The sequence below is a fragment of the Salmo trutta genome, chromosome 18 (assembly GCF_901001165.1).
Source record: "Salmo trutta chromosome 18, fSalTru1.1, whole genome shotgun sequence".
NCBI classification, from domain to species: Eukaryota; Metazoa; Chordata; class Actinopteri; order Salmoniformes; family Salmonidae; genus Salmo; species Salmo trutta.
The window spans coordinates 39,121,858-39,266,036 of NC_042974.1; the positions used below are offsets into that span (position 1 = coordinate 39,121,858).

The 144,179-nt window shown below is 41.3% G+C and overlaps 3 protein-coding genes across 7 annotated transcripts in view; all 3 read left to right on the forward strand.

Moving 5' to 3' along the window:
• The first annotated feature begins 11,160 nt into the window (after window positions 1-11,160).
• On the forward strand, window positions 11,161-14,976 carry LOC115153283 (cyclin-dependent kinase 1-like). The gene is made up of 8 exons (XM_029698567.1): window positions 11,161-11,291; window positions 11,792-11,834; window positions 12,670-12,826; window positions 13,032-13,155; window positions 13,334-13,504; window positions 13,638-13,801; window positions 14,256-14,397; window positions 14,640-14,976. Exons 1-8 carry the CDS (start codon window positions 11,280-11,282, stop codon window positions 14,751-14,753), a joined length of 927 nt encoding a protein of 308 aa, XP_029554427.1. The 5' UTR covers window positions 11,161-11,279; the 3' UTR covers window positions 14,754-14,976.
• A 27,941-nt stretch (window positions 14,977-42,917) lies between these two features.
• On the forward strand, window positions 42,918-120,254 carry LOC115153284 (AT-rich interactive domain-containing protein 5B-like). 3 transcript variants are annotated; one of them, XR_003867677.1, is made up of 12 exons: window positions 42,918-43,161; window positions 43,437-43,691; window positions 51,520-51,555; window positions 52,106-52,340; window positions 71,166-71,396; window positions 99,899-100,029; window positions 100,482-100,722; window positions 106,581-106,633; window positions 108,184-108,281; window positions 117,247-117,460; window positions 117,603-119,591; window positions 119,768-120,254. XR_003867677.1 is itself a non-coding variant. In XM_029698568.1 (11 exons), the coding sequence occupies exons 1-11, from the start codon at window positions 43,141-43,143 to the stop codon at window positions 119,523-119,525; spliced, it is 3,438 nt and encodes a 1,145-aa protein (XP_029554428.1). In that variant the 5' UTR covers window positions 42,918-43,140; the 3' UTR covers window positions 119,526-120,254. The 3 variants fall into 3 exon arrangements, 2 of the variants coding, with proteins under 2 accessions (XP_029554428.1, XP_029554429.1); XM_029698568.1 differs by having other exon boundaries at window positions 117,603-120,254; XM_029698569.1 differs by lacking the exon at window positions 51,520-51,555 and having other exon boundaries at window positions 43,052-43,161; window positions 117,603-120,254.
• Window positions 120,255-141,605: 21,351 nt separating this feature from the next.
• The window catches only part of LOC115153285 (protein ZNF365), a 5,257-nt gene continuing 2,683 nt past the window's right edge, over window positions 141,606-144,179 (forward strand). Inside the window, exons 1-4 of one of the 3 annotated variants that reach the window (XM_029698572.1) lie at window positions 141,610-141,803; window positions 142,202-142,256; window positions 143,018-143,794; window positions 144,057-144,179. The exon at window positions 144,057-144,179 is cut by the window's right edge and continues 49 nt beyond it. In XM_029698572.1, coding sequence (XP_029554432.1) covers window positions 142,234-142,256; window positions 143,018-143,794; window positions 144,057-144,179 — 923 coding nt within the window. In that variant the 5' untranslated portion in view covers window positions 141,610-141,803; window positions 142,202-142,233. Of the gene's footprint in view, window positions 142,257-143,017; window positions 143,795-144,056 lie in introns of all 3 variants that reach the window. The other 2 variants (XM_029698573.1, XM_029698571.1) reach the window with 2 other exon arrangements.

A 144,179-nucleotide genomic window follows, 5' to 3' on the forward strand; every position in this document is an offset into this window, starting at 1 on the left:
ACAGTACACCAAGCGCCCTCTCCATGTGTGGTTCACCCAGAGCCATATCCAGGTCTTTGGCACCCTCGACACGTTCTTCCTTGGGAATTGTGGCTATAACTTCCTTGCTGTTAGAGATAAACTTGTGCAACCAAAGTTTGCCGATGCTGCAAAGTTCCCTTGCTTCTTTCACCAGCTGGGCCGCTTCAGCTTCAGACAATACTCTCGTCAACACATCATCAACATAAAAGTTCCTTTCTATGAACTGGATAGACTTCTCGCTGAAGCTTCCTCGTCCTTTGGCAGCAAGATGGTTGAGACCATAGTTGACGCAACCAGGAGATGAAGCTGCGCCGAACAAGTGGTCCTTCATACGATACATTGAGGGTTGAGACTCTAGATCTCTGTTCTCCCACGAAAGGAACCACAGATAATCTTGGTCTTCTGCTTTCACATGAAACTGGTGGAACATGCACTCTACGTCACACATGATTGCGACTGGACCCGTACGAAAATGGCAAAGGACACCCAGCAACGTGTTTGTCAACTCTGGACCGGTAAGGAGATGGTCGTTCAAGGACATCTCTCGAAACTTCACTGAGCAGTCAAAGACGACTCGTATCTTCCCAGGCTTTTGTGGGTGATAAACCCCATGGTGCGGGATGTACTATGCTGGATGCTTGTTAACTTCCTCCTCTGAGACCTTCTCAGCATCTCCACAAGTTATGGTCTCTTCCATGAATGCTGTGTAGTCCTTGTAGTACTGCTTGTCTCTCCTTAGCCTCCTTTCCAGGCACTTGAGACGGTGAACTGCACATGTCTTATTGTTCGGCAGGTTGGGTCTTTCTTCCTTAAACGGGAGCGGCATCTCGTAATGTCCATTGTCCTTGCATCTGATGCCCGCTTTCATTTTTGTCAGGAACCGGATATCCTCTTGAGATATGAGGTCCTCTTCTGCAGCTCTCTCGTTGAAGTCAGATTCAAGCATCTTGATAATGTCCAGTGCTATGATTACCTCTCTTACGTGTGTTCTACAAACATAGTGTACTTGATTTGTGAGGTTGGAAGAAGATTGAAGACTTGGCATCACCTGTCTAACGATAACCCGATGACTCATTCCAATAGCGTCACTATAGTCAATACATGGGTTTCCATAGCCGACTATGCTCCAGCCAAGGTCTGTTCTCTGAGCAAAAGGCTGATTTCCCTTTCCAGACACACGTTCTCTTGGAAGGAGAGCCTGGGAGCAGTTGTAGCCAATTAAGAGACCGACGTCACAGCTCTGTCGAGGAGCAATCTCATCTGTAATGTGTTCAAGATGAGACCATGCTCTTGCAGTCTCTGGAGTAGGAATATGATCTCTGTTTGCCGGAATAAACTCTCTCGAATAGGACGTTGGCAGAGGGATTTTCTTCTCCAAGTAAAACCCTCTAACCTGCAAACCAGACAGCTTCTGGCAGGGCACGATGGTATTCCTTGAAGCCATTGTAGAGAGTTTCAGTTGTACTGGCTCCTTCTTTGTATTGAGAGCTTTTGTTGTCTCTTCAAGGATAAAAGTGGTGTCGCTCTGGGTGTCAAGAAGTGCATACACGAGAACTTCACGATTTGGCACGCTTGTGGTTGACACCCATACTGGAATGATTGTGGAGGTGTGAGGGTTGTTAATGTCCCTTACGACTCTGTTAGATATGGCCTCACTTGACGCTCTTGTCCCCTTATCTTGTGGGGGCTCTGTCTTCCTATCCCTTGACCTTTCTTTAGTACGATCTTCGTGCAGGCAGGATGGATGCCTCCTCTGACACGTGTCACAGGTGTTCCTGTTATCACAATCTTTCGAATGATGCCCAGGCCTTAAACAGCCAAAGCACTATTTATTCTCTTGAACAAACTTCTGTCGCTCTGCGGTGGGCTTATCCAAGAACTTCCAACATTTGTGGAGACTGTGACCTGACTTCTCACAGAAGACACAACTAGTAACAGTATCTTTCTCATCAGAGTTGGTTGCTAATACCCTTGCTCCGGGGCTTTGAATCCTTGGTGTCTTAGGTTTTCCATCTTCGCTTGGTTTCAAAGCATGAAGGGATGTTACAGGATTGCAAGCGATCTTGGCTTCTCTCGTGAGAAACTTCACAAACTGACTGAAGCTAGGAAAGATCTCAGTTTCTTCTAAGATGTCTGTGACCTTTCTATTCCATCTTGAAGTTAGCCAATCTGGAAGTTTAGCGAGGATCTTTTGTTTTTCATTAGTCATTAAGCACCTCCAGGCCCTTATTCTGAGACATAGAAGCCTCACAGCTGTGAAGAAAGTCTACAAGGTCTCTAAGTTCAAGACTGTCCTTGGATCCTATCTTAGGCCATGCATTGAGCTTATCTCTGAAGGACTTGGCGATGAGGAATTTGTTTCCGTACCTTTCTTTGAGAATGGTCCACGCAGCATGGTAGGCTGACTCTGTTCCTAACATAAAGTAAGTTTCGATGGCTTTCTTGGCAGGCCCACCAACATATTTTCTTAAGTAATATATCTTCTCAGTTGCTGGTATGTTCTTCCTGTCTATCAGAGTCTGAAAAGAGACCTTCCAGTCAGTGAACGAGAGTGGTTCTCCTTTGAATGTTACTGGTTCTGGTATGGGGAGGCGGCTTTCACTGATTGATTCCGCTAGTAACCTGGTTCAGCTAGTAACCTCTGGTCTTGGTGCCATCTTCTTGTGTGGTTGTCACAACATGTTGTGGTGAGAGACTGTGAAATTAGCCACTTCTGTGCATGACTTTTTCACAGATTTGCTGTTAGAGAGTAGTTCTCTCTTCACGTCCTCTGAGTTTTCATCTTGCTCATACACTTGCATCCGCGCCTTGGCAGCATTTAGTTTCTTGAGCACTTCTAGGCGCTCTAACTCTCTACGCTTGTCTTCTAGCGTCCTTTGTCTGGCAGCATTTTCTACCTCTAACTTTATTATTATTTTTTTTTATCTTCATTTAACTAGGCAAGTCAGTTAAGAACAAATTCTTATTTTCAATGACGGCCTAGGAACAGTGGGTTAATTGCCTTGTTCAGGGGCAGAACGACAGATTTGTACCTTGTCAGCTCGGGGATTCAATCTTGCAACCTTTCGGTTAGTAGTCCAACGCTCTAACCACTAGGCTACGCTGCCGCCCCAAACAGAGCAACAGGAAGAGACCCAGACTGGTGTGGAGTCACGGCTGCCAGCGAATGATGATACAGAGGCTGCTAATGAGACATCACAACAAGAGCCATGAAAAGGTGAGGGTCCGCAGGTTAACTTGACTCGCAGCCTAGCTTCTTCTAAGCTGCGTTTCACAGCCTCAGCTTCTTCCGCCGCTGTCCTCTTCTTATCTTCATCTTTGAGTCTCTGAAGCTCTTCTAGTTGGCTTTCTTGCTTAACCATTACTTCTAAAGCTGCTTGGTTAGCAGCAACTTCCACCGCAGCCTCTTGTCTCTTGACAGATGACACGCTTGAGCGTCTGGAGTTGACCTTTGAGTTGCTTTGAGACTAGGAGGAAGCACTTGAGGGCTGATAGTTGAGACTTGACTTATGTGAGAGTTCGGACATGCACAAGGAATTTCCGTCCTTCCAGTGCATCTCTATCTGGTTACTTTGAGCTTCTTCCCTGCCTTTTAAATGTCACCTTACAGTCTTGAAAATAGACATTGTAACTGCTTCACAAGTATCAACTCTGCGGCGTATATCGTTGTCGTGAATGTTGATTTGACGCAAATTTACATAGACAAGGTTTAGCTCTGTAGAGGTATGGCTAATCTTGTTTAAGAGGTCTTCTAGTAGGTCTTCAGAGCAACAGCCTGTCAGTGACAGTTTTGCTTCCTTTACCAGAGCCTTCCACTTCTCATAGCTGACCCTGAAACGATGTTCGAGCAGTCTCCACATTTCGTCGCGCAATTCTCTGTCCTTTTCAGTTAACCTGCGGGTTAACCCTCTCACCTTTTCGTGGCTCTTGTTGTGATGTCTCATTAGCAGCCTCTGTATCATCATTCGCTGGCAGCCGTGACTCCACACCAGTCTGGGTCTCTTCCTGCTGCTCTGTTTGTTCTGATGAAGGCTTGAAGTTTGTGAGGTGTTGCTGCGGCTGCTCAACTTGACCCACCCCATCTCTATCACCTTCAGTGAAACTACCTCTTTCTGACATTCTAAATCAAATCAAATCAATTCTAGAGAAGGTTTGGATAAGTGAGTAGGTAACTTGTACTCCAATTCACTGTAATTTAAACCTTAGTACGTGGTATAAACATGTATAATGCTTGTAACAAAGGCTTGAATAAACACCTTACCAGACAATTACACTATTAATAACTTAGAGGTGAAAATATAATTAATAGGTGTACGCTGACCATTTATGTTTTGCAACTATATATATATATATATATATATATATATATATATATATTTCTAGTAAGTATCAAATAATATGTTTCCAGTAATACACATACCAGCGATACATTAAGATAGAAAGAGCAAATGCATAATACCAGCGTCTTGATGAAATACACAACTCTCTCCAGTCCTTACGAATTGTAATCTTAAAGTCTCTTATTAGCTGTTCACAAGGCTAGGACCACCTTCAAACACTTTGACGTGTACTTGCGTGTCTGACTTTCCTGTTAGTCTTGACCTTATGTTGCCTCATGACGCTTCCTTATGTGGAGATTTTCTTCTTAGGTTGCAGGTAGGTGCAAAACTCTTATCTGGCAGATGACAGGGCCTAGCAGGATTTGGAAATCTTGTAGACGTTTTACAGCTGGATGAGATTCTTCTTTCTCTCTTGCTCGTGAAGAGCATTGAGTTCTCACTGTAGCTCCCTCCAGTAACCACGAGCACAACCGTTCCTTGATTTTAACTGCCGGCTTTATTGTGTAGTTTTTGTCAGAATTATCACCTTCCATGAGAACTATAAAGTAAATGGAAATACAGTTAAGCACACTTTTACAACCTTCTTATCTTACGAGTGACTTATTAGCTTGGTATAACTCTGAAGTGCTTACATACATAAACAGTTTAGCCGGAGCTATAACAGTATCAAATTAAACACATGAATAAAGGAAAAATACCTCATTGGCTGCTTATTACAGAAGGGAGGAAATCAAACTTCACACTTATTATTCCTGGCATGAATTCACGCTTCATCCTTAATTATTATAACGTTACCATCCTAACATACACACTTCAACCTTTACGAACTACACCCGATGACATGAAAACTTAGCTAACACAGCGCGGGATTGCCTTCACTCCAAAGGTGTGTTGCTACTATAATGATCCCCGTTACAACAGTTGTTAGCCACTGTAACGGTTATCGTCGTAATGAGACCAAGGTGCAGCGGAGGATGTGTGTTCATCTTAGAAATGTAATATGAAAAGAGAACACTTTACAACAATAAAACAGTCCTGTCAGGAAAAACTCTCAACAGAAAACAATCACCCACAAACCCCAAAGGAAAAACAGGCTGCCTATGTATGACTCCCAATCAGCAACAACGAACTACAGCTGTTCCTGATTGGCCGTGTGTGGCTCCCAACCAAAGAAACAAACCAACATAGAAAAATAAACATAGAACGCCCACCGATGTAACACCCTGGCCTAACCAAAATAGAGAACAAAAAAAATCCTCTCTATGGCCAGGGCGTTACAGCCACGTAGTTTCGCTTGTCTTATCATTTCCCTCGCATAGCGAACACGTAAACAATTCAAACAAAAAACAACAACATATACTTACAGGTTAATTGTCAGTTACAACCATATATAGCAAGTTGTCAAAAATTGATATTACAGGGATATTCTATTAGTAAGGCCAGGGATGATTATTATCATTTAGAAATTATGATTGAAAAAAATGCTATAATTAATTAATATGCTGAAACTGAAACCAATCTAAATACATGTCCTCAACAATATAAGGCAGTCGGGAGGAGGCAAGATCAGTTGGGACCGTTCTAGCCAATGAGAGGCCAGATACGCGTTTGAACCTTTACTCCACACACAGAGATGCATACAAAGCTCTCCCCCGCCCTCCATTTGGCAAATCTAACCATAATTCTATCCTCCTGATTCCTGCTTACAAGCAAAAACTAAAGCAGGAGGTACCAGTGACTCGCTCAATACGGAACTGGTCAGATAACGCGGATGCTACACTACAGGACTGTTTTGCTAGCACAGACTGGAATATGTTCTGCGATTCATCCAATGGCATTGAGAAATAACCCACCTCAGTAATCGACTTCATCAATAAGTGCATCTATGACGTCGTCCCCACAGTGACTGTACGTACATATCCCAACCAGAAGCCATGGATTACAGGCAACATCCGCATCGAGCGAAAGGCTAGAGCTGCCGCTTTCAAGGAGTGGGAGACTAATCCGGACGCTTATAAGAAATCCCGCTATGCCCTCAGACGAACAATCAAACAATACAATGAATACAATGAAGATTGAATCCTACTACACCGGCTCTGACGCTCGTTCGATGTGGCAGGGTTTGAAAACTATTACGGACTACAAAGAGAAGCCCAGATGCGAGCTGCCCAGTGACGCGAGCCTACCAGATGAGCTAAATGCCTTTTTTGCTCGCTTCGAGGCAAACAACACTGAAGCATGCACGAGAGCACCAGCAGTTCTGGATGACTGTGTGATAACGCTCTCGGTAGCCGATGTGAACAAAACCTTTAAATAGGTCAACATTCACAAAGCCGCTGGGCCAGACGGATTACCAGGACGTGCACTCAAAGCATGCGCGGACCAACTGTCAAGTGTCTTCACTGACAATTTCACTCCCTGACTGAGTCTGTAATACCTACATGTTTCAAGCAGACCACCATAGTCCCTGTGCCCAAGGAAGCAAAGGTAACCTGCCTAAATGATTACCGCCCCATGGCGCTCAGGCCGGTAGACATGAAGTGCTTTGAATGGCTGGTCATGGCTCACATCAACAGCAAACTCCCGGATATCCTAGACCCACTCCAATTCGCACACCGCCCCAACAGATCCGCAGATGACGCAATCTCAATCGCACTCCACACTGCCCTTTCTCACCTGGACAAAAGGAACACCTATGTGAGAATGCTGTTCATTGACTACAGCTCAGCGTTCAACACCATAGTGCCGACGAAGCTCATCACTAAGCTAAGGACTCTGGGACTAAACACCTCCCTCTGCAATTGGATCCTGGACTTCCTGACAGGCCGCCCCCAGGTGGTAAGAGTAGGCAACAACACGTCTGCCATGCTGATCCTTAACACTGGGGCCCCTCAGGGGTGTGTACTTAGTCCCCTCCTGTATTCCCTGTTCACCCATGACTGTGTGGCCAAACATGACTCCAACACCATCATTACGTTTGCTGACGACAGAACAGTGGTAGGCCTGATCACCGACAACGATGAGACGGCCTATAGGGAGAAGGTCAGAGAACTGGCAATGTGCTGCCAGGACAACAACGTCTCCCTCAATGTGAGCAAGACAAAGGAGCTAATCGTGGACTACATGAAAAGGCCCCCATTAACATTGATGAAGCTGTAGTGGAGCGGGTCGAGAGTTTCAAGTTCTTTGGTGTCCACATCACCAACGAACTATCATGGTCCAAACATACCAAGACAGTCATGAAGAGGGCACGACAAAACCTTTTCCCCCTCAGAAGACTGAAAAGATTTGACATGGGTCCCCAGATCCTCAAAAGGTTCTACAGCTTGTAACGGCCCGGAATTTTTCTGAACCGTCTCAGTGCTTCTCCTTCCAATAGGGCGCTTTCCCTTTAATTCTTAATTAAATAGTGCTTCTCCTTCCAATAGGGCGCTTCCCCTTTAATTCCCAATTAAATAGCCAGCATCAGCTGTGCAAAAGTGGGGTTGAGATGGAAACATGAATGAGGATGTGTTCGACCCTCAGTTCTGAAGCTTCTCTCTTCCGTTTGTTGTGTTGCTTTAAAAGTGTGCTTTGTGTAGCCTAATAGCAAATCTACCCAGGATCGGATCCACTCTTTGCATCCGTGGACTACACCTCTCCCTTGTTTTTCGTGGCCTTTCTCCGCTGGAGATCTGTCGGCGGATTGGATTGTCTGACTGACCGACTGACTACAATCTTTATATACGGTATTTCATTTTTTTGGTGTGATGTATACCGTGATGATTTATGTAGTTAGTTGTAGTTGAGGATTTACTAAGATGTGATACGCTTTATAGTTATGTGGTAAAATATTTGTTATTATGATTGTATGATTGACACTGGGTTTACGCTACACTGTATGAATGGACAAACATTGCGTGACTAAGGTCACTTGAGTTCCCTGAACTTGTTTACCGGGCTGGACTTTTTAGGCCCGAGGTACAGGACATTTCTGGAGGAACTAGAGCTGTTTAAAGCTCATTATTGTATATTGTTATGTGTGTGTGTGTGTGTGTGTGTGTGTGTGGTGTGTGTGTGTGTGTGTGTGATCATTTGTTAGTAATACAACCACGCAAAAGAATACAGTTGTTTTGTAAGTTCTTTCCAATGTTAAGGGTTTATGAAAAGTGTATTTCCATCCTGACTTTACATGAGTCCTTTGTATTGGTGTAGACTTGACGGACCAGATGGGACTCATTCCCTCCCAAACTAAAAGCAGAAACCCATATTTTCTCTGGTAGGCACAACCTACCTGGCACCCCTATAAATGATAACCTCAAGTCAAAACCGTTACAAGCTGCACCATCGAGAGCATCCTGACGGGTTGCATCACCGCCTGGTATGGCAACTGCTCGGCATCTGAACCTAAGGTGCTACAGAGGGTAGTGTGAACGGCCCAGTACATGACTGGGGCCAAGCTTCCTGCCATTCAGGACCTATATAATAGGCGGTGTCAGGGGAAAGAAAGCCCATAAAATTGTCAGAGACTCCAGTCACCCAAGTTATAGACTGTTTTCTCGGCTACTGCACGGCAAGCGGTACCGGAGCGCCAAGTCTAGGAGCAAAAGACTCCTCAACAGCTTCTACCCCCAAGCCATTAGACTGCTGAAGAATTCATAAAAATCGCCACCGGACAATTTACATTGCCCCCCCTCCTTTGTTTTTGTACACTGCTGTTTGTTTGTTACCTATGCATAGCCACTACATGTACAGATTACGTCAACTAGCCTGTACCCCCGCACACTGACTTGGTACCTGTGCCCCCTGTATATAGCCTAGTTATTGTTAGTTATTTTTTATTTTAGCCTACTTGGTAAATATTTTCTTCTTCTTGAACTGCACTGTTGGTTAACCTGTTTAGGATAAGGCAGTATTTTCACGGCCGGATAAAAAAATGTACCCGATTTTAATCTGGTTATTACTCCTGCCCAGAAACTAGAATATGCATATAATTGTTTGATTTGGATAGAAAACACCCTAAAGTTTCTAAAACTGTTTGAATGGTGTCTGTGAGTATAACAGAACTCATATGGCAGGCCAAAACCTGAGAAGATTGCATACAGGAAGTGCCCTCTCTGACCATTTCTTGGCCTTCTATAGCCTCTTTATGGAAAATGGAGGATATCAGAGGCTCTCAGAAGGCGCCAGAACAGTAGCGCATTTGGATAGTGGTCGATCTGAGAACAATGAAACAGGTGCGCGTGTGCACGTGAAGAGTCCATTTTACATTTTCAGTCTTTGAACGAAAACGACGTCTCCCGGTCGGAATATTATCGCTATTTTACGAGAAAAATCGCATAAAAATTGATTTTAAACAGCGTTTGACATGCTTCGAAGTACGGTAATGGAATATTTTGAAATGTTTTGTCACGATATGCGCCGGTGCGTCCCCCTTCGGATAGTGTCTTGAACGCAAGAACAAAACACCGCTATTTGGATATAACTATGGATTATTTGGAACCAAAACAACATTGGGTGTAAACTAGAAGTCCTGGGAGTGCATTCTGACGAAGAACAGCAAAGGTAATCCAATTTTTCTTATAGTAAATCTGAGTTTGGTGAGTGCCAAACTTGGTGGGTGTCAAAATAGCTAGCCATGATGGCCGGGCTATCTACTCAGAATATTGCAAAATGTGCTTTCACCGAAAAGCTATTTTAAAATCTGACACCGCGATTGCATAAAGGAGTTCTGTATCTATAATTCTTAAAATAATGTATGTTTTTTGTGAACGTTTATCGTGAGTAATTTAGTAAATTCACCGGAAGTTTCGGTGGGTATGCTAGTTTTGAACGTCACATGCTAATGTAAAAAGCAGTTTTTTGATATAAATATGAACTTGATTGAACAAAACATGCATGTATTGTATAACATAATGTCCTAGGAGTGTCATCTGATGAAGATCATCAAAGGTTAGTGCTGCATTTAGCTGTGGTTTTGGTTTATGTGACATTATATGTTAGCTTGAAAAATGGGTGTGTGATTATTTCTGGCTGGGTACTCTCCTGACATAATCTAATGTTTTGCTTTCGTTGTAAAGCCTTTTTGAAATCGGACAATGTGGTTAGATAAAGGAGAGTCTTGTCTTTAAAATGGTGTAAAATAGTAATATGTTTGAAAAATTGAAGTTTTGGGATTTCTGAGGTGTTTGTAATTCGCGCCACGCCCTATCATTGGATATTGGAGCGGTGTTCCACTAGCTGAACATTCTAGATGTAAGGGGGCTTGTAAGTAAGCATTTCACAGTAAAGTCTACACTCGTTGTATTCAGTGCATGTGGCAAATTAAGTTTGATTTGATTGAACAACAGGCACACCGGATCTTGCTATATGGAATCCTCTGACGTTATCAAGGGGGTTATTGTTAAAGTAAGCATTAAGGTTAGTGTTTAGGGTAGGGACGCCCCAATGATACCATATAGCAATAACCCAGGCACAACTCCAATATAAAGTGTTTTTTTCTCACAAAGTTGCCACGATGTCAGTAAAATCGTAACAACTTAACCATTACGGAACTTATATTCGATCAAATAAGACTCACGTAGCACATAAGCCATTGCATTTTTTGTTGACCAAATTCGACCTTCTAATTGACCTCCATACAAAAAATACGCTTGGTTGGGAAAAAAAGCCACCTTGCTGGAGGAGACATATTTAAGTTTCCATCTCGCTTCGCCCCTTCCTCTCTGTTTAAACTTTAAAACCATCATATCCTGCTTCGAATTGGCATCCTCCCGATTGGCGCTTTTGAAAGACACCCAGCGACGTGATTGCTTGGTTTTGAAAGCTAGCAGCCCCGCGGCCAATTCGAAAAGCGTGCACCCAGCAGTAGTACAGTAGCTAGCTGACTGTAATAGAGCCACACTCATTTTCCATTCAACAGTCGCGTTACACAACGACATGGCACAACAGGTATAAAGTTTTACCTTTTTCGCAACATGTATTCTTTGTTTGTTTGACCGATTGTATTGTAGCAGTTGTCATGAAATTGAAAATGTAACTAACTAGCATTGAGGGAAACATTCGCTAGCTAGCTATCACATGAACAGCTTTTGAAAACGAGGATATTGGAAATTATTACTAACAAGGCGTCACATTAAATGTCACAAAGTAATGTTATACTGTTTTGTTATCGAGTAATGATACTAAAATAATGTTCAATGTTGGCTGACTACCTAAGTTAGATAGGTAACGTTAGTCAACTAACGTTATCTAAATACTTGGCTATCTATTTTCTTAACGCAGACGTCATTATTTTTTCCCCTAACACTTGTTAGATTAAGCGAGGTTTCTTAACTAACTCTAGCTACTGTAGTTACCTCCAACAAACACAAACTAAGTTGGCTATTTTGACATATCGTTCATTTTAAATTGCATGAATGGCTTTAGTAACCTAGACTGTTTTTTTTCAGGGAACAATGGAGGATTACGTGAAAATAGAGAAAATCGGAGAGGGTATGTTATTTTATCAACTTTGATTTGTTCCCCCCAAACTTGCTATCTATCTAGACTAATATGTATATAATTGTGAACCTGCTATATCTAGCTTGCTAGATTTGTGTGCATGTCATTAGATTTTCTTCTTTGTATTTTCTTCAAACCTGTTTATCTAATTTAATTTGTCACATACTTCGTAGACTAACAGTGAAATGCTTATTGCCCCCTCCCAACAATGCAGAGAGAAAAATAATAGAACGATAATAATGGGTAACGATAACTTGGCTATATACACGGGGTACCAGTACCAAGTCGATGTACAGGGATACAAGGTAATTGAGGTAGATATGTACACATAGGTAGGGGTAAAGTGATTAGGCAACAGGATAGCCAACTGCAGCATATGTGAAGAGTCAGTACAGAGGGGAGGGGAGGGGGGGTCAATGCAGATAGTCTGTGTAGATATTTCTGTTAACTATTTAGCAGTCTTATTGCTTGGGGGTAGACACTTGTGGTGCAGCGGTCTAAGACACTGCATCTTAGTGCAAGAGGTGTCACTACACTCCCTGGTTTGAATCCAGGCTGTATCACATCCGGCCGTGATTGGGAGTCCCATAGGGCGGCGCACAATTGGCCTAGGGTCGTCAGGGTTTGGCCGGGGTAGGCCGTCATTGTAAATAAGATTTTGTTTTCTTAACTGACTTGCCTAGTTAAATAAAGGTACAATAAAAAAATACAAAATCGGGGTCCTGTTGGTTCCAGACTTGATGCAGCGGTACCACTTGCCGCTATACATTATTCATCAAGTTAGCTACACAACATAGTAAAGCATGATTGTTCCTGTGATTTCCAGGTACCTATGGGGTTGTGTACAAAGGCAGACACAAGTCGACAGGCCAGGTAGTAGCCATGAAGAAGATCCGACTGGAGAGTGAGGAGGAGGGAGTGCCAAGCACAGCTGTTAGAGAGATCTCTCTGCTCAAAGAGCTAGCGCACCCTAATGTTGTACGGTATGTTGTGTGTGTTTGTGTCTGTGGGGTTCCTAAAGAGTTTACAGTAGCCAGGCAGCAAGAAAGTAGATGTGATGTCTTATCAGTTCAAAGCTCAGACACACCATCATTCCAAATAGGCTCTGAGCAAGTCTTGCAATTGCCATATCATATTAGCTATCTAGTGTCTACATAAACAAATAGCATATATTTTGTCTCCAAACAGCCTTCTAGATGTGCTGATGCAGGAGTCCAGACTGTACCTCATCTTTGAGTTCCTTTCCATGGACCTGAAGAAATACCTAGACTCTATCCCCTCGGGCCAGTACATGGACCCCATGCTTGTGAAGGTATCGACCCCACTGAGGGCGGGGCAGTCATGATGCACATAACTTTGTTTGTATTTTCTTCACTTTCTGCTCTTAGTATACCAACTTAGTGTTTTAAGTCCAAGTTGTATTGGACTGTAAACAGTGTTTCTTGCCAGTATGTGAATTTTAACCCTCTGCTACTATCTCCCCCATCCAGAGCTATCTGTACCAGATCTTGGAGGGCATCCTGTTCTGCCACTGTAGAAGGGTCCTCCACAGAGACCTGAAGCCCCAGAACCTGCTGATTGACAACAAGGGAGTGATCAAGCTGGCAGACTTTGGGTTGGCCAGGGCCTTCGGGGTGCCAGTCCGGGTATATACCCACGAGGTAAGCCAGAACACCACATAGTTAATTTCCAAAGAGCATTAGCAGATACACATGTAAAGTAAGGCTATCATAAGGTGTGTGTGTGTGTACGCATACATTTTAATGGCATCATTAACTGTGTCTTTGTCTCCAGGTTGTAACACTGTGGTACAGGGCTCCCGAGGTTCTGCTGGGTGCAGCACGGTACTCCACCCCTGTGGATGTCTGGAGTATCGGGACCATCTTTGCGGAGTTGGCCACAAAGAAACCACTTTTCCATGGAGACTCAGAGATTGACCAGCTCTTCAGGATCTTCAGGTATACACTGAGTGTACAAAACATTTGGAACACCTTTCTAATGTTGAGTTACACCAGGTGACATCAATAAGGGATCATAGCTTTCACCTGGATTCACCTGGTCAGTCTGTCATGGAAAGAGCAGGTGTTCCTAATGTTTTGTACACTCAGTATATTTGCATGTGAATATACACATCTGTAATATAACAAATCCTACTGCTACCAACATCTAGGTTGGTTAATCAATACATTTGAATGTTAATGTTTTTGTTGTAGACAATGTAGCTATTTGATGCTAGATTAGGACATTTGATTGAGCTGTGGTGGGCAATGAGCCATCCAGAATTGACAGGCAGACAAGTTGAGTGATGAACAGTCAACACTGAGATAATTGCTCCATGATGGGCATACTGGATGACATTTTATGATCTCCTTGAATTAAGAATTTATCAAGCATGGTTTCTTTCTTTTCCAGGGCCCTTGGTACTCCCAACAATGACATCTGGCCAGAGGTAGAATCTCTGCCTGACTACAAGAACACGTTCCCCAAGTGGAAGTCAGGGAATCTGTCCTCCATGGTGAAAAACCTGGATAAGAATGGCATTGATCTGCTCGCTGTAAGACAATTTCCCTGTTCTCCTAATATTTATTCAGATTGATTATGAAACATTGTTACTGTAGAAGCCCAGTACACACCTGTCTTTTTCAAGGGGCTGGTTGTGTTTTGGATAGTATTAGTGATATTGAAGTGACCTATTGTTCTGTCAGCACAGCAGTAGTCTTTAGGATACAAATGAAAGTGACCATGTCCCCCTGTAGAATGTGTCGCTTCATAACTTCCTATCGTCCTCATTTGTAGAAAACGCTGATCTATGACCCACCCAAGAGGATCTCTGCTAGACAGGCTATGAGCCATCCATACTTTGACGACCTGGACAAAACCACTCTACCTGCCAGCACGGTCACAATGTAAATGTCACATGGCTCTACTCAAAGGACCTGAAAAAGAGTACAATTATGGATGTGTATTGAATTTGTTGATTTGATTTTTTTTAATATATCTTTGTCCTTTCTTTGTTTGTCCTTTTTCTATCTAATATGAATAACTATTCTGTAAATAACTTGTGTAAAAAAACAAAGTTTGGATCTAAAGTGACAGTATATTTTCAATAAAGTGCACTTTTGCAGAACTGATACTTCTAAATTGTTTTGTTTTTTATCAGGCAATAATAACTGTTAATCTGTCACTTTGTTTCTGCATTCCTGCCTTCAGTTTGATGCTTTCAAGTGTATATTTCAGTTTTTAGCAAGTCATACCTTATCAGGATTTAACACAGGGATCATCAACTATATTCAGCTGCGGGCCAGTTTCTTTCTGGTAGCGGATGACGGGGAGCCGGAACATAGTTACAAATAATTGGTAGACTGCAAGGCTGATTTCAGCGACAATTTCACTGTTTAAACAAGTTTTGTTTAGATAAAAATTAAAACATTACTTCAAACTACTTTTGGGTACCTTGTTAACAGTACAACATGAAATCCATGTCTTAAACGTTGGTACATTTCAGAAATGGCAGAGAGAACCTGTAATCTGCTTGACACATTAAAGTTACCTTACAGATCACGAAGTCGACTAATTTCCACTCCAGTCCTTGGCAGATCTATTTGATTCATACACTGGCTTGTCTGCCTGTCATTTTTTTTTATTTTAACCTTATCTACACTGAAATAATATAATTTTAGTAGTCTCTCATATAGCTCATTAGTACACCTTGTGGTTGAATATATGTATTGTAGGTTCTAGAATACAATGAATAATGTGGAACAAATAAATACCATCAAAGGATACCTTACAATAATGAACACCTTGTGAAACACCTGTGAAAACCAACCTGGCAATAATTAAGATTTTAACAGAAACTTGATATTTTTTTTGTACAGTTGTCATTTATTTTCAGATTTCTTTTTTTGTACACTCACATGGCAATAATAGACTAAAATACTGAATTCTGGTGTGTGGAATATTGAGGTTGTTGCTGTGTGGGTGGGAGGTTCTGCCTGTCACTTGTTCTCAACAGGCAGCCAGTCTCGGAAGGGGGACTTGAAGTAGGATCCTGCAAAGTCCAGGCACTGCTGCTTTCTTTGATCTGAGTGTTTACCAGTGCTGGTGTTTTTAGTTAATCTGTGTATCTCACATATTATGTGCCCAATATGATCAAGAAACCTTTCTTAGCAGATAATGACATGACAATAACAGTAGCTGCAGGTGATGACAAGTTGGAGGGTTGTTGGTAATGGAGGACATCAGGTGGATCCACGTCTGGGTGTTGGGCAGAACCCCTAGGTCCTGGAGAACAGGAGCAGAGTTAAAGGGAACAGGGTAGGAGACGGAGACGTAAACAAGCAAACACACAGGTTATACTTTACTGTGAGAAACTTTGGATTACTGCAGCGTTATAAATGGGAGATATGTACTTTTCAACACTTTTGGAAGATATAGCCTAACGCAAGCTGGTCCCCCTCCGACTCAGAGCACAGAGAATCAGACCGATCTGAACTTAGTGGTTCTGATGGATGGGATTATTCCTGGGGGGCTTGGACAGTCGATGGTCCTAAAGTCATGTGGAGAGGTAAATTGAAGAGGTACATTTTCATAAGCTCAGCATAACTACCATTTCTTGCTTTCTCAAATGTCAACCAAAGCTTAACATACTTTGTCTATTGGGCTTCGCGTCAGTGCTTTCAGTGGTCGACCATCCAACTGGAAAAGATTGTTGGCCTCTGTCATATCTTCTCCTGCTCCTCCCCTCCGCCAGAATACTAACCACCGGTCCTGGGATTCATCATTACGCACTCCTGTTAATCGTTATGAGCTAGAGTCTTATGAGGGGTTCATGGCTCTGTTTAAATGTATTTTCGATCATCCCGTGGAGGGCGAAGCGGGAGGTGAGCATCTGCTTCAGCAACAGCAGGGGAATCAGACTGCTGCTGAGTATGCGCTCACTTTTCGGACAATAGCAGCTCCTGGTGGATGGAATGAGCCAGCGCTTTGCATGCTATTCAGAGTTCCAGATGGAACTGGCCTGTCAGGATGACAACCTCATCCTGGATGCACTTCTTGCGATGGCCTTCTGCCTGGATAACCTTCTCTGGGAGCGTCGGCATTCTCATCGCTTCTCTTCCTCCTTTGGCGAGTACTCGGGATCAGAGCCTGAACCCATGGAGGTAGGGGTCACACGCTTTTCCACAGCGGAATGAAGCAAACGGATACAGCTGGGGCTATGTCTGTATTGTGGGCAAGAAGGGCACAAGCTCCAGCGGTGTCCGGTACTTCAGGATCCACTAGAGCAGAGGGACGGTCACATGATGTTCCATCCCTTGGACCAGGAGTGAGTATTCCAGATTAAGCTCTTCCTGCTAGATATTTCAGAGTCATCACTCTGGCTGACTGTCCCTCATGTACTGTCTACAGCTTTAGTGGATTCCGGCTCCGCAGGTAACTTTATGGATCAGACCCTTGCCTCCCTCAACATTACCATCTAGCCGCTCTCCTCTCCTTTTAGGGTTCAAGGACTCATCTGTCGGCCATTGGAATCTGGAATAATTAAAAACATCCCTCACCCTCACCATGGAATCCAATCATCAGTAGAGCATCTTCATCACAAGTGCACCAGGTCACAATCCCCAAAAAGGGGAGAGGATAACGGTACCCTCTCCCGTTGGTGCCGTCAACCATAGAGCAGTTCCGCGGGGCTCAGTTCTTCACTAAACTGGACCTGCGGCGTGCCTACAATCTGATCCGCATCCGGGAGGGGGATGAGTGGAAGACAGCATTCAGCACGGTGTCTGGTCACTACCAGTATTTGGTTATGTCCTTTGGCTTAGCCAATGCTCCGTAAGTTTTCCAGGCATTCGGCAACGAGGTGTTCAGGGACATGCTTGAACAGCAGGTGATTGTATGCATTGATGACATTCTGATCTTTTCGACCAACCTGAAAGACCACACCACCCATGTTCGCGCTGTCCTGGAACACCGCTTGGTTAATCACCTGTTCATCGAGGCAGAGAAGTGCCAATTCCACCAGAGGGCTGTATCCTTCCTGGGTTACCAAATCAGCCCGCAGGGAGTGAGGATGGAGGACAAGAGGGTAGATGCGGTAAGGTCATGGCCAGTCCCAACCCCCATCAAGGGGTTACAACGGTTTCTGGTGTTTGCCAACTTCTACCGCCGCTTCATCAGGAACTTCAGCGCGCAGTCGCTGCCCCTCTCACCTCCCTCAAGGGTGGACCTCGTAGGTTGGTGTGGTCTCCAGCAGCCGACGAGGCCTTTTGTTTCCAAGCAGTGTTTCACCTCCGCTTCCTTGCTATAAAACCCAGATCCCAGGCTACCTTTTGTGGTTGAGGTAGATGCATCTGAGGTGGGCGTGGGGGCAGTTTTGCAACAAAGACAGGGTAACCCATTGTAATTGTATCCTTGTGCTTTTTCTCCAAGAAATTGTCCTCCGCAGAGAGGAATTGCGCCATTGGTGGTCGGGAGCGCCTGGTGGTAAAATTGGCGTTAGAGGAATGGAGACACTGGCTGGAGGGCGCCAAGGAACCATTCGTCATCCTCACCAACCATCGGAATCTAGAGTACATAAGGACAGCGAGGAGACTGAATCTGCGACAAGCCAGGTGGGCATTTGTCTTCACCAGGTTCGACTTCATGCTGACCTATCGCAAAGGTTCTAAGAACATCAAGGCTGATGCTCTGTCCCATATATATGATTCAGGAGAGGTTCCTGTCCAGAGGGAACCCATAATCCCATCTGAGTCGTGGGTCCAGTGGTTTGGGACGTAGATGTGGACATCCGCCAGAGGGAGCCTGCACCCCGGAATTGTCCTCACGAGTGCTTCTACGTTCCCACAGGGATTGGCTGCTGACCTGGGCACACAGCTGTCGTCGCTGGACATCCAGGTATTTCTCTCACCATCTACTCCATCGCTGAGAAGTACTGGTGGCCCACCATGGTGCAGGATGTCACTCGGTATGTCAACTGCTGTTCCAGATGTGCTCAAATCAAGTCATCGTCCCCCCCCCTCGCATGCCTCAGCGACCTTGGTCACATCTATCCATTGACTTTGTAACCGAATCCCCCCCCCCCCCCCATGGTTCTACCACGATTTTCCAAGTCATGTCGCTTTTAATCCCTCTTAATGGTCTCTCCAGGTCGCCAAGGCACTCTTCCAGCCTTATTGCCTTCCGGGGGACATCGTCTCCGACCGTGGCCCCCAGTTCACATCACAAGGTTGGAGGGCCTTGGAGAAGCTCAGGGTCACGGTCAGCCTCACTTCCGGATATCAGCCTGTCTAACGGGCAGGTGGAGAGGGTGAACCAGGAGCTGATGAGGTTCCTGAGGAGTTACTGTCAGGATCGGCAGGGTGAGTGGGCACGACTCCTTCCCTGGGCAGAGTACGCCCAGAACTCCCTTTATCACTCCTCCACTGGGTTGACCCCCTTCCAGTGTGTGTTGGGTTTCCAGTCGGCACTGTCACATCTGCTTCTCCCCTCCGGCGTACGACGTCACCAGAATACTAACTACCGGTCCTGGGATTCATCATTACGCAGACCTGTTAATCATGATTCACACCTGGACTTCATTATATCGTCCCCTTTATGTCACTCTGTTATCTTCTCACCAGTTGGTATTGTTCTTGTTTACTGGCATGTGGCCTTATGGAATTGTCTCATTACTGGTTTTGTTTTATTAAACGTTTCACCTGACTCACAGTGTCATTATTACAACTTCCACTGAGGGACAACAAAGAGAAATATCAGTGTTAGGAGAAACTAAAACTAGCTTCAGGTTATTTTGTATGCAAATAGTTATGTGAGATTTGTTATTCATCTTAACAGATGGTGAACCCAGCTAGGAGCGACAGCAGCCATGTGTCAGGTCTCGCCTTCCAAACTAAGTAATTCTCCCAGATGTCGTGGCACTTGGTCCCCTTCTTGATTCTGCGCCGGTAGCTCTCCTACGCCTTGTCAACGTTCAGTCTCCCCTTGATAAGAGGAACAAATGCTATTATAATACAAATACATTTCTTACATCTCCTGGAGGGCCAGAAAATAAATTAACAGCGGACAATCATTTTTATCTGTTCAAAAACCTCCATCGTTCTCAGTCCATGCCTGAAAGTGGTCCTCGAAGGCATTCTGATCTAGTTAGACAACTTCCACCACATCGGGTGGGGTTTCAGTAGTCTGAAAGTATGTTATACAAAAATCTCAAACAGTAAATCATGTCATTCATATTATAGCAGTGCTATAGCCTAAGTTCTTTCCTTTCAGGACCATATAGTTCATGTCAGTACTCCCTGGACATGATTCTCAGTTATCTGAACTGTGAATGTGGACATCTTCTTCCATTTAAACTCCACTTAACCTGGACACCTGCCTCAACCTTAATCTGAACGGACATTTTGTAGTGGTTGCTATCGGCCTTGAGCCGGCACCTAAGATTTCTTATTACATTCATGGTCCGTCGACTCTACCACCCTATCCCTATTTTTCAATTATTGTAGATACTTACAATTGCATCTTGTAAGTGCATTCTCACTACGTTATGAGTGGATGGTTTCTTATCCACTTATCGTACATCCTTTCAGGTTGTGAATAATTCATATTGGGGTAGGTATTTTCTGAGAACAAGGGAGGCCGTAATGAACTCTTAATGATCCTCAACCCAGAATTGTTTAGCTACACGGCTATAATAGATTTCAGGAAGTTCAAGTTATTGGTAGTTTGCCTGACAATAGCTTACTCCATCAGCCAAGCAATGAGGAAATGAAGAAGTGGGCCTTAATCTGTTTATAAAGCTGACAGATGAAACCGAATCACTGTATACAATATAAAACGGAATGTAAACTTTGAGTAAGTCCTTAAAGGGATCACTTGGAATTTTGGTAATGAAGCCCTTTATCTACCCAGAGTCAGATGAACTCGTGGATAACATTTTTATGTATCTGCGTTTAGCTTGAAGGAAGTTGCTACCTAGCATTAGCGCAATTGCTAACTAGCGCTAGCTCAAGGGAAGTTGCCAAAATTCCAAACGATCCCTTTTAAGATGCAATCTAGCTTTTACATTATTTCAGTCAGTAGTTATGAAAGTGTTGCTCACGAGCCAAAAGTGATCCCTGTTTTTTAACTACATCATCCAATTGTATATTATCATGTCATCCATTTCATGTGATATGTTACGATTTTTGCAATTTGTATGATACGCATTTTTCAATTTGCATGATATGTTATGAATCCAATTCGTAAAATATGTTATGAATTTGGATCCCCAAGTGCATCTTTAAGTGTTGCATCTTCCTATTATCTTTGGTGAGATCCTTGTAGTTTATGTGTACGAAGTGATGATAAGCACACAGTGTTTGTGTCAGCTGTTTGTGTTGCAACTTGGCTACGATAGCGCTGGTTTGTCTCATTTCAAATGTTTAGCCAAATTCTAAACATATCCCTTATTGGGTGAGTCTTTTCTGGCCACAGTCATGCTACAAAGAGAGAACTTGATAAAGTAGGTGGGGCTGTGGGGGAGGCTCTCTGCAGTTCAATGTCTACAACAGATAATGAAATTAAGGATAAGAAATCTTAAGGTTTACCTTCATAGATGTGACATCCATAATGCTGTCTATGATATGGCTGTCCCACTCAAATAAACCCTCAAACCCACCATGAAAGGCTTGGCATCTGCATGTAAAAATCATCAAATCTGTAATTCACCCTAAAGAATATGAGCCTAAACATTTGAACAGATCTCCATAGCCTGTGTCAAGGAGAGTTAAGTTCACTGCAGATATGAATAATAAAATGAAATGTAGACCCACCAGCCAGATGGAGAGGAAACTGTTACATGCTCCAGGTCCACCCCACTAGGATTATATACACCAACAGAGGGCTGTTCTCCCTGGGAGGAATACAGAACACACAGCTCAACTAGTCAATGGGCCGATTCTACGCCAGTGGAAAATCATTTTGGGTATCTCAATGGTCTGGTAATTCTCACATAGAAACAAATGGGAGACGGGATGTTTAAATGGGTTTTACATTAGTATCAAAAACCATTTATTATGAAAGTGGCCATTTAAGGCCCGTTTTAGACCTATATAGTGCATTCGGAAAGGTTTCAGACCTTTGACTTTTTCCAAATTTTGTTACATTACAGCCTTATTCTGAAATATATTACATTCCCTCATCAATCTACACACAATACCCCATAATGGCAAATCAAAAACAGATTTCTAGAAATGTTTGCAAATTTATTAAAAAAGGAAAAATGAAATAGAACATTTACATAAGTATTCAGAACCTTTACTTATTACTTTGTCGAAGCACCTTTGGCAGCGATTACAGCCTCGAGCCTTCTTGGCTAAGATGCTACAAGCTTGGCACACCTGTATTTGGGGAGTTTCTCCCATTCTTCTCTGCAGATCCTCTCAAGCTCTGTCAGGCTGCATGGGGAGCGTCGCTGCACAGCTATTTTCAGATCTCTCCAGAGATGTTTGATTAGGTTCAAGTCCGGGCTCTGGCTGGGAAACTCAAGGACATTCAGAGACTTGTCCCGAAGCCACTCCTGCGTTGTCTTGGCTGTGTGCTTAGGGTCATTGTTCTGTTGGAAGGTGAACCTTCACCCCAGTCTGAGGTCCCGAGCACTCTGGAGTAGGTTTTCATCAAGGATCTCTCTGTACATTGCTCTGTTCATCTTTCCCTCAATCCTGACTAGTCTCCCAGTCCCTGCTGCTGAACAACATCCCCAAAGCATGATGCTGACACCACCTTGCTTCACCGTAGGGATGGTGCCAGGTTTCGTCCAGATGTGACACTTGGCCTTCAGGCCAAAGATTGTCTGGTCTGATGAAACCAATATTGAAAAAAAAAATGTCATGGTCTGGGAGTGCCAAAAGGCACCTACAGGAAACTCCAAGCAGGCTGTCATGTGCCTTTTACTGAGGAGTGGCTTCCGTCTGGCCATTCTACCATAAAGGCCTGATTGGTGCTGCAGAGATGATTGTCCTTCTGAAAGGTTCTCCCCTTTCCACAGAGGAACACTGGAGCTCTGTCAGAGTGACCATCAGGTTTTTGGTCACCTCCCTGACCAATGCCCTTCTCCCCCGATTGCTGAGTTTGACCGGGCGACCAGCTCTAGGAAGAGTGGGTGTTCCAAACTTCTTCCATTTAAGATTGATGGAGGACACTGTGTTCTTGGGGACCTTCAATGCTGCAGACATATTTTGGTACTGTTCCCCAGATCTGTGCCTCGAATAAAATCCTGTCTCGGAGCTCTACAGACAATTCTTTCGACCTCATGGCTTGGTTTTTTCTCTGACATGCACTGTAAACATGAAGGGCTCTGAATACTTTCCGAATTCACTGTACATGCCTCCTGTATGATCTGTGAACCGTACATAATACAAACAACATATTCATGTCATTATGCTTCTTGTAGTATGCTCTAAAAACAATTGTGTGCACGAACAGTCGAAAACTTGACATCAGACAGAATTTCACTGGTGAACTCCAAGATGTCAGCTACAGTGCCAACGAAGATTAGCAGGAGCTGGGAAAGTTTGTCCCACATGACCCCGCTCCCAGTGGGAGGAGCCACTTCCCTATGATGAGAGGGATAAGCAGGACCTGATGGAGGGCCAGGATCCAGTCGATGGGGCAAACCGTGGACGAGTTGGTAAAGAGCCTTGAATGTCAAGAGAGTGAACAGAGGGTCAAACCACAGATAATAAGCACTCAAAAATGTCCTAGAGTAAAAGGCTCAGGGTAGGGATAGGACAATGAAAGAGCCCCCTAATGACCCCTGAGAGCTCCGTCACTGTGATTGAAATAACCTTATACACTGAGTAAACAAAACATTAAGAACACCTGCTCTTTCCATGTGTTCGAATGCCCCTACTAACATACTGTATACTACATACTTAATGAGTATATACTACATACTATATGCTATTAGATTATTTTAGTATACTTTAAACGAATGGTATCCTTTCAGTTGAGCGTACTAGCGCTTCGCCTGTCTACCGGAAGTTGATGCTGTTGCTATGCAACCTCTTGCTAGCTTGTAAGCATAACAAATGACTAGCTAGACATTTTACGACTTTGGGTGTGTTCTTAAATTCAATCTGGAGAGCCAGAGTGCACTCTGGGCGTTCGTAAATTCAGAGTGTTGTCAGTTTGTAAAATCTGAGCATTTCGCTCTTGGAGCGTTCAGAGCGCACACTGGATGCTCTGGCCAAGGAGTAGGGTTGACCCGAGCGTTCTGGCCTCACAACAACAGTCAAGCACCCATGTTAACTGGCTAATGTCGGCTAGCTTGCTAGCTACTTCCAGACACAAATGAGAGACCACCTCACTCTGACCATTTTACTCACCTTAGCAGAGATGGTTAGGCAGTTTTCATGTTCTCAGAGCATTGGTGACTGTAACTGTGCTGCTCGCAACAATTTAATTACACTTTTTTTTGCCAACATTTACTGACACCGGCCATATTCAACGGGTGTTGAGCGTTCGTAAATTCATCAGTCATTCTGCGTGCGAAACTGCTCTGATATCGGAGTAGATAGACAGGGCGAATTTTTGAAAAACACCCAAATGTCCATTGAGAATGCACAACGACTATACCACTTAGCTAAGCTAAGAATGACGGGAATAATCAAGTCAATAAACATTGGGTAGTTAGTTAGATAGCATATAGTTAATATACTGGCAAGTGTGATGTATTAGCAGCCAACGAATGTTAGGTAGCTAGCTAACATACCAGTACATACTGCTGTAATGATATGCTATGTGGTTCGTAAGGTTAGAGTTGCTAACAAATTGTCAGCCAACATAACGTGTAAGGTAACTTATTTGAAAAGTCATTACCTTATTACATTGCTCAACATTGCTCATCATAATTAGTTAAAGCAATGAATTTGTATCCGCTCTTGTTGGACTTCAGCTGCATATTTTCCGCCATTTTCTTCAAATCTGAAAATGATGTGAAGCCACCCCCATTTTCTGAAGAATTGCATTATATACCCTAGTGTCCACTGCTTGTATACTTCGTATTTTGGCGAATGTAGTACGACATCCAGGAACTGCTGGCATATTAACTATATCCATACTATGACCAATAAGAATACTATATACTCAATTTACGTCACAAACAGTATGGTTAGTGCGGTTAGTATGAGTATTCGAACACAGCTATAGACTGACCAGGTGAAAGCTATGATCCCTTATTGATGTCACTTGTTAAATTCACCTGAATCAGTGTAGATGAAGAGGAGGAGACAGGTTAAAGAAGGAATTTTAAGCCTTGAGACAATTGAAACATGGATTATGTATATGTGCCATTCAGAGGGTGAATGGGCAAGACAAAATATTTAAGTGCCTTTGAACGGGGTATGGTAGTAGGTGCCAGGCACAACGGTTTGTGTCAAGAACTGCAAATCTGCTGGGTTTTTCACGCTCAACAGTTTCCCGTGTGTATCAAGAATGTTCCAACACCCAAAGGACATATAGCCAGCTTGACACAACTGTGAGAAGCATTGGAGTCAACATGGGCCAGCATCCCTGTGGAACACTTTTGACACCTTGTAGAGTCCATGCCCCGACGAATTGAGACTGTTCTGAGGGCAACAGGGGTGTTCTTAATGTTTGGTATACTAAGTGTATGTTAATAATGGAAAGTACTTACTTAGATATGACCCTGTTGTTGGCTGTAAATTTGTGAATACATCAACATCTGTGTAGATAGGCCATGTGAATTTATCTTGTCTTCTGAATGTTAATTTATGGATTAAGGTCAAGGGTCCTAGCTACAGTAGATTTAAGAAAAGTGAAAGGTAGAATAGTCTACAAACTAAAACTAGTTCTAGTTTAGATAAGTTTGAACAGTTAAATTCCCCACAGTTTCGTTCAGAGAAATCATGCTTCTCACATTTTCCCATGAGTTCATTTTCTTACACTGAAATTAGATAAGTTGTAAGTAAATGTTTCATAACTTTCATGCATGCATTGAACATGGAGCTGTACGATTTCTCTCCATCTCTGTTTTCTGTACCTGAGGGCCACTAGATTTGTTTTCCTGATGATGTAGTTCCAAAATCCAGATAATAATGATCAGGAAATGCAAGATGGCTGGCGAGAACCTCGGGTTGAAGGAGAAAATGTACTTTCTTTATTATTGTGACAACTCTTTATTCCATTCACATGCATTTGAGAGATGCATGCAGCTATCCAAAGTCATTCACAAATGATGGTCCATTCACTGTTAAGTGTCTCGTTATTCATGAAGATTCAAACTCCTTTCGACCGGCGACAATGAATATCTTACTCTACCACACACGGTCGTAATTAGTTACCACAGCCACAAAGTTATAAACCACGCCAAATTTTACAATTTATTTTCTTAAAATTGTATTTTAAACTTAACCGTAACCACACTGCTAACCTTATGCCTAACACTAACTTTAAATTAAGACTAAAAATCATATTTTTGTTTTAATGAATTGTGGTATTGTGGCTGTGGTAACTAGTGTAAACTCCCACTCGGAGCCACCAAAGCTTACACTTCTCCCCAAATGGGGTCTCGTTTTTGACTGATGGGAGTTGCATGACAATAGTGATTTTCTAATGCAGCCAAGGGAAGATAAGGCTACATTTGCGCACACAACTAAAAGGCTATTTATTTATTGTATCACATTTTATTAACGTCAAGGGATTTAAATGTGCAACTTTGTACTGAAGATGGCAGCACTGCAGTGCTTAACATGGTATATGCTTCTGTTAGGCAATACGTTATTAGATTATGATTGATGGATACAATGAGGCTATACACAGGCTCAAAGGCAGTTGTTATTCACTGGAACTGTTCATCAGATGTTAAAATGTAGCATACAATAGCCTAGGCCTCATCAAAGTGACCATGTGTGCTTCATGAAATTCCAGTCTATTCATCCATCTATTTTAACCACATTGAGTAGATTTGCAGTATGGCGTTCTTAAGAAATGGTTAGCACTATATTCAATATCTATGTCACACACATTCCACAATGAAATAGAGATATGCTCTACTTAGACTGTTATATAAAGGAAAAAACATAGTCCTACTAATAGTATTTTTCTCTGCTCTCCTGACAAGTATCTTTCTCCATTCATAAAAGAGTAATAAAGGCCTAGTTCACAAATTTTGAGGGGGGAAACTAATATATATATATATATATATATATATATATATATATATATATATATATATATATATATATATAGCACCCCCAGCTATGGTTGCACAGACTTTTGATTCAAATCAACAGCTTGCAATCATTCTTTATGAAGTTATGAGTCATGAAGTCCCTTTGGTCCTTTGCATTAATTAGATTTATTCATGCATGAATATACTGTATACAGATTACATATTAAAACCACTTAAACACAAAAAAATATGCCCTTGGTTAGATGTTTTCCTCCAATAACAAAAAATACTCTAAACCCACTTTGACATTTGAAGCTATATTTGAATTACATGTACAAATTGATATTTCTGACTGTGATTACAATTTCATGTGTACAAACACAAATTCAATATCGGTAGAGCTCCCCAAGAAATTATTCACTACTATCAATTCAGCCAGGGATGGTAAGGCCCACAGGATTGTGCAATGTTCTCTATGCCTATTTGGCTGCAGAGCTGATTCTATACGGAACACAAAATATAAACGCAATGTGCAACAATTTTTTTTTTTTTTACTTAGTTACTGTTCATATAACGAAATCAGTCAATTTCAATAAATTCCTTCGGCCATAATCTATGGATTTCACATGACTGGGCAGGGAACCCACTGGGTAGCCAGGCCCAGCCAATCAGAATGAGTTTTTCCCCACAAGGGCTTTATTACAGACAGAAATACTCCTCAGTTTCATCAGCTGTCCGAGTGTCTGGTCTCAGATGATCCCGCATGTGCAGAAGCCAGATGTGGAGGTCCTGGGGTGCTGTGGTTACACATGGTCTGCTGTTGTGAGGCCAGTTGGACGTACTGCCAAATTCTCTAAAACAACGTTGGAGGCGGCTTATGGTAGAGAAATGAACATTCAATTCTCTGGCAACAGCTCTGGTGGATATTCCTGCAGTCAGCATGCCAATTGCATGCTCCTTCAAAACTAGAGACATCTGTGGCATTGTGTTGTGTGACAAAACAGCACATTTTAGTAGCATTTTATTGTCCCCAGCACAAGATGCACCTGTGTAATGATCATGCTGTTTAATCAGCTTCTTGATATGCCACAACTGTCAGGTGGATGGATTATTTTGGCAAAAGAGAAATGCTCACTAACAGGGATATAAGCAAATGTGTGCACAACATTTGAGAGAAGCTTTTTGCGTGCATGGAACATTTCTGGGTTCATCTATTTCAGCTCATGAAACATGGGACCAACACTTTACATGTTGTGTTTATATTCAATTTCTCTGCCAGTAAAAGACGAAACAGTAGGAAGGGCAGTGCCCTTGGAAATGGGACAGACTTTTCCTGTCTCTGTTCCAGATATTTTGTCTGCTTGGTCTTCTATAATATGACTTTACAATGATAATTGCAGCACCATGCGGATCGGCACATGCAAACTGCTTGTATCTGCTAGTATTCACAAAATGGTCGAGAATAAACTTAAGTGAAATGGACCTCCCATTTGGATACATTTTTGATTGTGAAATTTACAGTACAGTTTGGTGAACAAAATTCCGACCTAGATCTAGTCCAAAGTGTCATCTCAAGTCCTGCCTGGTAGCTACTTAGCACTGATATCTACTTTCCATTGGAATAAATATACTGAACAAAAATATAAACCCACCATGCAACAATTTCAACGATTTTGCTGAGTTACAGTTCATATAAGGAAATCAGTCAATTGAAATACATTCATTAGGCCATAATCTATGGATTTCACATGGCTAGGCCTGAGAGGGCATAGGCCCACCCACTTGAAAGCCAACCCACTGGAGAGCCAGGCCCAGCCAATCAGAATGAGTTTTTCCCTACAAAAGGGCTTTAGTTCAGACAGAAATACTCCTCAGCAACCCACCTCCTAAACCTGAGGGATCGTCAGATGAGAAGCCAGATATGGAGGTCCTGGGCTGGCGTGGTTACACATGGTCTGCAGTTGTGAGGCCGGTTGGACGTACTTCCAAATTCTCTAAAACGTTGGAGGTGGCATAAGGTAGAGCAAAGTACATGAAATTCTCTACCAACAGCTCTGGTGGACATTCCTGCAGTCAGCATGTCAACTTTACGCTCCCTCAAAACTTGAGACATCTGTGGCATAGTGTTATGACAAAACAGCACATTTTAGAGTGGCCATTTATTGTCCCCAGCACAAGGTGCACCTGTGTAATGATCATGCTACATAATCAGCTTCTTGATATGCCACAACTGTCAGGGGGATGGATTATCTTGACAAGGGATAAAATTCTCACTAACAGGGATATAAGGACATTTGTGTGCAAAATTTGAGAGAAATAAGCTTTTGTGCGTATGGAGCATTTCTGGGATCTTTTATTTCATCTCATGAATTATGGGACCAACACTTTACATGTTGCGTTCAAATTTTTTGTTCAGTGTACATAGTTCAATGGGAGAGATCATGAGCAGAGCAAGGAAACAAACCCCCTGATATGTAAACAGAAATAGATTTCCCAGCTGCCACATTCCCACCTGCAATAACAAGGCTTCCTCTGCGCTTCATTCAGTAATAATAATGACACCACTAATGAAGATTGTCATTTGCTGTGTCAGGGATGAACTGAATGACCTTGTCAGTCTTCTGACAGCATGTAAAGGAACTTGAGCAACTAATTGATAATTTCACTTGGTTGTGAGATACTTAAGTTACTTTAATCCTCTTGGCCCTTTGGCCTTGGGAGCAAAGGGCATCCACCACCATGACTCTTGACCTAACTCGTTTCTGTGTAAGGGCTTTTGCCTCGAGGAGAAAATACCAGGAGATTCCATTTTATTGAAGTCTCGTTGGATACTGTGTGGTTTTAACACTCTGTGGTATTGGTCAGGGTAGTTCAGAAAAATATGTACTGAGGTTTGAATTACAATACAATCTATCTGCACATATGTTTTGTATTTGTGTTATAACTGTCACTCTTCAATACTCTTTTGGGGTATTACAGGGGTATTACAAGGAGAGTTCTGATCATATTCTGAATAGCACATCCAAATATGATTGTGGAATGTAACCACATTTTCATTGATATTTCACATAAATATTCAGAGAAATAATAACGTACACTTCCTTCTGAGTTGAAATTCTACTGTGATCCAACAGGTGGCAGTGATCACTGAACTTTACGGAAAGGGGTCTGCCAGGTGAGTGGTTGGGAAATGGGAGGCATTCCATTTCAATTATCTTGACTGTCATGTTATAGTCAGCAAAGCTTCTCCACAACACATTTGTCAGTTGGATTGATGTGAATTAGTTGTGCCAGCAATATGCCCTCTGAGGACATTATGAACAACATTCGTTTCTCATTACCAGGAAAGGAAATCTAGAGCACACATGTTTCCAAAAGAATAACAACACGTGCTGCTGACATAATGATGATCATTTTAGTGAACCATCTACCCTTTTGTCTATCTCTATATTAACTAAATTATTATTGTAAAGATAATAGGCTGGCTCTTTATTACCTTTCTTTAAACAGCAGGGTCAAGGTTGAACAGGTGGCATTAATGGTTTGATTGCACTGGCATTGATCTTCTGCCTAGTCAAAGGGCTGTGTTTAAACTGTAAGTCACACATGTCAAGCATTTGCATGGGAGAAATTGGACATAAATGGGCAACACATGACTCATTCGCCAAGGCCAACAGCTGCATGGGCTCCGGAGTTATTGGACAACATGATTTGCCTCAAAGCAACTCCTCAAAGCTTTTCAAATGTGGAATTTTTACGTAATCCGAAATAAAGAGACTTACAGGGGATTTGCTGTAAAGAATATTGTGTTCCATGTATTTTCCTTAACTCCTTGTTGTATCATTATTAACTTGACAACTCTTATATTGTCAGCATTAGAAATCAAAACAAGGCTGTGGGTTGCTACTTGGCTCATATTCCCTCACAGTAAACAGCTCACAGATGTTTTACATTGATATTAACGACCTAAATCTGCCCTCTGTTGAAAAACCGAAGCAAAGAAGGGATTATGTTCTTCTCAACCATATATTAGACAGCAGTACTACCAATCTAATTTAGTTCCAGTGAAGTGAATGTTTTTTGCATAGGTCATTGGCTGTCTCAAAATATCCTGCCACCATAGCAACTTCAAGTGAGTCCTAAATTGCCATATAAAAAGAGATCAATTATTAATGCTGAGAGGTTTGCTTATGTGCTTTGTTCTGAACACAATATTTCTCTTTCCACTGCATTGAAACAATACCTAACTATTTTTCATAACTTGTTTCCTCAACACTGGGCACACACTTGTTGAATCAACGTTGTTTCCACATCATTTCAATGAATTGACGTTGAACCAACGTGGAATAGGCGTTCAATTGATGTCTGTACACAGTGGGTCTATGAGATGTACAACCATTGCAAAAATTCAAACAACTATAAAAAAAATACTCTAAAACCTATTACAAAAACCTTAATTGATTCCACAAAGACCTGCAGAGGTGTGACATGCCTATTGAAGGTGAGGAGGCCCCTCTTTTTCATCACTTGTACTTTATTGAACATATAATATAGAATGGAAAAGACATTGCATCTTGCCACCAGTGCCTTCATCTACAGCCAAATGCACATCCCAAAACCTCCCAGTTCAGCAGGACTCTGCGGGTCCTACCACTAATGATCTATATATTATATTAGCCGCCAGAGAGTAGTGAAAATGCAACTAAGGCAACATTCAGAAGTCAACTTTGATGGTTTTACTCCAGCTCCTTTTAATGAGGTTTTCACAGTTGAGGTTTTTGAGTCATCAGGGTCTATTGTAAATGATCAATTTACCAGCAGCTATAAATCAAGGCAACAGAGTTATACACCAGATATTTGCACAATACATTATTCATCATTCCGCTAATTCCATTTTCAGATGGAGAGATACTGTCTATGGTTGGGGAGAATTCTGTAGGTAGTTTGCAAATTCAGATTTATCCAGTGCTTTCATTCCTGATGCAATTTGCATTTGATATCGCTGCAGTATATCTGCAGTTATGTTAATACATATTCACTTCAATATGTGTTCTGTGATGCATGATTATATTCCTGTGACACATAGTAAAATGACTCACTTGTCATTATCAAACAATTCAGCTGTTATAAGAGCTGTGAATATGAAATTGCATTTTGCAGTCAATTAATTCATTCTAATGGCAGCCGTTCAGACAACATTATTTTTATAATTTCATCCAATGTTTGTGTTATCATCATTTATAACTAACATGCATGTCGACATACGACATCATGCATGCTCAATGACTACAGCCTCTAGTGGGAATGCAATGGCCATGTTGGTGAAACGTGGCTGGAGTGTGTGCATGCTGCCTTTTCAGTTCCAAGGTTGGATTTGAACAGTGAAATATAATGAGTTGAATTTGTTATATTAAGAAAAGGAACTGTATGCACAGTAACTGTAAGCATGCACAGTTCTTATATGCTTGAGTAAGAAATGCTAAAGCACCTCATAAGAAAGCTCTTATGTGCTAAACTTAGCCTGCAACGCCATTCAGGTCTCCTGTTACCTGTTCTGAATGCATCTTGCTGACCCTGCCATTGTCATATAATTATGCAAGCACAAAGACAAGCATAAGGTTACAGCTGAAACGTGTGCAGAGGAACAAATTTGCCTGATGGAATTTTAATGACAGTCTTAAACTAAAGGAGGTGCCCATTGTAAATGGATATCTAATCAGCAGTGAATTTCTGAATGAGGCAGTGAGGAGAGGGAGATGCTTAACACAAGAGCACCGAGGCAGTCATTTTGTCTGCATATGAATTCCAAATTGAAAAATCTTAGCAATTTTTTGTCATGGCCCCCTCCATCCTTGACATTTCCTAAAAAAAAAAGTTATTTAAAAGGACATCAACTGTTCAGAGGAGACTGTGTAAATCAGGCCTTCATGATCGAATTGCTGCAAAGAAACCAATACAAAAGGACACCAATAAGAAGAAGACACTTGCTTGGGCCAAGAAACACGAGCAATGGACATTAGACCGGTGGAAATTTGTTCTTTGGTCTGGAGTCCAAATAGGAGATTTTTGGTTCCAACCGCCGTATTTTTGTGAGACGCTGTGTGGGTGAACGGATGATCTCCACATGTGTATTTCCCACTGTGAAGCATGGAGGAGGAGGTGTGGGGGTGCTTTGCAGGTGACGTTGACTGTGATTTATTTAGAATTCAAGGAATACTTAACCAGGATGGCTACCACAGCATTCTGCAGTGAAACACCATCCCATCTGGTTAGCGCTTAGTCCCACTATTATTTGTTTTTCTTCAGGACAATGACCCAAAATACACCTCCAGGCTGTGTAAGGGCTATTTGACCAAGGAGAGTGATGGAGTGCTGCATCAGATGACCTGGCCTTCACAATCACCCGACCTCAACCCAATTGAGATGGTTTGGGATGAGTTGGACCGCATAAGGTAAAGCAGCCAACAAGTTCTCAGCATATTTGGGAGCTATTTCAAGGCTGTTGGAAAAGCATTCCTCATGAAGCTGGTTGAGAGAATGCCAAGTGTGTGCAAAGCTGTCATCACGGCAAAGGGGGGCTACTTTGAAGAATCTCAAATATAAAATATATTTTTATTTGTTTTAACACTTTTTTGGTTACTACATGATTCCATATGTGTTATAAAGAAAAACCCTGGAATGAGTAGGTGTCAAAACCTTTGACTGGTACTGTATATGAAATGTATTTATTTGACTGTCATAATGTTGCAATCAAAATGGCTTCTCATTGGCATTGTAAAGGGGGTAGGCCCAGCAGTTTAAGTGTTAAACACCACACTCCAAAATGAACCTATTCTCACAGAGACCTGTCATACTGGAGTCCAAACCCAATACTTTGGCAATCATCACAGTTCATTTAAACACAATATTATCACTAAGATTTGTGTAAATGTAGCCTACTGTATGTGGTCCATATGATGCTTAATATTGGTAGTGTTACAGGCTTTTCCATTTTATATGCACCCCATGTGCTAACGAGGTTGGATGTTAGCACATAGAGCGCACCGATTGGTGTCACCTTGTTATTCAGTATGTGATACACCTGTGCTGGCTTGTCCATCTCGTTAAGTCGGAAGGTGTTTCACCTGTGCTGGCCCGGGTGATATTTAAGAGTGGCTGGCCTAGTGCTCCAGTTGCCTTGAGGGATGTGGCGGATTAACATATTTTTAGTTCGTTCTCCCTATTTGATTTCTAGACAAATTATCCTTTATCTGATCTTTATTGTTGATTTGCTCCACTTTTTGCTTTGCTTCCTGTCTTAGTTTGGTGTGGGTTTTTCTTTTGTTTGCCTATTCATGGGCAAATTTTGTGGGTGCTCATGGTGGGTGTCTTTTAGGTCCCAGTTGTTGTTGCTGGTCAACTTTCAGTGGACACCGCCATGTGTGTCTTTCAGAAGCTCTCCTAAAACTCCCACCTGTTTCGTTTTGGTTGTTGTTAGTGACTCTTTATTAGTTCCACCTTCTGTTTGAGAGACAATTTTTGGTTTTCTTGCTGGGGAATGTAACAGTAGGGAGTCTATAATAGGAGCTACTAGCTGTCAATGACAAACAATTTAGTGTCATGGGCATGGCTTAACTACATCACACATTCATAATTCATGAATGCAACTGTCAGCTATTTCAATAACCTGCACAGATGCAGTAGCAATAGCACATTCGAGGTTATTGACATAAGAGATTTGTGAAGTTATGTTCTGATTATGTAGGGTCCTTGAATGAAAGAGTTGTTCAATCAACAATCTATTGACACAACAAAGACCATACAATAACTTTACAAATGTGTTATAAAGCAGGCTATCAAATAATGCGTCATTATAAACTACTTATAACCCCCTGTAAACAATTTATGTATGGTGCCATCTTATTGTAGTATTATATGCTAAAGAAGGTACTGCAGTGTTTTATGATAAACACTGCAAGATCAATCGGTAGCTCCCACACTCTATTCTACAGAATGCTGGAGATTGCTATCATATGTTCTGCCAGCATGGTAGAAATGTCCCAAAGTCAATGTCCTTAATGGTTATTCCACAATTTAATTTAGCTCTATAACCATAAGTGTTCTGTTCTAGTGCCAGTGTGATTACATTAAGGTTGGAATTGTTATAAGACAGCGTTGTTCCCTCAAATGTATCTTGCCTATCAAGTCATTATTCATAACTGCTGTGAATAAAGATGTACGTTTATGACTCATTTCATTACAAAGCAAATAAAATGGGGAAAGAATTTGTCTTACACTGTGGTGATAACTGTTGAGTCTTCTCTATTGACAACAGGCACATTCAATTACTAGATAAGGGGTAAAGTCGTCTTATTGATTGACTAGGAATTCATTATGTCCTCTGTCATTAAAGTAGGTCCATTGATTTTGTCATTTAAACAGGTTAGGGATTTGGGAAATATGATGATAATAAGACTTATGGGCAGGTTTCAATCAAACCTTCCCTACAGAGAAGTTGTAACCATTCATTAAAATCCAAAATATGTCATAAACATGTTTATTATTGTCTAACAGCAACACTTAAAACATGCTTTTTATGGCACAGGAACAATGGAATTTCTCTTAAGTGTGGGTTATTAACCACAGTACAAGTAGGACTGCCTTATTATAGCCTAATTATAGGGAACCATTTGATATCGATGATGAGTATGACGTGTCTCCTCCAACGCCCAGGAAGCTACGAATCTATTTCGCTTGAGGGACTATGCTAGTCACTCAATGGGATATCCATCCACCTGGCGGCAGGACGAGGCGAGATATTAATATCAGAGTAATTCCATGCCCCGGGTGTGATGCGTGTGCCTCCACTCCCTATCAATACCTGAGTACTACAAAGTAGGATGAACAGGTTGGGCCAACCTGATCACAGCATGAAGATGAGTTATCTTGTTTGTGTCTGTCCGCTTGTTAGTCTCCCGGCTAATTGCGTTACCTGTTGCTTGTTAGCTGGATGCTAGCCTCTTCTCTCTGGAATTTGAGGATGGGTACTGCGCCTACCCAGTCTAGGGTAGAATGTGTGTTTTCTAGCTCTAGCTAAACACTGTTGCTCTCCAGAAGTAGGACGGGTGATTTCCGAGTCGCACCTTAACGTCCAGGCTTCGCATCATAGCTAGCTTACTCTCTTACTGGTTCGAACTGCAGCTGTTGCCGGAGTGAGAGTTAAAGCATGCATGCCTCTCTAATCTCGTAAGAGTGTCAATTGAGTTTAGCTCCTCATATCCATACCTTTTTGGAGATTATAATTGGAATTTCTCAAATATATTCTGAGATCCAGAGAATATATTATTACTTAATTTACAGATTTACCTGAGAACAGAACTACTTTATACTTACTCCTGGTATAGTATTAAAGGGGGGGTATACAGGTTATCTGGTCTATAAGACATATCTTTATTTCTGCTTCTGTCTAGACAGGGAGAAGATTATCCATGTCATACTACTGCGATAAATGCAATGCTGGCTTGCCTTCGGCTGATGCACATTCCACCTGTATGATGTGCCTAGGCTTAGAGCATGCCATTCAGGCTGTGGATTCCACCTTCAGCTGCATGTATTATGCTACTCTTGGCCCATGCTTATGTGAAGCACGATTAACTATGATGGAGGCAAGAGCTAGAGGCTCCGGGAGCGGCCTCAAGCATAAACAATCCCCCACCAAGCAGTCCAAGAAGGACAGGGGACCTACTCTGGATGAGTGGAGGCCCAGGCAGCCTCTGTCTTCACAGCTCCGCTCTCTCAGCCCGACAGGCTCCATTGAAGATTTAAGACAGGATCCTGAGGATATCTCCATCCTTGTTGTTTATGACCTAGACGAAGAGACCTCTGAGGCTGGTTCTGGGTCAGCGAAAACATGGCTCAGAGAGGGCTGAGAGTGAAGTACCTTGTTCATCAGCTGATATGCAGGAGCTCCTCTCTAGGGTTCTGAAAGCTCTGGATATTAATCCAGACCATAACAACAGCCCGGGTAACTGTACATTCCTCAGTGCCCCAAATTCTACCAAAGAACTGTGTCAGTCTTGGCCTAAGGTGAACTCAAGGTTCCATGTTTCAAGCCTTGGACCATCATGGCTTCTCCCGAGGAGTTGGGACTGGACCATGGACCCTATTGTTGCGGCTATAGTCCTTCCAGACAAGGAGATCATTGATAGGTCTCCCCTCTGTCCTCCAGGACTTCATCGGGCTGCTGACGACCACTTAAAGGACACGTTCCTGACCTTGGCCATGGTGGCTCGCCTCATGAATGCAGCCCCTCTGCTGCAGGCATACCTGCACAGTATGATAGCTTGCCTGTCCACCAACGGTGACTCTAGAGCTGATGGCTGAAATGACTCAGATGTACACACTCCTCTCCCTATTAAACACTGAGATATCACGTGCTAATGGCATAGCCCTGTCTATGGTCATCTTGTCACGTAGACAGCTTTGGCTCTCACAAAAAAGATGTCAGCCTCCGTGAAGAAACCCTTTATGGAGCTAACCATCTCCCCAGGCCACGTTTTTGGTGCTGGTGTGGATGACATTTTGGACCAAACGGCGAAGCTATGGAAGGACAGAGACCCTGCAGTCTTTTTAATGGGTCCCCTGCAACACATTACCCTACCCAGAGACCATTGCAGTCTAGACCTCAGCCCTCCCCTGCCTTGAAAGGCCACTTGGGCCCTTGCCATAATCAGCCACCTCAACAAGCTCAGGGTCAGCAGTGGCACAAGCAGCACAGGCAGAGGCATAACAAGCACCATCCCTCTGCTCCGAAGAAGGACGGGCCCCCTCAGTCATCCTGATGGGTTTTGCCCCAGTTAGAAGCTCTCTAACTGGAAATTGCCTTCTTCTCCAGCAGGGAGGCAATCAGACAACTCAAACCATCAGAACAGCACAGTGGATTCTATGGAATATATTTCCTAGTCCCCAAGAGGAATGATGACTTTTGCCCCATCCTGGACTTGAGGCCTCTCAACCAGTGCTTGAAAACCCTCCCCTTCAAGTTGTTATTTCTGTCCCGCATTCTACAGGCTATCAGCCCAGGCCAGTGGTTCACCAATGTTGACCTAAAAGATGCTTACATACACGTACTGATCCACCTGGCTAACAGGAAGTTCCTGCACTTTGCATTCAAACGGATAGCATACAAGTACCAAGTGTTACCTTTCGGCCTCTACCTGGCACCAAGAACATTGACAAAATGCACGGATACTGCTCTAGCACCGCTAACATCAGAAGGGATGATAGACTACATTTCCTAGACGATTGGCTAATCTGCGCTCAGTCACGAGAACAGGCAGCAGCAGACACGACATCTCTCCTGAAGCACATCTCAAAGCTAGGCCTCAGGTTGAACATGCAAAACAGCCACCTTGTCCCCACACAAACTGTAGTGTTTGTGGGCATGCGGATCGACTCGTCTCTAATTAGGGCTCACATCACCGAAGAGCGAGTCTAGAAAATTATAGTTCACCTCAATCCTTTTGTCCAAGACCAGAAGGTGACTGTTCTTCAGTGTGAAAGACTGATGTGTCTTCTCTCTGCATCCTCTCTTTTGACCTTATTGGGACTTCTACACTTGAAGCCCCTGCAGAAGTGGTTCAATGCTCAAGGTTTACACCCCAAGGAACACAGGTATTGTCGCCCGACTGTGTCCAAGGAATGCAAGTGAGCACTGGCCAGATGGTGATCCCTGAAATTCCTGTCAGGCGGGATACGCATGGGCAGAGTCCATCGGAGGGAACGTTAAAACATTTGCCTCCTTGACAGGCTGGGAGTAATATTGAGGGAGAGGGAGGCCAGCGGGACATGGAATACCAGCAGGTCCAAACACCACATCAACATGCTGGAGATGAGAGCACTCCAACTAGCTCTGCTAAATTTTCTCCAACAAACATGTGCTGTACAGACAGACAGTACCACACTGGTAGCGTACATAAACCACAAAGGGGGTCTGGGTTCCATCCACCTCTCCCAGATGGCACATACCCTTTTGCTGTAGTCACATAAAAATCTGGCCTCACTAAGAGCTGTACACCTCCCAGGGTTCCAGAACATTGCAGCGGACATTCTGTCCAGGGAAGGCCCTCCGGACCGTGGAGTGGAAAATACATCCCCAAATAATGAGTCTCATGTGGGGGAAGGGGAGGTGGATCTGTTTGCCTCAGAGAGGAACATACAGCGAGTGCCTCCTCTGGTTCTCAATCTGGTCACTTGGTCTAGGAAGAGGCTACACACCTTCCCCCCGATCTCGCTAATTCCAGAGACTCTGGACAGAAGCGGGCCACCAGGTCCTCCTGATTCCCCGAGATGGCCAAGACGCCACTGGTTCAGCACAATACTGTCACTCCTAGCGGGGGCAGCATGGGAATGACCTCGAAGCCAGACCTATTTTCAAAGGTGGAGGGCACATTGTGGCATCTGAATCCCTTCTGCCTGCAGCTATGGGCCTGGCCGCTGAACAGGGAAAATGGTCTGGTTTAAATCTTGAGACCTCTGTTGTTAACATCTTACAGAGTGCCAGGGCCACGTCCAGTCATGGCAAGTTTTCTTAAGGGAGTCCGTCGATTGCACCCCTCAAGTGCCCCCTCAGTTCCCAAATGGGATTTGGATCTGTTTCTTGGACATTACCCAGACCTCCCTTCGAAACGTTAGACGTTATAGACTTCAAACTACTCTCTCTCTCTTAAAACTGTGTTTCTGGTGGCCATCGCCTCTACCAAGACAGTTGGCGAGCTCCATGCTTTATCTGTTAGTGAGGAATTTTATCGTCTAGGCCTGGGTAAGGCGAGCGTTACTCTCCAGCCAAATCCTGCCTTCCTAGCAAAGGTCCTGCCCCCAGGTAACGTAAACAGGGAAATGGTGCTAACAACTTTGTCCACTTCCATGCCCCCTGGGACTCATGATGTTGATGTGTGCGCTCTGTGTTCTGTGAGATCCCTAAACGCATACGTGGAGCAGACTCAGGCGATCAGTCACCCTGATCAGCTGTTTGTGTGCTTTGGAGTTAGAATAAAGGTTAAGCCTCTCTCAAAACAACAGTTGTCACATAGGACTGTAAACACTATCCTGCAAGTATATAGCCTAGCTGGCTGCCCAGTGCCATCCTCTGTGGTAGCACACTCCACCAGGGGAGTTGCCACCTCCTGGGCACTGCTTAAGGGAGTCCCCCTCTCTGACATATGTGTGGCTGCCAGCTGGGCATCCCCTAGTACCTTTGCAAGGTTTTACCGGGTGAATGTGTCTAACCCTCACGGTGTGAGCTCAGCTGTGCTTGGTGCTGCCCTTTCCTCCCAACAGTATCCTTTAGTTCGGCCGGGTTCTGCCTCGAACACCTATGGTGATGTGTTACTCTAGGCTGTGCCCTACGAGAACTGACTTACTCTGGTATTGTCATCCCATTGAGTGACTAGCATAGTCCCTCAAGCTTAATCACGGTTCTATGCTAGGGACTATGCTAGTCCAGATGTCGGTAAGGGTCTTCGGGAAGAGTCTTGAGGAAGTGATGCTACGTGCCCAGGTATTTATAGGGGGTGGGGTCACGCGCATCACACCCGTCGGACGGAAATACTCTGATATTAATAAGCTGCTCGTCAAACATCTCACATACTTTTGTATATATCAAATAAAATAAATGTTATTTGTCACATGCGCTGAATACAACAAGTGTTGACCTTACAGTGAAATGCTACCTTACAAGCCCTTAACCAACAATGCATTTTTAAGAAAAATAAGTGTTATTTATGAAAATAAACGGATGAAAAAAATAACTAAAATAAAAATTCATAAAAAGAACAAATAATTAAAGAGCAACAATAAAATAACAGTAGCGAGGCTATATACAGGGGGTACCGGTACAGAGCTAATGTGCGGGGGCACAGGTTAGTCGAGGTAATTGAGGTAATATGTACATGTAGATAGAGGTAAAGTGACTATGCATGGATAATAAACAGAGAGTAGCAGCAGAGTAAAAATGGGGGTGGGGGGGACAATGCATATCGTCCGGGTAGCCACTTGATTAGCTGTTCAGGAGTCTTATGTCTTGTGGATAGAAGCTGTTAAGAAGCGTTTTGGACCTAGACTTTGCGCTCCAGTAACGCTTGCTGTGCGGTAGCAGAGAGAACAGTCTATGACTAGGGTGGCTGGAGTCTTTTGGCAATTTTTAGGGCCTTCCTCTGACACCACCTTGTATAGAGGTCCTGGATGGCAGGGAGCTTGGCCCCAGTGATGTACCATGCAGTCATGGGTGAACAGGGAGTACAGGTGGGGACTGAGCACGCACCCCTGAGGGGCCCTCATGTTGAGGATCAGTGTGGCAGATGTGTTGTTACCTACCCTTACCACCTGGGGGCGGCCCGTCAGGAAGTCCAGGATCCAGTTGCAGAGGGGGGTGCTTAGTTCCAGATATAATGTATCTCATTGAGTGACCAGCATAGTCCCTAGCTCATAGATCCGTGGTTATGTGAGTAACCTTCATTCAAACTCCTATTAGACAGCTCTGCAAGCTTTATAATGTAAAAATATGTTCGTAACTCACCAAATATGGAGTTTCACTAAGCAACTATCTTAATTTAACCCTATTACAGCCGGTATGTACTTCCCCCAAAAATGTACAAGCAACGGAAAAAAAATACTGACGGGTCATTCTCAACATCTATAATGCACAGATACTGAAGCAGGCCATACCCCATTTCCAGCAGATATTGTCCAAAAATGTTAGGGGATCACACTTATAGGTTCATCTTGCATATGCCTACTGTATAATGTAAATCCTTTTATCTGTTGGTGGCTTTTTATCCACTGAATAATTCTTTGTCATTTTCCCCAATACATATTTTTTTTAATAAAGTAATGGTGATAACTGGAATGGGATCAATATGCCTTGCCGCCATAATTTGAAAAAGCTTATTGCATAAGACTGCATTTAAAAATAGCCGGTGTCAGTCATGTTGTTGCTTCTCAGGTAAAGGGAGGGCAAGGGTGGATAACGAATGAAAAAAAACACAGTTGGCGACTGGAAAAGGCTCTATCGGTGAATGACCCCTTCAATAAGCACTTTTCATTAACATACTTCAAATCACGGTCACCATTGACAATCGTGTTAATTAGAATTTGTTTGAAACTTGCACAAATCCTAAGAAATATCTACCTCAAACTGTGTAAAAGGGAATACTATCAAAAATGTTATCCCCGGGCTCCCCTAGACAGTTTAAAGGTTTAACTAATTTTAAAACCATTGAAAATATCTTACGTTTTACAAGACTCACATCTCAGACATCTGTCTCAGGCACTGACATTAATATTCCTCCTAATCGATTATTGTATATCGGTCATCAGCACAATTGAGAGTAGACTAGCCTATGCACTACCTATAACCTAGAGAGTTGCTTGTTATTTCAGCATAATCGCATGCTTCATACATTTCAATAGGCTCTCGTGACGCTTGGCCAAATTTGTGTTTGAACATTTGTCACTTATTATTTATAGACTACGTCGTTCGAGAGCACAATCGGACGTCTTTGTTCCCACATTAGACTACATCTGAGGAAACATTTGATAGCCTTTTTAAGTAGTTCAGAGTGTAACATTGTTTCTCGAAGGCATCCACAGCGAGCGCCCTTAATCATTACTGTGAGAAATGTTCTTTCATACAAACGATCTTTACACAGGTCCTGGAATAAATATTTTTTCATATTTAAAAAAAAACAATTATATGGTAACACAAAATGTTTCCATTGCGCATAACTTAAATACACTATTGAGGAATTATCGGACTGATGCACAGTGTTAATTCCATAGTTATATTTGTCGAATTCCATGAATTCAATGATAGTAATAGGCATATGTGGTTTTCCTGAGTGAATACGGACGATTGTATTGGTACACGATTATCTACTGTGGATTTGTATTAGTTTAACTGATGCACAGCAACAAAAGCCATGCAGTTTTTGTAATTTTGGAGGAACTCAATATTTTTTTACAAGTGTTCTATATTGACAACAAACTGTTTTTGAATTAAAAAAATATAGGGTCCTTACAGGACCTTCGGCAATCCATTCAATCCAACAAGTTTGGAGAGCGTGTTGAGTTTAATCAATTCAGAACGTCGAGATGGAGCCCAACTCACCGAAGGTAACGTACTAACATAATCATACACCAACATATTCTACTTTCGCATAATATTAACAATTTGGAGACAGCTCATTTACAATACTTGTATGTTTTGTTGTTTTTACATATTACATATATAGTTACATGGTTCTAAATCAGTCAGGTGTTATTAGTGCGTTATTTAAGGTTTTGGCAAGCCATAGTCATTGCGCATGTCGTGCGATTTAATGGGTTTCCTCATTTATTGAATATGAATAAGTCATTAATTAAGTTGTTTATTGCTATTTTCTCCACAGTGGGTAGGCTCTTCTTGCGGTTTACACGGACCATATATATTCTACAAGGCGTTTAAATTTCACCGGGACGGTAAACCAAGAATTCTGTCCCTCGGAGACTTTTTCTTCGTGAGATGTAAGCCTGGGGATCCGATTTGCATAGCGGAGCTACAGCTGTTGTGGGAGGAAAGGACTACTAAGCAACTTTTATCAAGCTCAAAACTTTATTTCTTACCCGAAGATACCCCCTCGGGAAGGACAGTTTACCATGGAGAGGTAATAACCTATTTTGCTCTCACGACGTGCCTTATGCACCCAAATGAATAACAGCGTATAGACTAACAAATATTCTGTGTTGATAAATCAATGTGGCATTTTCTGCATTCTTTGGTCATTAATTGTATAATATGCGCATGCATTATGTGATTCCCACATTGATCCATCACAAACGGCATGTGTCTATTACTGTGTTATTGTCTACTTAGCCTATTTGTTCATTGTGTCGACTGCTGAATGTGCAGTTCAATCTTATCCAGCTGTGCGTAATAACTCTCGTGCGGGGATAATTGTATTAGGGGAAGAAAACCCCCTATAGCCTACGAATCCAGCGTTTGTCATTTTATTTCATGATGGGTGACATATAGGAGGAAATTGCGAAATGGTAAAGCATGAGATCATAACTCCTACATTCAACAACAGTCTTTCATCATAGCATATGAATGGTTGCTGAATAAGCGCACACGACCTATTGAAAACGAGTGCTAACATGTCTAACTACTTCATCATTTTCAAAATGTCTATGAAATCATTCGCATTCCTAACGATATGATATTGTTGTCAGATCAAATGTACTGCCCTCTTACCCGAGGATCAGGACATGTCGAAATGCCAAAGCATTACAAAAGGACACTTACTGTAGTCCGATATGTTGGCATTAGCAATATGATTAACTGAGGCATTTTGCTAAGTGGCCAAATATGACGCCTGTATCACATTTCATAAGCGCGTGGCAGAGAGCGAAAAAGCTTGGGTTAGTTTTGTATATGCTTTTCTTGTGCGGTATATAAAACAATCACATATTTTCTATATGCCACTGTAACCTACCCAAATACTCTATTCGACACAACATCAAGTTGAAATATTTTTCGATCACTTGATTTTATGGTCACATGAAATATGCCTGCAGTTGCCATTAGGGAGGACAAAGCCTGGTTTGTATTTGATTAGCAATGCAAACATAACCATCTTTTCCTTTGCTGATGGTAAGCATTCTTTCCTCTTGAGTAATACAGTAGCTATCACATTTCCTTTTCATGAGAACGGTATTTATAGTGGATGTTGCTATGAATAAATGTAACTTAATCCTTTTTTCTTCTTTACTCAACCAGGATCATCCAAATCCTTCATTTGCATTATCCTTTATTTAACACAATGTAATGACTTTGTAATTACATTGAGTGCATGCACAGTCCATCATTTAGAAACACACTTCTGCAATAAGGACAAGTCAGCCCCACCCCTTGAGAAGCCTGATTTGCATTGTAAAGCGGTAACATCCACATGATTGGATATCTGGACAATATTATTAGACTCCTTCCAGGATCAAACGACAGAGTGACTCTAGAGTGTTGGTAGTGGTAAATGGATAGTTTTATAGCCTACAGCACAGCTGAAGTAGAGTATGACATAACATATGATGATATCTAAAACTGTGATGTTGATGCCAAAATCATGACCCCATTAAATGTGATTTTAAACTTGACCCTCAAAGCAAATTGCTCTACTTAGATTACATTGGACATTTACTCAAACAGGTAAACTGGCTGCAGTTATTACTAGTCAGTTAATTATATTTATGCAAATCTGCATAGCCTGAGACAGCTTTCAATTTCCAAGATTTACTTCGTAGTTATAGCCTCTGACTAATGGGTATGTCTAAGACTACATATCTACAGCACAAATGTACACATGTCATGAGTACAATAAGTGTTTTCCTCAGTGTGATAAAAGGAGGTTATAAATCTCTCTGGATATCGCTTCTTGAGTTCAATGCTCAACGCATTATGTCATTTCCCCTCTGGCTCGGGTATTTGTATGCTCTTCGCCCCTCCCAGTGTAGGCAGGGACAAGAGAAACCTATGTCCTACTGTGCTCATTTTGCGTTCGCTGACAACCCCTCTACTCCACTAGCTAAAAAATGGCTGCATGCTAATGTGAAAAGGCATTGTGTTGTGTGGCACACCCATTGTGAATATCATACAACCTCTATTTGTCACTCTGCATTCTGTGGTCTGAGAACCGCCTATTGCAAAACAGTCACATGCGTTAAACTACTTATTGAGTGACACAGTATTAGGTATTGCCCTCAACGCCCCCCTCCGGTACATGTTGGCTCAATGCACTGTCTTTATTTGGCTCATGTTTCAAGAGAGCTGTTTTAGATAACACTTACAGCTACAACCGCCAAAGTGCTGCTACAGCTAATTGCTTAGGCCTTATCTTTGCAGTACTCTAGGTACCCTTCGTGGAAATGGAAAATTGGCAAGTAGTGTGGTATTTTTGCATCATAAGCTAATAATTTGTTATTATCTTGGATGTCACTGCTTCTCCACTCTATTACTATAAATGACAAAGCAGTGAGGTAGGAAAGCAGTGACTGCAGCAGTTTTATTGATTGCAGTAGAAATAAATGGTGGAATCTGTCCAGAATCAGCTTTGGTTCAAGGCAAAAATCCATACTGGTTGTGTTTGAGTGCTTGGGACATGTTTGTAGGGAAATCAGATGATATATTGTTTATTTGCTTTTTCTCAGATTTTCCTGGAGGGAGTATGTTTGCAAAAGTAATTTTCCAGTTATGTTATCTGGTGGTCCAGATATTCAAACAATAACTCAATAGAAGGTGTTATGACAACTTACACTACATGACCAAAAGTATGTGGACATCTGCACGTCGAAAATCTCATTCCAATATCAATGGGTATTAATATGGATTTGGTCCCCCCTTTGCTGCTATAACAGCCTCCACTCTTCTGGGAAGGCTTTCCACTTGATGTTGGAACATTGCAGCGGGAACTTGCTTCCGTTAAGCCACAAGAGCATTAGTGAGGTCGGGCGATTAGGCCTGCCTCGTAGTCTGCGTTCCAATTTATCCCAAAGGTGTTTGATAGTGTTGAGGTCAGGTCTCTGTGCAGGCCAATCAAGTTCTTCCACACCGATCTCAACAAACCATTTCTGTATGTACCTCGCTTTGTGCACGGGGGTATTGTCATGATGAAACAGGAAAGGGCCTTCCCCAAACTGTTGCCACAAAGTTGGAAGCACAGAATCGTCTAAAATGTAATTGTATGCTGTAGCGTTAAGATTTCCCTTCACTGGAATTAAGGGGCCTAGCCCGAACCATGAAAAACAGCCCCAGACCATTATTCCTCCTCCACCAAACTTTACAGTTGGCACTATGCATTGGGGCGGGTAGCGTACTCCTGGCATCCACCAAACACAGATTCGTCCGTCAGACTGCCAGATGGTGCAGCGTGATTCATCACTCCAGAGAACACATTTCCACTGCTCCAGAGTTCAATGGCGGCAAGCTTTACACCACTCCAGCCAACGCTTGGCATTGTGCATGTGATCTTAGGCTTGTGTGCGGCTACTCGGCCATGGAAACCCATTTCATGAAGCTCCCAACGAACAGTTGTTGTGCTGACATTGCTTTCAGAGGCAGTTTGGAACTCGGTAGTGAGTGTTACAACCTAGGACTGACCATTTTTACACACTACTCACTTCAGCGGTCCCGCTCTGTGAGCTTGTGTGGCCTACCACTTCGTGGCTGAGCTGTTGTTGCTCCTAGACATTTCCACTTCACAATAACAGCACTTAAGGTTGACCGGGGAAGCTCTAGCAGGGCAGACATTTGACAAACTGACTTGTTGGAAAGGTGACAGTGCATGATCTTCATTAAGGCCATTCTACTGCATATGTTTGTCTATGGAGCTTGCATGGCTGTGTGCTTGATTTTATACACCTGTCAGCAACAGGTGTGGCTGAAATACATTTACATTTTAGTCATTTAGCAGACACTCCTATCCAGAGCGACTTACAGTAGTGAATGCATACATTTCATACATTTTCTTTCCCGTACTGGTCCCCCGTGGGAATCGAACCCACAACCCTGGCGTTGCAAACACCATGCTCTACCAACTGAGCCACACGGGACCACAAATCGCCTAATCCACTAATTTGAAGGGGTTTCCACATACTTTTGTATATATAGTGTATGTGAGATGCTTACTGTTTAGTGAGCATGACACCAAATCACCCTATTCATTCAACAATGGCAGGAATTTGAGGCAGAGGGGGAGGGAGGAGCCATTAAGTCTGAACGTTGCCCTCAAGTGAATTCCTTTTGCGTTTCTAAAATACATGTAAATTATTATCTTGTTTTATGGCATTACTGGTGGTAATTTAAAATGTAATTTAAACTGGATGTCATGCACTTCAAAGACAAAAACACATCATTTTGGTTTATGTTATTTCCATCCACATAAATTAGTTTTTTATATTCTGCTATTCTTTGATATACTGTATGTAAGGATGTGTTATAACAGTGACTTTTCCCTCCACACATGAGAAATTGGTGGTATTTGGATTGGTTCACACCTTGTCATTGACAAACCACTAACATCAAACATTTCCCATAATGCATGACTCTAAGCCCCAAGCTATTGTGGATCATTATAACCTTAGAGGACTGAAACCACAGATGAGATGTTTGAATGTGCTTAGCATAATTTCATTCTTTAGTGAATGCTCATAGCACAGCTTCAGCCTGATATGATTTAGTCTTTGATTACACACCCCACAGTCAAACTAAGTCAGATAGTATTCAGTACTGTGTGTTTTAAGTATTTTTGAAATGACACACTGTACAAAACAACATGGTAGCTGCTTATAGTTTATAGCATATCTGATCGGCAATATCTTGCAGGCATATAGATTGCAGGCATAAAACAACTATTTAACCCAGTTCCATTTTAAAACAGTCTCAGTAGAATATATTAGCCCCTTAGCATCTCCTGGCCTCTTTTTTTTTAGATAGTTGAGTTTGTTTTGAGACACTGTAGCCAAGGTCAGTGCTGAGGAGGAAAGATAATGAACTCATATTGCATTTCACTCCCTCAGCCGAGCGCACCATGGAGCATTGTTCATGTCACCATGCCCATTACTCAATTACTAATCTCCTTTTGGCCCAAGGAATTCCTGGGTTGACCCCCTGAGCCACCAGACTGAAACCTTCTCAGCATGACAGGGGCTGTCTGTGGGACTCTTGACTCTTAACTGAAAGACCTGTCCAACCAATGTACCACTTTGCCCTACAATGGTGACATTAAGGAATGTCCCTTACAGTTCAAAAACTGTGGTGTTCTTTTTATGGAATGATATGGATTTGGATATGGATATGGATTTTATGCAATTATTGTGTAGTAGCATTAATTGTTGAATTTTAACAGTCATAAAAAACACTGTTTCTCTGTAGTCAATAGGGCCTTTAACTCTACTTTAGATTGCTTTGACGCTAAGATTGCTCTTTAGATCTAGTCTTCCTAACATTACATATAGACATCCCTTGTGACCTTTGCTTCATGTCAATGCATCTGGAGCTTCAAGCACATCTGAAACTGGCTAATGACTCATTATCACCTAATTGATATCCTGTATCATTTATTAGTAGTCCTGGGAACGTTAATTGCTCTTACACAGTTGACATTCCATACATGTCATATAAGCGCTCATATATTATTTGTTTTAAAGTTTAAAAAAAAGGGGTCATATCCAGTATGTCCTGCAGGGGTTAAAGTAGATTACATTCCTTACAGGCATTTTAAAAAATATATCCTACTACAAAAATTATAGGGTAGCCTTCTCTGCTGACACTGACAAACAGATCAATAAAAACCGATAGGCTACTAAGATAGGCTACTGTTCGCTCAATTAAGTTATGAATTTTGATAACTAATAGACAGTCTTTTCATTGTCATCTCTTTACAGCAATAGCCATATGCTTTCTCTGCTTTTCACTGACAGTCGCAACTCAACAAGGATCTATTTAGTATTTGCAGCGTGCGCTGCCCATATTGTTGGCCCTTCTAACTGTAGGCTATGCAATTTTTTTGGAAGCAAATGATCCTCTATGGCCAAATCATGCATTCTGGTGTAGTAGCCTATTTTGAATTTTATTTATTTATTTATAGACAGGAGTAAGCTAATTAGGCTATATAATTTTGGCACTTATATTTACTTTAGAGAAAGTTTAGCTTCCCCTAGCCTTATGGACATGCTGCCTATGCCTTTTAATGTGGCATAAACACAACCAGTCATTATATTTTCAACTGATTATCAAACTATCACTTAAGAAATGTGCTCCGGTAGGCTACCTGGGCACATCCGTTCACTCAGAAAATAATTTCAACATCCAAACCCCAACAGTGCACCCGCAATTTGATGATTGGAAAGAGACATCAGTTACAAAACACCATGTGTATTGTAATGCCATTCTGCGATTAACATTAGGCCTACATTAGGCCTGAATTGATGCATCGACTGTTGTCCATGCACGCCTCGGTCTCGGCCACTCATCTCCACCTTGACAAAATGTGTTCTTCTCAAACCACAACGCAATTTGGAGCGTATACCACCCAATTTCCAGTCAATTCGCACATTTTTCATGTGGCTGACATGCAGTATGTTAAATTAAGGTGTAATAGCCTATCGTTTTTTGGGCATGTTTTATTAATTGTGATAGGCTCACGTTTACCGGTACGCGTACCTCCACTATTTCTTTTGCCGTGACTCTGTAACAGACCGTATTGCCTTTCTTTCACTCTCGATGTCCTATATTAGTAATCATGAACCTTTTGTAATAAATCACATTGTAATATTATTGCTCCATAAACATCTATGGTTCTTGTAAGCCTATTGTATCGTATGATAAAGAGCATGAAATGATATAGCAGCAACTTCTTGTGAATTGTTTTATTTGAAGTGTCACTTCTTTCCATTGGTAGCCTCACGAGACCTCTGACCTATATATGCAGCTTGGTAGTTTTATCTTCCAGTTCCTTCCACTATCAGTACCTTAACTCTTTATGGTAACTCAATGTGGATGTTTTACTGCATTTGAATGTGTGGTCTGTTCATTAACTAACTCATGTCACTCAAGTAAATCAAGTTACAAAACAGGATATTTGGTTACATGCTGGCACCCACACCTGTCACATAAAATGTAATGATGTTAGAATACACTCACTCAAAATACATAATCCATTGTGAAATCTTCTGAGTGACGTAGTATCAAATATAATATATCCCCTATGATTTGCCGGTTTAGTATGTTTACGTAGGCAATTGCTTCAAAGCACAGTTAGAATTCCAGTGGATTTTTGGCTGCTGGCATCACTGCTTAACAATTTCAGCTATCTGCTGTTGATTGTTACTAAAATGGAGGTCTATGTTATGGAAATGTGTACCTAAAAAAAAAGAGTCTTCCTTGCGTCACGCCAGCACGCAAACAGTTTCAACCACCAACCAACCACCACTTGACAGCTCATTATAGGAGTGAAAAAAGCGAATGTCTTATGTTTCCGTTTACTGAGAAGACACTGCTATAGGAAGCTAACCATTACAGCTTTTCTTATTTACAGATTTGATTTTGATTAACTCAGTTTTGTTAGCAGTGGAACGAGGATTGTGCAAATTTACTCTGTATGAAGAGTAGTATGTATGATTTTAATTTGACACCCTGTTGCAGGAAATGCAAACTGGTAGTGTGTTTGAGGTTTAAAAAGGCTTCTTAAGTTTGTAATTTTCACTTTAAAATTTTAGACTTGATTTGCCCTAACAAATAATGTATCGACCCCTACATAAATTAGAATCCACACAATAATTCTAATTTCCTGTTGCTGCAGGATTATGTTCATGCTGTGAGAAAGTGGTCAAATTAAAAGATCCTGTGTGTGTGTGTGTGTGTGTGTGTGTGTGTGTGTGTGTGTGTGTGTGTGTGTGTGTGTGTGTGTGTGTGTGTGTGTGTGTGTGTGTGAATGCTTAAAGGTAGCTTCAAGGGAAAGGTGTACAGACAGATGCAAGGTAAGCGTTAAAAAGTGTGTTTCTCCAGATGGACACATCTGTCCTCCAGATTCCGCAGCTTAATAACAATCTCGTACCACTCCGGCCCGATAACAAGCACAACAGCGCCCATTACTCCTCAAAATGAAACCACATTTCAACATTTCTATGTTACAATTTTTTCATTGCAATTCCTCAAAAGGGAAAGATTGAAAAAGCTATTTTAGTTTGCCTCAAAGGGTTGAAACAACCTGGAAAACAACTTGTTCAAGGGTGGTAGACTCTAGAATTGTATATTTGAACAAAAGGTTGTTTAGAAAAGTTCACCCTAGTTACCATTACAAGCTATGACCCCATCTCTAATAGTAACTATTATATTAGTCTTAAGGTGGTGTTAGGAGTTGACATATCCATGGTAGTTATTTTCCTCCTGACCTCACATTCCCTGCCCTCGCACCTCTGATTCATAAGGGTTGGGTTAAATGCGGAAGACGCATTTCGGTTGAATGCATTCAGTTGTGCAACTGACTAGGTATCCCCTGTCCCTTTCCTTCTCTTGTCTCTCTTATAGCATGAGGTCATTGCTGTGTCAGAGAAGGTGATTGTTCGGTTGGAGGACCTGGTGAAGTGGACAATCCCAGAGTTTTCGGAATGGTCCCACGGGCTGCGGGCAGCGCCTCTGAAGCCCTCTGTCCTGAGGGAGCTGGGCACCAACGGACACAGAGAGGCCCTCCACAGATACAGGGAGAGCACCTTCACCAGCGGCCTCAACTTCAGAGACATCCAAAGGGAGAGGTCTCAACTGGGTGAGGACAGCAGCTTTCCTGTCTTTCAAGCTATTTTGTTTGGCTGTCGATCTGTAGTTTGAACAAGCACTAGAATTCTGAGTTATGATTGAAATCATTTATACATGGAATTATAACTGTGTAATTATAAACCTCTTATAGATAGTAGTAGTCCCGTGTGGCTCAATTGGTAGAGCATGGTGTTTGCAACGCCAGGGTTGTGGGTTCGATTCCCACGGGGGACCAGTACGGAGAAGAGAAAAAAAAGAAAAAAAATGTATGAAATGTATGCCTTCACTACTGTAAGTCGCTCTGGATAAGAGCGTCTGCTAAAATAAATTACTAGGCTTTGTATAAATAGTTACCAGTTTGGATTACCCATCACTGTAAGAGCTACACATGCACAATAATACATGTATGACCAATTCAAAATGGTTTCGTTATGCATTTATTTTTGCTCCTGTTACATAATTGTACAGTTATAATTGCATGTACATTCTGTATAATTGCCTCAGACCTCTGACATCCTTAATTTGTATCATTGATGTCATTGAGGTATTTGATAGCTGCATTGTGGCAGTGGCGAACCGTGGCTATTGGACCTAGGTCTTCAGTGGGGGAAAATAATCTTCCAACACGTTGTACCAATATAGCAACAGTTAATGCGCCCAACTGAATCAAACAGGCCTAAGGCTGAGCCATGCTTCGGGATGCCACTCACACAGAGGCAGCACACGCATGGACAATGCTACCAGCAACAACAACCAAACTGGTAGCCTAATGCCATCACTGTCACACTATCATCAAAAGAGAAAACAGTGACACGTAAAAGGATGTGAGATTAAACAGGTTTGTGATGCTGAAAGGACAGTGACTGTAATATGCAGCACGCACCATGGAGTGTTTCCCAGTTGATATGTACAACTATTACTTCCCATTGTAAACACCTTTTTCACGTTCAGCACACAAAATCTAAAGTTTAAACGCAACAATGTTTCACACACAAGTTGTTTTCAAAGAGAGCTAACAACAGCAAGTGAGCTTTAACCTTTATTTAACTAGGCAAGTCAGTTAAGAACAAATTCTTATTTACAATGACGGTCTACACCGGCCAAACCTGCACGACGCTGGGCCAATTGTGCACCGCCCTATGGGACTCCCAATCACGGCCAGTTGTAATAAAGCCTGGAATCAAACCAGGGTGTCTGTAGTGACGTCTCTAGCACTGAGATGCAGTGTCTTAGACTGCTGCGCCACTCAGGAGCCCTCCACTTACCAGATGACAATAATTTGAAACTTAACATCTTGTTCAAAGTACATTTTTGCCACGTCCTGACCATAGAAAGCTTTTATGTTCTATGGAAGAGTAGGTCAGGGCGTGACAGGGGGTTTTGTCTAGTTTAAATTTTCTATGTTGTGTGCTTCTAGTTTCTGTTTTTCTATGTGTTTTTTTGGGGGGGGATGATCTCCAATTAGAGGCAGCTGGTCATCGTTGTCTCTAATTGGGGATCATATTTAAGTTGTTGTTTTTCCCACTAGGTTCTGTGGGAGATTATTTTGAGGTAGTGTATGTTTCACCTCTTCGTCACGGTTTGTTATTTTGTTTAGTAGTTTATTTGTATGTCTTGCATAGTTTCACAGTTATATTAAAATGTGGAACGATACACACGCTGCGCCTTGGTCTCCATCATACGACAAACGTGACAATTTTGAAAAGGGCAAAGCTAACAAATTAGCAACAACATCCTCTTCGATAACACCTGCCGCAGCCGCTGCACACTAGCCTACAACAAAAGCTAGCTAGTTAGATCGTGCTTGCTATTGCGCAATGACCTGTCGGCAAAGGGTTCTTCAAAGGGCTCTCCTGCGAGGTCAGCCGAAGAACCCTTTTAGGTTCTAGATAGCAAATTTTTTACTAAGAGTGTAGCTTCTGAGGTCCCAGCCAATGGCTGACTTAGATAGCTAGATTTATCTCCCCAGAGACTGCCGAAGAAAAATCCTGATTGGGTATTTTTTTCTTTTCAGTGTTAATCCTTTCTTTTCCAACACAAACTGAAGATATGAAAATGATTGTATCATTTCAGCCAGTAGTTTTGAAAGTCGTACTCACGAGCCAAAACAGGTCCCTGTTTTTGTACACTCTCATCCAATTGTGTACTACGTCATCCACTTCGTATGATATGTTACATCCTGCAAAAAAAATGTAATATATATATATCTATTTTTTGCAATTCGTATGATATGTTACCAAACCAATTTGTACAATATGTTACAATTTTGTTGTGCCTTTTCCACTCAAGACCCCTGTCATCCAGTATACATGTTAAAAATGACAGATTTTGTTATTGATAAGCGCCTGAATTGGAACGCATTGGCTGTAGAGTAACATGCTACACATGATGTCAGAGCGCAGGTTCTCCATTTCACAGCGCTGTATTCGTGTTGACAGCTGTTATAAACTTGAGCGCCGCGCGACTTGAATATTCCCCATTCCTCCCTCTAATTGGCTACTTTTGCACATTTGCTGTTGTCTGAGTAATGGAAATGCTGTAAATCGAGACGAGTCTTTGTTCTGAAAGATGAGACGTTGATGATTACAATAAATACCGCTTTGATGTCATACAAGCAAGCCAAACACATGTGCAGTTCACATTTCCATATTTGAAAACTCATGTCATTTACAGTATCAACTATATACAGTTGAAGTCGGAAGTTTACATACACTTAGGTTGGAGTCATTAAAACTCGTTTTTCAACCACTCCACAAATTTCTTGTCAACAAACTATAGTTTTGGCAAGTCGGTTAGGACATCTACTTTGTGCATGACACAAGTAATTTTTCCAACAATTGTTTACAGACAGATTATTTAACTTATAATTCACCGTATCACAATTCCAGTGGGTCAGAAGTTTACATACACTAAGTTGACTGTGCCTTTAAACAGCTTGGAAAATTCCAGAAAATGATGTCATGGCTTTAGAAGCTTCTGATAGGCTAATTGACATCATTTGAGACAATTGGAGGTGTACCTGTGGATGTATTTCAAGGCCTACCTTCAAACTCAGTGCCTCTTTGCTTGACATCATGGGAAAATCAAAAGAAATCAGCCAAGACCTCAGAAAAAAAATTGTAGACCTCCACAAGTCTGGTTCATCCTTGGGAGCAATTTCCAAACGCCTAAAGGTTTTGACCACGTTCATCTGTACAAACAATAGTACGCAAGTATAAACACCATGGGACCACACAGCCGTCATAACGCTCAGGAAGGAGTTGTGTTCTGTCTCCTAGAGATGATTGTACTTTGGTGTGAAAAGTGCAAATCAATCCCAGAACAACAGCAAAGGACCTTGTGAAGATGCTGGAGGAAACAGGTACAAAGTATCTATATCCAAAGTAAAACGAGTCCTATATCGACATAATCTGAAAGGCCGCTCAGCAAGGAAGAGGCCACTGCTCCAAAACCGAGATAAAAAAGGCAGACTACGGTTTGCAACTGCACATGGGGACAAAGACCGTACTTTTTGTAGAAATGTCCTCTGATCTGATGAAACAAAAATTGTTTGGCCATAATGACCATCGTTATGTTTGGAGGAAAAAGGGGGATGCTTGCAAGCCGAAGAACACCATCCCAACCGTGAAGCACGGGGATGTCAGCATCATGTTGTGGTGGTGCTTTGCAGCAGGAGGGATTTCATGAGGATGGAAAATTATGTAGATATATTGAAGCAACATCTCAAGATATCAGTAAGGAAGTTAAAGCTAGGTCGCAAATGGGTTTTTCAAATGGACATTGACCCCAAGCATACATCCAAAGTTGTGGCAAAATGGCTTAAGGACAACAAAGTCAAGGTATTGGAGGGGCCATCACAAAGCCCTGACCTCAATCTTATCGAAAATATGTGGGCAGAACTGAAAAAGCGTGTGCGAGCAAGGAGGCCTACAAACCTGCCTCAGTTACACCAGCTCTGTCAGGAGGAATGGGCCAAATTTCACCCAACTTATTGTGGGAAGCTTGTGGAAGTCTAGCCGAAATATTTGACCCAAGTTAAACAATTTTAAGGCAATGCTGCCAAATACTAATTGAGTGTATGTAAACTTCTGACCCACTGGGAATGTGATGAAATAAATAAAAGCTGAAATAAATCATTCTCTCTACTTTTATTCTGACATTTCACATTCTTAAAATAAAGTGGTGATCCTACCTGACCTAAGATAGGGCATTTTGACTAGGATTAAATGTCAGGAATTGTGAAAAACTGAGTTTAAATGTATTTGGCTAAGGTGTATGTAAACTTCCGACTTCAACTGTATACCCTGAGTTGTCTTGAACAGAAGGAGCCTATGTTTGTCGTATTGTGATGAAATTTTGTTGCGGAACACATACTTCAAACAGTCATGACTCCATTTTATGCGCACCAAAATTAGTCTGTTTGTCTGAAGTGCCTTGTGAATGCCTTACACTGTAAAATCATATATTATGATTTAGCTAGCCATGTTGGCAATAGAATAAGCTTTCGAATGATGACCACCTTACCCAGATTGTGATTTATAATATTTTTTGATTGATGGTGGGGGCTGTGTTTCAAACAAAAAACTACATGTGTGGTTGCCTCAGTTCCTCAACGGAAAAGCTAGGAGAGCTCAAAAAAGCAACTTATAGTTGAAGGCTCTTTCCTTGAGTCATAAAAGTGCATTGAAATTATTTAGGAACTGTGCACAGTTTGGAGAGGTCCATGGCCAGTTTGGAGAGGTGTGTGGCCAGTTTGGAGAGGTGCGTGGCCAGTTTGGAGAGGTGCGTGGCCAGTTTGGAGAGGTGCGTGGCCAGTTTGGAGAGGTGCGTGGCCAGTTTGGAGAGGTGCGTGGCCTAACTGAGATATCAGTTAGACCTTTCATTCAAACCCTATTCTTATTATGTTACTGAATGTATCCAGACTATTTTCAGATTTGATTGTTGACAAATGCTGTGAAAGGTAGACTAAATGTCAAATGCACATAAAATCAACAGTGTAATGTTTGGATTCAGTTGTGTGTCAGTTGAACTGTTGTGTCCTCACTTTTTGGTCTGATAAAGTGTTCTCTTTCAATTGCTACCATGGTCATGCATATGCTTTTTATAGTTATTTTAGAAACATTTCAAACTATCCATATAGGCCAATTTCCATGAGTTTGAATTTCTTTATTTTATTTTGTATTTTACCCCCTTTTTTTCTCCCAAATTGGGATCAAACCCAGGTCTGTAGTGACACCTCAAGCACTGCGATGCAGTTCCATAGTGCGCTGTGCCACTCGGGAGGCCAGTGTAAGGGGTTTTAATTAAGATCCCGGACTGCATCTTTAAATCAGAACATCATTAAAATATGATTGAAAAGATTAAATAAAAAAGGACAATTATTTCATAAATCCTTCTCTTAAGGCATAGAAGGCCCTCATGGTTCAACACTGCTCATTGTGGTATTTTACTGCTGCATTGAACAGAACATGAATCACAACATATAAAGGAGGCTGATGAGTCATGCTAATCCTTGCAGATATTAAACATTTGCTGGTTTATTTAAACAGAAGAAATGTGAAGGACTTTGAGTATATTTTAGTTTTTACCCCTTCAGATGAAGTAGCATAATTGTCATAGAATGTTAGTGACACATTCCGTATTCTCTAACTTCAATTTCATGTTTTTCTATTTTGTTTTTTCTTTTAATTCGTAGTTAACAGAGTCCTTCCTGTCTTCATATAAAAATCTCCTATTGACTTCAATACAAGTAGAAGGTCTTGTCACACATAGTTGTATCAATTTGGGATTTCTAGAGATACTGCTGTAATGTTTTGTAAAAAATAATTTTTCCACTACCAAAAACATTTGACTAGAGAATAACTGAAAGAAGGTACTACATAGACAAAGAAAATTGATAAAAAGCCCTTCAGAATGGGCTATTGATGGTTGTTATTGTTTTGGGTGTTGTATATGATGCATATATCCTCCAGTAGCTGGAGAGCTTGCTTGTTTTTTCATTTGAGTGTTACATTGCCCTTGAATACACTCTATATCATTACATTTTCATACAGAAAGTGGATTGGAGAATCAATAATGGCCGCTTTGTCATTCTACTACATGAGGAATCAATAGTGTGTGTGTGTGTGTGTGTGTGTGCGTGCGTGCGTGCGTGCGTGCGTGTGCGCCAGTGCTTCTCTATATGTGCGTTTGTGGTGATTATGTAATAGGAATAACAGAAAATATCAGAGGGACAAAAAAAGCTGTATCGATTTTTCTGATGTCAGTCTCGTCACCTTCTAATATTGTCTGTGTCTGTGTGATGCTAATGAGCGATGTAGCCATTAATGACTCCATCAGGCTGTGTAAATGCACTTGTCCCTCCAGTGGAGTCTCTCACTGGCTGCCAGCTGAATGTGCCGGGTCAGCAGAACTCCCCTGGCAGGGCACCAGCAGCCCTAGCCCTGTGGCATGTGTTCCCTCGCTTGCCTGCCGTTGGCTCTCTAACGATAAGAGAGGAATCATTCAACAAAGGCACGCTATTCCAGTGAGCTGCAGTTTGGATAGCTATATGGCTGAGCTGATGATTGAAATGAAATATGAATCAACAAGAGATATTGCATGCTTTCCTCGAGTGTCCTGCCACTAGCAAAGTAGGTTTTGTAAAAGCTTCTGAATCATTATTTGATTTTAGATATTTGGGGGAAATTATTATTTATAACTCATTGAGTTTCTTATTGTTGGATAGAGCTTTCATGCTTTATCAGTTCTATTCATAACATGGATGATCTACAGTATATATCAGGGCCATTTATTCATTGAAAGAACAGGATACTGACAGAGATTGCATGGAAATCAATTGAGCGCTAAATAGTAATACACTGTTCTATTGTTCGAGGGAAACATTTTGTATGCTAGTCCATCCAAATATTTCCTGGCAGACAGTCAATGAGAAGTGCAGTGCATGGAAAGCTTAAATAATGCTCTCTACAAATGTGTCATGAATAGCAGAATCACAGTGCTATTGTTTATGTGAATTATGTGATGTGATATTATAGCAACTAAGCTATGTGCTCTGATCACAAAGAATAGGAAAACTGAGATCTCCACTGTAATTCATTTGAAAAACAGTGCCCTTGCCTTGCCTGCTAGCTAGAGCGCCACATCGACCACAGTGATTATTTTTACAGCGTGAAGCGAGAGTGGAGATGGCTATTATAATTCAAGTGCCGACTTGAGGAAGAATTAACTGTTTTCAAGGCTCTCCACATACTAAATGGTCGGGGTTAAGAGCAAAATTATACTTATCTGGACTTGCAGGTGTAAAGAGACCAATTCCACCGTGCAGCCTTAGCAGGGAAAGTTTACATCGATCCCCAAGAGAACTGTCCCAATTTTGGGCCTGTCAAAATTGGTTTCTTCTTGTTCTATTCCAGTGGACTGGACAGGAGACGGATAGATGTGTAATACAGTGAGGAATAAAGAGATTGTACAAATATAATCTGGTGTTGAACGGACTACCTGTGTTCTATTTGACAAATATGTAATTTCTGGGGAAGATATAGGAGAAACCTCAATGTGTTGTTACAAGAATAATATGATATGGGATCTCTACCATACAGGACATCTGGTAAAAGATATATGGCTTAAGATGTTTATTTTAATATATATCTTTCACTTCAAGCTTTTTACATGCAGTATATTACTGTGACATCAGTATCTGCATCTAGCCATCTACTGTATGTTCCAACAATTAAGAAAAGCCCCGATGTTGAGGAAGGAAATGAGGGTTGAGAGAGAGAGAGAGAGAGAGAGAGAGCGAGAAGAAAGAGAGAACATGTGTGGATCATTTGGGTCATGATTCATTCTTCACAACTGCAGCTCTTTCACCCAGAAAGACTTGTGCTGTGACATGATGACATGAATTGTGCAAGGTCACATTTTTTACTCTTTCTCTACCCCCCTCTCTTCTCACCTAGCTGGAGGTCGATGATTAAATTATTTACATGAAGAACATTCAACCATGCTGCTTTCTAGTTAACAACATGTACATTCCTACTTGAATGAAAATGGTATGTTTCACAGGTGCTCCATATAAATATAATTAATCCAGTGCATAAAGCATTATACATTATTTATAACTGTCCAGATGCTGCCACTGGAAATCTTCAGAAAATGTTTCAGTTTAAATATTTTGAATTGATACAGCCTATAGATTATAACCTTCGCATTATCTTTCAGAGAGAGCTCAGCGGAATGATAAGAGAATAGAAACCAGATTTCTTTCTCTAGCTTGAATTATCCCAGTAATAAACATATGATTGTAGTTTATGTAGCTTTTCTATTATACTGTGGGAGGAAACAGATGATGACACATATATTGTGATCCTATAGACAAAGGCATGGATTTGAAATGAAAGAATGTCTTGTTGTAAAGCATATTCTTCATTCAACTGTGTGTTAATCAGATAGATGCCATACGCTCCCTTTGTCATTTTCTCTCCCTATGCAATTTCCTCAAACTAATTCTTGAACTATCCTAAGCTTTGAAGTAATTCAATGGAGTGTTCTATTGATTGTGTGACTCTGATAGCAGTGGGTTTTGGTTTATGGGCATGTCCTTTTCATTATTTTCAAACCTGTTGGAGAGAGAATCACAAGCTGTTTTTCGCTCACTGATCTGCTCATATCATTAATTCCCTTATGACTGAAGTTTGGCCGGAAGCCAAATAATTCTAAATCTGTAAGCAGTAAATTGTGTGGCGGGGTGGAAAAATCTATTAGATGTGGGGAGCGTTTGAGCATGCCTGGAATTTGAATGGGCCAGAAAAACACGTTCTAGCAGGCATGTGCTTTGTAATCAAATTTGGATTCCGATGGCAAAACCAGTTTATTCATTTCATTTTCTTTCAAAATGTCAGATAATGTTTGTAATTTCAAGCTGTTTTTCACCTGTGTGCTCAGGGGGTGAGAGGCTTTTCTGGTGGACTGTTAAACAATGGGAACCCAGGGGTGATCTCACAGAGGAAATGAAGGGTTTTGTCTGTCCATTAACCAGCTCTGAAACAACATACCTGTTATTGATGTGACCTCTCCTATAACATGAAAGCCATCCCAAACAGCTAGGCACATAGAGGGAGCATTACTCCACTCAAAGATTCCCTAATCAAGTTATCTTTATTGGATTCGTTTCATTACAGTTGAGCAGAAAAAGACAGGATAAATAGACATCAACATGCACACATGCATGCACAGACACGATACACAGACACACGCATACACAGAACCAAACACACACACACACTTTTCTTAAAGCCATCATAGTGACATTATTAATTTCAACTTGAGGGCATTCACTTTGTTTGCGAATATACAATGTGGCTTTTATTATATAGGCTGCCAAGGCTCGTAGAGTCAGTATGCCTTGCCCTTTAGTTTTTATTGCCAGCCCATCATCCCACCATAATATCATTGAATATTTCATGAGAACATATATTAGTCTATCTGTGTTATGAATGCATTTCATGCTGCTCCAGTTGCAGTCTTTTTGTGCAGATTACAGTTACACGCTGGAATTCAATCAGAACTGCACTGCGAGAAACCCACACTGCAAAAACAGCTTTGCCATTCATATTCACTGCACAGGAACAAAGTCATTTTTGTCAGTGGGGGGTTGTTAGTGCTGTCAAACTCAGGGTCAATGATTGCCTTCCCACTGACATTGTTTAAGAAAAGTTTCAGTATTTGTAAATCATATTGAATAATGTGGATATTTAAAGGTGGACTCAGCGAAATGACGTTGCCACAAGCAGCACCACAGAGATTCCGATGAGCGAGATGCCAGATTCCGCTCTCACACAGTCACACACATTATCTGCGCATGTGCATGGGTTCCCTTCATGTTGTTAGAGCGTGGTAGGTACAGAACCAAAACAGCTAACAAGTTTAGCCTTGCGTTCAACGCTCTTAGTTGTTGCGGAAATTGACCCACTATTCTGTTTACTTTGTGCACCTGCGTCATATCGCTGAGTCTACCTTTAAAATGTTACGGTTAGTTTACCCATACGAAGTGTTACGTTTGGGAAGTACCTTTAGACAGTTTGAGCAATGTTTTGTTGTTTCTAAAAAGTGTGATACTTCTCACAGGTAGAACAAAGAAAGACATATGCCTAGTTGATAGACTTAATAATTCATAGACTCTTTTTTCCATCGTGTTGTCCTGGGAGTTATTTCATTTCCGTCTTCTATGTGTCAGCCACTTGTTAAGATCAGTTTTATTCATTAGCCCTGTTACTCCACCATTTATCCCAGTTATTGTTGTGAAAACGAATTAAAAAGGAGAGTGAACAGTTTCTTTTAGGCATACATCATGGATTTTTGGAGGCACTTTATGCCAATCTTATTTTTACACAACAATATTATTTTTGCACAACAATATGAATATTTGTATATGTAACTGTTCAAGGTTTTACATTTTGGGGACAAAAAAAACAACATTGTTTCATCAATATGGCACTAATATCATTATTCCGTTATTAGAAATAAATGTTCCAGTAGTTGTTCTTACATTCATCCATGTAAATTGTTCATTGTACTGGATGTAATTATTTAATTAGTTCCAGTTGGCTTAGCCTATCTACTGTTTATTTTAAGCTTCCCTGTACAGATCTGCTAATATGAGAGTTTCTTACATAATGACAGGAATTCACAATGGGCTCTGTTGAGTGACAGCCCCCACCCCCTCTTCTCTCATTATAGTCCGTAGAATAGGAAACATGCATGTCCTCAATAGTCTGTAGTTTACTCCCCTTTCTTTCTGTCTTTAACTGAAATATGAAGTCATGTTCTTTTTTATACTCTGTATGCCCTCAGTGATCTACCATGCTTTTACAATGGGGGGGGGGGGGGGGGGGGCTTTGAGGAAATATACACAGCAAGTTTCATCAGGAATGACATGTAATTCCCTCTGACCCAATTTCAAATCTTGGCTCAAATGGGAACTCTGTGTCCCATTAAAGTTATATTTAAAGGAAAACTCTCATCAATTATATTCTAGAATGCACGGAAAATGTATAGGCCATGAACTCATTCATGATCGTTATGATCCAAGATTACAGCTGCTCAATTGAGTTTGTGTCGAACAATGCCGCGTGACAAATGGAAAGGCCGGCTCATCAGAAGAGATTGTATATCGTCACCTGGGAGAAAACCCCTTTAAACTTAAAGTACCAGTCAAAAGTTAGGATACACCTACTCATTCAAGGGTTTTTCTTTATTTTTACAATTTTCTACATTGTAGAATAATAGGGAAGACATCAAAACTATGAAAGAACACATATGGAATCATGTAGTAACCAAAAAAGTGTTAAACAAATCAAAATATATTTTATATTTGAGATTCTTCAAAGTAGCCACCCTTTGCCTTGATGACAGCATTGCACACTCTTGGCATTCTCTCAACCAGCTTGATGAGGTAGTCATTTCAGTTAACCTGTTAGGGCTAGGGGGCAGTATTTACACGGCCGGATAAAAAACGTACCCGATTTAATCTGGTTACTACTCCTGCCCAGTAACTAGAATATGCATATAATTATTGGCTTTGGATAGAAAATACCCTAAAGTTTCTAAAACTGTTTGAATGGTGTCTGTGAGTATAACAGAACTCATATGGCAGGCAAAAACCTGAGAAGATTTCATGCAGGAAGTGGCCTGTCTGACAAGGTGTTGTTGTTCTTGCCTCTGTTTATTGAAGACTCAGGATCTTAGCTGTAACGTGACACTTCCTACGGCTCCCATAGGCTCTCAGAGCCCGGGAAAAAGCTGAACGATGTCGAGGCAGCCTCTGGCTGAAACACATTATCGCCTTTGCCAAGTGGCCGATCAGAGGACAAAGGGCTTAGGCGCGTGCCCGAGTCGACCCCATGCTGTATTTTCTTTCGGCTGTTTACCTAATTGCATATTCCCGGTCGGAATATTATCGCTTTTTTACGAGAAAAATTGCATAAAAATTTATTTTAAACAGCGGTTGACATGCTTCGAAGTACGGTAATGAAATATTAAGAAATCTTTTGTCACGAAATGCGCCGTGCGCGTGACCCTTATTTACCATTCGGATAGTGTCTTGAACGCACGAACAAAAAGCCGCTGTTGGAACATAACTATGGATTATTTGGGACCAAACCAACATTTGTTATTGAAGTAGAAGTCCTGGGAGTGCATTCTGACGAAGAACAGGAAAGGTAATCAAACTTTTCTAATAGTAAATCGGAGTTTGGTGAAGGCTAAACTTGCTGGGTGTCTAAATAGCTAGCCCTGTGATGCCGGGCTATCTACTTAGAATATTGCAAAATGTGCTTTCACCAAAAAGCTATTTTAAAATCGGACATATCGAGTGCATAGAGGAGTTCTGTATCTATAATTCTTAAAATAATTGTTATTGTTTTTGTGAACGTTTATCGTGAGTAATTTAGTAAATTGTTAGTAAATTCGCCGGAAGTTTGCGGGGGGTATGCTAGTTCTGAACGTCACATGCTAATGTAAAAAGCTGTTTTTTTATATAAATATGAACTTGATTGAACAAAACATGCATGTATTGTATAACATAATGTCCTAGGTGTGTCATCTGATGAAGATCACCAAAGGCTAGTGCTGCATTTAGCTGTCTTCTGGGTTTTTGTGACATTATATGCTAGCTTGAAAAATGGGTGTCTGATTATTTCTGGCTGGGTACTCTGCTGACATAATCTAATGTTTTGCTTTTGTTGTAAAGCCTTTTTGAAATCGGACAGTGTGGTTAGATTAACGAGAGTCTTGTCTTTAAAATGCTGTAAAATAGTCATATGTTTGAGAAATTGAAGTAATAGCATTTCTAAGGTATTTGAATATCGCGCCACAGGATTCAACTGGCTGTTACGTAGGTGGGGCGATTTGGTGCCACCTGCCCTAGAGAGGTTAAGACATGAAGGTCAGTCAATCCGGAAAATTTCGAGAACTTTTAAAGTTTCTTCAAGTGCAGTTGCAACAACCATCAAGCGCTATGATGCAACTGGCTCTCACGAGGACCGCCACAGGAAAGGAAGACCCAGAGTTACCTCTGCTGCAGAGGATAAGTTAATTTAGAGTTACCAGCCTTAAAAATTGCAGCCCAAATAAATGCTTCACAGAGTTCAAGTAACAGAAACATCTCAACATCAACTGTTCAGAGGAGACTGCGTGAATCAGGCCTTCATGGGCGAATTGCTGTAAAGAAACCACCACTAATGTCACGCCCTGACCGTAGAGAGCCTTTTTATTTCTCTATTTGGTTAGGTCTGGGTGTGATTTGGGTGGGCATTCTAGATTATGTATATCTATGTTTTTTTATTTCTATGTTGGCCTGATATGGTTCCCAATCAGATGCAGCTGTCTTTTGTTGTCTCTGATTGGGGATCATATTTAGGCAGCCTTTTCCCACTGGGTTTTTGTGGGATCTTGTTTTTGTATAGTTGCCTTGTGCACTGCATTACTGCACGTTTGTTATATTCTTTGTTGTTTTGGTTGTAAGTTTCACTATTAAAGAGTATGTGGAACTCTACGCACGCTGCGCCTTGGTCTCCTCCTTCAGACGAACGTGACAACTAAAGGACATCAATAAAAAGAAGAGACTTGCTTGGTCCAAGAAACACGAGCAATGGACATTAGACCGGTGCAAATCTTTCCTTTGGTCTGATGAGTCCAAATTTGAGATTTTTGGTTCCAACCGCTGTCTTTGTGAGACGCAGAGTAGGTGAACTAATGATCTCTGCATGTTTTATTTTATATTTTTATTTTATCTTTATTTAATTATGCAAGTCAGTTAAGAACAAATTCTTATTTTACAATGATGGCCTGCCCTAACCCGGACAACGCTGGGTCAGCTGTACGCCGCCCTATGGGACTCCCGATCACTGCTGGTTGTGATACAGCCCGGGATCGAACCAGGGTCTATAGTGACGCCTCTATCACTGAGATGTAGTGCCTTAGTCCGCTGTACCACCCGGGAGAATGTTTGGAGTATGTGTGGTTCCCACCGTGAAGCATGGAGGAGGAGGTGTAATGGTGCTTTGCTGGTGACACGGTCAGTGATTTATTTAGAATTCAAGGCACACTTAACCAGCATGGCTACCACAGTATTCTGCAGCGATATGCCATCCCATCTGGTTTGCGCTTAGTGGGACTATCGTTTGTTTTTCAACTGCATCAGATGACCTGGCCTCCACAATCACCGGACCTCAACCCAATTGAGATGGTTTGGGATGAGTTGGACTGCAGAGTGAAGGAAAAGCAGCCAACAAGTGCTCAGCATATGTGGGAACTCCTTCAAGACTGTTGGAAAAGCATTCCAGGTGAAGCTGATTGAGAGAATGCCAAGAGTGTGCAAAGCTGTCAAAGGCGAAGGGTGGCTACTTTGAAGAATATAAAATATATTTGTATTTGTTTTAACACTTTTTTGGTTACTACATGATTCCGTATGTGTTATTTCATAGTTTTGATGTCTTCACTATTATTCTACAATATAGAAAATAGTAAAATAAAGTAAAACCCTTGAATGAGTAGGTGTGTCCAAACTTTTGATTGGTACTGTAGAAGTAGTGGAATTAAATGCCTCTGATTTTCCCTGGCCTTCTTTTCATCCATAGAACCAGTCATTTACACTGATAATCTCCTTTGGGTAAGGTTTTCACATAACAGCCTGGCCACTGTTAATAATTTGTGAATGAGGAGTAGTGCTATACTGCAGTATCTGGATTGGGAAAGGCAAACAGAGCCATTAATCTCACTGGATGAATAAAACAAAGACCAAGGTACGCTGTTAGGGCCTGTTTACCACGGACAAAAGATATTGACTGTCAGTTCGGTAAAATCTCTGTTTCTGCTTGTCTAAGTCAACTTTCTTGTTCCTAACAATAATACCTTTCTGGTATAGGCAATTATGGGTCTTATGTTTGGAGTATGGTTGTGGTGATGCAGGGTTGCAGCTATAATTTGGTTTAGGAGGCATAAAACCTCTGGAACATTGGGATGCTGCCTTGTTTGTAATAGCCATAGTCTTTGATAGTCAAAGGAACAAATTTGGCGCAAGGAGCTCTGAATAATTTCATCATGTATTACAGAGCCTATTAAATGCAAACTTTTCAATCTAGCAATCAATAACGCAGACAGCTTACACTGGCCCCATGCCAACGACATTAGAGCTGCTAGCGCTTGTTGCTAGGGAGCAGAGCCCGCTTAGGGGAAGGAATGTTTAATGTAATAGAATCGCATAAATCAACAAAGGGAAAGTGTTGCGTTCTTTTTCTAAACCATTTTGAAATAGGAGAATGTTTTTTTAAATGTCGTTTATTGCAAAAAAAAATATGTGAACTGTGAGAACATCTGGAACCAAATTAAGAACAGTGTGTAGAGTAATTGTGCAGTTTTTTTCTTCTGTATGCATATAGCTGGCCTGAATTCTTGCGCAGCACACTTGAATAAATGGAGGTGAAAATTATATAAATGTTTATTTTTGTCTCAGGAGGACACCCTCCCCCTCTCCACTCCTTAAAAAAATCTAGAACAGAAAGAGGCACTTTAGTGCTGTTAGATAATTAAGAACAGGAACCAACTTGCAGAGAGAGCAGCCCTCTGCTGCCCTTCATACCATTTCAATAGAACATTTCCTCTGGGTGTTTGTGGCCTTTTGTGAGAATACCATTCGCTTTGAAGGCTTTACGGACATGCCTTGTGAATATAACAGGGACTAATAGTTCTCTTAGGGCTGATCTAAACCGGGCCATTTTTTGATGCAGCTGATATTATTGGTTGTTGTGAAGAGGCGAGTCAATACTTGAGTGTAATGTAGCAGTGGTGATTGGAGCCCATTGAATCATGGTGGATACATTATGCGTCATGAATATGAAGGGGTTTTGATTTTTTTTCCCCCTTAGGGAGGACAAGCTAGTCGTTACTGAAATATGATTGTCTTTTTGCATTCCATCCAATATTTATTACTGGCAGATGCTGTGCTTTTTTGGTTCAATAAAAACAAACAGCTTGAGAGCCAGCATGCATATAGCTCTCTGTGTCGTCCTTTATATGAAAAGTGTATATGCTGCAGGAAAGAGAGGAGGATGAATCCGTTATGTGTTATACATTATGAAAGAAGTCTTTGGTAAATGGAAACAAGGCAACCTCTGAAATCAATACAGTGCTGAACAGCAAAAAGGTAGTGGATGGAGAGAGAATACAAAATAGTCTCCTTCTCCAGTTTCCCTCGTTTATTCCCTCTACTTTGAAAATCTTTACATGTTGTTTTGATATCTGTGGGGTACCTACTGCAAGAACAGATATCAAAGTGACATTATTGGCTCATACATTTATTACCTCTCTCAAACCCTATCACATTAAGCTTCAGTAAATTCCTTGGCTGGTTAGATAATGTGGAAATTTTGACAACAGCAAATTTCAGCTGAGTGAGTGATTTAGGACTTAGCGACTGACAGATTGTATGAGAATGATGTATGTCCGCATTTTTGCCTCAGTGAACAGAACTTCAGTCACAGTCTTTTGAAAGATCTTGTCAGTTCTTTTGCCTGGTGTAATGATTTTAAGCTTGTTTGAAATGTAAGCCATACAGTTTACAAAAGCAATTTGGTTAATACATTGGGTTTTTCCTAGCATAAAATCATTTTTTGGAGTATGTGTTTGAAAATACATGTTCCTTTACTCTTCACCATGCAATTTCAATGGAAGGAAACCCACAAGTAGGTTTGAAAGGGTTGTTATCAATGACCGGAGAAGTGAAAAGCAAAAACGCACTCATTGCCTATGGTTGTTCAGAGTAATGGTGACGCAGGAAGCAGCGGTATTATAAATAGTAGGCCTGTATCCCAGATTCATCGACCTTGTCCTTGAGTTGCCTTGTAATTGAGTTCTGCACTTAGATTGCTTATGGAGGCACTATAATCCATCTACTGTATAGTTACAGTTGAATTGCATATTGTGTAATACACTCTTATATGTCCTCGGTTATGAGTAGTAATCACCTGTCTTGAATGGTTTTGATTACAACCTGTCACATTGTGTTTATGCTGATGATACAGACACTGTGTTGTGTTTATTAGTTTTGAGATGGCTTGACGATGCATAAAAATAAATAAAAATCTGTTACATGGTAGTTTAATAATCATAGAAGTGCCTCTAGGTCCTACACAAAAGCTTCTTGTCAAAAACCAGCTGCTTTAGTCGAAAGTAGTAAAAACAGAGAGAGATCAATTACATAATGTCCTTTCTCTCCGGATTTTAACTCTCTAGTGACAGAGCTAAGGCCCCAGCCAATTAAAATTATTATGTAAAGATAACAATGTCCTTTATTTGGAAAGGTCAGACTTTACGAACAAAGGGACATAAAGTGTGTATACCATTATGCACACGCACTTTCTCTCTCTCACACACACACACACACACACACACTCGCACTTTCATGCACACACAGGTACTTAGTCCTACTATACAGTAAATGCCCCATGGCTTCTTCCCCAGCAAGTTGAATCTAATCAAGAGAATGCTGGGAGGGCCCTCAGGAGATTGCCAGGTTCCAGGGTTGGCTAGTTCAAATAAAATCCTTGACATTTGGATAAAAACCAAGTGCCACCAAGCAGTAATTGCATGCGACCACAGAAACACACATCTGTGGTGTGTGTGTTTGAGGAGGGGGCTTTCATCCCCTCCCTTTTGAAGTATTAGTCATGTGTAGTTAACTGGCTCGGTTGTCTGTGAAGGGTGGCTCTATTGGACTATGGTACCAAGTAGGGCTGGGCTGCAAATGAATGGTGTCAAATAGAGGTGTGCCACCTGACCCTGTCCGATAGAAATACTCATTTTTGTAGAACTATTCAGATCATATTTCATATCAATGATTATCATCGACAATTATGATATTAATTATTATCCATATCACCCAAAACCTAGTACATGTACAGTACCTCATATAAAAATCCCCATTGTTATGTTGTGGAATGTTTGAGTAGGTGCTACTACAGAATGCCTGCATTCAACACCTCATTATGCATAACACCTCCGGCTGGATATGTGCCAAGTAATGCTACCCAGGGATTGTTCAACAAATTCTAATAGCTAGATATTCAGTCTATACTGTATGCAGAGTGAAAGAGAGAGAACAAGAGAAATAGGGAGGGAGAAGGGAGGGTGAATGAGCGAGTGTTCCATTTCTTTATGATTTATCTTTCCCTTGCCCTGGTCTAGCAGTTTTGCCAACTCAACCTTGCATTTCTGTAGATGTGTTGCAATGCATACATGGTGGATTTTAATGCTTATATGGGCCAAGTGGTATATTTTTTTATTTCATGTCTAACAGTACACGGTTTGGGCTCAAAACTAGTATATTTCACCACCATAAAGTATATGTTTTTTCCTGTCATATATTGCATGATATACATAGCCATATCAGCTGGTAGATTTTGATGGATTGTCTGGGGTTTTCTCTAAGAAGGTTACAACATTTTCTACATAAACTGCCTGTTTCTGAATGACAGACTGCCTTAAGGGGCATTTCTTACATGCTTGTTTTCCTAAAATGAACAATCCTGGGAAAACTGCTGCTTGAATTTACCTATAAGTTGCTTGTTAAAACCTGTCAATCTAGATGTGAAAATCTCTGTTGCCTAGACATTTGCTTTCCCTTTGCCTCTGCTATTAACAGTTTACGTCAAACATAAAGTATTATTCATTCCCCTATCCAAGTGAAATGTGTCATTATCAGCGTGTGTGTGTGTGGATTTAAACTATATTTGTTTGAAACTAGGGCTAACTGTTTGTTTCTACATTTGTTTTGTTCCAGGCCAGGAAGATGACGGCAAGAAGGTGCTGGTGATGAGCTACCCCCAGTACTGTCGGTACCGCTCGGTCCTGGCCCGGCTCAGAGAGCAGCCGTCTGCCCTGCTGACGGACCACACCGTGCTGGCTTTGGGCGGCATCGTCTCCCAACACGACACCACACGCATCCTCTACTGCAGGGACACCTTCGAACACCCCACCCTGCTGCAGAATGAGAGCGTCTGCGAAGAGTTCGGTAAATCCCAAAGCGCTAGGGTGCAGGTAGTAACTGCTCAGTTTCAAAAGGTTTTCTCCAATTTTGCGCCGACTAAACACCACCCAGGGTGGAGTCACTTCTACTTTGATTCAAGACACTTCAGGGGATGGATTGAAATTCAATTCATGATTTCAAAATGCCCTATGGACTTGAGATGATTCAATTCACTTCCTAAATTGACTGAATTGAAATTGAACTGACCCCAACCCTTCAAAACACAACAGACTGAGTATCATCGGCCCTTAAGATAGTCTTTCTTTAACTTTGTGCGTTTCCACAAAGAGCACTGTTGTATAGCTTAACTCATAGTAATTGAGGAACAGGTCAAATGTTTTGGAGAGATTGTCAGTGTGAGTAATTGAATTTTAAACTGAGAAGCGAGGAGGTGAGGGGAATCTGTTTCATACCTAGGTAAACACTGTATGAATAGCATGCTCACATCCTGCTGCTGCTCATACTACTGGCTCATAGTGCCAGCGCTCATACTATTGCCTCATAGTGCCAGCGCTCGTACTACTGGCTCATAGTGCCAGCTCTCATACTACTGGCTCATAGTGCCAGCGCTCATACTATTGCCTCATAGTGCCAGCGCTCGTACTACTGGCTCATAGTGCCAGTGCTCGTACTACTGGCTCATAGTGCTAGTGCTCATACTACTGGCTCATAGTGCCAGCACTCATACTACTGGCTCATACTAGAGGTCGACCGATTATGATTTTTCAATGCCGATACCGGACGATTTTTTTGTATTTATTTGTAATAATGACAATTACAACAATACTGAATGAACACTTATTTTAACTTAATATAATACATCAATAAAAATCAATTTAGCCTCAAATAAATAATGAAACATGTTCAATTTGGTTTAAATAATGCAAAAACAAAGTGTTGGAGAAAAAAGTAAAAGTGCAATATGTGCCATGTAAAAAAAGCTAACATTTAAGTTCCTTGCTCAGAACATGAGAACATATGAAAGCTGGTGGTTCCTGAGTTTAACATGAGTCTTCAATATTCCCAGGTAAGAAGTTTTAGGTTGTAGTTTTTAGAGAAATTATAGGACTATTTCTCTCTATATGATTTGTATTTCATATACCTTTGACTATTGGATGTTCTTATAGGCACTTTAGTATTGCCAGTGTAACAGTATAGCTTCCGTCCCTCTCCTCGCTCCTACCTGGGCTCGAACCAGGAACACATTGACAACAGCCACCCTCGAAGCAGCGTTACCCATGCAGAGCAAGGGGAACAACTACTCCAAGTCTCAGAGCGAGTGATGTTTGAAACGCTATTAGCGCGCACCCCGCTAACTAGCTAGCCATTTCACATCGGTTACACAAGCCTAATCTCGGGAGTTGATAGGGTTGAAGTCTGCTGGCAAACACACGAAAGTGCTGTTTGAATGAATGCTTACGAGCCTGCTGGTGCCTACCATCGCTCAGTCAGACTGCTCTATCAAATCATAGACTTAATTATAACATAATAACACACAGAAATACGAGCCTTTGGTCATTAAAATGGTCGAATCCGGAAACTATAATTTCGAAAACAAAACGTTTATTCTTTCAGTGAAATATGGAACCGTTCCGTATTTTATCTAACGGATGGCATCTCTAAGTCTAAATATTGCTGTTACATTGTACAACCTTCAATGTTATGTCATAATTAATTACGGCCTTTGTTAGGAATAAATGGACTTCACACAGTTCGCAATGAGCCAGGCGGCCCAAACTGCTGCATATACCCAGACTGCTTGCACGGAACGCAAGAGAAGTGACACAATTTCCCTAGTTATAAGAAATTCATGTTAGCAGGCAATATTAACTAAATATGCAGGTTTAAAAATATATACTTGTGTATTGATTTTAAAGAAAGGCATTGATGTTTATGGTTAGGTACATTGGTGCAACGACAGTGCTTTTTTCGCAAATGCGCTTGTTAAATCATCACCCGTTTGTCGAAGTAGGCTGTGATTCAATGAGAAATGAACAGGCACCGCATCAATTATATGCAACGCAGGACACGCTAGATAAACTAGTAATATCATCAACCATGTGTAGTTAACTAGTGATTATGTTAAGATTGATTGTTTTTTATAAGATAAGTTTAATGCTAGCTAGCAACTTACCTTGGCTTCTTGCTGCCCTCGCATAACAGGTAGTCAGCCTGCCACGCAGACTCCTCGTGGAGTGCAATATAAGGCATGTGGTTAGAGTGTTGGACTAGTAACCGGAAGGTTGCAAAAACGAATCCCCGAGCTGACAAGGTAAGAATCTGTCGTTCTGCCCCTGAACAAGGCAGTTAACCCACCGTTCCTAGGCCGTCATTGAAAATAAGAATGTGTTCTTAACTGACTTGCCTAGTTAAATAAAGGTGTATAAAAAAAGAATAATAATAATACATTTTTTAAAAATCGTCAAATCGGTGTCCAAAAATACCGATTACCGATTGTTATGAAAACTTGAAATCGGCCCTAATTAATCGGCCATTCCGATTAATCGGTCGACCTCTAGCTCATACTACTGGCTCATACTACTGGCTCATAGTGCCAGCCCCTGTTAGTGTTATACTGTATTCAGGCACAAGCCTTTTTCACACTCTAACTGAAATTCCTTTATGTAAACACCAGTTCTCTCAATCCGCCACATTAATGTGTGTTTTATTCATGTTAGGAAACATTAAATTCACCCATGTTTAATCCAGATTTTTATTAGGTCAAGTGCCAGGGGCAGTGAATAATGAGCCGTTGTTAAAGCTAGAAGTGACCGTAAACGATTGTATTTATGCTTTTCCAACGCTAATCCTGACCTTTATCATTGGCCAAATCCTTTTCTAGGGTTGCCCCTTTAACAGACGTTCTGTTGACAAACAGCCACCTCAGGGTGTGTGGACATAATGTCATTTGTGTCACTGCAGAATTACTGGAACACTGCTGATATTTACAATTCAGCTATCTAGAGGGGGCCCATAAGTGAGACTGTCATTTATATAAACTTTAGGGTTTATTATGGTTTGGTTACTCAAGGCCCTAGTAATAGCAAGGCAACTTGACATGATGTCAGACAACTTTCTTCCTATTTCCATATTCATGTAGCCTAATTTCTACCAAACTGCAGAGAGGGTATTTACAATGTGACTATCACATATTATTATCACATTTTCTGTGAAAATACTCTTCTGTACAACCACACAGATATGATAGAACAAAAATGATGAATTACATAACATAAACAAGGAAGAAAAGTTTGAAGTAATATTAGTGTTCCAAGGCAGTTCCACTGAGAGATAGAGGCAGTATGATGACCTTTGCTCTTTGGCAATCATACTAGAATTGTAATTCTGTGGTTGGAATATGCTGTGAGAGAACATGTTGTTATCTTGAACATTGGTATAATTACCTGCCTGGCAACTGTGGAACTATGCTTTCAGAAAATTTTGAGTCATGTTATTCTTCTTTTCCTGCAACAAAGTAATAATGTTGCTTACCCTCCCTGCCCCCACCTCTGAGAAACATAATACCCATTGCTTAAACAAACAGTGTTTTGAAAGCTGATGAGGCACTCATGTTTGAGGTGAAACTACAGGCTCGTTCCTTCGTTTAGTCTTTTATTCTAGCTGCTATGTCTGGAAAGGAAATAGAATCTATCTATTTATGGATAAATGGTTGTTATTGTTTGCCTGTTTGAGATGTCTCCACTCATATTTGTTTTAATGTTCATTAAAGAGGAGCATTTTCTGGAATCCATCTGAATTATTTTAGTAATCCCCGGGGGGGCGGGGGATTTATTGCTGGATATTAATGCTTACCAGATGCATAGATCCTAAAGAGATTCTATTTTTAACGTATTGTGAAATGAAGGACACTTGCTCTGGAGTGTAAACTGTGTTAATGTTCCTGTAAAAGCACTGTAGCATGGCCAGTATGAGGCCAGAATGTAAACACACTGATAAAGGAATGATTTCCTTTGTGTGCCTGTGTCACTCCCCTCCACTGAATCTCAGTAAAGCTGGAGATTGCCTAAGACAGGCCCATTTTTATCCTGCTAAACTGTTAACATGTGCTCTCCCATATAGATTGGAATAATGTCTGCTCTGAAATCTTTTTCTTTCAAAGCTAAGATCAGGTTATATAGCTGGCACTGTTTTAATGTATTTGGGTAATCATATAGCTTTTATTTTCTCATATACACTGAGTTTTTCCACAAGATGTTAGCAAGAACCTCACATTGGTATTGAACTAAAAGCATTTTCTGTCCACTGAATTAGCATGACTGTGTGGTGAAGCATAGTATCCCTTATTTTTCATCCTAATTAGAAACATACAGGACAAGCTGCCCAGATGCACATTATTATAGGCCTTTTAGTCTGTACAGAAAAAAGCCTGGAGAGGTATCATTTATCTGGACAGAGCGAGGAGGGAGAAGACTTTCACAGGCTCTTGATGTGGCTTAATTCCTACACAACACATCTTATAGAGGTTGAGGAGTAGAATGCTGGAGCCTCGAGTCAGATCCATGAGTCATGAGTGATGGTATTATACACCCTTGAAGTTTAAGTATGTTGTGAGGGGGCTATTTTGCTCCACATATTTGCAGGTAGGAGCATGTTGGTCTTTTTGAACATAGTTTATGAGTATCGTAAATAGCATCATTTTTACTTACACTACTCTCACATCCTCATTACAGTACAATGGATGAAGGCCTCTGTGTTAGTCATCGAGGGAAATATCTCACTATTTCTCAGAAGAATAGATTGCCCTACAATCAGACAATAGGTATAGTGGAAAAGCATGCCCTGACCTATTTGAAATGAATATGATTATTTATAATCACCATGCTGGAAGATTTTACATGACAAAGTCGTAACGATAGCTCTTTGGTTAACTCAATCCCATCAAATGTAACCAGAGCGTAATCTATGAGAATAAATATGTTTTATTGATGTATGGGTGCGTTTATCCGTGCATTCATTTATTTATAGGTCGCTGTGATTTCTCCCTTCCGGTAATGAATAGCATAAGTCTTGAGCTCCTCCACTGCTCGGTAGTTATATATGAAACAGATTGTTTGGTTATTTAAAACCCCAGACCCATTTAGTTTTTGTTTCACTCTGTCAATAGCAATAATCTGGAAACGTTTGAAGGTTAGCCCATTTTTAGCAAATCCCACATTACGTAATTTTGTCTGTTTTACATTGGCGCTCATGGAAAGACATGCCATATTTGGGACAGCCCCTCTGTGTGTTGTTATGCTTGACTTTCATCCTTAAAAGGTTTTTTTTCTCTTTAAACAATAGCCATTAAGCGACACTGCCAACTCAAAGGCACTAGGCAAATCTGAAACTGGACTTTGTAAACTCTCCAACATGTAAACTCTCCATATATGTATTTTTAGATCATGACACTATCAATGTATCTGTTTTCATATTTTTAATTACATATATTTGCTAATGGGACAGGGCAGATAAGATGTATGATGGTTGTGTGGGGGCAGAACGTTTGTATGTTAAAATCACACACTGTAACTGGATCTAAATGGAGTAGGGTGATGTTATCAAGATTGAGGTCAGAGTTCAGTGCATTCCTTACTCTGCTTGTCAGCCTTGTTTTGGTTTAAGCTGGCAGAGTTCAGAGAATGATCTGTGTTAATGAGTCCCAATGACACACTGCAAAGAGCATGAGTGTGTCACATGAAGAGGAAAGTGGGCAAAAAGAATGGAAGACAGAGAGGGAGAGATTTAGGTGTGCTTAAGTTACATTTTGATTTGATTCTGAAAGAGTAAAGAAAACGTGTTAATCTCTAGGTTTAAGTTAAATGTATTGTATTGTACATGTGGGAATGGTATAGGGGGAATTCAATGCTTGAGTGTACCTTTATATTAGTGTACATTAGTGTACACTCAAGCACTACAACGTTGAGTTTGCACAGCACAAAGCATACACATTCACACCCTCAAACACACTCCATCCAATGAGAATGATTTCATAATAAACGTGTTTGAACAGTTTAATTGGCTCTTCCTGGAATAACTCCGTTTCACTTCATTTGATATGATGAAAGAGTAATGTTCCCTCCCAAGGGGGGCATACACAACACTGCATAAATAAAGCTGCAGTGGAAAATGACAGCAATAATAAACAAGGCAAATTCATCCGCACTCCTGCCAATTTTAGCTCAAATTGCTTTTGGTTTATTTGCTAATCATGTTAATTAGCAGATCTTGTTTTAAGTAAATTGAATATTAATTCCAGAAGGATGAAAGAGCATGGTTATTCAGTATAAGTAAAGTATCAGAGGGTTGTTGGGTAAGATGTGACAAAAATATTCTCCTCACACAACCCTTTTAAAATGACATACAGTAGACACTTTTCTATCTAAGCTAGTTTGAGCCTTTATGACATGGAATGTAGTTCTGCACTAAGGCATTTAGTATATGTACAACTACAAACCGAGGAACAGAGACATGAACAACAAAAAAGAGCCTTGATCTTTGCTTGGGAACTTAAACCTCTGTGTCCTTATTAAACAACATCGAGATATTACAGACTTGTGTCTTCAGCTGCATCATAAGCTTGCAGGGCTGTTAACGTTTGGCTCTGTGGTTAAACCAACCAGATGGAATAGTAGTGGACATAATGGAAGTGTGTATGCCCACTTAAGGGCAATGTAGTTAAATGCTGGCAGTTAAATGCTGTGTTCACCTGTGAGGTAGGGAAGCGAGAGGCTGAACTGAAAAAGGACTGTTCAATTTCCTGTAAACATACATGCTGCGATGTGGGCCTGTTGCCATGGGTACTGCGGTCCAGACAGGATCTTGATGATGATTGATAATTACTACCTGGTGTTTGGTCTTCATCTTCACATATATATGGCTAGATTTGTCCTCCACGATATATCTGGCAAATTGTTCCCTTTGATAATAGGTTTTTAATGTTCGACAGTCAACGTTTGTTGGGTATAGCAATCATTTTCTCATGTAATTATATTTCCTAGAAATAAATTCAATGTAAAATCAATTGTGACTTGTGACTTATCCAGGATGGTGGCAGAATTTAATTTACAAATTCTTGCAACAAACAAAAGGATAGAGGGTGTTGTGTCGGTAGTCGCATATTGAAATTTGAGCATTTGAAAATGGCTATTGCATTTACTTTTATTGTTATTCAAATGAGATTTGTTGTATTTGTCATTTTCATGATAAGAGCATGGCATTGTGCTACTCGTTAGCTCACATAAACACAGGCAATTGGAAGCCATCTCATTTCAGTATTCAGCTCTGAAAGTATAACAAGCCATCACATTATTTCACTACCACTGTCACTTACTAGCATACTACTGTAGGCTACTTGTCACACTATATTTCACATTTCTGAACACCTGCAGTAATAGTAAACCACTTAGATGAGAGGAAATAGTCATTTTCTCACATCAGATGGCGTCACTCCTACGTTCCTCAACCGATCTGTCTTGTAGGACGTTGAACTCATTTCTAAAAATCGAGTTTTTGCCCATCCGCCTAACACTAGTTTGCCAGTTTGTTGATGAAGTTGTAAAGCACCAAAGTTATGGGACTGTTCTCAGAAATCAGCATGTATCTGACTCTGACAGCTGGCACCGTGCCTCGCTACTTTGTAACAATTGGCCAACGCGATAACGTCGCAGAGAGCAGTCAGCTGTGCTGTAGAACTCTGTGCAGTAATCACGGCAGAGTAGATATCATGAAAAGTAGTTTGTGCATTAGCTACAATTTCACTACACTAGCTAGCTAGAGGAAGTATTCAGCATTGAGTGTGTCAACTGGCGTTGTTAGCATCCCTGCCTTTCGTTTCATATGGATTGATTTTAGACTGGTTCAGCCAGCAAGCAGACACACTAGCTAGCTAACCCATTAGGTAGCAAATTTTCGTGCAAATTTCAAATTTCACACAGTAATGGAAAAGTACTAAGTGTTCATACTTAAGTAAAAATACCTTAATAGAAAATGACTCAAGTAAAGTGAAAGTCACCCAGTAAAATACTACTAAAAGTCTAAAAGTATTTGGTTTTAAATATACTTAAGTATCAAAAGTAAAGATAATTTCTAAAATATACTTAAGTATTAAAAGTAAAAGGAATGGTACAGATAATTTCATTTATTTTAATTGTATTTTTTAGATAGCCAGGGGCACACTCCAACACATAGACATCATTTACAAACAAAGAGTTTGTGTTTAGTGAGTCCTCCAGATCAAAGGCAGTAGAGATGACCGGGAATGTTCTCTTCATCAGTGCTTGAATTGGAACATTTTCTTGTCCTGCGAAACATAAAAAATGTAACGAGTACTTTTGGGTGTCAGGGAAAATGTATGGAGTAAAAAGTACATTATTTTCTTTTGGAATGTAGTGAAGTAAAATAAAGTTGTCAAGAAAAGTACAGATATCCCCAAAAAACTACTTAAGTAGTACTATAAAGTATCTTTACCTAAGTTATTGACACCACTGATTTCATAAATATTGATTCTACCACCACAAAACACCTTAGCTAGATGTAGAATTAGGTAGTGAATACCTAAAGTCAATATTAGCTACAGATTTTGTAAAATTAACTCTGACTCTTTTGAGGATGAAAGGTGGTTCAGTGGACAATGTCACCTTGGTAACATTTTCAAATGTTAGGACAGCATAATGTAGCCAAAATGATTTTAAGCTATCCAGAATTATCAGACAAATCAGTGCTAGCTGACGTGAGGCAATGAGGAAATAGTCTCAACTCAAAACTCTATATGAGTTACAAAGACTGTATGAATGCAAAGATGCCCGGGTTCTGTTAAAGAGATAATGATTACTCAACCTCCCCTGTGAGCAGGTTTGGGGAGTAATACGTTCCATTAAACTGATTACAAAAAAAAACGTAACTGTAATCTGTTCCGTTACCAGCAAAAATATTTTAATAAGATTACAGAAACAATCGAAAAACCGCATTACTTGTAGAATTTACTTTTAACTTCAGAAAGGATGTGTCACGGCTGTTCAAAGGATCGGACCAACGTGCAGCATGGTTGTAGTTCCACATATTTATTTATACCGTGAAACATTTGCAGCACACCAAAATACTTGTAACAACAAACCGTGACACAGAGAAAATAACACTACTCAAAAATTAACAACCCACAAACACAAGTGGAAAAAAACCCTACTTAAATATGATCTCCAATTAGAGACAACAAGGACTGGCTGCCTCTAATTGGAGATCATCCCAAAACCCCAACATAGAAATAGAAACCTAGAATAACCACATAGAAATAGATAACATAGAAAACCACCCCAAAACACCCCTTGTCACGCCCTGACCTACACTACTATAGAAAATGACATCTTACAAAAGGGCAAGACGTGACAGGGTGTTTGTGAAAAAATGATTTGATACTGTTCCATTTTCTCAATGATATTCAAATCAGCATTGAAAAAAGGCGCAAGTTTAAGTTTGTTCTGCCTGATCGAGTTTGACCACGTCAGAGACCAATGATGACACGCCAAATGTGTTTGATGGATCGTGGGAAAGAGCAGCAATAGGATTTTTTTGTAGGCTACAGTCCAAGCTGTCTTCCAATGGTATGACTGCTGGTGTAGCCTACGGGTGATACGAATATAACTTTTTATTGATATCTACATAGAGCATTGATGTTAATCACACTGCTACTCTCTCATTTAGCTAATTGCGCCTTACGGATTGTGGTTGTTGTGGATGGCTGTTCACAAATGTTTGTGTATTTTAACCCAATAATGGTTTAATTGAATTGTAAGCTGCTTATCAATCATTGTTTTTTGAGACCAGTGGACAGCCAGTAAAAAATGCACTTTTGCAACAGCTGCATATTGCGGGAGTTCCTAAGAAGACCACGAGTGGGGATTTTATTGTTCAATATAATTCATACTGATTCAAAAACAAATGTCCATAGGCCGAACGGTACACATGCTCAAACGCGCATACTTTTTGATTGACTTAAACAGCTGCAAATGATCGAGATATCAAAGTGTCACCAAAAAAAATCGTAAACAGCATATGGCATACATTTTTCACATGCAAATAGCACTTTTCGGCAGTACTCAGATCGTGCCATTCCATGAGAGGAGAATTTATTTTTCAACTCAAAGCAATAAGCCCAATCAGTCCTCCATTACAACAACATAAACAGAGTAGGTAAACAATTCCTTACTTTTTGGGTTATGCACAGGTAAAACAATTTGGCTAATCTACTGTATATTTCCAAGTCCTACTCTTGAAGATCAAGGAGTATTTAATTCATTGGAATGACTGGAAATCTGACAGAGTTTGGTTTTTAATGTAAAGATGAAGCCTAACTGTATTATTTGAAGTGGCAGCAATAGGTTAGAAGAACCCTACATAACCAACACATTTAGTAAAATGCACCATACATTTATGGTGATCTATGTAAACTCTAACATTGATTTATCCTGCAATAGATGTTGTTCAATTGGTAATATTTGTTTTTGTCTTCCTCTAATGCATCTTAAGGGTAACGTAATCTAAAAGTAACTGAAAGTAGTCAGATTGCGTACTGAGTTTGGGTAATCCAAAAGTTATGTTAACAATTACAATTTTAAACAGATAACTAGTAATTGTAATGGATTACATTTAGAAAGTAGTCTTAAATAAATCTTTGAAACATACAGTATGGTTATGGGCTTAAAAAAGTGCACCTGTACCATGTCTGATATAGAGTTGGAATGTATTACATTTTGAGTTTGCGTCCCAATATTACACTTTATATACATCACAGAAGACTGAAATATAACACAACCGTTTGATATTGAAACACCGGATTTTCGGCAGTTGAAAAAAAGGTGAATTAATTATGAAAAATATGAATAACATTCTACCTATGAGGACACTAGAGGGCAATTTGGTATTTGACTGCAGGAAAGGGCTGCTACACAATTTGTATAGGAAATTAGGACGTTGGCTGGGGAATAGCATAATGGCAGAGGATGAGTGAAGATCACAATGCTACCCCCATATCACCCCCCCCCCCCCCCCCACTGTGTGACATTTCTAAATTAAGAATAAAAGCATCCTACATATGGGAGAGAGAGAAAGACTTGTATAAACATTAGGTTATAGACCTTTAGGTTGTGTGGGTCACACCGTAGGCTGTTGTTCACGGGGGATTTAGCTCATTTGTAGAAGTCTGCTTAATCCTACAGTACATGTAATATCATGGCCTGACATGTGTCAGGAGTACTGAGCTGCCCTCTGTTAGAGCCCCCTTTCAAACACATCAGGCTCAGTGACTGTGAAAATGTCACAACAGTGGAGCTACCCAGCAGGAAAAACATACACAATCAGAAAGTTTGCTGCCTGTACGGATTTTGTTATGTGTTGTTATTTGTTAAGTTTTTTTGTTTGTTAGAAGCTTGTTGGCTGTAAAGTTGTACATGTGCTTGGTTTGCTTCATAATCTGTCATATTTAGTTGGGTTACAGAAATCATGAATAATGGGTGTTCACTAAAAGATCATGGAAATGAGGAGGAAAATATGTATGCCAGTCATCTTTCTTTAAACCACCTCCCAGGGCCAGTGTGAGAACAAATCAATTGGATGGGCATCCGATATCCATAAGGAGCACGTTTTTTTCATGGGAACTCTTGTGTGTGCACGTGCTTGTTATAGTAAAGACCATAGGCAGCGCACAAGTGTCAAGTTTTGGGAAGCTTACAATTTATCCTACCATTTCTACCGATCTGCGTGGCAGTTAGGATTTTAATTTGCATAACAAAGTTTTTGATTCTGAAAATTATTGTCACGTGGTTAATCATAAAATCTGAATTAAAATTATACAAATCTAAAAGTTAAAATTCAACTAATGCGAGAGCACCAGCCTCTGTCATATGGACACATTGATACACTGGGATCCATTGTTGACTAAAGAAATTTGCGCATGGAACTCAAAGATAGCTTATAGGTTAACACAGCAGTAGGCCTATAACTAAGATCGTCAACTACACTGAACAAAAATATAAACGCGACATGTAAAGTGTTGGTCCCATATTTTATGGCCTGAAATAAAAGATCCCATAAATTGTCCACAAAAACCTTATTGCTCTCAAATTATGGGCACAAATTTGATTACATCCCTGTTAGCGAGCATTTACACTGTAACGAGGGTCGTCTAATGGGGACCAAGACGCAGCGTGTGACGTGCTCATATTTACTTTTATTTAACTCAAAATCAAACAAACAACAAAACGACCGTAAACAGTCCCGTCAGGTGCAACATACACAAAACAGGAAACAACCACCCACAAAACACAGGAAAAAACACCCCTACTAAATAGGACCTTCAATTAGAGGCAACGAGGAACAGCTGCCTCCAATTGAAGGTCAACCCAAGAAACTTAAACATAGAAATAGACACACTAGAACAAACATAGAAATATACTAACATAGAACATAAACCAAAACACATAAAACAAACACCCCCTGCCACGCCCTGACCAAACTACAATAACAAATAACCCCCTTACTGGTCAGGACGTGACATACACAGGTACACCTTGTGCTGGGGACAATAAAAGGCCACTCTAAAACGTGCAGTTTTGTCACACAACACAATGCCACAGATGTTTCATGTTTTGAGGGAGTGTGCAATTGGTATTCTGACTGCAGGAATGTCCACCAGAGCTGTTTCCAGTGAATTGAATGTTAATTTCTCTTCCATAAGTCGCCTCCAACTTCATTTTAGAGAATTTGACAATATGTCCAACCGGCCTCACAACCGCACACCACGTATAACCACGCAAGCCCAGGACCTCCACATCCGGCTTTTTCACCTGCGGGATCGTCTGAGACCAGCCTCCCGGACAGCTGATGAAACTGTGGGTTTGCATAACCAAAGAATTTCGGCACAAACTGCTAGATACCATCTCAGGGAAGCTCATCTGCGTGCTCGTCGTCCTCACCAAGGTCTTGACCTGACTGCAGTTTGGTGTCGTAACTGTCACGTGAGTTGACGCTGCAGAGACGAAGCAGGTACTGGGAGTCAAACATTTAATAAATAATGGACATGGAACGAGACAGGAACAGCGTCAGCAAACCGAAAACAAAGACAAAAAACAATAAATGCAGAAGCGGGGAACAGCGCTGGGGAACTGACAAATATAGGGGAGGTAATAGCAGGTGATAAGTGAGTCCAGGTGAGTCCAATAACGCTGATGCGTGTGACGACAGAAGGCAGGTGTGCATGATGGATGGCAGGAGTGCGTGATGCAGGGCAACCTGGCGCCCTTAAGCGCCAGGGGGAGGGAAGAGCGGGAGCAGACGTGACGGTAACCGACTTCAGTGGGCAAATGCTTACCTTAGATGGCCGCTGGAGAAGGTGTGCTCTTCACGGATGACTCCCAGTTTGTACTGGGAGTCATCAACTGTACCAGGCAGATTGCCAACAGTGTGTATGGTGTCATGCGGGAAAGCGGTTTCCTGATGTCAACGTTGTGAACAGAGTGCCCCATGGTGGTTATGGTATGGGTAGGCATAAGCTACGGTCACAATTGAATTTTAACGATGGCAATTTGAATGCACAGAGATGCCGTGATGAGATCCTGAGGCCCATTTTTGTGCCATTCATCCGCCAACATCACCTCAAGTTTCAGCATGATAATGCACAACCTCATGTCGCAAAGATCTGTACACAATTCCTGAAAGCTTAAAATGTCCCAGTCCCAGGCCTGCATACTCACCAGACATGTCACCCATTGAGCATATTTGGAATGCTGTATATTTGGAATTCCCTCCAATATCCAGCAACTTCGCACAGCCATTGAAGAGGAGTGGGGCAACATTACTTAGGCCACAATCAACAGCCTGATCAACTCTATGCGAAGGAGATCTGTCTGGTGACTGACTGGTTTTCTGATCCATGCCCCTACCTTTTTAAGGTATCAATGACCAACAATAGCATATCTGTATTCCCAGTCATTTGAAATCCATAGATTAAGGCCTAATGAATTTATTTAAATTGACTGATTTTACAAGAAGTGTCACTCAGTAAAATCTTTGAAATTGTTGAATGTTGCGTTTTATATTTTTGTTCAGTGTAAGTAAAATACAAAGGTCTAAAGCAACAATTAAAAACAGTATGGGACACTTTTTAAATGCCTATCCTTGAGCTCTTCTTGCCATAATGTGGACTTGGTCTTTTACCAAATAGGGCTGTCTTCTATATACCACCCCTACCTTGTCACAACACAACTGATTGGCTCAAACACATTAAGAAGGAAAGAAAATCCACATATTAACTTTTAACGAAGAACACCTGTTAATTGAAATGCATTTCAGGTGACTACCTCATGAAGCTGGTTGAGAGAATGCCAAGAGTGTACAAAGCTGTCATCAAGGCAAAGGGTGGCTACTTTGAAGAATCTCAAATATAAAATATATTTTGATTTATTTAACACTTTTTTGATTACTACTTGATTCCATATGGGTTATTTCATAGTTTTGATGTCTTTACTATTATTCTACAATGTAGAAAATAGTAAAAATAAAGAAAAACCATGGAATGAGTAGGTGTGTCCAAACTGTATGGTACTGTGTGTATTTGTACAGTTGAAGTCGGCAGCTTACATACACCTTGGCCAAATACATTTAAACTCAGTGTTTTACAATTCCTGACATTAAATCCTAGTAAAATTTCCCTGTCTTAGGTCAGTTAGGATCGCCACTTTATTTTAAGAATAGGGAAATGTCAGAATAGTAGTAGAGATAATGATTTATCTCAGCTTTTATTTCTTTCATCACATTCCCAGTGGGTCAGAAGTTTACAAACACTCAATTCATATTTGGTAGCATTGCCTATAAATTGTTTAACTTGGGTCAAATGTTTCGGGTAAATCATTCTCTCTACTATTATTCTGACATTTCACATTCTTAAAATAAAGTGGTGATCCTAACTTACCTAAGACAGGGAATTTTTACTAGGTTTAAATGTCGGGAATTGTGAAAAACTGAGTTTCAAATCAAATCAAATGTATTTATATAGCCCTTCTTACATCAGCTGATATCTCAAAGTGCTGTACAGAAACCCAGCCTAAAACCCCAAACAGCAAGCAATGCAGGTGTAGAAGCACGGTGGCTAGGAAAAACTCCCTAGAAAGGCCAAAACCTAGGAAGAAACCTAGAGAGGAACCAGGCTATGAGGGGTGGCCAGTCCTCTTCTGGCTGTGCTGGGTGGAGATTATAACAGCACATGGCCTAGATGTTCAAATGTTCATAAATGACCAGCATTGTCAAATAATAATAATCATAGTAGTTGTCGAGGGTGCAACAAGTCAGTAACACAAGAGTAAGTGTCAGTTGGCTTTTTCATAGCCGATCTTTGAGAGTATCTCTACCACTCCTGCTGTCTCTAGAGAGTTGAAAACAGCAGGATAGGTCAGGGTAGGTCAAGGTTCCAGCAGGTCTGGGACAACAGGTCTGGGACAGGTAGCACGTCCGGTGAACAGGTCAGGTTTCCATAGCTGCAGGCAGAACAGTTTAGAATGTATTTGGCTAAGGTGTATGTAAACGTCCGACTTCAACTGTATATAACGTGACGTAATGATGCCACGTAAAATTTGCCGCTATACTTGAAACACAGCATTCCTAATCTAGCCCACAATGTCTGCTGTGTGGATCGAGCAGTCAATAAGTCAAGCAGTCATTTGAAAGAGTAACACAATTTCAGCAAGACAACTCAAAGGCGAAATCCATGAACACAAATATAATGGAATTCATTGCCCTTGACAATCAACCATTCTCTGTTGTGGGTGATGTTGGCTTTCACCGACTGGTCGAGCACCGGTACACACTACCAAGTGAGCTATTTTTCAGATGTTTCCCTACCGGAGTTACACAGTAATAGCGTCTCTGCTATTAGCTTCACGACATACATACTATGGAATGCCGTTTGGGTCTTTGCGTGTCAAAAAAGAGACAGTAGCACAGTCAAAGCTGCACAAAAATGTCAGCAAACAAGCAAACACCAGCCACGAACGATGTGTTTACAATATCGCATTGGTAATAAAGCATAATTTGTTCGACCACATCTTCTGGGGTAGCTAGCTTTATTTTGGTACCTAGCTAGCACCAATACAACCAGCCTGAAAACAATGACCAGTAGAAACTGCAGTCATTTTCATTATTCTTAGCAATGATTTAGGAATCCTTGTAAGTATTAGCTAGATTGCCACTTGTTGTTCGCCTATTGAAATTGAATTTCAGTTCATGAAAATAAATAGCTAGCCAGCTAGTTAACCCTGTTTCCCAAAGCTAACGTTATAAGCAGCCAGCTAGCTTCATCTGGCTAGTGAGGCTCAACCGGACCGGGTTATGTGTAAACTGGAAACCACATATCCTGAGGCTGCATTTATTGTAGCTGGGGATTTTAACAAGGCTAATCTGAAAACAAAGCTCCCTAAATGTTATCAGCATATCGAATGCGCGACCCGGGCCAGCAAAATCCTGGATCATTGTTACTCTAACTTCCGCGACGCATACAAAGCCCTCCCTCGCCCTCCTTTCGGCAAATCTGACCACGACTCCATTTTGTTGATCCCAGCCTATAGACAGAAACTAAAACAGGAAACGCCCGTGCTCAGGTCTGTTCAACGCTGGTCCGACCAATCTGATTCCACGCTTCAAGATTGCTTCGATCACATGGACTGGGATATGTTCCGGATAGCGTCGAACAACAACATTGATGTATACGCTGATTCGGTGAATGAGTTTATTAGCAAGTACATCTGTGATGTTGTACCCACAGCGAATATTAAAACCTTCCCCAACCAGAAACCGTGGATTGATGGCAGCATTCGCGCAAAACTGAAAGCGCGAACCACTGCTTTTAATCTGGGCAAGGCGACCAGAAACATGACCGAATACAAACAGTGTAGCTATTCCCTCCGCAAGGCAATCAAACAAGCTAAGCGTCAGTATAGAGACAAAGTAGAGTCACAATTCAATGGCTCAGACACGAGAGGTATGTGGCAGGGTCTACAGTCAATCACGGAAAACCACACCGTCGCGGACCCTGATGTCTTGCTCCCAGACAAACTAAACAACTTCTTTGCTCGCTTTGAGGACAATACAGTGCCACTGACACGGCCCGCTACCAAAACCTGCGGCCTCTCCTTTACCACAGCCAACGTGAGTAAAACATTTAAACGTGTTAACCCTCGCAAGGCTGCCAGCCCAGACGGCGTCCCTAGCCATGTCCTCAGAGCATGTGCAGATCAGCTGGCTGGTGTGTTTACGGACATATTCAATCAATCCCTATCCCAGTCTGCTCTTCCCACATGCTTCAACAACATGCTTTACCAACAACGTCAACATTGTTCCTGTTCCCAAGAAAGCTAAGGTATCTGAGCTAAACAACTATCGCCCCGTAGCACTCACTTCCATCATCATGAAGTGCTTTGAGAGACGAGTCAAGGATCATATCACCTCCACCCTATCTGACACCCTAGACCCACTCCAATTTTCTTACCGCCCCAATAGGTCCACAGACGACGCAATCGCAATCACACTGCACACTGCCCTAACCCATCTGGACAAGAGGAATACCTATGTATGAATGCTGTTCATCGACTACAGCTCAGCATTTAACACCATAGTACCCTCCAAACTCGTCATTAAGACCCTGGGTCTCGACCCCGCCCTGTTCAACTGGGTCTTAGACCTTCTGACGGGACACCCCCAGGTGGTGAGGGTAGCAAACAACATCTCCACCCCGCTGATCCTCAACACTGGGGCCTCACAAGGGTGCGTTCTCAGCCCTCTCCTGTACTCCCTGTTCACCCATGACTGCGTGGCCATGCACGCCTCCAACTCAATCATCAAGTTTGCAGATGACACTACAGTGGTAGGCTTGATTACCAACAACGACGAGACGGCCTACAGGGAGGAGGTGAGGGCCCTCGGAGTGTGGTGTCAGGAAAATAACCTCACACTCAACGTCAACAAAACAAAGGAGATCATCATGGACTTCAGGAAACAGCAGAGGGAGCACCCCCTATCCACATCGACGGGACAGTAGTGGAGAAGGTGGAAAGTTTTAAGTTCCTCGGCATACACATCACGGACAAACTGAAATGGTCCACCCACACAGACAACGTAGTGAAGAAGGTGCAACAGCGCCTCTTCAACCTCAGGGGGCTGAAGAAATTTGGCTTGTCACCAAAAACACTCACAAACCTTTACAGATGCACAATCGAGAGCAATCTGTCTGGCTGTATCACCGCCTGGTACGGCAACTGCTCCGCCCACAACCGTAAGGCTCTCCAGTGGGTAGTGAGGTCTGCACAACGCATCATTGGGGGCAAACTACCTGCCCTCCAGGACACCTACACCACTCGATGTCACAGGAAGGCCAAAAAGATCATCAAGGACAACAACTACCCGAGCCACTGCCTGTTCACCCCACTATCATCCAGAAGGCGAGGTCAGTACAGGTGCATCAAAGCTGGGAAAGAGACTGAAAACAGCTTCTGTCTCAAGGCCATCAGACTGTTAAACAGCCATCACTAACATTGAGTGGCTGCTGCCAACATACTGACTAAAATCTCTAGCCACTTTAATAATTAACATTGGATGTAATAAATGTATCACTCGTCACTTTAAACAGTGCCACTTTATATAATGTTTACATTCCCTACATTACTCATCTCATATGTATATAGTGTACTCTATACCATCTACTGCATCTTGCCTATGCCGTTCGGCCATTGCTCATCCATATATTTATATGTACATATTCTTATTCATGCCTTTGTTGTTGTGAAATTGTTAGATTACTTGTTAGATATTACTGCATGGTCGGAACTAGAAGCACAAGCATTTCGCTACACTCGCATTAACATCTACTAACCTTGTGTATGTGACCAATAAAATTTGATTTGATTTGAAGCTAGCCACAATAAGGATTAGGCACAATAGTGGAATTTGCGGTTTGCCTTCAAAATAAAAGTATTTCATTGACAGTGATGCAAATGAATACAAATAGTAGAATTATACCATACTTTTATTTTTAAGGCTAACCGCAAAGTCCACTATTGTGGCTAATCTTTATTGTGGCTAGCTTCACATAGATGGGTCCGACCACCATTAATCAAATAAGAACTTATAAAGTAGGGTTATTTTAGATGATGACACCTAGCTATTGTCATTTTTGCAATGTTTTTGGGGAAGAACAATGTTTGCATCCATGAGCTAGCTAGATTTTTTTTGTGACCAGCACTGTAGGTGTGCTAGACAACTTTACCAGCATCATAGCATACGTATCGATAATTCATTGTGACATATGAAGTACAAGTGATAGTGTAGTCAATGTGTAATAACTGTAAAAAATGTATGAAAGCGTTAAATTATTATGTGACTTGCAGTCATATTCAGATCCTGATTGGTCAACAAGCTTATTTGACACGTCAAATAGTGTTATTTGACGTGTATCTTTTTTTGACACACAAAGACCCAAACGGCGTTCCATAGAAATCCTGGTTGAGAATGAAACGACTGAAGAAATGAACAATGAAACAGCACAGCAAGTAAGTGAAAGAAATAGGTTATAATTATGTTTTATTGGTACTGGGGACACGTAAATGTCAACAAAATAATTTTGGAGGATGTGTGTGTGTGTGTGTGTGTGTGTGTGTGTGTGTGTGTGTGTGTGTGTGTGTGTGTGTGTGTGTGTGTGTGTGTGTGTGTGTGTGTGTGTGACCTTTATTTAACTAGGCAAGTCAGTTAAGAACAAATTCTTATTTACAATGACGGCCTACCCTGGACGATGCTGGGCCAATTTTGCGCCGCCCTATGGGATTCCCAATCAAGGCCGGATGTGATAGAGCCTGGATTCGAACCAGGGACTGTAGTGACGCCTTTTGCACTTAGACCGTTGCGTCCAGGTGTGTGTGTTAACTACTTAACTGTACTAGAATGCTTAAACGGCCGCAATTTTTTAAAATAACGGTTATCATTTTTTTTGGCAAGGAAAATATCGGATATCGGTATTGGCCAAAAATGTAATACCGGTGCATCACTACTTCAAACATGCATACACCATTGTGTGAAAGAATCATAAAGTATAAACATTTTGAATTACACACCATTTTCAAAAAATGTTAAGTAGATGTTTTTTGTACATTTCTATTCACCCCAGAATAATTTCTTACAGTGTGGCTGTGTGGTTGAGTGGATAAAATTCCAACTCTCTGCCCCTCCTGTTTCTAATCTGTCTAAATAAAGCATTGAAAAAATAAAGGTGGAATTCCACAAAAAAGATTATCCATAGGCCCTAATCATCAATAAATATTTAGATTATGAACCATTTGCATTTTTAAACCATTGATTGTATGATGCCTATTACATGCACTGAAACCCTAAAATTGTTTTCACAACACTCTCTTAATAACACCAATATTCAGGTTGAAGAACCACTTTAGGTGTTTGAGTACACTCTGTCTATTAAAACACTTACATTGGGTTGAAATTCAAACACCCTCCAAACACCAGATCTCAGCTTAGGTGCATTTCTTTTCATGGTTTCTTTACACAATCATGGTGTTTTGAGACTTTCTATTTTTACAGTGTATCTTAGCCACACACTCCTCCCCTTCTTCTTGTCTGAACATTTAAAATTATACTCAAAACACATTATCTTCACACTTAATTTTGATGCTTTTCACTGACACCCGCAACTCAATAATCAGCTAGGCCTATTGCAACGTGCGCTGCCCAAATTGCACGCTTCTCAAATAGGCATAGGCCTACGTACTTGCGATTTGAAACAATCAACAGCTATTTTTATTTTAAATAAGCTCATGATCCTTTGTGGCTAAGTCATGCTCTCTGATAAAGTATTTTATTTAGAGAGGAGTAACTATATAATTTTGGTGAAATATCAATTTACATTAGGGGAAGCCAGCACCTGCCAACATTCCTTTCCAATTCGCAAGTGGTTGACACCAGAGATTGGTATATAATGATGAAATGCTCATGTCTCCGCCCTAACAATGGGAGTGGTTGTCCCAAAGGCGGGAAAGCAGACGACAAGTTTAGGTCTGCATATTAATCCCATAGAAACGCTTATTCTGGACAGATTTTGGCGAGAGTGAGCCCTGTTGCTTCGCCTCTTCCACTCTGCTGAAAATATCTCACTGGAGAAAGCATCCGAGTGAGCGAAACATCACCCCTCTGTCTCACTATATGTAACCCATGTATCTGACCCTGTCTGGACAAAAATAGTATGACATGCCATACTCTTTTTGTCCAGATAACATCAGATACATGCTGCACACATAATGAGACAGAGAGGCGCTGTTTCGCTTGCTCGCATGCTATATCTGAGATTGATGCGTCTTTCTGTCGGAGCACGTCTCAGTGATATATATGATCAATATTTCAATATTTTATTTGGATGGGCAAGGAGGTATGGTAGGGCAGGCCAGGCCCTTTAAAGCCCGCACATAATGCCGGCCCTGCTTCCTCCATCTTACTGTCTTTCTATCTCTCTTTCACTGGTTAGTGAGAAGAAGGAACAGTAAGTACTAACGCGTGTTTGCATGCTTGGCATTATGTGCATGTGTTGTGTGTCAACATCCCCAGTGTTTACTGAGAATAAGCAAACCACATTCTTCACTAAATGTAGAATAGCTCTCAGCAGCAAAATGATGTCTTGTGCTGTGGTTGCATTATATTATTCATGGCCTGTTCACTAACAAATCCTTTTTTCTGAAATACCTTACCAATATTCAAGTGTACACGACTATCCTGCAAAGTCTATGTATAGAAGTGAAATACATTTGAAAAACCTTAAATTCATAATAAGGTTGTAATAATAAATCATTCCTTTTATAGTTCTGATTTTGAAAACTTTGTCATCTGTTACAATTGCTATTATTTTGTAAATATATCGTATCATTTCAATTTAGAGGCATCTAGAATTGTGGTTTTCTGAACATTTTGTGTTAACCTTGTATTTTTTGCCTTGTTAGCCTTGTGTTAGCCTTGTTAGCCTTTGTGTTAGCCATGTCCCCAACGGGTGCGGGCGGCGAAGGTCGAGTCATGCGTCCTTCGAAATATGAGCCGCCAAATCACGCTTCTTAACACCCGCCCGCTTAACCTGGAAGCCAAGCCACACCAATGTGTCGAAGGAATCACCGTTCAACTGATGACCAACGTCAGCCTGCAGGCGCCCGGCCCACCACAAGGAGTCGCTAGAACGATGAGCCAAGTAAAGCCCCCACGGCCAAACCCTCCCCTAACCCGGACGACGCTGGACTAAGTGACGCCTCTAGCACCCGGGTCTGTAGTGACGCCTCTAGCACAGCGATGCAGTGCCTTAGACCGCTGTCACACTCGGGAGGCTCCTTTGTATTGTTCTAATAATACCCAACACTTTACACACAACTGGCAGTCAGAGGGGATTTTCAGCCTGATGGATTTTTCACTGTGCTTCCCTCCTCTGTATATGAACTTTGGCCTTATTTGGGTCACAGGGTTGTAGTGAAACCATTTCTCCCTTTTGCTGGGAAGATGTCGGACTCTCAAAAGCATATTTGGACGTCAATGAAATATAGGCCCTATAATTAGTTGAAAGTCATGTGGGAATAAAAACAAAGAAGTTGCTATTTTGGACCAAGAGTCAAAGTGGCACTTGCGTCAGTAGTGATTCAGTAAAGAGTGCAGCTCATTTATATGTGGTTGTGGATTTTTATTTCACTGAGTACAGTAGCATTTCATAAGACGTTGTTGCAGCAGCAGTGTATTTTAGCAAGGAAGCATTTTAGTGTTATTGCACCATCGCTCTACAGTATATACCAATGCCAGCTCAGATTTAAATAGTGCATATAGTTCAAAACAGGATCATACAGTATGTGAATGGAAGCTATAATTTCAAGCTATCAAGACATCATTATGGTCGTATTTAGGTTGAATGTTATTCTTCACTTTTATACAGTGTTCTTTATATTCATTGCTGCATAATCCCAGGGAATCTGTCAGATGAACGTCCCCTGCTGGCGTGTTCTTCAGATCCCGTGGCAACACTGTCAATGTGGAATGTCAGAACCCATTCTGAGGTGTCTAATGGCTTTTTCAAACAAGGCGTCCGCGGAATGATAATGAAGTGCTAGTTCTTAATTGAATTGGAGAAATTAGACAAAGTACTGTCAGACATTAAGAGGAGCATTGGACTGCATCAAAAGATCAAGTTGTCAGCTTGCACCACTGCTGAATTTATTGTGACTTTCATGCCTCTGGGGTGCTGCTCAATGACAGAAATGATGGATTTTCCCTAGGGTGTGATTTTATGTATGCCTTTGCCAAGAGAGCAAGCTTTTATTCAAGGTAACTTATGCATTTGACCTGCACTCTAAATCTCTGCCACTTTTTACAGCTGGCCATTTAAACAGCTGTGTATTCCTCCAGGGGTTTGAACCAGCAACCTTCAAATTCAACCTTAAGTCAGGTCAGTGACCCCCAAAAAAGCCAGAGCAGACCTAATGCCTGTGTGTTATTGTGAGGTGGTTTCCTTATGTAACTGCCATCAGGGAACATGATCAGTGGCAAACAGGCTCAGAATAATAAAATGATTCCTCACATTCCTCCACTTGACCTTGAGGCTCATTTGAAGTCGATATGCTGAAAGTCTGAGGGGGGCTTTCTGATGTTTTTAAACTAGCACAGATGTCGACAGATCCATGTCAAACCCATGGCATCAGCTCAAAGACAAACCTCTGATGTAGTCAGAGGAGTTAACACACACGATTAGTTGTGCCCCAGAATTTATTTTTCTCACTATAACCAAATCACACGTTATAAATTGAGACTGAATTGCATTATCAGTTTCTAAATCAAGTGTCAACTCCCTCCATCCAGGATACACTGCTGTGAAAATCAAACAAACTTCTAAAACCACTATCTGCAAATCAGTGAATCTCAGCCATAGTGATCATAAACAGCATGTAACATTTATCTCCCAGTCTTCACATCTGCAGCATTTGATCTGTGAAATGTGCACTGCACACAGTGTTATTACACAATACGCTCTCGTCTGAGTTACATGCTCAATGTCATGAGCTTACGGATTGGGTTTCTAAAAAAGACCCACATTGAGGGCTCTATTTTAACAAACCTAACACAATGGTAACTCTAAGGGCTCTATTTTAACAAACCTAACACAATGGTAAATCTAAGGGCTCTATTTTAACAAACCTAACACAATGGTAAATCTAAGGGCTCTATTTTAACAAACCTAACACAATGGTAACTCTAAGCGCAGGTGGTAGCTCTATAGGTTCAGGGGTGTGTCAGAAATATTTTTGTTATTTTCACTATTACAATTATCAGCGTACTTACTGGCGTTGGTGCGAAAGGGCTGGGTTTTGATGACTAAACAAGTTGTGTGTGTGTCGAGGCACTGGCCAATCAGAACGTGCTTCATGGCGATATATGTGGTTGCTTCAAGTTGTGTATTTACGGTCTTTTATATGTTGCCTTGGAATCAACTCCAATTCCAATGTTAGTCTGTTATAGTTTGTTAAATAGCTTACAGAAACGAAATAACAAAATGTAGACCAATCTTGGATAAATAGTTAACTTGAACCTAGTCCACATTGTTCTAAGTAATTGCATGGCTTCTATAGTATTCACACTGATATAGGGTCTGCTCCCAAATAGGGCTGTTTTATGAACATAATCGGAACCAACTTACAGATCAGATCACATTCACACATCAGAGGTTGCATTGTATGCGCGCCACGGACGTGGTAAGCATAAAACCAGGAAGGTGAATCATTCTAATAAGATTGGTTGTAATAAAATTAAACGAAACAACAACAATAAATACATTTAAAATATAATGATATCATAAAAAACAGACACGCATTGCTGTTGAACCAGCCTTCGTTATAGTAGACCTAAGGGAGGGCTTGGGAAAACAAGCAATTTTAACAGGTTACAGATAACTTCTAAATACGATGTTCATCGGTATTCATCGAAGGTTCTCATCTTTTATTTCATGATGGGTGTGGACACGTAGCCTCCATCATGGAGGGGGTTTTATGCAGGTCCAAAACAGGACTTGCAAGGCTAAAATAATGTGGGCCTGCTTGCAATGAATAAATAAAAAGGGAACGTCAGCTCACTGCTTTATATTTTAATTTATAATTAAGATTTATTTCCAAGCGGTCTCAGGAGCCAAACCTTTTATCAACAGTTTTGACTAGAACACGATTGCAATGGGCAGACCAAAAAAAAACTTAATTGAGAGGAGGGGAGGATATGCTTGGTTTTTAATGAAAAAAAACACGTTTTTTATGTTACTAAATACGAAGTATACAGACACCAAAAGCACATTAGGCTACTCTCGTTCCATGCGCATATGGGCAGTGTGCGTCACAGCTGGATGAGCTCAGTTTCCGCTGTCAAAATTCATACTATTAAGTGCATTCGTGAAAGTATTTAAACCCCTTGACTTTTTCACAATTTGTTACGTTACAGCCTTATTCTAAAATTGATTAAATATTTTTTTCCCCCTCATCAATCTATACACAATACCCCGTAATAACAAAGCAAAAACAGGTTTTTAGAAATGTTTGCAAATGCATTAAAAATAAAAAACTATCACATTTGCATAAGTATTCAGAACCTTTACTCAGTACTTTGTTGAAGCACCTTTGGCAGTGATTACAGCCTCGAGTCTTCTTGGGTATGACACTACAAGCTTGGCACACCAGTATTTTGGTAGTTTCTCCCATTCTTCAAGCTCTGTCAGGTTGGATGGGGAGCATTGCTGCACAGCTATTTTCAGGTCTCTCCAGAGATGTTCAATCGGGTTCAAGTCCAGGATCTGGCTGGCCCACTCAAGGACATTGAGACTTGTCCCGAAGCCACTCCAGCATTGTCTTGGCTGTGTGCTTAGGGTTGTTGTCCTGTTGGAAGGTGAACCTTTGCCCCAGTCTGAGGTCCTGAGCGCTCTGGAGTAGGGTTTCATCAAGGATCTCTGTATTTTTCTCCGTTCATCTTTCCCTCGATCCTGACTAGTCTCACAGTCCCTGCTGCTGAAAAACATCCCCACAGCATGGTGCTGCCACCATGCTTCACCGTAGGGATGGTGCCAGGTTTCCTCCAGACGTGACACATGGCATTCAGGCCAAAGAGTTGAATCTTGGTTTCATCAGACCAGAGAATCTTGTTTCTCATTGTCTTGAGAGTTTTTAGGTGCCTTTTGGCAAACTCCAAGCTGGCAGTCATGTGCCTTTTACTGAGGAGTGGTTTCTGTCTGGCCACTCTACCATAAATGCCTTATTGAGGGAGTGCTGCAGAGATGGTTGTCCTTCTGGAATGCTCTCCCATCTCCACAGAGGAACTGTGGAGCTCTGTCAGAGTGACCATCGGGTTCTTGGTCACTTCCCTGACCAATGCTCTTCTCCCCCTATTATTCAGTTTGGCTGGACAGCCAGCTCTAAGAAGAGTCTTGGTGGTTCCAAACTTCAAACTTCTTCCATTTAATAATGATGGAGGCTATTGCGTTCTTGGGGACCTTCAATGCTGCAGACATTTTTTGGTACCCTTCCCCAGATCTGTGCCTTGACACAATCCTGTCGCTGACCTCTACGGACAATTCTTTCGACCTCATGGCTTGTTTTTTTGCTCTGATATGCACTGTCAACTGTGGGACCTTTATATAGACAGGTGTGTGCCTTTCCAAATCATGGCCAATCAATTGAATTTACCACAGGTGGACTACAATCAAGTTGTAGAAACATCTCAAGGATGATCAATGAAAACAGGATGCACCTGAGCTCAATTTGCAGTCTCATAGCAAAGGGTCTGAATACTTATAAAATAAATAAGGTATTTCTGTTTTTTATTTTTAATAAATGTGCAAAAATGTCTAAAAATCTGTTTTCGCTTATTCATTATGGGGTATTTTGTGTAGATTGATGAGGATTTTTTTTTTAATCCATTTTAGAATAAGGCTGTAATGTAACAAAATGTGGAAAAGTCAAGGAGGTCTGAATACTTTCTGATTGCACTGTAACCAACTGCATTACCGCTAAAACCAGCTTTTGGTTGGTCTTAAATATCCCTAACAACGCTGCCAGAAATTATCACTTTGGATCATGTTTTTAAGGACACACCTCAAACATTCCCACCCTGCCTATCTGAGTGCAAGCGAGCTGATATAAGACATATAAATGGCCGAACCTCGTTTTAGGGCTGGAAAATGCCAGTTTTTACATGACGAAATTGCAAACTTAACGTGTGTTTGACACTAGCACTTCCTTAACCCCAGCTGAAAAATAGAGCCCTGAGAGTATTATTTAGGCACTTTTTCCTACGTAGGCCTGTTTTAGAAATGGAATCTCTTGTTTAAACTGATTTCACATGGTGAAAAACAAATCTCAATGAGGTAGAGCTCAGGTCAGCTCGTTTGTATTAACAGTCATGAGTCATCCATTACGCAAAGGATTGGACTTCAGGGTATTGTAAGACTTCAGCTTTATAGAGGGAGAAAGAAATAAAGATAGAAAGAAAGGGAAAATAAAAATATTATACAGTGCACTGTCCTGTATTACAATCAGGCCAAGTATTGTGAAAACTTGCAGTTGCCAAGCTGATTACAGAACATGGTGTAATTTTCCTTGCCTTTTTCTCTGCCTGTTTTGGAAAGAATGTGAAGTGAAAGGTCATTGAGTCACAATAGCGTTCACCAACTGTAATTACTTCCTCCTTGATTTCATTGGGGTTTGTTTTTTTAACATTTTTTTTCTTCAAACCATGATGAGAATTTGATTCGGCAAAAAATTATTCCCCTGGCTGCCTCTAACCTTGGACGTAATTTAATTGTCATTGCACACGGAATGTCGCTCTGAACTACTTGACTTAACCTGGCTCAAATCGAGTGCCTCCTCTCTCCTTTTAGTTTATCATTGTTATTGTTACAGTGGAAGGCAGCCTGCCAAGATGTTACAATACAGTTGGTGGTTGACATAAAATGTGACCATAGAAAGACTCTGGAGGTTTGAAAATACTTTGTGTACTGTGGAATTATCTCAATACCTCTAACAAAGGACTCCAATCAGACAGGTTTATGTGTTTTATAACTGACAATATTGAAGGTCTCAAATCAGCGAGTTACAAGGAAACTAAGAATGGAAATAATGATTAGATCAGTGTATGTGTTGTGCAACAACATCACCTAATGTTCTCATGGATTTAACTTTAGAGGATTGGAATTGTTATTCAGATATTTCCATAGTTTTTATGCTACACTCCTGAAACCTAGAATGGAAATGTTTATTTGCTAAATGCTTATTATACAAATAATTCAGAATTAGCTTGCTTATCTTCCTTCCCTAGGCCCTGTGTGTGGTTGTGTCTTTCTTTCCCCAGAAACATTGTCACTAGGATACTAACTAGCACATGTTTTGTCCCCATACTCTCAGCCCCTAACCTGAAGGGTCGGCCACGAAAGAAGAAACTGTCAGTGTCCCAGCGAAGGGACTCCCAGGGCCACAGTCAGGGGCCTCAGGGACCGCAAGAACCCAGCACCCCAGAGAACAAGTCTCCCACCAAGGTACACCAGTCACATAACATTTGATTTAATAGTGGACATGCATAAAGATGATGGCCCCATGTACTTACCACAAATAACTATTTTGCTAAGTTCGTTGTATTATACACTGCTCTCATTACTCTTTTTTTGTATCTGCATTAGCACAGTAAATTTGATCCCAATTCTAGTTCCCAGACTGCAAAAAAAAAAAAGATTATGCTGGTTTATTTGCACATTGAACCATGTCACTAGCCGTAGTTTAAAACAATGACATCATATCTGAATTCCTCCATCTTTGTGTGCCTTCGCCATTCACTTCACTTTATTTCAGTTTGGTTGATTAAAAAATGTAAAGGTTGTGATTTATATGGAGTGATATGATAATCCTTTTGACAGAATCATGCATTCATTAAATAGCCCCCACTTCCTGTTGAGTGTTAACCCTTCAACTCCCACTCTTATATTTCCTACAGGTAAAACCTAACTGCAAGGTGACGGTTCCCACTAGGGGCACAATGGCCAAACCCAGGATCTGTAAACAGGCATCTGTGGAGGAGAAGGTGGAGAGGGAGAAGAAGGAGGAGAAAGAAGAGGACGAGGAATCATCAAAGGAGAGTCGTGCAGACGAGCAGGCCTTCCTAGTAGCCCTATACAAGTACATGAAAGAGAGGGACACACCTATCGATAGGATCCCCTTCCTGGGATTTAAGCAGAGTGAGTGAAATATCTTCCTTTTATATTCATATAAGCTTTGAATATAGGATATATAATCTTCACACACCAGGTCCTGTAAAAAGCATCATATGTGGGTCCATAACGCTTCTTCTCACACTGTCAGAGCGTCGCATGCATGGGAAGCACATCTCGCTCAGATCAAACGCTTCTTATGTAGGTCGAATGTTTCACTTCACAACAATGAGGTTTCACATGCTAGGGAAGATTATGTCTTATATAGAGAACCATACGAGAACCGTCATTCAATATTATTTCTCGGCACAGCCATGCGTCATTGTGGTGCAATTCACTCTATACAAAAAGAGGTGAGCTGTTTTACATGTTAGTCTCTCTATACAAATGTAAGCTGTGGTTCACGATTAAACCCCATATAGATATTTGGAAAGAGACGTCATCTTCACACCAAAGAGGCTGTTCTTAAGTTGGCCAATGTGGTTGAGATGATATGATAGTGACTCAGTATGCATGCATATTGTAGTTACTGAGTCTACAGCATAGCATCGTTTGAATCGAAGCATAACGCCAACCGTTTTACATACAGTACATGTTCTGAATTACAAACCAAGCAAGACTCTTCTCATTAAAGCTTCCAATAATGCAATTTAAACTTGTCCTTGGCAACTTGACTGTTTAAAAAAATAGAACTACTACAAAATATGCTCAGACGCAATCAGCTTTCATGATTCCTTTCAGTCACTGCAATAGCCTCAAGTATCAAAGCAAAACTTTCCTGTTATGGAAATGGTGTTTTTGGTATTTGTTTTATGAGTGGTCTATAATTAAGAAAACAACTGTTTAAAAGCACTGGATTGTCGAACGGTAATACACATGTATTCCTGTCCTCTTTCAATGTGCCTCCTACATGCTTTGTGTGATTGTTAACAGAAGCCATTTAATGACATATTCTTCTCTAAACCATTGGCTCTGAAATGCACACAGAGCTACCAATTCCACTTCCTCTAAAGCACAATGTAGGGCAGACAGAGCAGTGCAGATACAGGTGAAATACTGTAAGTGAATCGGTCAATCTATCCCCTTTATTTTAATGGCATATTCTACACAGGGCAATGCTATACCTCCAGCTCAAAGTTTGTTATCTGTTCCACCAGAAAGGAAGCTTCTTTGGGTCTTCTTTGCCATCTATTTAGCTTTAGCAGTGTGCCTGCTCGCTGCACAGGAGGTAAGATAAATGAACTTCAGAAGAAGAAAAGCCACATGACAAAAAGAGGTTTCATTATATTCCATTCACTTGAACAAACAGCTATTCCCAGTGTTGGTACCACATTCTGAATGTACAAGGAGGGGGCTGGGAGTGTGTGTCAGTGTTGGTACCACATTCTGAATGTACAAGGAGGGGGCTGGGAGTGTGTGTCAGTGTTGGTACCACATTCTGAATGTACAAGGAGGGGGCTGGGAGTGTGTGTCAGTGTTGGTACCACATTCTGAATGTACAAGGAGGGGGCTGGGAGTGTGTGTCAGTGTTGGTACCACATTCTGAATGTACAAGGAGGGGGCTGGGAGTGTGTGTCAGTGTTGGTACCACATTCTGAATGTACAAGGAGGGGGCTGGGAGTGTGTGTCAGTGTTGGTACCACATTCTGAATGTACAAGGAGGGGGCTGGGAGTGTGTGTCAGTGTTGGTACCACATTCTGAATGTACAAGGAGGGGGCTGGGAGTGTGTGTCAGTGTTGGTACAGTTTGACATCATATTGCACATTTTAAATTGCATTAGTCGCAAATAGGAGAATGAGGAGTTGGGTAGGGGAGGTGATGCACATTATTTCAGCCTGCCTTTAGAGAGGTTATTTTTGCCTTGTTTATTATTTACCTGTTTGAACTTGTCTGTTTTAGTCTACATTGTGTTTAGTCTGTTTTGCCATGTGATAATTGCCCTGTTGAATAGAGTGAATTAGAGAAAAAACAGGCAGTAAGTAATCTAAGAAAGAAGCATTCTCTTATTTTCTTTTTTTTCTGTGCTTCCTAATTCTGCTTGCTATTGTGGTAATTACAGTCTATGCATAACAACCCCATTAATAGGCCTTAGCTGCTATCCAGTTGAAAACACAATGCCACTCTGCAGTTCAAATAGAACCCACCCAGCTTCCTTTGTTATTCTGCCTGTTCATTGACAACAGCCACGGAAGAGGAGAAAGGAAAAATCAATGCTGTCAAATGCAGAGATAGGAAAATGTCATTTTGAAAAATGCAAGCCTTTGTGTACGCAAAGATTGAATTTTGATGGATTTCTCCCTAGGCGAACCTTCCTTATTTATAGGTCTTCATTTAAAAATGATGTTACAATGATGTTACAGAAAGCAGATACAAATGTCATTGTTTGGAAAATCGCACAATAAAGTGGGTTCATTGTTTGCGGGGAAATATACTGTCAGAGATGGAATGATTTCAAGATTCATCTGAAAGGGTCTTTGTTGGATTTTGATCACCTGCCTAATCACTATGCTACACAACCGCTCTAATCCATGTGATATCATCTGTCATTGGATCTTTGCATGTAAAATTCTATGCAAAATGGCATTGGCGTTTGAGCCAACATTGGTAACGAGTGCTAACATGTCAAGTAATACTTCATGCTCATAATGGTGTTTATTCAAATCCCCTTCAGCTGAAGTGTTACAGAGCTAGCTAGGTGTCAGGATGTATCTACAGTAGTTTATGTGGCTACAGTGCATTCGGAAAGTATTCAGACCCCTTCACTTTTTCCAAAATATTTTACATCACAGCCTTATTCTAAAAATGTTTTTTATTAATCCTCATCAATCTCAGACAATGCTCCAAAATGACAAAGTGAAAACAGGTTTCGATTTTTTTTCAAGTGTACTATAAATAAAAAACAGATACTTTATTTACATAAGTATTTCTGACCCTTTGCTATGAGACTCAAAATGGAGCTCAGGTGCATCCTGTTTCCATTGATCATCCTTGAGATGTTTCTACAACTTGATTGTCGTCCACCTGTGGTAAATTCAGTTAAGCAAAAACCAAGCCATGAGGTCGAAGGAATTGTCCGTAGAGCTCCGAGACAGGATTGTGTTGAGGCACAGATCTGGGGAAGGGTACCAAAACATTTCTGCAGCATTGAAGGTCCCCAAGAACACAGCGGCCTCCATCATTCTTAAATGGAAGAAGTTTGGAACCACCAAGACTCTTCCTTGAGCTGGCCGGCCGGCCAAACCAAGCAATAGGGGGAGAAGGGACTTGGTCAGAGAGGTGACCAAGAACCCAATGGTCACTCTGACAGAGCTCCAGAGTTCCTTTGTGGAGATGGAAGAACTCCACCAATCAGGCATTTATGGTAGAGTGGCCAAACGGAAGCCACTCCTCAGTAAAAGGCACATGACAGCCCGCTTGGAGTTTGCCAAAAGGTACCTACAGAATTCAAGTAACAGACACATCTCAACATCAGCTGTTCAGAGAAGACTGCGTGAATAAGGCCTTCATGGGACTGGGAGATTAGTCAGGATCGAGAAAAAGATTAATGGAGCAAAGTACAGAGAGATCCTTAATGAAAACCTGCTCCAGAGAGCTTAGGACCTCAGACTGGGGCGAAGGTTCACCTTCCAACAGGACAACAACCATAAGCACACAGCCAAGACAATGCAGACAAGTCTCTAAATGTCCTTGAGTGGCCCAGACAGAGCCCGGACTTGAACCCGATCAAACATCTCTGGAGAGACCTGAAAATAGCTGTGCAGCGACGCTCCCCATCCAACCTGACAGAGCTTGAGAGGATCTGCAGAGAATGGGAGAAACTCCCCAAATACAGGTGTGCCAAGCTAGTAGCGTCATACCCAAGAAGACTTGAGGCTGTAATTGCTGCCAAAGGTGCTTCAACAAAGTACTGAATACATATGTAAATGTGATATTTCCGGGGGGGGTTTATATACAGTACCAGACAAAACGTTTGGACACACCTACTCATTCAAGGGTTTTTCTTTATTTTTACTATTTTCTACATTGTAGAATAATAGTGAAGACATCAAAATGATTAAATAAAACATTTAGAATCATGTAGTAGCAAAAAAGTGTTAAACAAATTAAAATACATTTTTGATTCTTCATAGTAGCCACCCTTTGCCTTGATAACAGTTTGCACACTCTTGGAATTCTCTCAGCCAGCTTCATGAGGAATGCTTTTCCAACAGTTTTGAGTTCCCACATATGCTGAGCACTTGTTGGCTGCTTTTCCTTCACTATGCGGTCCAACTCATTCCAAACCATCTCAATTGGGTTGAGGTTGGGTGATTGTGGAGGCCAGGTCATCTGATGCATCACTCCATCACTCTCCTTGGTCAAATAGCCTTTACAAAGCCTGGAGGTGTGGTTTGGGTCATTTTCCTGTTGAAAAACAAATGATAGTCCCACTAAGCGCAAACCAGATGGGATGGCGTATCGCTGCAGAATGCTGTGGTAGCCATGCTGGTTAAGTGTGCCTTGAATTCTAAATAAATCACTGACAGTGTCACCAGCAAAGCACCCCCATACCATCGCACCTCCTCCATGCTTCACAGTGGGAACCACACATGCAGAGATCATATGTTCACCTACTCTGCGTCTCTAAAAGACACGGCGGTTGGAAGCAAAAATCTAAAATTTGAACTCATCAGACCAGATTTCCACCGGTCTAATGTCCATTGCTCGTGTTTCTTGGCCCAAGCAAGTCTCTTCTTATTATTGGTGTCCTTTAGTAGCGGTTTCTTTGCAGCAATTCGACCATGAAGGCCTGATTCACGCAGTCTTCTCTGAACAGCTGATGTTGAGATGTGTCTGTTTCTTGAATTCTGTGAAGCATTTATTTGGGCTGCAATCAGCATGATGCTGCCATCACCATGCTTCACCATAGGGATGGTATTGGCATTTATTTGGGCTGCAATCTGAGGTGCAGTTAACTCTAATGAACTGATCCTCTGCAGCAGAGGTAACTCTGGGTCTTCCTTTCCTGTGGCGGTCCTCATGATAGCCAGTTTCATCATAGCGCTTCATGTTTTTTGCGACTGCACTTGAAATTTTCTGTATTGACTGACCTTCATGTCTTAAAGTAATGATGGACTGTCATTTCTCTTTGCTTATTTGAGCTGTTCTTGCCATAATATGGACTTGGTCTTTTACCAAATAGGGCTATGTTCTGTATGCCACCTCTTACCTTGTCACAACACAATGGATTGGTTCAAACGCATTTAGAAGGAAAGAAGGAAATTCCACAAATTAACTTTTAACAAGCCACACCTGTTAATTGAAATATATTCCAGGTGAGCCTCCCGAGTGGCACAGCGGTCTAAGGCACTGCATCTCAGGGGTGTCACTACAGACCCAGGTTCGATCCTGGGCTGTATTACAACCGGCCATGATCAGGAGTCCCACAATTGACCCAGTGTTGTCTGGGTTAGCAGAGGGTTTGGCCGGGGGGGCTTGTTCTTTACTGACTTGGCTAGTTAAATAAAGGTTCAATAAAATACTACCTCATAAAGCTGGTTGAGAGGATGCCAAGAGTGTGCAAAGCTGTCATCAAAGCAAAGGGTGGCTACTTTGAAGAATCTCAATTATAGAATATATTTTGATTTAACACTTTTTTGGTTACTACATGATTTCATATGTGTGATTTCATAGTTTTGATGTCTTCGCTATTATTCTACAATGTATAAAATAGTAAAAATAAAGAAAAACCCTTGAATGAGTAGATGTGTCCAAACTTTTGACTGGTACTGTACGTTTGCAATAATGTCTAAAACTTTCCGAATGCAGTGTATGTGACAGTATATTTGCATTTGTTGATCTGACTGAATACCATTGATCTCCCTGTTTGTTGTCCCTCTAACAGTAAACCTTTGGACTATGTTTCAAGCTGCTCAGAAACTCGGAGGATATGAGTTGGTAAGTGTTTACATATGTCCTGCGCCATACTTCACAATCTTGGTCAGGCCCACATTTCGCAAAATGATACCGTTGTTTTAAACCTCCTCTAAGTGGAAAACACGTTACCCTCCCATTTCAGGGAAATTTGTGAAGTCTGTCATTTTTTTTCCCATGTTGAGGCTCTAAAATCAAGGTGTCTATTATATACAGTGAGACAGCAGAACGGGGACCTTTCGCTTGGCAGTGTACCTCACATTTGTTCAGTACTAAGTTGGGAAGTGTTTCCAAAATTGTTACGTCTTTTGATGTGAAGAGTAAATGCATTGTGAATATTGGTTAGTTCGTTAGTCACATATAGTCATACAGAGAGACGAGCCGCCAAACTATAAACAGGAAACTTGTCATTTAATCGGGATGTGTTTCCTTTGAAGTCCTTTTATCTACAGCTGATTATCACTTTCATGCTTGCTTTGTGAGCAGGAAGCCATGTGGTTGGTTTGTGTAGTTACAGTATGTATTTAATGGTATAACTCATCACTCTGTGGCATCTTAAGTCTTCTGCATGCTTCGGTTTGACCAAATGAGTGTGCTCACATACTCCTTTAAAAGTTTGCCCTGAACATGAGAAAAGAGCAGCAATAGATATTTGTCCATCTTGAGACACCTTAGTCTGTATACACTTCCTCAAAATAGTCAGAATTAATCTAATATAACTCAAGAAATATGTTGTTCATTTTGATGTTTTTGCCGAGGTGATCTTAGTAGAGCAATTTTACATCTAACCAAGGTGTTTGGGTCGGTATTTCTCAAGTGAAAAAATGGACATAAACAATTTGTCTCTTGTTGAATTACAACAAACACTTCATTGAAGAATCCCTACTGTTGACCAATCACCGACAATGGGGTGTAGACTTTGGCTAACGACTTCAGCTTGCCTCGAGAAAGTTTTCTGTGTGCATTAACAGCCTAAAGAAAACATTGCTGAAGACCAAAACAAATAAAAACGTCACAAAATGTCAGCGTGCACTGCGCCCGGCCCGCCACAGGAGTCGCTAGTGCTCGATGGGACAAGGACATCCCTGCCGGCCAAACCCTCCCCTAACGACGCTGGGCCAATTGTGCGCCAACCCATGGATCTCCCGATCGCAGCCGGTTGCGACAGAGCCTGGGTTCGAACCCAGAATCTCTAGTGGCACAGCTAGCACTGTGATGCAGTACCTTAGACCACTGCGCCACTTGGGAGGCATTTAATGCATCTCTACCACTGTACTGTACTTTTCCCTGTTTTGCCCCTGCTGAGGTAGAGACTGCAATAGCCAGCTACAGCTGGTGGCATGTTATGGAGATGGTTTTGCATCAGAGAGTGGTGATTTGATGTATTTTATTTCTGTGGCATACACCAATTGGTGCCCAGCCAATCTGGGCTTAAAAGACACAATTCTTTATGGTCTCTGTGGCACACTTAATAACTTTGTTAGTATTAACCACTCACACTAGGAAAATGACTATCTATAAAGATGTTGTCACAGAATTATATACAGCATAATTAAAATGATTTTCTCTCTCAGATCACAGTTCGCCGACAGTGGAAAAATGTATATGATGAGCTGGGTGGAAACCCAGGGAGCACAAGTGCCGCCACATGCACACGAAGACACTACGAGAGGTGAGTTATTAACAAAGCCCTGTCCCATTTTCCTAATGCAGTGGAGGAAGAGGAGCGCTACTCTCAGCCCCAGTATCAGGTGTATGTAAACCATGCTTAGGGAAGTAAGGCTTCCTTCCTATTCCTGACATGATGTCTTTAGCCATGTCCACAGACTCTCTCTCACACTGCTGCTCCATGCATACTAACACAGAGCACAGCTATATTCACCAAACCATTCACACTTCTCTCTCTCCAACCAGACTTTTTTATTGAGATGGTCTGAACCAAAGCAAACAGCAAACGGATATGATCCTGGGGGAGCCTGAGGATATTATGCATGCACACACAGATTACGTGTCAAAAGAGGGCATGCAGAGCAATATTGTGAATGCATATAGTGAGTATGTGTATAGATCTAGGCAAATGACAAACAGTCAGGCTGAATTGCTCAGTCAATATGTGTAGGTTTATCTATGCTCTGTCTATGTACGAGTTCATACCAAATTGGATACTTGAATATGGTTGAGTAGTTAGATTATCCCAAATAGCACTGCAGCTTAATTAAACTTCCTGTGCAGCCAGAAGGGACTGTATTTGCTCTGCCTTTTGAAAGCCCTTTCCTAGCCCTGCATGAGTAGGAGGACTGGTATAGACAGTGTCAGCACAGGGGGTTGGGGGGACCAGTGAGGTGTGACTGCTGCGCTGGCCTTTCTCAATACAGCCACAGAAAGCTGAGAAATTGTGCTGAATCAATACATCCCCAAAATATCCCCACTGCAGTGAATATCACCCTGTCAGAAAGAGAGCGGGAAATCTCAGCTGAACCCAAACAGGCCAGGGGAGGAGAATTTTAGCTGAGGCTCACTATTCCAGCAGCTAGGAGGGCAATTAACTTCATCGTATTAGCTCAGGAAACAAAGCTATTCTCTCTCCCTTGGAAGTATATGATAAATGACCCTGTTTGTCGGTTTGGTGAAGTATGTGTTTGGTCCCTGGTGGCGTCGTTGTTTTCCCTTAATGATTACTCAGCATTGAGAACACAATAAGTAATTTAAACTAGAGCATGCAACATTTATCCTAACGTCTTTTGATTTACCCCACCCCCCTAAGTCAGAAGTAGTGGAAACATTTGGTTGTAATTGCACTATATTAACTGAACGCGCTGATCTTGGTCTTTTGTTTGGGACTTTGAATGTCCCCAAACCCTGACTGCAATTTGAACTGATCCACATTATCCATTTACCTCTTTAATGGAAGTCATCTGAAACGGTTACCTTGGAGAAATTATTTTCAATGATAGAGATCGAAATAATGACTGTATTTATGGCGTTGAGCAGCAGGCAGTAGAGAACATAGGTTATCTTTTGTTCTGTTCATTCTGAGGTACTTGTCATTTGGAAAGTTGCTCATTGCAGCCATTCTACTGTGCATTAGCTTAAAGGGAACAATCTATATTTAACGTCCAACCCAAGGTCTAAAGCTCCAGCTGGGAAAGCTTTAATGATATTTATTTAAACCGTTTCCCAAGATTAGCTGTCAGAGCTCTGCTCCCTGAATTAAAAATGAGGTCATGAAAAGATGGCATCAATAACCTTGAAATAGACTGCTGCATTCTCTCCCTGCATGCCGCTTCATGCTGATTCTTTGATTATACAGGTCAGTGGCTTTTTGCTGCCGTTAGTTATTTAAGCTCTCACTTTCTGTGTGAGCTGCTACTGCTACAGAAACAGTACATTTATACTGTACATGTTGTCACTGATAGTTCCTGTGTTAATGCAGATTTAATGCCTGCCATGCATAGGATTTTTTATGTAATTGCAGGGGGGAATATCCATGGCAACAGTGGAGGGAATTGAAAATGATTTTCTCAGAGGTTGTACAGAGGATAACAAATAACAATAAATTCCACTCATATTAGTTAATATACCAGGTAATGTCCGTTTTCTATCTGATGAATAACCACATGTACATACTAGAGTGTGAATATTTATTTGGTTTGGATACAAGGTTGGTTTCTTTTGCATACATTGCAGATGATATCATTGATTCTTGTATGCATTCCTCCTGGTATTGGTGTGCCTCTGCACTCACTCAAGCTGCACCTCAAATTGAAAATGCATCCCACAGAGTATAGACTCATGACAAATTGGAACAACTTGGCAAGTCGCCACCCCGTGGATCATGTTAGAGTAGACTAAATCCTAAACACAGCCCTTACTCTGTGTTGCTTCTTGTTCCTCTATGCAACACTCAAGTCTCTTTATTACAAATCGTACAACGCGAGTTAAAAAAAAACACATTGCTATAAGAACCTAAAATGACAAGCTGTAGGAAAAAACTACTGGACAGATTACAGCTGTGATAGCACTTAGATGAAGGAAGTTTGATTGCTCTCCCTCATTCACCTGACACAACAAAGAAATACATGAAATATACAAGGCTTTTAAACCTAGTGTTTGCATTTAGGGGCTTCCAAATTGTGCCATACTTGCAGAGTTAGACATTCAGAAATACTGATAACAAGTCACAGTATTATTTTAAACATTCTTGCCTTTGGCTTAGGAACAGTGCATGTGATTTTTGTTGATGTATAATGATGAACAGACTCACTATATTATAAATCTGTTCCTAATGTTGAGATTGGATTGAAGAACATAATGTTCTACACAGTGAACAACAGACATAATATCTAGCAGTTAATACAAACACTTACCATCCATTGCTCAACACCTGTCATGATTAAGGTTAGCTGTGTGCAGTTGAATGTAGTTTAGCCTTGGGGGAATGGTAAAGGTCATTTTTAGATCTGGTATTTCCAGACTCGACAAAAGGCCTTTCACTGCCCTGTTTAACTGCGTGAATCAGGATCACTTGAAGTGGTTGACTTTCTACAAAAGAGAGGCTTTGAAGCCAAATCTTTCCAAAGCTGAGGGAACAATGTCTGTTTATCCCGCTCTGACTCAGCTCTGAAGATTGGTATTTGCTTTTGTACAGACAGGAGTTATTGTTTTGCCAGTTCTTTGAAGCAGCCTAAACATAACAGTTGGTGATGAATATGTATTTTATGTTATGCTTCTTCTCTTCAAGAGGTTGTTTTAAAACTATCCCAAAATAGGGTTCCGTTAACGCATTAAGAAAACCTCTGAACTAAACAGAACGCCAGCTCAAATACATTTCAGCACCAGGAAAAGTACTGAATGAAATAGCCTATAGGGGTTTTCCGGCGCTTTGGTGACTTAGGCATTTCTTGGATTCCACAGGTCAATCCCCTTTAACTCAGATGACAGACCAGCTAATTGTTGATAAAAACATATTTGCTTGTTTGGCATGTAAGTGCATTATTTTAATGGGACAGACATGCTTAATTGACTATGTCACCGAATTACAATTGTAGTGATTTCCAAATAATCTTACAACAATACATTATACTAAGAAATGTCTTTAGCCTAATTACATTCCAATATGCTAGAGAAATCACTGTCTGTCTCTTTTGCCTATTGAACTTTTTAATTTTTTATTAGTGGATAGGTTACGTACTCAAATCTACCATGAACATCATAGAAAATGGCTGCTCATGTAAAGGCTCAATGATGAATAGCCATGAGCGGAAGTTAAGTATTTATTGACCTCACAAAAATGTAAGCTCTCCTTCCCTCATTGAGTAATTCCCTCATTGACTTCTCCATGTCATGTTGTGCTCATTCTGCCCTCTAGTGTGCAGGAAAGTATGCTGCATTTGATTTTGGTATTGCCTGTGATATTCATTACGAGAAGTGTTCCTGAGAGGCATTTCCTGCTTTGAACTCAACCAAGGATTTATATAAGAGAAAGCCCTATATTTACATAAATGTAGCCTATCACTGTGCAAAGAGCCTCCCTGCTGCATTCACATGTGGACTGAATTCCTTTCATGGCCTCTCGATTGCACACCCTACCCGGCCCCCTGCTTTCAGGAAATTACTACTTACATAAGTCATATTGTATTATCATTGCTGTATTATGTGATCAGGAGAATGTTATATGCTCTCCCTGTACTTATTATCGGTCTTTTACAGAGTCACTGGGTGCTATTTATAATGTGAGTTTTCATAGTTAACTGTTCAGCGGCAGAGAAGCAGAAAATAATCCTGCCGTGCTAAAAGAACAGTGTTACTTTTTTTTCATTTCCAAAAATAAATAAAATAAAAGACTGTCTGGAATATTGAGTTTAACAAATGTGATGTAACATGGATTTAAAGGAGAATGTTCCACTGAGATGTGACAAGCACACCAGTATGGATGGTACCCCCACCTCTCAGTGGCATTCTGGAGAATTAATGTAGTGCAGGGCAACTTTGATGGGGTTGGGGGCCACAAAAAAATAGAATTTCGTCATGAGAGACCGCATTCGCTCGTGCGTTTGCATACCCACATCCATAGCCACACTTGCAGTCAGAGCCATCCCTAGCCTTTTGGGGGCCCTAAGCGAAAGAATTTGCTGACTTGGGCTAATTGACTGACTGTTAGTGACTGACATAACAATAGAAAAACTGCAGATTCAGAACCAAATTTCGAAATTGCACTTTGTGTATTCTATTATTCTAACTCTAAACAGTAAGTTGAGCCCCCGACTGAGCCCCCCCGGTGTGAATTGATCCGATATAACTTTTTGTCTTCGTCTGTAGCCTAGCTCCTAAAACTCAATGCAGGATTATTTCATTCTCATCCATGTCTGCTAATAGATACTGATTTGTAATTGGTATTGCTAGACGCCAAACTCAGAAAGGCATGGTATTCATTCTTACAGCAGATGGTACAGTATCTTTGCAGACTTGAAATGTCAGTGTATATGAAATTGCTCCCTATTTTCCTTACTCTATTTATACAGTAAGTCACGTCGAGTTCACCACATTATTTCTCAATGGTGCAGTGGTTTATGGTGAATAATTTTTTCACTCCATTAACATCTGTCTTTCTTCTCTCTCTCGCCGTCTCTATTTTCTCCTTCTCCCTCTTTCAAATAAGTCACATTTAATCGTACATTTCCTTTCTTGGCCTGGGGCCCGGTGCCAGCTGGATGAAATTTAGTTTTACTGCCTCTGCTGCCAGCAGTTTGGTTCTGAGAAATCCCACTGAGCCGCTTGAACCAATGCAGCCGTTTTTATCTCAGTATCAAATTTCTTGGTAACAATTAAGTACCTTACTGTGATTGTTTTCAAATAAAAGAGGAATTTCTAAAGCAAGAATTTTGCTAGGAGTGTCAGGGAGTGGTCTGAGTGGGGAGGGGAAAACTGAAAACTAGATGTAATTGGCAGAGAGGTTTGGAAATCTCTTTCTTAGGCCTTATTTCCATTACAAGATACTGTGTAAAGGAGAGTCTGAGGAGCAGGGTGGTGAAAGATAATTCTACTTTTCAATAACATTACATCCTTGCCTTACGTTGTGGCTGGCAACGCAACATGTTTGGTCCACTGCTCAAATTGACCATAAATATCACAGTAAGCACAACATATTCAACAATGACAGAAAATGTTCTTCTAAAACATATCACACTATTGAATAATGCAACCAAACCATATTACACTCTTGAATAATGCAACAATTCACAAGCATGTACAGTACCAGTCAATAGTTTGGACACACCTACTCATTCCATTTTTTTTATTTTTTTTTTACTATTTTCTACATTGTAGAATAATAGTGAAGACATCAAAATTCTGAAATAACACATATGGAATCATGTTGTAACCAAAAAAAGTGTTAAACAAATCAAAATATTTTGCCTTGATGACAACTTTGCATACTCTTGGCATTATTTCATAGTTTGTCTTCACTATTATTCTACAATGTAGAAAATAGTAAAAATAGAGAAAAACCTTTGAATGAATAGGTGTGTCCAAACTTTTGACTGGTACAAAGGGTTTATTTTCTCATCTGTAGGCTACACTCATTACATTTTAGCTTCATTCCACAAGCACAGAGTTGGTAACAGCATGTCTTCATCAATTAACGTTAGCCTATCAAAAATGTACGATTAACCCCCAAACTAGGCTTCATTTTTATCAATATCATATGTGGTAAAAGCAAATGGCGACTGAAACCGTGAGAATAAGTGAATTAACCACAACAATATGTTTTATATGGAAGGCCATACCCACCACCAAAAATTAAAATGCCTCATGATTTGTCAACGTGCACAATTAGTCTGTGCTTCAGTCTGATTAACTGTAGCCTCCTGATAACAACCACAGCTGCAGGTAGCCTAGAGTCTGCTATGCGCTCTGATCCCATCTGGGCCTGGCCAGGGGAAACGTAACGTCAGGTTTTTATAGCCTAAGCTCTGTTTTTATTGCTTAAAATAGGCCCATTTATTTGTGTTCTGTGAAAATGTGAATGTGATCAAATGTGGTTTATATTCACACTTCGGTGGCTAGGCTACCTAGGCCTTTTTAATCCAAAATGATTGATTGGAATTAAGTCAATCAACAGTGATGACATACTGTGTGAGTATCTTTTTAATTACAGATGCAAAGGCCTACACGATGCCACCCTGCATACAGCGAACTCAGCCCAGTTAGTTTTTGTCCAATTGCAGTTGTTGTCTCTGTCTGTGTAAAGGGTTTTAATGTTTTCATCCTCCCTAAAGCCAGTTTTTTTTTAACCAGATGATAATCTGGTCCAATCATAGCCCATATAAAATTGTTGTTTTTACAGATGATTTATTACTATGTCGTATGCTACAACCAGTGGCGGTTCAAGACCATTTCAACTGGGGGGGCCAAGGTGGGGCCAGTTGTACTGTTAGAGGGGCCAGTTACATTAGACGTTATTGTTGTCATATCGTTTTCTTCACTGCATTGCAGGCAAAAGACCATGTTCATAATCATCATCGTTGCCACTGTCTAATAACTGATGTAAAAAAAGAACGATAGCAAAAATGTGTTATGTACAAATTATTTCATACTCCACATTTAGGGGGGCCACAAGGGGGTCCAAAATTGTTGTCACAGGGGCACTGCCCCCCCCAGAACCGCTAGTGGCTACAACTAGGGTCTGGAGTTGTTTAGGTTACTACGCGATCGGGTAAAACTCTGGGCCCCAGGAAAACAATTTACCCCCCCCCACCACTCAGGGACCTGTGGCGCCACCTCTGAAATGTCCACACAATATTACAATGAAAAAACATATCCTATTTGTATGATCTGCATTTGACATGTGTTTGGTGGTGGGGATGGGCTTCCATAGTTTTACGTGGCTCATTGCAGCCAGCAGCTACTGTAACAATTTCAGAATGTAACAGGCTGTTACTGCAATTTCAGGTAAAAACTCAATAAAACAAGTCTCAGATATTAGGAAAATGTGTATACATTTCAGCCTTTTAAAAAACATTGCTCTGCTATTACCATTTATACTGTATGAGTGTTAGCTCATACAGTATGGGCTGCTGAGTGGCACAGCGGTCTAAGGGACTGCATCTCAGTGCTAGAGGCGTTACGACAGACCCGGGTTCGACTCCAGGCTGTACCACAACCGGCCGTGATTGGGCGGCGCACAATTGGCCCAGCGTCGTCCAGGTTAGGGTTTGGCCGGGGTAGGCCGTCATTGTAAATAAGAATTTGTTCTTAACTCACTTGCCTAGTTAAATAAAGGTAACAAAAAAAATAGCTCAATGAGACAATTCTGCTTACACTGCCCTGCTTCAAGGGGTACGAGTGTCGTGCGCTACCTCTGGCGAGTGTCGTGATGTCACCAGGCAGACCAAAACACCATCCCACCAAAACAGACTGATATTTCAAGTGGTCTTTTCAAACAGCTGTTACACTAAAAGGGCATTATCATAATTTTCAACATTTCACAGTATTATTCCAACCTCGTTTTTGACTGCACTGGTACTTTAAAGGCATTTCTGTTTGTGAACAAGCGAACCACTAATGATTCCTTGTTTGTTCTACCACAATGTCCCTTAAAAAGGGAATTGAGCAACTACTTAATGTGCACACATGAGAACGTGTTCATGCCTAAGTTGTTTCCTAATAGCATTTGGATTGCTATCATGAAAGCTGGCCTCACAAAGGAATGGCTGAGGCGAGGCTTTCCAAAATAATATTGAACATTTCATCACTGGCTGGTACCTCTTTTCGATATTTGATACTGTAATGTTTTGTGGTGTTTAACCTAGAGTATTTCACATGTTTTTCTCAGCATTTTCGTCAGTCCTTATATTGTTTCACACATTTGATAAGACCTTGGTGATAATAACCCCCATGGTGTCAGAACCCGCCCTGTAGTCTCATCAACAGCACAGCTCAGTTAGAATGGATGTTTTTTTAGTTACTCTAGCAGCTGTAGTGTGTTAACTGTTTCCCTGGTAATGTGATGTAAAGATTAACACGCCCTCACTGGGGGCCTCAGTCTTGCCTCATCTCCGGGCCCTATGCCAGGTGTTAGTTGGCTTCCCAGCTCTCTCAGCACATACCAGCTCTGTGTTGATGCATGCTCTATAGTCTATACTAACTGACTCACGCCCACCACCAGTGTACTCTGGTCAGTCAAGTGTCAAAATTAAGGTTGAAAGTTCCTTTCAGAATTTCAGATGTAATTCAAGTTGTGTCTTTGTCTATGCCACAGTTGTAGGCCTAGCATCTCTGGTTTATCTAGATGTGAATGTCCTCTTACAATATAAGTTGGCCCTTTTCATTATTGACTGTCATGTCTTGAAAAAGGTCCCAAACCCGAAATGTTGACACCTAATAAACACATGCAGAGGTAATCGTGTGTGGGGGAATTCTTATAAATTGATTGAACTTTGCAGTTTTATTCCTAGCACCACTTATGAGAGACCGCGTAGTTGTTAATCTTTAAAAATTTGTTGATATTTCGACATGTTTCATTGCAGCTACATGGGCAGGGTGTGTAACAGCATTCCTAAGAGGTGATACATTTATAGCCTTAACTTTGTTTCAGGTTAAGGTTAACTCAATCTCTTCCCCTCTGATCTTTCCAGGCTCCTCCTACCCTATGAGAGGTACACCAAAGGAGAGAAGGACAAACCCCTCCCCTCAGCCAAACCCAAAAAACAGGAGCATGGGGCCCAAGAGGGGGGTGCCAAACCCAAAGGGGTCACAGCGAAACGACCTAAAGGTGGACTAAACCAGAGACAGGTGGCCAGGAAGGAGAGAGAGAGCGACGACACAGCAAAAAGCCGGGAGCTCTCACAGGTCAGTCCTATTCATTTTCTGTCCGTCTGTCTCACACTCTCTCGTTCACACACACTCTTTCTTAGAAAGATAACATATGCCAACGTCACACATGCATCATGTATATGTATTGAATAACAGTATGGCATGTTTTCCCACTAAGGTATCTGAGGAGAAAGAGGAGAACCAGGAGCCTGCAGTGATGAAGCAGGATCCTCTTCCCAGAAAGGAGCCTGAAGAAGAGTTACAACACACCCTGAAGAAAGAGGAGACATTGAGCCAGGAGGAAGTATCCTGCCTGAATCCCCCCAACACAGACTGCCACCGAGCCACACCTGTCCTCCACAGTGACCTGTGTCCACAGCCCGAGTGGAGACATCCCAGCCAGCCACAATCAGACACATTCAACCCTGAGCAAAGGGACCAAGCCGATGGAACCCTCTCTAAGACCCCAAATCCACACAACTGGGACAACAACAACAGTAAGCCTAGGTATAGCAGTCTAGCTGACCCAAGCACACCTGACACTCCGGTAGCTAAAGACACAGACAGTCACGGTTATGGACATGGTGGGAGGGTGGGTAAGGTGCTGCCCATGTGTAAGCAGAGCCCACCCCCACTGCAGCTGTACTCTACAGAGTCACTCACAGACAAACAGGACTCCCCCAGTAAAAACAAAGAGATAAATCAGTGTCACGTGCACACGCCAACAGCATACTCCAAGGACAACCTGGGGGTCATGTCCCCACTAGCCAAGAAGAAGCTCCTATCCCAAGTCTGTGAGACAAGTCATTACTCATTCAGTTCCCCTCCTCTTCCTCCTCCCACTCCATCAGCCAGCGTGGGTGATGTGAGCGACAGCTGCGTAGAGGAGGTGGTGAAACTGAGGCAGGACTCCATCCCGGACAGCCCAGAGATGGCTCCTGTCTTCAGGCCTTCTGTAATCCAGCACGCCCAAAGCGTCAAACCCCAGCAAGAGAGGAGTCCTCTGGGGGATCTGTCTGAGCCTTTCACTTGCAGAGTGAGCCACTTCCAGCCCCGGCTCAACCCCCCCTGGCACCACTACCTCCACAGGACTGAGCACCAGGATGGAGTGGAGAATGCAGGGGAGACACGGATGCAGCAGCACCCCAGTCAGGCACCACCAGGCTTTGCAGGTGACTGCTACTCCTCCCCTCACCTACACAACCTCTACCGGCAGACAGAGAACTGTCTGAGTCAAGAGCGAATGGCCAATTATCCCAACAGAGACAAACAAGGACATTTTATCGGGGAATGTCAGAGCAGCGAGGGCTTCAGCTTAAACAATCCTGACAGAGAAGGGTTGGCTTACAGAGCTCCCCACTTCTCTGAGAGGACACAAACACATGGGGATAGACCATTGGACGAGGAACCCCGTGATTTCAGTATTTCCAAGCCTGTCACTCAAAGGATGTCTTTCACAAAGCCCTCTTTCTGTGGCCTCCCATATCCCATGATGCATCAGAGTTTAGACTATCACCCCAAAGCATGCAGAGTCCTCCCCATGACTATATCTACCCCAAAACAAAACCCAGACCCCCCTCAGCCCTTCTTCAACCCTAAAAGCCACGCTGAGACTGTCAGTGCCTCCAGACCCATTAAAAGAAGCCTGGGGGAACTAGAGAACGAGGCGGTGCCAGACCGCAAGGTGCGAGTGGTGACCCCCATGCACCCCGCCGGCTCTGTCCGCAGGGGCGACCCACAGGGGGAGGAGCTCAAACCAGCTGAACCGGCGCACGCCATCCACCTCCACATTCCCGAGGGCCACACCTACCCTCCCCACGCGCCCTTCTACCCAGGGATGTACCCTGGGATGCAGGACGCCCTCCATCACAACCTCCAGTACCTGAAGAGCCAGACAGCTGTGTCCCCCCTGGTCCCTCCACTAGCCTTCCACTCCATGATGCTACAGAGGCAGCTGATGGCCTCACAGCCCAGCCCCCATCACTTCTACAGGCACCCTGGGGGGGCGGCCCTGTACGGGGACCTCCTGCACCACCTGTACCCCCTGTCCACACTTACCCACCCACAGCTGTCCTCCATGCACCCCAGCACCAGACTCTAACAGACAAACCCACATGGAGCTTAACTGTCTCTACCTGGGACAGTGGATCTAGTGTTCTATTATTCAGTAAGCATGACAACACTGGTTAACTGTAGCTGGTGGATTTAGTCAGGCACAGTTACATTTTTTGTATTTCTTGTTTGTTTTTGCACTGTGCTGTATCACCACTTAAGTTACCTTGTCTCAATTTGCACTCTGTAGTGTTTGTGTTCACCAACCAGGTCCTTTCTCTCGCTCAACAGTCAGGTTCTTACTATCTTTGAGTGTGGAGGGACGGGAGACAGAGAAAAGCCATTGGCATGCATGTCCGGGGATAATCAGATTTGCTGGGTCTCCAAAGGGATGGACTACATCACTGCAATGCAACAACCTCATCCTCCAAATGTGTTCTGGGGATTTTATCAGGTTGAAACACACAAAAAACATGAGGGGCCTATCTAAAATAGACTCTTTACGCAAAGTTTGCCATTGGAAAACTTAATGCAGCTGTTAAGCATTAGGCTACTCCACCTTCAATCAAGTTTTTAATATCTTTTTAGAGCTCTCTAGTGTGGTGCTTTGGCCTGTTTCTGTTCATGTATAAGCCAACTACATCTGTATTCTTAGGAATTACTGTGTTAAACCACGGTGCTGTAAAAAACCACAAGGTCCTGAGGTATTGTATGTACAGTACCAGTCAAAAATTTGGATACAGCTACTCATTCCAGGGTTTTTCTTTATTTTTACTAGTTTCTACATTGTAGAATAATAGTGAAGACATCAAAACTGTGAAATATATGGAATCATGTAGTAACCAAAAAAGTGTTAAACAAATCAAAATATGTTTTATTTGAGATTCTTCAAAGTAGCCACACTTTGCCTTGATGACAGCTTTGCACACTCTTGGCATTCTCTCAACCAGCTTCAAGAGGTAGTCAAATGGAATGCATTTCAATTAACAGGTGTGCCTTGTTAAAAGTTAAGCAGTGGAGTTTGAGCCAATCAGTTTTGTTGTGACAAGGTATGGGAGGTATGCAAAAGATATCCCTATTTGGTAAAAGACCAAGTCCATATTATGGCAAGAACAGCTCAAATAAGCAAAGAGAAACGACAGTCCATCATTACTAAGTAGTCAATCTGGAAAATGTCAAGAACTTTCTTCAAATTTCAAGAAAGTTTCTTCAAGTGCAGTCGCAAAAACCATCAAGCACTATGATGAAACTGTCTCTCATGAGGACCGCCTCAGGAAAGGATGACCCAGAGTTACCTCTGCTGCAGAGGATACGTTTATTAAAGTTAACTGCACCTCAAATGAATGCTTCACAGAGTTCAAGTAACAGACACATCTCAACATCAACTGTTCAGAGGAGACTGTGTGAATCAGGCCTTCATGGTCAAATTGCTGCAAAGATACCACTACTAAAGGACACCAATAAGAAAAGAGACTTATTTGGGCCAAGAAACACAAGCAATGGAGATTAGACCAGTGGAAATCTGTCCTTTGGTCTGATGAGTCCAAATTTGAGATTTTTGGTTCCAACCACTGTGTATTTGTGAGACGCAGAGTAGGTGAACGGATGATCTCTGCATGTGTAGTTCCCACCGCAAAGCATGGAGGAGGAGGTGTGATGGTGCTTTTCTGGTGACACTGTCAAGGCACACTTAACCAGCATGGCTACCACAGCATTCTGCAGTGATACTCCATCCCATCTGGTTTGCACTTAGTGAAACTATAATTTTGTTTTTCAACAGGACAATGACCCAACACACCTCCAGGCTGTGTAAGGGCTATTTGTCCAAGGAGAGTGATAGAATGCTGCATCAGATGACCTCCACAATCACCTAACCTCAACCCAATTGAGATGGTTTGGGATGAGTTGGAGCGCATAGTGAAGGAAAAGCAGCCAACAAGTGCTCAGCATATGTGGAAAATCCTTCAAGACTGTTGAAAAATCATTCCAGGTGAAGCTGGTTGAGAGAATGCCAGGAGTGTGCAAAGCTGTCATCAAGGCAAAGGGTGGCTACTTTGAAGAATAAAAAATATTTGTTTAACACTTTTTTGGTTACTACATGATTATATATGTGTTATTTCATAGTTTGTCTTCACTATTATTCTACAATGTAGAAAATAGTAAAATTAAAGAAAAACCCCTGAATGAGTAGGTGTGTCCAAACTTTTGACTGGTACTGTAGATAAAAGCTAATTTTCATCAGAACACCCAAGCTGTGAAGAAACCATATTTGACGTTTTTCATCAGTTTTTTAAGGCGAGTCGTATCGCTTGTCAGGAACATTCTCTCAAAATGTTTTGTTGACCCCTGAGAGATGGGAAGGTGACCCAGATACATTAATATATTGAACAGAAAGTATTTGTACTACACTTAACATTTGAGTCACTGATGCTGCCTACTGTGACATCTGACAGCACTTATCTTGACACATTGTAGCTCTGAAAAATCACTTATTCTTTCATGTATGGCTGTTTACTCAGCCTCCTTAGTTCAACAGCATAATGTATGATAAATAAAAATGTGTCTTGTAGATTATTGCTTTGTGAATATGTGCCTTTCTTAATCTTTAATTACTGGTTGCAGCACTACAGTTATAAGATTCCATTCTATCATCACATTGCAGTGCAAACTCATTGGACTGTAATTGTATAGTATCATAGTTAATGTTTAGCAAAGGGATAGTTGAGCACTGGTGTAGAGAATGGCTACTAGAATAGATTTATGTGCCACAGCCAGGCTCAGTGATCAAAAGTAACCCTGTAGCGCCTGAGGACTAATAGCACCTGGTCTGGGTTTACAACCATCAGAACTGTTTTAATGGGTATTTGGGACATATGAAATATAGGTAACACATAGCCGTTTAATTTTGTCTTGAAGCCAATCAGAAGAGATTTAGTAGACACTTAAAATAAACATTAATTTACAATTACATGTTCTGAATGTCATGTTTGCTTCAGCAGCTTTAGTAACTACTGTTTAGGCTCCTTAGCATTCAAAACTATTGTCTGGCATCTTTCTCTGTCTGACATCTTCTGTAAATAATAATGTAAATACTGTTGACTTCTGATAGTCTTATCATGTGTTATATGTTGTTATAATCTGTAAATAGTATAAATGCATAAAGCTGCTTACACAATCTAGATGTGTCAAAGGTCACCTTTTACTATATTAGATCTGAACACTATTTGTAGGACACTTTTATTTGCTTGTTTTCCCACATTGTTTCCATACTGTTCATCTTTACCGTGTTTTTGATACGATGTGCCATCTGTTTACCAATCATTTAGCTGGCAAACAAGAAGAAAAACATTTTGTATTATATGATCCTCTGTATATTTAATTAAAATATTTTACTATCAACGAATGTCTTTCTCCCCTTAATTGTGGTGGTACTGTACCACAGATCGGTGAGGTTGGAAAATATAACTCATTTTCTAAGAAGATCCATGATGAAATATTGAAACGTCATGTAGAACTAACTACAAAGGTACAGGTAACTGCCAAAATAAAGGAGACACCAACATAAAGTATCTTAATAGGGCATTGTCACATCACGAACAGCCAGAAAGTGTCTGGAACTCTATTGGAAGGATGCAACACCATTCTTCCATGAGAAAATCCATAATTTGGTGTTTTGTTGATGGTGGTGAGAAATGCTGTCTCAGGTGCTGCTCCAGAATCTCCCATGCATGTTCAATTTGGTTGAGATCTGGTGATTGACACACACAGACTTTAAATCCCCTATGCTTCTTTGAGACCACTCAAAGTCACAGCAATCTCTTCAAGCCATGGTAGCCAAAATAATGGGCAACTGGTCGGTTTTATACATAAAAGTAAGCATGATGGGATGTTCATTGCTTAATAAACTCAGGAACCACACCTGTGTGTAAGCACCTACTTTCAATATACTTTGTATTGCTCATTTACTCAAGTGTTTCCTTTATATTGACAGCTACCTGTATTTCAAGGCATATTGCAGGCATTTTGCCAGTGTTGGGTCTAACTCAATGTCTTAAGTCTTAATCACTGTGCAATTTGCTGACAGTATGTCTGGAACGGAAGGTTGCTAATAATTCAAAGGTTTGTGTTCCCATTTATAGTAGTTGTATAATGACTTGTAACATGTTTTCAGTTGAGAGATATTCTAGATCTCTCACCACCACTAAAGGTAGGTCTCTACAAGGTGTCAAAAGGCACTTAAATATTTTGTCTCGCTCATTCAACCTCTGAATGGCACACATACACAATCCATGTCTCAATTGTCTCAAGGCTTAAAAATCCTTTAACCTGTCTCCTCCCCTTCATCTACACTGATTGAAGTGGATTTACAGTTGACATCAATAAGGATTTCCAACGTTTTGCTCGCCTGAGGTAGAGTATCTTATGATAAGCTGAAAACCACACTATCTACCTAGAGAGTTTATCTGTATTTTTCGTAGCTGTCTACATACCACCACAGACCGATGCTGGCACTAAGCCCGCACTCAATGAGCTGTATTCTGCCATAAGCAAACAGGAAAACGCTTATCCAGAGGCAGCGCTCCTAGTGGCCAGGGACTTTAATGCAGGGAAACCTAAATCTGTTTTACCAAATTTCTATCAGTGTGTTAAATGTGCAACCAGAGAGAAAAAAAACTCTAGGCCACCTTTACTCCATACACAGAGACGCGTACAAAGCTCTCCTTCGCCCTTCATTTGGCAATTCTGACCATAATTCTATCCTCCTGATTCCTGAATACAAGCAACAATTAAAGCAGGAAGGACCAGTGCCTCGGTCAATAAAAAAGTGGTCAGATGAAGCAGATGCTAAGCTACAGGACTGTTTTGCTAGCACAGACTGGAATATGTTCCGGGATTCTTCCGATGGCACACAGTCATTGGCTTCATCAATAAGTGCATTGATGACGTCATCCTCACAGTGACCGTACAAGCAAGATGTTGTAGCAAACAAGTCTTCGTTTGCCAAGGCAACACACCGTCCCTGTAGCAGCAGCACACCTTTTTCCCTACTCCCATCCTGCTTCTCCTGTCTGTGGAACAGCTTGTTATGTTGTGGTCATAGACATATCATCCATCAAAGGGTTTTGGAACCTCTAAACCTGGCAATTTGACTGTTAAACTCATGGGTACACTAGCAATGGCTGCCAGTCTTGACTTGATTGGGAACTGCCATCTATGGATTATATGCCTATAGTTGGTTACAGCTGTCATTTGCCTTTCCCAAATTTCAAAATACAATCGTGCAAAAACATACAGTTTGGAAAGCAAATGCTGTCATTACTAAATGTGTCAGGTGATCGGTATTTTAACATTTAGGGCTGTCCCAATGGAGAAAAAAATATTGGTTGACCAAGAGGCATCTGTTCTTTTGACCAATCGATTCGTCCCCCAAAAAAGTACGTGTATTTTTCCATATATTCACAAATCCTTTGCTTTTTCATCAAATCAACGATATTCACTGAGCTTGTCTGATGCTTTAAGCACACTGTTTGATTAAATAATTAAGACAAACAAATGACTACAGGAAGTCCGACCAGCAATTGATTTGATTATGCCAGGCCGGGCTCAGACTTGCTGCCCTATGTTAAAAAAAAAACGTATAAAAAACAGTGAGTGACTGTGTGACTAGCATCCATTGTGTCTCTCTCCTCCCTGGTGCAGCGACCACCACAGAACATCAAAATGTTTATCATGTTGCTGAACATAATTACAGCCATTTTTAACTGAAAAGTTCTGTTATCGAAATCCCTCATTTGTTTAGGAAAAATATTCCCTATTCCCTCAACCCTTACTCTCTTTACGTGGCACATGTATGCATCACATACACATGACCAATATGTCCTGACCTAAAGCATATCATAATCACATCAATAAATTGGTTATAACAAACTCTGAACACCGTAACACGTGACAGCAAAATGGATAAAGAGGAAGTGACAAATAAACTCGAAACAGGGGAATGTTTACTGGTTGGTCAGGAAGTAAAGGGAAAGTCAGATCTGTGGAAGACATTTGACCTATGGAAACTACTGGAGATCAAGAAGAGGAGGGTAAGGAGCAAGCGCTGCGTGCATATTATGTGTGCCAAACAGATGCTGTATAGATTACCATATACATTTTTTGACTGTTTGGAACAATGTAAAAGACACTAAATAAATTCTAAGCGTACCAGAGAGTCTGTTGTAGCATTTTTTTGTCAAGCCTTTATTACAGCAAAGACTTATAACAGTCGCTTTCATTTGTGAATGCAATTTCCGCTTTATTTATTGTTTAAGCTAATTATCCAAGGCTCACTTTATTTTATTTTAAAACTAAAATGCTTGACTGCAGTTCAAACCATGAATGACTCGCATGCTGTGTGATGACATTAACGAATGAATGATTGATACAGTAGCCTATATAAGTATTGAAATATAGGCCAAAGTAAGTTACGGTATTAAGACTAAACAGGATGCCCTCTTAGGCCTACACCTCAATGGTGGTTATACAATGGTGGTTATACTGCTATATTAAACCTACTAAAGATAATGACATTACCTACAGTATGATCATAAGAAGAAGAAGAAGAAGGAGATCAAGAAAATTGAGCATTATTATTATTATAAATATAATTTTGGGGACAATTTGGAACAGTGTCAACAACACTAAATAAATTATAAATAATATCAGAGAAGATGTTCTATATATATATATATATATATATATATATATATATATATATATATATATATATATATATTACCCCATTTTTCGAAAAGATTTTTGTGATATCCATCGCTGCAACTCCCGTACGGAGATGCGAAGGTCACGAGTCATGTGTCCTCTGAAACACAACCCTGTCAAGCCGCACTGCTAGAGAAGCTGTTCTAATGATAAAAAGCCTTTATTACAGCAAATCAAAGAATTAAAACAGCCGAATTTGTGAAATTGTTTACTTGACATATCATTGCGTGAGGCTTGATGCTCACGGAATCAGCAGGCTATTAAACAAAGACTCAAACAGGATCTGTCTTATATATATATATATATATATATATATATATATATATATTGATGATTTATAATGCCAGGCACATTTGTAACCCAATTCAGGAAACTGGGCGTATGTCGCAAGTCATGACTTCACAGGAGAGCCGTTTGAACGTAAAACATATATTTTTCTCAAAATGCATTTTTTGGCAGAAATGCCTTTTCGAACATGTGAACTTTCATGTGCCTTAATAACAAACTTGCATGCCATCTATAAACATGAATAAAATTGTTAAATTACGAGCCTTGTTGGATAAGCCACAGAAAAAGTCAGCAACCTTCCCACTAGCCATGATTGGCTGAGATAATGAGTGGGCTGGACATGCCGAGAGATGAGTTCGGATGGTCTGCCATATAGAAGGCTTCTGTCTATTTGAGCTCATCAGTCTGTGTTGGCAATCCTGTCAAACATGGCTTTTTAAATGTATTGTGTGGTGGAGCTGCATAAGTGTTGCTCTCCACTTTCTGGAGGATCAAGTTTTGAAATCAGCTTGCAGGGGTTGCATGCATTTAAAGGGCAGGTATTGACTGCTATTTAAATTGATGTGGCAAAGTACCACACACCGGGTACTCCCGGCTCCATTTCCTCTAGGGGGTGCATGCTAAGAGTGAAAATCTTATAGTTGATATTCTAATCGGATGTCTTTGAAGACTTGAGAGAGTACTCCTTTCTAATTTTCTTTACCCAACCAGTACACTCAATAAAATGGCAATGCTTCTTTAAACTTTTTTTGGTCCAATTGCCCCTTAGCCTCCAGACCGGCCTCTTTATTGTCTGCTATGCTCTTTCAATGTGTTGTGTGTGACATCCTGTGTGAGGAACAACAAAGTTGTTTCTGTGGTTGACTGTCTGGTGATTGTAACCCAGTGTTTTGGAAAATGTTATCTTGTGAAGAGACTGCCTTGAAAATGTTAATCTTGCTTTAGTGTCATAATATAATCCTTGGTTCCTGCCTGTGCCTGGTAAAGATATGAAGGGGAGCATGATCCCCTCAGGACCATCTGGCAGAATGCCTAGAATATGTTCTATAAGTTAAGATATAGGAGATGGTGCCAGACACATGCCGGAACCAATCCTATGAACTATGCCTATGTAATGTGTCTGTAACCAGTATATAAGAGATCTAACAGGACTGCCCCGAGAGTGCTCCTCACTGACGTTCACTATGGTGCATCAAGTTTGTTGGAACCTTTCCAGTTAACTGTTAATAAACAATGATTAATTTACGATCGACTTCAAGTGTCCCTGCGTAGATTTTCCACAACTATTTGGCTTCATAAACTAGATTAGGGATTCTGCCTTCGTAGTTTTCCAGTGAGTGTCTGCGAGAAAAACCGTTGGTGCATTTTATGAAGCATGATGGAAATTCCCGTCTGACCAAAAGACGACGAAACCCACCCAGACCAGATCCTTTCTGCAAGGTGCCCAGGAGGAGACACATCATCCACGAACAATTGAGGGACATGTCTTCTGAATTTCAGTAAGTCAATTTAAATGAATCTGTTTAAAAACAAAATAAATGATAAAACCAATAAAATGAAGGTGAGTAATGCATAAAAGGTACCCATAGTGTTATCTCTATAAGGCTATTCACTAGTCTTATGAGAAGACTAGCACGAGGGCGTAACGGTACCATGGAAAGCCCCCACTGACAGCTGTCTGTAGGCATTTACAAGACAAATGTCTACGTGGTCTGCGGCCACTACTAATAGCAAGTGGTGTTATTATATATGTATGGGAAAGACACATATGGTGCATAGATGCGCATGGGTAATAAGGGAGATTACCGAGTGTGTTTGGGAATAGCATTAAGTAAATGTGGATGTGAAAGTTGCGTGAGTGTGGAAAGGATGTGTTAATCTAATTTGAAATGTGGATAATAATTCGATTTAAATTTGGATAATAAGAGGATTGAAATTGAGCTATTAATTACAGAGTGAATGAGAGCTATCAGGGGACTAGCTCACGTGTGAAAGAGGTGAATTAATACCCCAACGAGTTCTGTGTGAGCTGAGTTTTTCGATCTCTAATGTTATCTAGGGTTATCGAGAGATTCCGTCCACCGTAGTCTGGGACTACTAGCACGAGTGTTATTGAGTACGGGGTGTTTTATATGTATAGAAAGTAGCGACAAGAGAACCGTTGAAGATACATATGGTGCATAGGATGTAACAATAGAATCGTTGAAGATGCACATGTGGGGGTGTGGATGTAAATACCTAGGTCCACCACCGCCAGTCAGATCTACAGATAGAGGATAACATGTCTCAGGATCTCAATCAAGGGTAACATGTCAATGAGGATAACATGTCTCAGAGGGTAACATGACTCATTAGAGATAACGAGGATAACATGACTCATCAGTGGAGTTTGATAGTATAACGTTATGTATGTGGAGATGTAAAAGGAGAAAGTACTATTCCTGAATATGCTGTTACTAGAGATCACTAGTGTAAAGGAAGTATAATGGGTTACTAGAGATAAAGTAACATATGAAGAGTACAATGGGTTACTAGAGATTTGAAGAAGTATATAAACAATATAAATAATAATAATATACAACTTGCACACCCACACATAGATGTACGTAAGAGGTGTAAAAAGTATTAAGATCAATTAATAGTATAATGGGTTACTAGATTTGATAAAGTAACAATGTATATGATTGCATAATGGATTACGAGAGTTTAACTTGCTAGGTAGAGACTTAGTTTGGATAGAGCACGCCATCTAGCCAGCGCCAGCCCAGGTATTGTGAAAGTTGATCCCAGAAAGAGACTCTAGTCTCGAGAGCTACCTTAAAAAAGGAAGATCCCTCCAAAGTTTCTCTTCCCTTCTGAATTGGCCGATGTATTTTATAAATTCAGAGCATTACACGTTAATCTTAAAATAATAGACATTTAATAAGTGTGAAGCAGAAAGTGAATATCCAACAGAAATGTGAATATATAGAGTAACATTGTTAGGGTATACTAAAATCAAAACAATGCTTTCCAATATGGAGAAAGGTATCATGTTTGTTTTGTTTTTTAACCTTGCGATAGGGGGAAAAGCAGAACATTGTTTGAGAGTGAACAGAGTGTATTAGCAGAAGAGATTGAGAAGGTTTTCCTACTGGGAAGAAGGGAGTCCTAGTTGACGGAAACAGATAGGGAGACTAGTGAAAGTAACAAAGTGAATGGTAATATTAGTGGCTTTCAGATAGCACTCTAATAATGCAACGTCTTAGTAATTTCAAGAATAAATATTTCAATATAAGGTCACATGACGAACAGAGGGATTGAGCATTGGGACTGATATTAAATTAGAGGCCGCCATCTGGTGTTTGGGTTAGAGATACGTTTCCTGCGGAACAATAGATAGCAGCCAGTACTAACTGAACTCAAACAGGCTGTAAGGGACACTGTGGGGAAATTTGGGACAGAGGTATGACTAATTGAAGAGACATTTTTTACAATTTCCAACTATTATTACTCAGTTCTATAGTTTGGGTAGCACAAATGATTTAAGTAAGAAGGTAATGTCATCTAAATCAATAATCTGTTTCCATTGCATGGAACTGTGTACAGAATTGAAGCAGATTCAAGTATACAGTTGAAGTTGGAAGTTAACATGCACTTTAGCCAAATACATTTAAACTCCGTTTTTCACAATTCCTGACATTTAATCCTAGTAAACATCCTCTGCCTTAGCTCAGTTAGGATCACCACTTTATTTTAAGAATGTGAAATGTCAGAATAATAGTAGAGACTGATTTATTTCAGCTTTTTTTCTTTCATCACATTCCCAGTGTGTCAGAAGTTAACATACATTCAATTAGTATTTGGTAGCATTGTCTTTAAATTGTTTAACTTGGGTCAAACGTTTCGGGTAGCCTTCCACAAGCTTCCCACAATAAGTTGGGTGAATTTTGGCCCATTCCTCCTGACAGAGCTGGTGTAACTGAGTCAGGTTTGTAGGCCTTCTTGCTTGCACACACTTTTTCAGTTCTGCCCACAAATGTTCTATGGGATTGAGGTCAGGGCTTTGTGATGGCCACTCCAATACCTTGACTTTGTTGTCCTTAAGCCTTTTGCCACAACTTTGGAAGTATGCTTGGGGTCATTGTTCATTTGGAAGACCCATTTGTGACCAAGCTTTAACTTCCTGACTGATGTCTTGAGATGTTGCTTCAATATATCCACATCATTTTCCATCCTCATGATGCCATCTATTTTGTGAAGTCCTCTTGCAGCAAAGCACCCCCACAACATGATGCTGCCATGACGCAAATAAACAAAGTCAAAGATGGCTGCACTCATTGCCTAAAAAATATTAACTTTAGCCACTTTTCAGCATATTATATATCGATGCACTTGTTAGAGTGTATACAAGAAAAGGAGCACATGACTTGACAAGTCGTTTACCGTTTTTGACAAATCACAAAGCGAATAAAATGTTTTTACCTCACAGCCTAACCATAACGCGAAAGCTAAACAGGGATGAAACCATTTTAGGGGGGTTTGTGGGAGGGGTTCATTTAATTTGTGGGAGGTTTTCAAGTCCATGGGTGTCAAGGCACAAGGCGAGACCCAAATGCAGACACAGAAGGCAGATGGTTGGAGTCATACAATGTTTATTAATCCAAGGGTAGGGAAGAGAATGGTCGTGGACAGGCAAAAAGGTCAAAACCAGATCAGAGTCCAGGAGGTACAGAGTGGCAGACAGGCTCGTGGTCAAGGCAGGCAGAACAGTCAGGCAAGCGGGTACCGAGTCCAGAAACAGGCAAGGGTCAAAACCGGGACGACTAGAAAAAGGAGAATGCAAAAAGCAGGAGAACGGGAAAAACGCTGGTTGACTTGGAAACATACAAGATGAACTGGCACAGAGAGACAGGAAACACAGGGATAAATACACAAGCGACACCTGGAGGGGGTGGCAACAATAACGAGGACAGGTGAAACTGATCAGGGTGTGACAATGGGGGGTAGAAATGGGAGAAGGTATCATGGGGGGATATGACGCTGGAAATATTACTATGATGGGGATTTATCAATAAATGGGGAGCAAACACAAGAGAAGTTTATAAGCTAAAACCCCTGGAAAGGGGGGTCTGAGCTGGCAATCCTGAGGTACCAAAGTTACAGTCTGATGCCGTGTTCAAAACAACGGGGAAATCTCAGACTTCCAACTTCAGTGCGTTCAAGACAACTGAGAACTCGGGAAAAACGAGCTCCGACTGGGAAAAATTGTTTTGAACGGTCATCCAACTCGGGAACTCGGGACTCTTCCTAGAGCTCCGACTTTCCGACCTGAATATCGAGTGAACTATCCCTTGTTTTAACATCCTTGGTCTGACAGACTCTTACGTGACAACCAGAATGCATTGTATGATGTCAACAAACATGGCACCACACATAGCCGGCAAATATCTCAGCATTAGCTAATCATAATTAGTACAACATTCAAAAAAAGTATTTTACACACATCATATGTGTCTATTACAATATGCAAGAATCAGAATGCATGATTTGTCACCAGAACTTGAAAACATGTAAATAAAACATAAACGACAACATGATATACAGAAAATAAGCCACTTACTTTGATATGAACGCACACATGTCCAAAGTCCAATTTGTAAGAAAAACAACCAGGAAGGCAATGCGGGCGCCGGCCAGAAAATGTGCTGGGGGAAAACATTTGGGCAAGGCCTGTTCTGACTAGAGATGCACAATGTCTTCATACTTGATCTGGGGAAACAATAGGGAAGTGCTTGGGCTCTCGTTGAAGAGAGAAGTTTGTCCGCTCAGTAAAGCCTCAAACATAAACTGTCCACAACAGTGAAATGGGCTACTTCTTATGGAAATTAACAAGGAGGCAGAACACACCTCAATTGAAACTGTTGTTAGAAAATAATTAGAAATTGACAAGTTGAAACATAATCTATAGATAATGAGCAGGCAGTGTGCCTTGGTTTGAGGGCAGAGCGGGTTAGCTGTCCTGTTACGTAACAATCACATTTTGGAACAGTGAGAGCATTCTGACATCATGCGCATTAAAAACGCACGCAGGGCGACGGTTAGAGATATTTGGAACGCACACGTGAAAAGGTTAAAGGGCACACTAATTTAATTTTCTGAAGTATCTATTGTCAGAGTTTTGGTTGCACACACGTACATTCTCTAGATAAGAAATGTACTGAACAACCCAATGTAAACCTGATACACAAAACGTTTGAAATATCTTTAAATAATGTCTGAGTTACAGGGAAAGAAACACTCACTTAATGTGGCTGAATGACCTCTGATCTGACTTTCTGGTGAGGCCTGATCACTCTCACTAGAAAGAGTAGAGACATTGGGTGAGATTTAAATGGGCTATGTCAACACCAGTAATTAGAAGAAGTTTATAATTTAGCAATAGTCCTATGTGTGATTTGGCCCACGAGAAGGACAGAGAGAGAGAAAGCATACCTATCTCTAGTCTATTTTACTATTCCTTGAATTACCTTATGGGATACAATTAAGTTAAGATGGAGTCATCAAGGGTTGTAATTATAATTGTATTTGTTATTTTGATTTAACAGGCAGTGTTGTTGTTTTTTGGATGCATGAATCACGATGTGAGTCATGTGTCCAAAGGGGGAATTACCAGTCCCCTGAGGCTCTTTGGTAAATGTACAAATTGATATTCTTCACATGCCTGCCTGTAAAAGGAAAAAATATATATGTTGTTAATGGTTGACAGTTACTCCAAACAGATTGAAGTTTTCCCCACCTCTAGTTTTATATTAAGAAGTGTATCGCTGTTGTTGTGTTGTTTGTTTTTGTCTTGCTTCAATACAAATCTCACAAGATTGGGTCTGCTGGATGGTCGGGATTTCTCCCTAAGGATTATCCCTCTGACTCCCTGACCTTGTAACTCTGCAGTGAGATCGTCAAGATAATAGGGGAGAATAAGCCAATTTGAAGGGAAAAATGTTTAAAACTGTGTGTTGTTATTCTCTTTGTCATTTGTCTTAGAAATCTGTACTAAGAAAATTGGTAGTAGTAATAATTCGTCATACAGTAAATAATTTGTTTGGATTTCCTAAACTAAACTGTTGTTCTGATCTGTCCTCTCTCTCTTATGGCAAAGGTGACCACAGATGCTATCTAGATGCATGGAAGGGATAATTCGGCCGAGAACCGTGTGAACCTCACCCCCTCTAAACGGCTGATGTAATGGTGACAATGGCATTCACTATGGTCCTTCATCACTTCTACCATGAAACCTGAGTCCGAGCCAGCAACCTGTACACAGCATCCAGTCGAAGCTACAGTTGAAGTCGGAAGTTTACATACACTTAGGTTACATACACAAATTTCTTGTTATCAAACTATAGTTTTGGCAAGTCGGTTAGGACATCTACTGTGTCCATGACACAAGTCATTTTTCCAACAATTGTTTAAAGACAGATTATTTCATTGAGAATTCACTGTATCACAATTCATGGATCAGAAGTTTACATACACTAAGTAGACTGTGCCTTTAAACAGCTTGGAAAATTCCAGAAAATGATGTCATGGCTTTAGAAGCTTCTGATAGGCTAATTGACATCATTTGAGTCAATTGGAGGTGTACCTGTGGATGTATTTCAAGGCCTACCTTCAAACTCAGTGCCTCTTTGCTTGACATCATGGGAAAATCAAAAGAAATCAGCAAAGACCTCAGAAAAAAAATTGTAGACCTCCAATTTCCAAACGCCTAAAGGTACCATGTTTATCTGTACAAACAATAGTACGCAAGTATAAACACCCTGGGACAACCCTTGGGTTGTGCCATGGCGGATATTTTTGTGGGCTATACTCGGCCTGGTCTTCGGACGGTAAGTTGGCGGTTGTACATTTACATTTAAGTCATTTAGCAGACGCTCTTATCCAGAGCGACTTACAAATTGGTGCATTCACCTTATGATATCCAGACTGTTGTAGACATCCCTCTAGTGGTGTGGGGGCTGTGCTTTGGCAAAGTGGGTGGGGTTATATCCTGCCTGTTTGGCCCTGTCCAGGGGTATCATCGGATGGGGCCACAGTGTCTTCTGATCCCTCCTGTCTCAGCCTCCAGTATTTATGCTGCAGTAGTTTGTGTCGGGGGGCTAGGGTCAGTCTGTTACATCTGGAGTATTCTCTTGTCTTATCCGGTGTCCTGTGTGAATTTAAATATGCTCTCTCTAATTCTCTCTTTCTCTCTTACTTTCTCTCGGAGGACCTGAGCCCTAGGACCATGCCTCAGGACTACCTGGCATGATGACTCCTTGCTGTCCCCAGTCCACCTGGCCATGCTGCTTCTCCAGTTTCAACTGTTCTGCCTGCGGCTACGGAACCCTGACCTGTTCACCGGACGTGCTTGTTGCACCCTCGACAACTACTATGATTATTATTATTTGACCATGCTGGTCATTTATGAACATTTTAACATCTTGACCATGTTCTGTTATAATATCCACCCGGCACAGCCAGAAGAGGACTGGCCACCCCTCATAGCCTTCCTAGGTTTTGGCCTTTCTAGGGAGTTTTTCCTAGGGAGTTTTTCCTAGCCACCGTGCTTCTTTCACATGCATTGCTTGCTGTTTGGGGTTTTAGGCTGGGTTTCTGTACAGCACTTTGAGATTTCATCTGATATACGAAGGGCTATATAAATAATTTTTGATTTGATTTGACAACGCAGCCGTCATACCGCTCAGGAAGGAGACGCGTTCTGTCTCCTAGAGTTAAACGTACTTTGGTGCGAAAAGTGCAAATCAATCCCAGAACAACAGCAAAGGACCTTGTAAAGATGCTGGAGGAAACAGGTACAAAAGTATCTATATCCACAGTAAAATGAGTCCTATATCGACATAACCTGAAAGGCCTCTCAGCGAGGAAGAAGCCACTGCTCTGATGTCAAGAAGCTCATTTCGGCCATAAGAGACGGTAGCAGCAACATTGTGTACAAAACAAGTTATGAACAACACGAAAAACAAACAAAATAGCATGGTTGGTTAAGTGCCGATAAGATGGCAGCCCTACCCTCAAGAGCTTCTTGACATCAGAACTGGGATTACTCACCTTAAATTGGATGAGGAGTTCTTCTTCAATGAGTCAGACGCAAGGGATATACTACAGACACCCGACCAGGCCCAGATCCCCGTGATTCGCTGGAAATGGAAACATAGGTTTTGCAGAAAGAGATCAGGATGCCTTGTGAGGATCAGGCGACGAGTGGCTAATCTGCCCTTGACTTCCGTTCTGCTAGTTAACGTTCAATGGCTGGAAAATAAATGATATGAACTGAAAGCATGTATATCCTACCAACGGGACATTAAAAATTGTAAAATCTTATGTTTCACCGAGTCGTGGCTGAACGACGACATTAAGAACATACAGCTGGCGGGTTATACACTATCGGCAGGACAGAACAGCAGCCTCTGGTAAGATACGAGGCGGGGGCCTATGCATATTTGTAATCAATAGCTGGTGCACGATATCTAAGGAAGTCTCAGGGTTAAACAGTTGACATCAATAAGGGATCATAGCTTTCACCTGGATTCTCAAGGTTTTGCTCGCCTGAGGTAGAGTATCTCATGATAAGCTGTGGACCACACCATCTAGCTAGAGAGTTTTCATCTGTATTTTACGTAGCTGTCTACATACCACCACAGACCAAGGCTGGCACTAAAACCGCACTCAATGAACTGTATTCTGCCATAAGTAAACAGGAAAACGCTGATTCAGAGGTGGCGCACCTAGTGGCCGGGGACTTTAATGCAGGGAAACTTAAATCAGTTTAATCTCATTTCTATCAGCGTATTAAATGTGCAACCAGAGCGAGAAAAACAATTCTAGACCACCTTTACTCCACACACAGAGACATGTACAAAGCTCTCCCTCGCCCTCCATTTGGCAAATCTGACCATAACTCTATCCTTCTGATTCCTGCTTGCAAGCAAAAATTAAAGCGGGAAGCACCAGTGACTCGGTCTATTAAAAAGTGTGTTAGATGAAGCAGATGCTAAACTACACGACTGTCTTGCTAGCACAGACTGGAATATGTTCCGGGATTCTTCCGATGGCATTGAGTATAACACCACATCAGTCACTGGCTTTATCAATAAGTGCATCGAGGACATCGTCCCCACAGTGACTGTACGTACATACCCCAACCAGAAGCCATGGATTACAGGCAACATTCGCGCTGAGCTAAAGGGTAGCCACTTCAACCTCAGGAGGCTGAAGAAATTCGGCTTGTCACCAAAAACACTCACAAACTTTTACAGATGCACAATCGAGAGCATCCTGTCGGGCTGTATCACCGCCTGGTACAGCAACTGCTCCGCCCATAACCGTAAGGCTCTCCAGAGGGTAGTGAGGTCTGCACAACATATCACCGGGGACAAACTACCTGCCCTCCAGGACACCTACACCACCCGGTTTCACAGAAAGGCCAAAAAGATCATCAAGGACAACAACCACCCGAGCCACTGCCTGTTCACCCCACTATCATCCAGAAGGCGAGGTCAGTACAGGTGCATCAAAGCAGGGACCGAGAGACTGAAAAACAGCTTCTATCTCAAGGCCATCTGACTCTTAAACAGCTATCACTAACATTGAGTGGCTGCTGCCAACATACTGACTCAACTCTAGCCACTTTAATAATGGAAAAATGTATGTAATAAATGTATCACTAGCCACTTTATTAAACAATGCCACTTTATATAATGTTTACATACCCTACATTACTCATCTCATATGTATATACTGTACTCTATACCATCTACTGCATCTTGATGTAATAAATGTATCACTAGCCACTTTAAACAATGCCACTTTAAATAATGTTTACATACCCTACATTACTCATCTCATATGTATATACTGTACTCTATACCATCTACTGCATCTTGCCTATGCCATTCGGCCAATACTCATTCATATATTTTTGCCTATGCCGTTCGGCCATCACTCATATATTTTTATGTACATATTCTTATTCATTCCTTTACACTTGTGTGTATAAGGTAGTTGTGAAATTGTTAGGTTAGATCACTTGTTAGATATTACTGCATGGTCGGAACTAGAAGCACAAGTATTTCGCTACACTCGCATTAACATTTGCTAACCATGTGTATGTGACAAATAACATTTGATTTGATTAGAGCTGCCGCTTTCAAGGAGCGGGACTCTAACCCGGAAGCTTATAAGAAATCCCGCTATGCCCTCCGACGAACCATCAAACAGGCAAACCGTCAATATAGGACTAAGATTGAATCGTACTACACCGGCTCCGACGAGCGTCGGATGTGGCAGGGCTTGCAAACTATTACAGACTACAAAGGGAAGCACAGCCGAGAGCTGCCCAGTGACACGAGCCTACCAGACGAGCTAAATAACTTCTTTGCTCGCTTCGAGGCAAGTAACACTGAAACATGCTTTGAGAGCATCAGCTGTTCCGGATGACTGTGTGATCATGCTCTCCGCAGCCGATGTGAGTAAGACCTTTAAACAAGTCTCTGCTAGGTAAAACCCCACCTTATCTCAGCTCACTGGTCACCATAGCAGCACCCACTCGTAGCACGCGCTCCAGCAGGTATATCTCACTGGTCACCCCCAAAGCCAATTCCTCCTTTGGTCGTCTTTCCTTCCAGTTCTCTGCTGCCAATGACTGGAACGAACTGCAAAAATCTCTGAAGCTGGAGACTCACATCTCCCTCACTAGCTTTAAGCACCAGCTGTCAGAGCAGCTCACAGATCACTGCACCTGTACATAGCCCATCTGTAAACAGCCCAGATCTACCTACCTCATCCCCACACTGTATTTATTTATTTATTTATTTATCTTGCTCCTTTGCACCCCAGTATCTCTACTTGCACATTCATCTTCTGCACATCTACCATTCCAGTGTTTAATTGCTATATTGTAATTACTTCGCCACCATGGCCTATTTATTGCCTTAACCTACCTCATTTGCACTCACTGTATATAGACGTTTTGTTTTCTTTTGTTCTACTGTATTATTGACTGTATGTTTTGTTTATTCCATGTGTAACTGTGTGTTGTTGTATGTGTCGAATTGCTATGTTTTATCTTGGCCAGGTCGCAGTTGCAAATCAGAACTTGTTCTCAACTAGCCAACCTGGTTAAATAAAGGTGAAATAAAAGAAGAAGAAAAAAAAAGGTCAACATTCACAAGGCTGTTGGGCCAGACGGATTACAAGGACGTGTACTCTGAAAATCTGCTGACCAACTGGCAAGTGTCTTCACTGACATTTTCAACTTCCCTTTTCAACCTCCCTGTCTGAGCCTGTAATACCAACATGTTTCAAGCAGCCCACCATAGTCCCTGTGCTGAAGAACACTAAAGTAACCTGCCTTAATGACTACCGACCCGTAGCACTTACGTCTGTAGCCATGAAATGCTTTGAATGGCTCACATCAACACCATTATCCCAGAAACCCTAGACCCACTCCAATTTGGATACTGCACCAACAGATCCACAGATGATGCAATCTCTATTGCACTCCACACTGCCCTTTCCCACATGGACAAAAGGAACACTTATGTGAGAATGCTATTAGGTGACTACAGCTCAGCGTTCAACACCAAAGTGCCATCGAAAGCTCATCACCAAGCCAAGGACCCTGGGACTAAACACCTCCCTCTGCATCTGGATCCTGGACTTCCTGAAGGGCCACCCCCAGGTGGTAAGGGTAGGTAACAACACATCCCCAACGCTGATCCTCAACACGGGGGCTCCACAGGGGTGCGTGCTCAGTCCCCTCCTGTACTCCCTGTTCACTCATGACTGCACAGCCAGACACGACTCCAACACCATCATTAAGTTTGCTGATCACCGACAATGATGAGACAGCCTAGAGGGAGGAGGTCAGTGACCTGACCGTGTGGTGCAAGGACAACAACCTCTCCCTAATTGTGAGCAAGACAAAGGAGATGATTGTGGACTACAGGAGAAGGAGGACCGAGCACTCCCCCATTCTCATCGATGGGGCTGTTGTGGAGCAGGTTGAGGCTTCAAGTTCCTTGGCGTCCACTTCACCAACAAACTAACATGGTCCAAGCACACCAAGACAGTTGTGAAGAGGGCACAACAAAACCTATTCCCCCTCAGGAGACTGAAAAGATTTGGCATGGGTCCTCAGATCCACAAAGGATTCTACAGCTGCACCACCGACAGCATCCTGACGGGTTGCATCACTGCCTGGTATGGCAACTGCTCGGCCTCTGACCACAAGGTACTACAGAGGGTAGTGCGTACGGCCCAATATATCACCGGGGTCAAGCTTCCAGGACCTCTATACCAGGCAGAGTCAGAGGAAGGCCCTAAAAATTGTCAAAGACTCCAGACACCCTAGTCATAGACTGTTCTCTCTGCTACCGCAGAGCAAGCGGTACCGGAGCACAAAGTCTAGGTCCAAGAGGCTTCTAAACAACTTCTACCCCCAAGCCATAAGACTCCTGAACAGCTAATCAAATGGCTACCCAGACTATTTGCATTGAACCCCCAACACTGCTGCTCTGTTATTATTTATGCATAGCCACTTTAATAACTCTAACTATATGTACATAATTACCTCAATTACCTTGAAACCAGTGGCCCCCGCACATTGACACATTGACTCTGTACCGGTACCCCCTGTATATAGCCCCGCTATTGTTATTTACTGCTGCTCTTTAATTATTTGTTGTTCTTATCTCTCACTTTTTGTATGTATTTTCTTAAAACTGCATTGTTGGTTAAGGGCTTGTAAGTAAGCATTTCACTGTAAGGTCTGAACGTTGTATATTTGGTACATTTCCTGTTCACAAATGCAAATAGTCTAAATCCAAACCTAAACTCAAATCAAATCAAATGTATTTATAAAGCCCTTCTTATTATGTTTGCATGTATACTTACATAACTATATCATTATTAATATAGGGTGTGTCTTTTATGAATTTGAAATGCAGCCTTTATATTGGAGTTGTCTCGTATGGCTTGTTGTATTATTAATGAATATGATTTGTTTGTGTAGTATTCCTGGCAATGTAAATAGTTTGTATATATTCTTGTTTGCATGTGATTATTCCTCTTTTGTTTGTTATTAATAAAAAATGTAAAAAATGCTACGCTATCAGCCTCATGCCAAGAATATGCATAGCCATACGAGACAACTCCAATATAAAGGCTGCATTTCAAATTCATAAAAGACACACCCTATATTAATAATGATATAGTTATGTAAGTATACATGCAAACATAATTGACTGTAGAGCATATAAAGCACCCACAAGCTACCCGTGGCTGAAAACACAATGATGTCTGATGAGTATACACTTGTAGGGCAAGGGAGGAAGGAAGGAATGATTTTTAAATGGACCACCTTGCCCGGAAATGCGTCACTATTTATCCCGAGATGATTGTGTTTTCAGCCACCATTAGCTTGTGGGTGCTTTATATACTCTACAGTCAATTATGATTGCATGTCTACTTATATTAACTATATAATTATTCATATACTCCTACTGTATGATAGCTAGCAAATTAATTAGCTAACTAACGTTAACCTGCCTAGCTGGAACTTCTGAAGGAAAATGTTTTATTTCTACAATTTCCAAAAGCTAACCAAACAAAAACATCATTACTTTTACGAGAAGTGTTTGTGCGTCATGGGTATTAGTAGCACAATTTCAAACTCATTTACATTCGTTTTTACTTACACTTGTATGTTGAGGTTTTACATTTTTGAGGTCTTTTCTTAGCGGGTGTACAATCATCTCGAATTTAATTATTGGGTGTTTCTGGCCCCGAGGTGAATACAATTGCAAACTCAATCAAAAACAAGGGCTGAAGGCCTTACGTTGCGAACTTCCCTTGTTTGGCTAATCTTTTTTTTTTTTTTATGTATTTCTTGTTTGGCTAATCGTTTGGACCAATGTCCAAATTGTTGACGGGAATTGCCCCAAGGGCATACATCTAGGGTGTCTTTTCTGAGTTTGAAACGCAGCCAGTGTGTCTTAAGTGTTTGGAATGCAGCCAAAGTGTTTTTCGTTTTTTTCAAAATTGCCGGGAAGTCACGTGTCCTACTCATCAGTACACTTGTAACAACCTAAAGCATTACGAAACTTCTATCCTTCCTTGGGGGGGTAAAAAAACGCCACCTGCTGGAGGGAGACAGATTTTCCGTCGAGTTGGGCCACTTCCTTTGCCTCTTCTGCACTGTCTGTATCAAGAAAATGAAGGGTCGCTTCCGGACACGGTAGATTCCTCCTCACCACTGTCTGAGATGCACATTATGGAATTCAATGCAAAAAAATACGATTTTTAACGGCCTGACAGTTAATAACATAATTTCTTATTAATTAACTTAGTTGGAAATTATGACTATTTTAAATTCCATTCAAAAATGTATTTGACGGCGAAGAATATTTATGCCATTATGTGCAACGCTGATTACAAGGCCCAATGAAGGCACTGTTCTGGTTCGAATTTGTAGCCAGTAAACGCGATATTGTAGCTATTTTACTGAATTAGCAACATTGATATTTGGTTGCTTATCGTCACTAGCTTATACATAACCATTCCCAGGTAGGCCTACAGTAGGGGAGGCTGTGTTCATTGCTCTCGGCTGACTAACATTTTCACAACCCTACGCAGGAAATTTGTGTGGGGAATTCTTGCTTTTTTGCATGACATCATCATGCAAATACAGGTAAACTATATGTTTATGCGAGATTACATGCATCAGTAGCTCGAAATAGATCATGGTGTAATATAAAACACCATGGAGCTGTGTATTGGCAGCCGCAGCCTGGCTAACTAGCTAGCTAACGTTAGTAGTGATGAGACATGCATGGAAATTCTAGCAGCGTTAGCTAATAGTTAGCCTTTTAAAAATGACCTGTTACATTTACGACAAGCTGTTATACACAGTTAATATCGAGAGCCCTTATGTACCATCGCTTAGCTGAATACTTTAATTGTATTTACATGATTCTGTCGTCAACCATATTGCCATATTCATCTATTGTTGGCTGGTTGTTGATAAGGATCTGCAGGCCACTTCGTTTTCGGCTTTTGCAACCTTGGTTGTCAGTTAGGTGACAGAATGAATAAATGAAACAGCCAATTGGTTTTGATTTAAACAAATGTAGGCTTGATTTAATAGCCTATTGTTGAATATTAATCAATTGCAGTAATATAGCTGTGTATTTTTTTACATTTATTTTACTAGGCAAGTCAGTTAAGAACAAATTCTTATTTTCAATGATGGCCTAGGAACAGTGGGTTAACTGCCTTGTTCAGGGGCAGAAGGACAGATTTTTACCTTGTCAGCTTGGGGATTCGATCTTGCAACATTTCGGTTACTAGTCCAATGCTCTAACCACTAGGCTACCTGCTGTCGTAAGTCTACTGTAGTTGGATTACGTATATCAGTCATATGTCAGCTTACTGTAACCATTGTGTGTTTAGCTTCCAGGTCGTAGGTGAAATGCAGGCGAAGGTATGCGCCAGGAGGACCTCTCTCATCACTGAGAATGGGCAGGCTTGTGGGGCATCTGCGGACTCCCAGCTCCCATTTAGGTGCCATCGGTGTGGGGAGCATGAGAGGTTCCATAGCCTGGCCTCCTTGAGAGACCACCTGGAATACAGCCACAGCTACTACCACACCATGCATGAGCTGAGCCTCCCGACCCGTAGGGGGCACTCTCACCCAGAGAGAGTCCTGCATGTGCGCTCCCTGAGTGACACACAAGAGGTAACTAGCTGCATAGAGAGGTGTCGTACACATAGTGTGGGGACGCAGGCAGCGGAGGAGATACAGACTGAGGAAGAGGAAGAAGAGGCCCGTAAAGATGATTTAAAATTCCACAAGTCCAGCCCTGGGACAGATCATATCCCCTTTCCATTTGACAACCCTCCAGAGCCAGGCAGCGAGCCTGAGGCAGTGTCCCCAGAGTGGAGTGTCTGTGCTGGGGAGGTGTCGGTCCGGCGCAGGCTTGCCAAGGTCCTGTTGGCAGCGGACAGCACCATGCAGAGGAGGCTGCACAGGGTCAGCACAGAGCTGGCCCAGACGGACACAGAGCTGCTGTGTGAGCGTGCCCACTCCCAGCACCTGGCCCAGGAGAGGCAGGAGGTACAGGAGCGGGAGAGGGCGCTGAGCCACCAGGTGGACATGGCCGTGATGGTGATCGCCACACTAAAGGAGCAGCTGAACGAGTCAGAGTACGAGCTGGAGAGGAGAGAACAGTGAGTAGTGTCTGAGCCAGTAACTCAGTCTTAACATTTCCTTACAGTATTGTTAGTCAAAATCATAATCATGAGGTCAAATGGCAGACAGTATACTAATCTGGTAACTCCTTAGATTGTTGCTGTTGCTAATGGAGTTACTATAATTTTTGCAGTAGCACCATTCTTTAGCATGTTACTAGATACTCCCCCCATTGTTCCCCCCTCAAGTTTTGAATTTGTATCTCTGTTTTGTTTCTTATTTTTTCTTATTTTTTTTCAGAGAAGTCATCACCATTCAGAATTTTCTGGAGGCTGCAGCCCAGCATGAGATATGTGGTAAAGTTCGGATCCAACGTTTCATTGAGAACCTGCTCAAACGCATCACCCTGGCTGAGAGGCTACT

Excerpts from the sequence above, each read along its gene's own strand:
- LOC115153283 (XM_029698567.1), top strand. Across the intron at positions 13,156-13,333 it reads TGGACCCCATGCTTGTGAAG|AGCTATCTGTACCAGATCTT; the intron begins GTATCGACCCCA and ends TCCCCCATCCAG. Across the intron at positions 13,802-14,255 it reads CAGCTCTTCAGGATCTTCAG|GGCCCTTGGTACTCCCAACA; the intron begins GTATACACTGAG and ends TTTCTTTTCCAG.
- LOC115153284 (XM_029698568.1), top strand. The coding sequence starts at position 43,141 with ATGGAGCCCAACTCACCGAAG. Across the intron at positions 43,162-43,436 it reads TGGAGCCCAACTCACCGAAG|TGGGTAGGCTCTTCTTGCGG; the intron begins GTAACGTACTAA and ends TTTTCTCCACAG. Across the intron at positions 100,723-106,580 it reads CTTCCTGGGATTTAAGCAGA|TAAACCTTTGGACTATGTTT; the intron begins GTGAGTGAAATA and ends TCCCTCTAACAG.